Here is a 144,179-nt window from a genome sequence, read left to right on the forward strand (position 1 = left end):
TTGATTTGGTTTTTCTGAGACAGGGTTTCTCTGTGTACCCCTGGCTGTCCTGGAACTCACTCTGCAGACCAGGCTGGCCTCGAACTCAGAAATCTGTCTGCCTCTGCCTCCCAGAGTGCTGGGATCACAGACGTGCGCCACCACCGCCCGGCTTATTCTTTCTTTTTTAAAAATTATTTATTATTTATTTAATAAAGTATGTGAGTACACTGTAGCTGTCTTCACACACATCAGAAAAGGGCACCAGGCCTCATTACATTGTTGTGAGCCACCACATGGTTGCTGGGAATTGAACTCAGGACCTCTGGAAGAACAGTCAGTGCTTTTACCCACTGAGCCATCTCTCCAGCCCCCTGAGCAGTATTCTTAATACCCAGCAGTAAATGAGTCTGTTGTCCCCATCTTGCGGATCTCTCTCACCTTCATAGCTTCTCCATGGCCAGCTTTCCATGTGACTGTGCTTCACACAAATCTGTCTTTATCTGTCTGCTCTCATACCATTCTCTTTCAAAATAAAAACCATGTCCACGGCTTAAATATTACCTGCATGCAAGTAAGAGGGCTCGTCTGGACTCCATTCTGCTATATTCAAGTACTATACACAGTGCACACTCAACATGTAGAACTGGAGTTTGTTGTCCCAAATTGGCCCACTCCATTGTCCTTATTTCAATTAACAATTCCTGTGTCCAGATAACACAATACTATCACTTCTCGGCCTTTTGGCCGTGATCAAGTGTCGTAAGCACAATACTAAGAGTTGGAAACCATTTTGTCTTCATCTGACCCTTAATCTCACCCTCTTCACACCTTTCCACAATTCTCAGCAAAACACTGCTACCCCAGCATGGCATCTTTTGCTTGAGTTGTTGGTGAAGTCTCTAACCAGTGCTCACTGCCTATCTCTAGTCTCCTTGGGAATGATAACTCACGTAATGGTCCAGATCTGAAAACTTGCACAGGTCTCTATTATTTAAACTGCAGCACAGTTCCTTGGGCATGGTGTGCAATACAAGACCTCACGCTGGAGCATTTGGCTGTCTCTCACCAGGTGGAATCTACAGATGGACTCTACCCACAGTGCTCTTTCTCTGTCAGGCTAGGCTGAGCCCTGGCAGTTGCCATCCCTTGTGGTTTTAGGTTTCCTGGGTTCCTCACCCTTCTCCTGATCCCACAGTGGCTTCCAACTTCCTTCCTTCCTTCCTTCCTTCCTTCCTTCCTTCCTTCCTTCCTTCCTTCCTTCCTTCCTTCCTTCCTTCCTTCCTTCCTTTCCAGACAGTGTTTCTCTACATAGCCCTCCCTGGTTATCCTGGAACTCACTCTGTAGACCAGGCTGGCCTCAAACTCAGAAATCTGCCTGTCTCTGCCTCCCAAGTGCTGGGATTACAGGTGTGCGCCACCACCGCCTGGCCCAACTTTCTATTTAAAGAGAGTCATTTGTATGAATTCACCCAAGATGATCTCCTTTCTAAAGCATTCCCTGCCACCCCACCCTTAAAAACACCTGTGTATATTCACCATAGCATCAATAGCATTTTGAGTACACTTAACAGCTTTCATGTCTTATAATCTCTTGAGCTCAACCACGTACCCCAGTGGGTCTTTTGAATGCAAAAGTCTAGCGCTTGGTATATGCTTGGTATATGGCTTGGTCTGTGCAGGTCGACTGGTTTAATGATTAACAACAGTCTCTTTGACTCTTCAGTGTTTGGTTTGGCAAACTGCACATTCATCTACCGCACTGCAAATGCTTGGCAAACGTCTGATTGAACGAATTAATGAGCCCAAGTTGTCCTTAATTACTGGAATAATTACTTTCCTTAATTACTGGAATCTGCACAGTGCAACTAACTACATAATACCTACAGAAAGTTAACTGTACGCAATAATAGTCCTTTTTTTAAAACTTCATTGTTGTCAGGATTCAAACTACCTTGGGTAACCCAGCTGTCCATTCGTTGCCCTTGGACTCACTAACCGCTTTCCCAGTTTGTCGTGGTTTTTATTTCGTAATTATCAGGAAAACATCAGAAGAGCTAAATTTTGAAAGTTCAAGCAATTAGTAAAAACACAAGGTGCTCCACCATGGAGGTTGCAATTCAACGTGACCAACTGTCAGAAGTGACCCTCAATTAATATCTTCTCCTTTAGGTCTAGAATAATTTCTGGACCAGCTGATTTTAGCTAGAGCAAATCAGTGTTTTTTTTTTTTTTTCCCAAAAGAAAAATGGTCTTCGCGGCGTCAGCTCCCTTTTCTATGTGGCCCAATCAAAATCTAGGATTCCGGGCGTCAGTGTCGTCACTTCCGCCCGACCTTCCTGGACTCCTAAGTTCTCTCTGTGAGCCGCAGCGGTGCACTTCTACCTCGAGACTGTTTCGGCTCCCGGGCGGAGAGGCCGAGTGGCGGCGGGCGGGCGGGATGAGCGCGGCGCGGATGCTGCGGGTGCCGGGCCGCCACGGCTATGCCGTCGAGTTCTCTCCGTACCTGCCGGGCCGCCTGGCCTGTGCCGCGGCGCAGCACTACGGCATCGCGGGTGAGCGCGGGCCGCGCCTCCGGGGCGGGCGTAGGACGCGCTGCTGAGCGCGCGGTGCCGCCCGCCACCGCCAGGGGGAGACAGAGCTCCGCCCTCCCTCCTGTGTCCCCCTTTCTGTAGTTGGCATTGGAGAGCAGGGCATGTCTGCAGCTTGTCCTTTCCCTTCTGTAAGAAGGATGCCCTTCTCAGCATTTGCAAAGTGGAGTCAACAGAGTCACGAGTTCAAAACCACCCTCAACCGAAACGTAGGGAGACCGCTGGCTCTTTCTCGAAAAAGAAAAAAAAATACTAGAAAATTCTGTGCTCGCTTTTTGTTGTCTTACGGAAAATGGAGAAATGTGCAGAGATGTCTAGGTGCTCAAGCCATTTATTTTAACTTATGCCCCATCTGCTGTTGACGCACAGGAGCAATGTGTGGCAAACCGTTGCATTATGTCAGCGAGCTGTAGTAGTTGTTTTGTTTACTGCAGAAAAAAAACTATGATTTCTGAAAAATAGTGGTAAATAACTGATTTCCTTATAGCTTTGTCCATTAGTGCTTAGTGCTTGCACAGATGGGTTTACAGTTCTTGGCCATCAGCTAGGTGGAACACTTTAGTCTTTTATAAAGGTTTCTTATAAGAAATTGGTATATTTAGGAATTTTTTTCCCCAGAGATTTTGTGTGTGTGTGTGTGTGTGTGTGTCTGAGTTTTTTACTTGTACGTATGTCTGTGAACCATGATATGCCTGGTGCCTACTAAGGTCAGAAGAGGCGGTTCAGAGAGGGTATTGGATCCAGTACTGATGGTTGTCAGGTGCCAAGTGGGTACTGGGATTAGAAGCTGGGTCTTCTGTACTCTCAGCCATCTCTCTGGCCTCAGAGTTGGGTTTTTTTTTTCATCAGTTATGTTTAAGGGGAAGTTCTTTAACACTTTACCCACCACCTCACTGACCACAAAAACTCAAAGTGTAATTCTGTTAAGACTCTAGTAACAGTTGAGTGTGCGTGTGAGCTTAGCAATTAGTCATCTTACCTTGTAATGTTCAAGTGCAGATCCACTTCGTCAGATGTTAATAGAGTGTGGGGCAGGGGAGAGAAAGAGACATTAGTCTTTCAGCAAAAATAATTGATTGCTGGCAGATAACAGAAATTAATATTGTCTTCAACACCTGACCAGAGAGTATATGGTATTTCCACACATACTTTGTCTTAAAAATGCTGTGATCCATGTGTTTTACATGCACCAGCAAGGGAGGATCCCAGTCTTGGGAGTCTGTAAGCATGAGCCTTCCTTATTTTCTGTTATTAGAGATGTTAGCTCCAACTTGAAAGGTTTGTGTGCCTCGCACCCGGCCTGGTTTGAGTTGGTACTCTGATGTGTTTCCCCAGACTGGTGTTCGGATTCCAGCCTGGCTACATGGTAAGTTGGGTATTTAATGACTGAAGCACACTTTATAACTTTTAATTGTTTTGTATGTACGGTTACAGTTATTTTTGGGGAAATTTGTGGTAGTTAAAGCAGTTCACAATGCTTAAGGCTTTATCCTAGCTGTCTTCCAGAAGGTTCAACAACATGACTTAGGGTTTTTGTTTTGTTTTGTATTTCTTCTAGGCTGTGGAACTCTATTAGTATTGGATCAAAATGAATCTGGACTTCAGATTTTTAGAAGGTAAAGTGACTGACATTTCTGTTGTTGTGATAAGATATCATAATTAAGACAACTTTTTTTAAAAATTTATTTATTTTTGGTTTTTTGGATTTTTTTTTTTTTTCCGAGACAGGGTTTCTCTGTGTAGCCCTGGCTGTCCTGGAATTCACTCGGTAGACCAGGCTAGCCCCGAACTCAGAAATCCGTCTGCCTCTGCTCCTAGAGTGCTGGGATTACAGGTGTGCCCCACCACTGCCCTGCAAGACAACTTGTGAAAGAAAGAATTTAGGCTTGTAGAGGGTCAGAGTCTATAATGGCGGAGCAAAGTCGTGAAACAGCTGAGAGCTCACGTCTTGAGCCACAAAGGGGAGGCAGAGAGATGCACCCTGGGAATGGGGCGGGGCTTTTGACGTCCCAGAGCCTGTCCCCAGTGGCACACTTCTTCCAGTCATACTGTGTCCTCATCCTTCCCAAATACTGGTCGCACCCGAGGACCGAGTATTCAAACCTAAGAGCCTGTGGTGCCCACTCTCCTCAAGCCATTTTAATGGCCCTAATTATTATATCCTCAGCCTCTGTCAAAGCCTTAATGCAGTTACATTTTGAATATTTGGAACTAATAGGTTTTTAATTTATGATATGAAGTAAACTTCTATATCGGCATCATATAGAAGTTATTTTTGCTAACTAATGATGCCATGTTCTCAAGATCATTAGTGTCTACTTACAGATTATGTATTTTAAACTTAAGGCAGTGAGCTAATTGGTGTACTTGGTGACATTGCCCCTCTTTTGCATCTTTTTTTTTTTTTTTAAGATTTATTTATTTATATTATGTAAGTACACTGTAGCTGTCTTCACACACTCCAGAAGAGGGCACCAGATCTCATTACGGATGGTTGTGAGCCACCATGTGGTTGCTGGGATTTGAACTCAGGACCTTTGGAAGAGCAGTCAGTACTCTTAACCACTGAGCCATCTTTCCAGCCCTTCCTTTGTGTCTTAATAATTTAGTTTTCAACTTTAGAGCTAACGCTCACCTTGTGGCTTTTCCGGTGTTTCTTTGTGCACCTGTCTTCCAGGTTGATTGATGGACACGTGCTACTTCTGTCAGGATTAGTCAAAGGCAGAGGAAAGAGATCCTGTTAAAAAGCCACTACCTGCACATAGCTCAGATGAAAGATTTATGCGATGAGTACCATACAGCTCAGATGAGAGATTTATGGGAATATTTGAAATTATTGGTCTCCATTGTTTGATAGGCTCACTCGTCCATGCTGTGAGTCACAGGCACACAACCGTAAGATCAGGTGACTGTCAGCACGTCTTCGGTGGATGCTGTCATATTAGTGGTTGGACACCTCCTTTTAGTTTAACTTTCGAGCTATCTACCTGCCCTTCATGGGTTGTGCCCCACGGCTGCTGTGAAGTATCCGCTCTATTTATCTGTTTTAGTTTTGAAGATCATCCGAGGTAATGCGTGTTACAAGATGTGAAAAAAAAAAAAGGAAAAAAAAAACCCAATCACTATAAAATGAAGATGTCATCATTTTCTGATGTGTGGTGCATGTATTTTCTTTTCTGGTGTAGCTTTGACTGGAATGATGGCTTGTTTGATGTGACCTGGAGTGAGAACAATGAACACGTCCTTGTCACTGGTAGTGGTGACGGCTCCCTGCAGCTCTGGGACACTGCCAAAGCCACAGGGCCTCTCCAGGTCTATAAAGAACACACTCAGGAGGTATGCTGGGAATCTCCCTGAGATGATTGCTTTCCTTTCTTATTTTTTTTTTTGTTTGAAATCTCTTCGGGATAGACACAGGGAAATGCTTTCAGGGGACAAGGTTAAGCTTTAATGTTTCTGGTTCATAGTAGATGTCACTTACTATTCTGTTCTCCACACATAAAGTACTTCTTAGTCTAAGACAAGGAAAGGTCAGGCTTCTCATTAGGCGACAGCAGTGCCTCTAGCAGGCACTGTGGCATCGTTTCCTCCAGCGGGCCACAGCCTTCATCATGCCCCATGAACACGGCTACATGTAGTGCCCTGAGGGTGGGCAGTTGTTTGCAGGCTGTCGCACGATTGTCCTCAGGCTTCAGGAAGGCTCAGTGTACTCTGGCAACAGCATCAACTAGGAGGCTGAGTCCACTAGAGGAAAAGAAAGATTTATTGTTTTGAAATGTATGTGTGTGACTGTGTGTGTGTGTGTGTGTGTGTGAGTGTGTGTTGTGTGTGTGAGAGAGAGAGAGAGAGTGTGTGTGTGTGTGAGAGAGAGCGAGAGAGAGTGTGTGTGTGTGTGAGAGAGAGAGAGAGAGAGAGTGTGTGTGTGTGTGTGTGTAACTTTGCATGCACACAGGATTCAGCGCAGACATCCATGCAAGCAGAAGGTCCTGGTTTCCCCAGAGAACCGGAGTTTCAGGCATTTGCAAGGTGCCTGGTGTGGTAGCTGGGAACTGAGCTTGGGCGTTCTGTAAGAGCAGTATGTACGTTTGACTGCTGAGCCATCTGGACTGTGTGTGTGTCTGTGTGTGTGTGTCTGTGTGTGTCTCTGTGTGTGTGTGCGCGTGTAATATGAGGCACAGGAACTAGTTTACACTTTGGAAGTACCAAAACGCATGCATACGTTTTAAGAAATGTGCTGAAGACGTTCTTTCTTGGTCTTCTACCTCGGCAACAGAGCCTTCAAATGAAGACTTGCAGATGTGCGCCCAAGCCTTTGCCTGCCTTGTCTTAGGCTTTGAACCAGTGTTTATCACACGGAAGATCACTACTGTTTTGTGAAAAACAAACAAACAAACAAACAAACAAACTGAGTTATGTGAGCATCCTAGATAACATTGTATAATTAGAACTATTTTAAAAAACTCAATAGTACTATAATTAGTCCGTAAAATAAAATTACTTTATTGTGTTGGGATGGCTCCTTGAAGAATATGGTTGTAAATTACAATGGTTTTGGAAAAAAAAAAAATCACTGGGCACTGGCAGCTGTGGTGAAAAGGAACTTGGGAAGTCAGATAGAGGAATCCCTTCAGAGCAGCGAGTGAGATTCAGACGCTGTGGCATCCTGCTGGTCTTGCTGACTGCTGTGGGACTCTTGTAGCCCAGGCTAGCCCGGGGATCACTGTACAATTGAACGTGACCTGGAGCTGCTGGCCCTCCTGCCTCAGTGTCCCACGTGCCAGGGTTACAGATGTGATCCACCGTGCCTTATTTACATTCCGTTATACCAAAGCTTATTTTTGCTCTTTCTTACCCAATTTGTGTTACAAATAACTTGTTTTTTTTTGTTTTTTTTTTTTTTTACTTTCTTTCTTTCAAACTATCCTTTCCTCCCAATTTTTCCCCCCAAATTGTGTTGCCTTTTATTGGTTATTGTGTAAATGATAGGATGATGCTGAACGGATCTTGAGGTAAGATCCAGTGACAGGAACTGGGGTGCCGCTTTACCTTTACTTGCTACATCACTTCTAAAAGTCACACTTATGAGCCATTGGCTTCACGGCTATATACATTTATTTGTCTGTGAGAGTCAAGGACCATAGGATTTGTTTTTTAACATGTGTTAAGGTGGATATGTAATTAATGTATAGATCATTTTTATATACTCAGCGGTCTCTTTATATTCTCTAGGAAATTCTGGTTGGAATGTCCCTGATGGCCGATCCTTATGAATTTTTCCATTTCTGGAATTAGTTTATTTGACTTTTAGATTGTTCTAATCAATGGTCAGAAAAATGGCTTCTCTTGTGCTTGAGTCTGCTTTTTTTTTTTTTTTTTTTGGTTTTTTTGGAGACAGGGATTCTCTGTCCTGTCCTGGAACTCACTCTGTAGACCAGGCTGGCCTCGAACTCAGAAATCCGCCTGCCTCTGCCTCCCAGAGCGCTGGGATTACAGGCGTGTGCCACCACCGCCGGCTGGAGTTTGCTTTCTTTAGCAACAAATTCTTGTTTCACATATCATTCTCTGAAGCTCTGAAGATGTGCTGTGTTGAAGACAAACTTTGTCATGTGTGTACATTTCAAGATTGTTTTCTTCTCAAACATAATTTTTTAATATTGGTTTATTTGGATTGTATTTGTGGAGGGCATGTGTGTGTTATACATGTGTACCTATGTTTTCTCGCATGTATGGGCAGCGTGAACACTGTGTGCTTGAGTGTGTGTTCAGAGGCGAAAGGGGACACAGGTTGTCCTTTTCTGTGAGGCTCCTCCTCATTTCTTTGAGACGAATTGTCTCACTGAACTCAGACCTAGCCTAGCAGCCAGGAAGCTCCTGTGATCCTCCTGTCTCTGTCCTGGACAGTGCCAGGGCTATAGATGCACGGTGACACCTGGCCTTTTCATGAGGACACTGTGGATTAGAACTCATCTTTTCATCCTTGTGCAGAAAGCAGTCTTACTCACTGAGATCTCTCTCTAGTCCTCAAAGGTAACTTTTGATAACATTTGTATCAGGATGTTTGGCTCTTAGCTAAAAGTAGTTTTAACAGTTTCATGGTTTGATTGCTGTTGTTGTTGCTATTTTACTGATAGCTTGTTTATGTGAACTAACCATGCACCCTCATGTGTTGATCCTGACTTCTGTCTTAGTGCGGGCTGCTATTCAGAAGCAGGGTTTCTGTGATTAGTCCTAGAACGTGGTAATCCGAGAAAGCTCATTGGCTGCCTACAAAACATTGGAGGCGGAGTAGCTCGTAGATAACAGAAATCTGTCCCAGTTCTAGAAGCCGAAGTCCTAGGTCGGAGTGCCGCAGGGTCAGGGTCAGCTGATCCTGTGGTCTCATCACAGGATGGAAAAGGATGCAGAGTCCCTAGTGCTGTTTGTCTGATTGTCTTGTTCTGTAGCCCTGTAGACCAGGCTAGCCTGAAACTCGTTATGAAGCACAGGCTAGCAATCTTCCTGGCTCTGTTTCCCAAGTGTTAGGATTATAGTCATGAGACGCCATGCCTGAAGGGATTCCTTTTACGAGGACACCAACCCCATTCGTGAGACCTCTACCTCTCTTAGCTAGTTGTCTTCTCAAGGACCCACTCCATCACATCAGGTTGGTGGCTGTGACTTCAGCTCTGGAGTTTGGAGTAGTGAGGGACAGGGAGATGTGAATCCATTGCACATTCCGAGTACTAAGGAAACAATAATTTCAGGTCAGGAACTATGGCGTTTGTTGAATATATTTGTAACTGAGTGAGCAGTTCTGGTTTTTGTTTTGTCACCAGTGTGTTCAGGAAAGCTACATCACAAAGTAAAAGGACACGCAGTGTGTCATCGCCTGTGCAGCATGGCTTTAGGCAGCCTTAGGCTTGAGGTCACAACTCGTATGCAAAGGAACTCTGGATAACTTCCTTAGTTTTTCCTCAGCCCAGTCTCTTCCTTTCTAAGTTGAGTGTACTTGTGTAGTTTAGGTCAGGATCCATACGGGTGCTTCAGCTCCAGCTAGCGTTGAATAAATACAGGCTAGTAGTATAGACTTTCGGAGAGAGATTAGGAAAATAAACCACTGAATTGTTCCAGGTACTTGATTTCTTATGTTTAATATGAACTTTAAAAGTTAGCGTCCAGGGCAGTGGGTCCGTGTGGGTTTTCATACACACTTGAGTGCACCCCTGCCCGTTTCCCCACTCTCCCCTTTGGCATCCATTATTCTTCCCTTGTTTTACTCTCTTTTCTGCTACTGTTTCTTTAGTGATAGGTAATTGATCATGGCGTACAGCCTGAGAGTACAGATGAAACCATTTTACTCCCCAGCCCTTGTTTCTGGTAGCAAAGCCCTGAATCTTGTCCCCAGAAGCGTGTTCTAATTCATCTTCTAAATGAACCCAACCTGCTTGGTTTGTCCTGGGCCTCAGGTGGCCGGCCCCACAATGGCTCCCTGTGCTTGCTCTTCTCAGGGACTTCCCTGACACGGGGAATGTTGGCCTGCCGGAATCTACCCAGCTGTCCCTGTCGGGGACCTGCAGCCCCATGTCATTTCAGACCCACTCTCAACTCTGAGCTTGTTGGGAATGTCACTCCAGTGGATTTCCTCTCTGCCTCTTACAGACCACACAAGTCAGAGCTGAAGGCAGAGTGCATGTGAAGAGCCGGCAGAGGCTCTCTCTTCTCCAGTTTTCTCTCAGAGCAACCACTTCTGGAGAAGTCCAGCCCCATAAAGTCAGAGCCTGCTGCTTCTGGCTGCTCAGGGCAGGTCACACTGTGGCTCTCAGACACGTTTGTCCTGAGGCTCTTGACAGACTAAATTCCAGGAGTGCACAGCTATCTCTCAAGATTGGAAAATAGGAATTGTCACTCTGTTCATTTCAGAGAAAGTGTTGTCGTTGAGATGGTGTCTGACAAGTGTGGGCTCCTGGGTTCCCCCTGTTGTAACTGCTGAGGGTTGCTTTGGGTTCATATGCGATGGGGAGACATATAGACTTCTGTCTCTGACATACTCAATTGAGCCCTAAATACCAAAAAACTCTGAGCTCTGCATCCACCTGAAGGCAACGTGTCCTTCATCAGCATCCTCAACTCGAGCTGGAAGGGACTGAGCTCCTGCTCCCACCAGACAAGGGAGTTACTAAACAACCTGCTCAGCGCCCAGGCCGACCTAGCACAGGAGTCTCAGCCTCAGCACCCGTTTCCCTTCAGAGCAAGAATTTGGTCCAGGCCCTGAAGCAGTGTCCCACGGTGAACAAGGCATGCTTCGGATACAGCACCCACGATTATGGCTTTCTGTTCACTCCTTGTCAGGTTCTTTGTTGTAACTGCAAACTGCATTGCAGTTCACAGTTATAAGGGAAAATGTGTTCTTAGACGCGTTTCTCAGTCTTAAAATAAATCATTTAAAATACTACTTTAATATAAAATGTTTGGTTCCCTTAAAGGAACTGGGAAGACATTGAAAAAAAATCACATTTAATTTAATTTTATTTATTTTTTTAATTTTATTTTTTCGGTTTGCAAGAATTTTATTGAGTATTTTTGCATTGATATTCAAAAGGGAAAATGGGTCTGAAGTTCTCTTTCTTTGTTGGGTCTTTGTGTGGTTTTGGTATCAGCATAACTGTGGCTTCATAGAATGAATTGGGTGGTTGGTTTCTTTCAGTTTCTATTTTGTGGAATAGTTTGAAGAGTATTGGTATTAGGTCTTCTTTGAAGGTCTGATAGAATTCTGCACTAAACCCATCTGGTCCTGGGCATTTATTTGGTTGGGAGACTATTAATTTCTTTAGGGGTTATGGGACTGTTTAGATGGTTTATCTGATCCTGATTTAACTTTGGTATTGGATATCTGTCTAGAAAATTATCCACTCCATTCATATTTTCCAGTTTTGCTCAATATAGACTTTTGTGTAGATCTGATGATTTTTTGAATTTCCTTAGTTTCTGTGGTTTTTTTTTTTTTTTTTTTTTTTTTTTTTTTTTTTTTTTTTTTTTGAGACAGGGTTTTTCTGTATAGCTCTGGCTGTCCTGGAACTCACTCTGTAGACCAGGCTGGCCTCGAACTCAGAAATCCACCTGCCTCTGCTTCCCAAGTGCTGGGATTAAAGGCGTGTGCCACCACTGTCCGGCTTAGTTTCTGTTGTTATGTCTCCCTTTTCATTTCTGATTTTGTTAATTTGGATTCTGTTTCTGTCCTCTGGTTAGTCTGGCTATAAGGGTTTATCTATCTTGTTGATTTTCTTAAAAAACTAGCTCCTGGTTTTGTTGATTCTTTGAATAGTTTCTTTTTGTTTGTACTTGGTTGATTTCAGCCCTGAGTTTGATGATTTCCTGCCTTCTACTCCTCTGGGGTGTATTTACTTCTTTTTGATCCAGGACTTTCAGGTGTGCCATTAAGCTGCTAGTGTATGTTCTCTCCAGTTTCTTTTTGGAGGCACTCAGGGCTATGAGTTTTCCTCTTACCACTGCTTTCATTGTGTCCCATAAGTCTGGGTATGTTGTGCATTCATTTTCATTAAATTCTAAAAAGTCTTTACTTTCTTTATTTCTTCCTTGACCAAGGTGTCATTGAGTAGGGCGTTGTTCAGCTTCCATGTGTATGTGGGTTTTCTGTTTTTGTTGTTATTGAAGACCAGCCTTAGTCCGTGGTGATCTGATAGGATGCATGGGATTATTTCAGTCTTCTTGTATCAGTTGAGGCCTGTTTTGTGGTCAATTATATGTTCAATTTTAGAGAAAATACCATGAGGTGCTGAGAAGAAGGTGTATTCTTTTGTTTTAGGATGAAATGTTCTATAGATATCTGTTAAATCCATTTGATCCATAACTTCTGTTAGTTTCACTGTGTCTCTGTTTAGTTTGTGTTTCCAGGATCTGTCCATAGATGAGAGTGGGGTGTTGAAGTCTCCCACTATTATTGTGTGAGGTCCAATGTATGCTTTGAGATTTAGTAAAGTTTCTTATATGAATGAGGGTGCCCTTGCATTTGTAGCATAGATGTCCATAGTTGAGAGTTCTTCTGGTAGATTTTTCCTTTGATGAGTATGAAGTGTCCTTCCTTATCCTTTTTGATAACTTTTGGTTGCAAGTTGATTTTATTTGATATTAGAATGGCTTCTCTAGCTTGATTCTTGGGAGCATTTGCTTGGAAAATTGTTTTCCAGCCCTTTACTCTGAGGTAGTGTTTATCTTTGACACTGAGGTGTGTTTCCTGTGTGCAGGAAAATGCTGGGCCCTGTTTACGTATCCAGTCTGTTAGTCTATTTTTATTGGGGGAATTGAGTCCATTGATGTTAAGCGATATTAAGGAATAGTGATTATTGCTTTCTGTTATTTTTGAGGTTATTTTTATGTTTGTGTGGTTATCTTCTTTGGGGTTTGTTGAAAAAAGATTACTTTCTTGCTTTATCTAGGGTGTAATTTCCCTCTTTGTGTTGGTGTCTTCCATCTATTATCCTTTGAAGGCTGGATTTGTGGAAAGATAGTGTGTAAATTTGGTTTTGTCATGCAATATCTTAGTTTCTCCATTTATGGTAATTGAGAGTTTTGCTGGGTATTGTAGCTTGGGCTGGTATTTGTGTTCTCTTAGGGTCTGTATGACATTTGCCCAGGGTCTTCTAGCTTTCATAGTCTCTGTTGAGAAGTCTGGTGTAATTCTGATAGGTCACCCTTTATATGTTACTTGACCTTTTCCCCTTAGTGCTTTTAATATTCTTTGTTTTGTGCATTTGGTGGTTTGACCATTATGTGACAGGAGGAATTTCTTTTCTGGTCCAGTCTATTTGGAGTTCTGTAGGCTTCTTGTATGTTCATGGACATCTCTTTCTTTAGGTTAGGAAATTTTTCTTCTGTAATTTTGTTGAAGATATTTACTGGCCCTTTAAGTTGGGAATTTTCACTTTCTTCAATACCTTTTATCTTTAGGTTTGGTCTTCTTATTGTGTCCTGGATTTCCTGGATGTTTTGGTTTAGGAACTTTTTGCATTTTGCATTTTCGTTGACTGTTCTGTCAATGCTTTCTATGGTATCTTCTGCACCTGAGAGTCTTTCTTCTATCTCCTGTAGTCTGTTGCTGATGCTTGCATCTATGACTCCTGATCTCTTTCCTAGGTTTTCTATCTCCAGGGTTGTCTCTCTTCGTGATTTCTTTATTGTTTTTATTTCCATTTTTTAGATCGTGGGTGGTTTTGTTCAATTCCTTCACCTGTTTTCTTGTGTTTTCCTGTAATTCTTTAAGGGATTTTTGTGTTTCCTCTTTAAGGGCTCCTACCTGTTTATCTTTGTTCTCCTGTACTTCTTTAAGGGAGTTATTTATGTCCTTCTTAAAGTCCTCTATCATCATCATGAGATGTGATTTTAAATCAGGGTCTTGCTTTTCTGGTGTGTTGAGCTATCCAGAGCTTGCTGTGGTAGGAGAACTGGGTTCTGATGATGCCAAGTAGCCTTGGTTTCTGTTGTTTCTGTTCTTGTCCTTGCCTCTTGCCATCTAGTTATCTCTGGTGTTAGCTGGTCTTGCTGTCTCTGCAAGCCTGTGTCAGTACTCCTGGGAGACCAGTTCTCAGATGGAGGAATTTGGGTATGGAGAGGTGTGGCATAGGGTGAGCTCCTGGGTGCAGATGGAAACTGGAAGGATCCTGTCCCCAGCTGTTCCTTGGTTCCTGTGTCCTGCTGGCTCTGGACTGGTCCCTCTTGGGCCAGGAATTTGAGCTGAAGTGGTGGTCTTACCTGTGCTCATAGGTGTGTCCACATTCCTGGGAGACCAGCTGTCTCCCGGAGGTATTTGTGTATGGAGCATTGTGGCACAGGATCAGTTCTGGGCGCTGACAGAAACCGGAAGCCCTAGCATTTTATTCTAGTGTGTTCCTTCTGGGGGAAGTATATCCAACAGTCAACTTTCAGTTGGAACAGAAACGACAAATCCAAGATTTAGATCAGTTTTAGGCTCTGGGAGTGAAGGTCTTGTTGGAATCAAAGAAAAAAGAAACCGACTTAACATCAAGGGGTGGTGGGTGAGGTGACTTGGTGGATACAGGTGCCCGGCGGCCAACTTAACATCAAAGCATGAGTCAGATTCTTCTCTGTGTTGTCTAATTCAGACAGACACCATTGCATCTTTTAAGCCCCAGTCCTTAGTCAGGAAGAATAGGACAGACTGCAAAGTTCAGCAAGGACAACAATGACAAAGACAACAACAACAACAGCAGCAGCAGCAGCAGCAGCACAGAAAACAAGCAGCAAGGCAGGGAGGGGTGGACTGCACTCCATGTCGGCTTCAGACCTTGGAGCAGCGCTGTGTGATTGAGGGCACAGCAGAGGAGTCCAGAGTCAGCCCTGTGTGTACGTGCCTGTCTCATTCTCAGTTAGCAGGATACTCGTAAACACTACACATTTGTTCTTGCTGAGCAACCACGTTTCTCGATTTACAGAATCTCTCCCCCACTTCTTTGCCCCACTCTCCTTTCTTTCTGACACTTTGGTCCTGGCCAACTTCCAAATGTAGCCCAGGAAGGTCGTGAACTTCTCATCCTCATGCCTGTAACCCCTGGATGCTAGGAATGCGTCTGTCTGTGCATGCCCGGCTAGGATTGCATTTGTCTGCGCATGCCCAGTGTATGTGGTGCTGGAAAGGGCTCTCCTGACCTCGGGTGCACTAGGCAGGGACACTCCCCACCGAGCTATCACCAGCTTGGGATTATTTTTTCTTTTTGCAGACATGTAGTTTCCAAGTGCTTATAAAAACTAATCATTGAGCAGAGGATGCCATTGTTCATATTCTGTCCCAGGGAAATTGTATTTATTTATTCATTTTATAGTAATAATATACTGAATGATTTATGTCTCTAAAGTGTGAATTAATAATGTACCCTTTGATAAGGACAGCTGACACATCTGATGAATACCAATAAAATATTAATATAGAATGATTATCATATATTTGACATCAGTATGGGCCATTTTGAGATACATTTACACTTAAAATACCATGAAAGATTTCTCTACCAAAGGGATTTTTTTCTGTTTTTCTTTTTTTCCATTTTTGGTGATGCAGTTGACAGACTGAGCGCTTGCTCTGTGCACGTTAGGCAAACACTCTACTGCTGAGCCACACTCCAGCCTCTCTTATTTTCTTTTAAAGGGTTGTAATAATTATAGGAAGAAAATCAGCACTGTGTATTAACTTTTGCATATTTAGCCACAGTCAGCCATTTATTTTGTTTTAGAGTAGATTGCTACAGGTATATTTTAGAATATTTTAAAATGGCCGTTTAAAACTCTGTGACAGCGTAGAAAACTATGTCCTAGTTAGAGATGAGCTAACTAATTTTCTTTCTTTGAATTTTATGGCCAGTAGGCTGAATTATCTGCCGCCATTGTTAAAGGAGCACCGTGTGGTATTTTAAGATCTGTCCTTGAATTAAGAGCTAGACATGCCTTTGCTATGCACATGCTATGATATGCACATGCTATGTTCCAGGCACGTATGAGGCTTGTCTGCTAATCTCCAGTAGTTTTGGGGTCATGCGAACAAAGAGAATCAGTTGGTATGACTGGAGCATATGGTATGTGTGGAGGGAGAGTCGGGGAGCAGTATGGGTCATTTCCCAGTGGAACCCTGTGAGGTATGCTCCTGTCTACCAGCTACCAGCTGCAGAAGCGGATTAAATTCCCAGTAAACCTGCTTCAGGCGGCAGCCTTAGGGCTATACTACAATGCGGAAGTTGAAATCTCCACATTTAAAATGAGAAAAGTATGTATAATATTTGTTTTATCGCAATGCTCTCAAACTTTCTGAGCATTAAGCATTTCCTAGGATGCATTGGATGTGTATAACATTGTTTGGAAAACCACTGCCTTAACTTCAGAAGCAAACAGTGTGACACACCGGAGTCGTCTAGGACTCTAAATAACCTTGACAACTTGCCCCAGACCCCAGACATTGTAACCTAAGAACTTTTGGTATAAGCTCATATAAAATCTATCTCATGGGAGAATTAGTTTACAATACACTTAACCTTTATATAAGAGGCCTGTAGTACAATATATACAACCATATAATTAAAGTTATTTATATTTGTCATAAATATATGCTATTAATATATATAAATTTATATAATTAATTTCAAAAACAAACAGTAGGGATGCAGTTCAAGACTAACAATATTAGTTGCATGTAAAGCAAGTGGGAGAGAAAGAGCACTGACCCAAAAATGGAAGTAAGATTTCTTTAGATATAAGTCATATTATATTTTGACCTTGGACCAGTGAAACATTTTACAGAATTAGAAATCACAGTTTAAAACAGGATAAAAAAGGACAAACTAAAGAAATGATCTAGGACCTAGCAGATGACTCCATTAGCAGGTGTTGGAAATCATTTATTTCAAGTGACTTTAAAAATATTGTATTGTGACTACCATCTCTGACATGGTCTGATCATGAATGGAAAGATAATAGAGATTTTACTGCATTCAGAAAAATCAGTGTTGCTATTCTGAAAGTCTCATCTATGTATAGAAAGATGATGCTTAACAGCAGTCATGAAACCAAATGTTTTATTCTAAGAGAAAAGAGTTTTGGAATAAAGAAGATATATAGAACATTTATCTTAAAATTAGGTGTGAACTATTCATATAACCTTAAGGTTTATTTTTCCTCTGTTAAAAATGCATATTTCCCAGATCTTTGCTCTGTAAAGAGAAGCATTCACTCTCTCCTACAATGGCATCCTCAGTGCCGATAGTATAGCTTCTAAATAGTCTTATAACACATTCAGTGGGCTCTGGAGGAGTCATTGGCTCTAGGACCACAGAGGACATAGACAAGATGAAACTTGTGTTTGAAAGCAAGATGATTTTGGAGGCATGTCCAAAGCTGAGAAGAGACAACATGAAGGGACTCTCAGTGGCCAAAGATAGCACAGTCTGAACACTGGAAAGAGCAAATGAGAGCACTGAGTACGTGCACACACATACCCACACAGTCAGCTGCTTATATACTTTTTGTACATGGAATTGTGATAATCAGAATAAAATCTCCATTGTGGAAGATTAGTAGTATTGCCAGCTCCTTTTTTTTTCTTCAGACAATGAGGAATCGTGGCACACATTGCCTTCTCTGTGTGAATTTTTGGTGGAACAAACAAAACAGTTGATTAGAAAATTCCTTAGAGTAGAATCCTGTGAAACATACACAAAAGGAGTAACAGCACATTGGCATTTTGTGGCCTGTGATGACATACTGACTCTGGGAGAGGGTCATCTGCAGACGCTAGCACTGTTAATCCACGATTGAAACATTCTCTGAACAATCTAGGATCAGGAAAAAGTGGGCCAATCTGAAGTTATACACCTCCTGATTGGATAGGAAGCCAAACCGATCTAGCTGAGTCTGCTTAAGTCTCCAGATCTAACTTCCGATCTCAAGGACACGGGATGGGCGAAGGACCATCCTGAGGTCACATCCAGCATGCTGGGCCATGTGCAGAGTGACCTACGTCATCCCTTCATCAGACAGACGTCATTGGAAGGCGGGGAGAAGAAACAGTGGGGAGGGGCATGTCAGCCTAGAAGGGAATCAACAGACGTTACTCTAGCTGTAAATGATATTGTGGCAATCAGACAAATATATATTACTAGATGACTTTAGGGAAGCCACTCTGAATATTCAAGGGATGAATATGATCTGTGCCAGTGATAAAAGAAAGCCCTGTCTGCTAGTGCTTAGGAGTGCAGTGGTCTGATAGTAAGGGAATCAACCTGATAGGAACCATTCTAGTCAACAGCTAGTGACGGGGGACAGGAAACCAGGGGAACGACGTGATAGACAAAATGGCAGCCACGTGGGATACTCTGTATCTTCCTGGACACTTCCAAATCTCCATGGTGAGAAAGACTTACAAGTTTTCTACAGTAAAGAAAATAGCCCCTTTCAATCACTGAGATTTAGGATCACTGTCCCTTTCCTTTGCACTCATGACGGTTAAGTGAACATTCTGAGCAAGTTTCTGTTTGTTTTTAATTAAGTAGATCACCTTACGAAAGGGCATTCCTTTAGGGCAGAGCGACACAAGCTCTTTGGGAGTTGGTTTCTGTTGTAAAACATCCGCTCAAACTGATGTTGATGAAGTACAGCTTTGCTAAAGTGTACAAGATACTGCCAGTGGTTTTTTTGTTTGTTTGTTTGTTTTTCTCTCTCCTATATTTCCAATTAATTTTATTCAGTGCCAAGAGTCATTTCATCTCTAGGACCCTGCTTTTGAAACTAGCCAGGTATTGCATATTATTTCTCTGTATTTAATTTGACAGTTCTCAGTGTTCATCCTTCCAGTGGTTGTGGAGGGGGAAACTGGAAACACACACACACACACACACACACACACACACACACACAGAGCTTGCTCTGCATCCCAAAAGCCCCCCTTAGCCCTGCTGAGAGTGGGATGCTGTGCTCGGCCCAGCTGGGAAACTGAGCAGCCCTGCAGTGTGTCCTGGGTTCAGGCTGGTCTGTGGAGAGAGGCCGTGGCAAGGGCTGAGAGGACACAGTACTGCATGCGAGGGACACTTGACTGGGACGGGGCAGGAGGAGCGTCCTCGATTCTGAGGGAGAGTATGAATACAGAAGTAGGCACAACAGTCAGCCACACTGTGAGAGGTGAAGCAAAGTACCCGGAAGGCAGGAAGGCCAGGGCAGAGGACGCACGGGCACAAACAGTGGGCATTTGGCCCTGAGCGGAGATCTGTGGGAAGACATCGCTGACTTGAATTGTTGGAAATATTTTATACTTATATATGTAAGATGTAAAAATGGCACATTGGGCACTCAATATTTACCCTGTAGCTTAAGAAATAGGGCATTCCGTATGCTCTGGAGTCCCCAGTTCCCTCCTTATAATCCTTCCATCTCCCCTCCGTCTCTCCTTCTTGCTAGAAGAAACCACCTTCTTCAGCTATCTGTTTACACTTTCTTTGCTTACATATGTCTGTGCTCCGAAGGCATGCATAGTTTTGCATGATTTTGACCTTTGGGCAATACAGATCATCATGGATGAAACTCACACGATGCCGAGTGGAGCTGAAAAGCGGCGGCAGCCACAGTGTCGAAAGGCTTTGAGCAGGGCTTGAATCTGTTCTTACAGATGTGCTTTCATGCAAGCTGGATAGAGGCCATAGTGCATGAAAACAAGCAGGGGCAGATGGGGACGGTGGTCAGGGGTTGCTGGACTCTTGAGTCGTAGCTGATGGTGGATGGCAGTAGTCTGAGAGGAATCCCAGCAAACTTAGGCATGGCCTGTTAAGTTGTTCTCTTAATTCTTTGCCCTCAGTGTCCTGGGCGGAGGGCAAGCTTGTCCCTTGCTTCAAGTCTTTCCTTGCTCTCTCCCCAGAGACTGCTGCTTTCTAACGCTCAGGTCTCCTGTACAGTGCATGCTTTCCCCGGGATTGTATTGAGAAGGAACTGGCTGCCCTTGTTAAGCCTTGTTATGCCGCCTTACTTTTCGTCAGTGTCTTTATGTTTATGTTTTTATAGGTACCTTCTCCCACTAAAGCGCAAGGTCCACGAGGGCCGGCCTTGTCTCCCATCACAGGCATCTCGCCTCATGTCCTGGCTACTGATACTTAGTATTCAGTTAGTGCCTGTTGACAGTGGGATGAATTGACTTGCGCTGGGTCCATGGAGCCAGGGTTCCCTTTTCATCTGTGTCACAAGCATCTCTCAGGCCGTGAACTGTTCTTAGAGCGTGAGGTAATTGACCATTTGTCCTTAGACACTCAGAATGTATAATGCGTCATATCATCTTCCTGCTTCCAGTCTTCTGCATGCTAGACACCGCCCTCACTCTCAGTTGGCCGCAGTCCTCCAGGGTTCCCCAGCCCTACTCCCTGGGGACTGACTCTTCTTTTATATCTTTTTTCTCCCTTTGAGAGTCTTACTATGTGCCCAAGGCTGATACATCTGCCTCTAACTCTAGAGTACTGGGTTCACGGGCATGTGCTACCACATCCAGCCTTGTTTGGGTTTCTGGTGCTGTCTCTGATCACTGATTTACCTCTGCTTCTTAAGCCCACTAACATTTTGTCCAGCCTCAAGTCCTGCAGGAATGTGATCTTCCATCATAACAGTCCTTCCGTACGCATGTCTGTTTTAAACTGCAGCTTAGTTAATTGTTGGCATACGTGGGTGTGCATGTGCGTGTGAGCTCATGTCAGGCCGAGTGTATGTGCACTCGGAACCAGAGGACAGTCTCTGGTGTCCCCAAGGGCTGGATGCCTCTTTTCTTGTTTGTTTTCTTCTCTTCTTGCTTGGACGTGGGCAGTGGGAGGGCAGGGCTGGGGCAGAGTGTGAATCCCGGGGGATATTCTTTTAATCCAGTCTGTTTGTTGGGCATCTGAGATGTACTCTCATATGGAGCCCGGGCTGACCTTGAAATCACTCTATTCACCGAGTTGGTTTTCTGCCTCTGCCTCCCCAGTGCTGGGTATAGATGTGTGACATTGCCCTGAGCATAATCAACATTTTAAGAAATAAAAATGTAAAAATATCCTTGATGTACAAAACATCAAATATTTAACTTATTTACTTGGTTCTGGAACTTTAATAATTTACACCCACCAATTTCATAATAGTATAGGTAACAATTGAACAGTTATATTTAACACGTTAATAGTGTTTGTAGGTTTACCATAGTCCACTGAGAACACATTTAGTTATGATCCTACAATAAAGTTTAACTCTGTCATCGCTTAATATAGGTACCATCTTATGTGTGTCGAGAGCACATCTAAGATCAACATCCTCAGCATCTTTCAGGCATATGTGATTATTAACCTCTTATCTCTAGGATGTGTTGATTTTATAACTAAAAATGTGTACGGTTTGGCCGAAGTCCCTTCCGCCTTCACCCTCCCAGCCTGTGGTGACCACTGTTCTAGGTTTGACTTTTTTGGATTTCATGTCTGTCTTGGTCACTGTTCTTCTACTGTGAAAAGACACCATGACCTAGGCAACTCTTATAAAGGAAGCTTTTAATTGGGGCTGGTTTACAGTGTCAGAGGTTCAGTCCATCACCGTCATGGTGGGAAGCATGGCGGCGTGCAGGCAGACACTGGATTAATAGCTAAGAGCTACATCTAGAGTTTGTGGCCAAGTTCTGGGCCTAGCCCAGCCTCAGGGCCATACTTCTTCCAGCAAGGCCACAGTTCCTAATCCTTCAAATCAAGCAGTTCCATCCCTGGTCAATAAGCATTCAGATATACGAGCCTGTGGAGGCCACTCTTATCTAAACTACCACAATGTCTTACGTGAAAAAACATCCAAAATTTAGATAAAGCACAGATCAGAATGAATGATGCTTCTTCACGACAAACCCAAACACTCAGATCTCCTACACATATGAAGGAGCTAAAGGTTTAAGTAGTCGCTGGCTAATCATGCTCAATGATAAGCCCAGGTGTGTGTCTGGCCTGCTCTCCTAAGGGATAATTAGGCACAAATGTCTCTGGACATGTGGTAGGGGCGTGTACATAGCTTATTGTATAAGGTGGTAGGATAGCGATGTCAGACGGCCTCTTTGAACTGGTGTTCTGAGATAGAGGAGTGTGTATCGGATAGCACTGCTGTGTAGCCCAAGCTGCCTGCAAAGAGGTCGGACAGAGTAGCAATGCCTCCTATAAACGTTTCTTCTAAGGAAGGCCAGGCAGGGACATTAATTGAATGTTAATGCTTTCTGATGAACTCCAAGGAAGCAAGCTCTTAAAGATGACTGTCCTGTCTGCTTTGACATTTCTCTGTGGTGCTATAAGTAATGAGCAGTGGTAGTTTTAAAAGTATGTGTAATTTGGCTTGGTGAAGGAGATTTGGAAACTGCAGCCTTGTGTTAAGGCAGAGTGGAGTCAGTCTCCGTAGTTAGTGAGCATGGAGAGTGGGTAGGGCCACCTCTCTGCTTCTTAGACATCATGTGGAGATGGACAGTGCTTCATGCTTTCATAGCGAGCTAGTTACTGCCCCTGTTGACACTGTCATAAAGAACTAAAGTGCAATATTTAACTTGATGCTGTTTGCTTCCTAAACACTAGGAATTTACTTTTTTAGGTGTATAGTGTTGATTGGAGCCAAACCAGAGGGGAACAGCTTGTAGTGTCTGGCTCATGGGATCAAACTGTCAAAGTGGTATGTAGTATTACTGCATTTAAAAACAGTTTCCTTATAAGCTTCCTTATATATAAGTTTCCTTATAAGAAAAAATTTAGGAAATTTTTTCTAAAATATTCTATAGCTTTACATGTGATTAATTAATTTTCTTTCCAAAAGTATATATAAAATGTTTATCAGAATTAAAAAAGTTAGTCTTGGCTACAACCTAATAATTATTTTGTTCCTTTAAGACTACCTTATTTTATGTAAAAATAAACCTGAAAAATCTTTACATATATATATAAATATATAAATATACATACATCTTTATATATATATATAAAGATGTATGTATATATGTAAAATGTATGTATGTGTGTATATATATATACACACACATGTATATGTATTCTATATGTATATATAAATGTCTGTGGTATTCATGAGGTATTTATGTTATATACATAGTGCTACATAGTATATATATAAATGTGTACATTTCTGTTTACCTTTGTTGACTAATTGATCTCCTTTGTTTTCAGTGGGATCCAACTGTTGGAAATTCCCTGTGTACCTTTAGGGGCCATGAGGGCGTCATTTACAGCACAATCTGGTCTCCCCACATCCCTGGTTGTCTTGCTTCAGCTTCAGGTAAATCATTTTCCAGTTCAAAGAAGCCTTTCTTGTAGTACCATTAGGTGGCGCCGTGTACCCTAGATTCGGAGAAAATGGGAGTGCAAACCCATTTTGTGCTCTTAGGATATTTAATTTTTCCCCTTCCCGTCCCCCCCGCCCCCCCCCCCCCCCCCCAGCGCTGGAGGTGGAACCCAGAGTCTGTGCTCTGCCACAGAACTAAAGTCACAGCCCTTAGGACCTTTCTTTTTTTTTTCTCTCTCTCTGTCAGCCTGCGGCAGAAAATTTTCAGAGGACTAAGTCCCAGGTTGTATTTCAGTAAATATAATCCTTTTCACAATAAAGGTTAGGTTTTTATTTGTATTTTTTGGGTATGGACAGATTTTTGATTTATCATCTCATAACATAATTAAAAATACATTTTAAAGAGGAGGTTTGTTTTATATTTGTTCTGTTCCATAACACTGTGGAACCTCTGAGGCACAAGTGGGCTTTTCAATGGGTAGGTGGAGTTTGGAGCTGAGACCCCTGACTTGGCTCAAGGTCGGCTAACTAAGGCCGTTTCCGCTCACCAGAGCCCGGGGAATCAAGTCACTCACTCACCGTCAGTGGCTGCTTTTGTACTGTCCTAACAGAATCTAGTAGTTGTCATAAGAACCTGATAGCCCTCCAGGCCAAAACAGCTACTTCCAGCCTTTTACGGAAATGTTTGTTGATCCTGAGAACTTTGGGGGAGCTGTTTTCACCGTGAGGTATTCAGAGGAGGAGGCAGCAGCTAGAGAAGAGGCAGGAGTGTCCAGCATCTTCCCCTAATTTAATGACCCAGGCAGCGATTAGGCGGGGCCAGCGTCACTTTCTCAGCACATTGTATCAGTGTCCTGAGCTGCTGATCATATGAGTGGGCCACAGGAGGAAAGTTCAGAGATCCCTTGCTACTTTCTTATATTTTAACTCTAAAAATTAAGAACTATCTATTCATTTCCCCTAAATGCGTGAATTGTTTGAAGGCAACTCAAAACCTTTAGGTAATTGTACACAAAGTCCATTTAGATTATGTAATTTTTGAGATTCTAATAGTTATGGTAATGTCTATGTGTGAGTGTCATGAATGCAAGAAATGCTTTTTTTCCTTGATAAAAATTACCAGTATTTTTTTTGAAATGAAGACCACTACACTTTGTCAGCTTATCGAAATATCTCTAAAATTTCTGAGCTTTAATTCTAGCTTTCTTGGATGTCTGTGACTGGAATTAAGTCTTTTCCAAACCATTCTTTATTCTGTAATGAGTTAGTAATACACTTTTTTCTAGCCCTGTTTTCTTCTCCTTTCTTAGTTCTAGGGTTGATCAGGGCAGCACACCTGCCAGGCAAGTCACTGCCGTTACGCCAGACTCCCAGATACCTTCTCTCTCCTTTAAAAGGCAGGGTCTCATGTAACCCCTCTGGACCCTGAGCTCCTTGTCCCCCTCCTTGAAATGCCAGGTCTTACCCAGCGTTCCCTGCATGCTGGACAAGCGCTGGTCTCTGGAACTACACACTCAGAGCTTCAGTTTTCTCCTGTGAACCTGAGTGTGGGTTTCATCTTTCCGTGGCACAGCTGCTCAGAAGACTTAGTGTATGTACTAAGTAAATGGTAGTAGTAATAATAATGCACTTAGTGGAGTTAAAATGTAAGGCCTTGCATATAGCTTGATTTCATCCTCTTTAATATTTTTAACGTAATGTAAATGTTATAGGTTTCATGCTTTCTCTGAAACAGTCTGTAAGCTGACCACAGTTCATTACCATTGTTGAGATGTCCTAACAGAGGGAGTTTCTTCTCCGGATGGAAGTTGGCTGAATTGGCATAGCTTCCCTCTGCTGAAGGTTGTCCCTTGGCCTTATAGTCTGTGGTTTCAAACCCTGAATGAATTAGTGACACAGACTACGCCTTCCTCACAATGAGCTGAAACATGCCTCCCTTCCACTGAAGCTGGGAATTCAATTTGTAACATTTAAGATATGAATTACATTTAACAATCATAGTTTTTAACATGAAAAATGTCAAGAAGTAGAACTTCTAAGTTTTTAAAAATTCCTTTTACCTTACCATTATATGTTAATTGGTTTATTGTTATTACCTGAAATTCTCATTGTGTGTGTATATGTGTGTGTTTGTGTGTATGAGTGTGTATGTGAGTGTGTGTGTGTGTATGTGTGTGTGTGTGTGTATGTGAGAGAGAGAGAGAGAGAGAGAGAGAGAGAGAGAGAGAGAGAGAGAGAGTGAGAGTTAGTTTTGAGTGAACAGAGTCTTACTCTGTAGGTCAAACTGGCCTTGAGTTTGCAGTCTGTCTCTTAGCCTCCTTACCATGGGGACTGTGTGATATGACTGCTTGTCCTTATATATTTCCTAAGCCATCCGTGCGTTCTGTTGCAGCCAAATGCCTTTCATGCTGAACACTCAACTTTTTATTATTATTACATAAGATATGGAATCTCATTTATTAGAATTTAAAAAATGTTTTTCGGATTCATTTTGATTTTGGAGACATTGTCAGCTAATCTATACGACTGCAATTGAATGTCCACTGCTGCTGGGTACCGGGGACTCAGGGATGACGAGTGGTACTCTCTTGCCCTCCTTGAGCCCCTCTTAGTAAGAAAATGGCTAAGAAAAAAGGGGGAAGTGGGGTGGAGAAGGAAGAGGAAGAGATGGAGGAGAAGGAGGAGGGGGATGAGAAGGAAGAGGAGGGGGAGGAGAGAAGGAGGAGAAGGGGGAGGAGGAGGACAGACGGGGAGGAGCAGGAGGATAACTGGTGTGACAGTCCTTTGGGTAGTCAGGCACAGCAGTTAGGCACATGGCTCCGGAGCTCGGCTGCTTGGCACCCAGTTCTGCTGCCGCTTCGCTCTTCCGTGGCTGTCTCTGGCCACGCTGTTTATCCTGTGTCTCGCCATTACTTCTGAAACAGTGGTGATGATAGTAAACATATCATGAGGTTCCTATGATGCTAAAGTTAATGTGCATCAGACAGAGACACTGCCCGTCTGGATGCAGGGGAGCACCCTGGGAGTGCGAGCTCACTGGACGATGTGAGTGCATACTCAGACTCTGGAAACACCATGACTCCTGCGGTTGGGGATCTGGTGAGGGTGCTTCCCTGAGGAAGTGGTGTCTGAGCCGCCGTGGCCTTACAGCAAGTGAGAGTGAGGTGACAGACATGCAGGGCCTGAAGAGCATCACAGCAGCTCCTCTGAGAACAGTGTTTAAAGCAGCTGACTTTTGAGTATACTGCTGGGTGACGATTCATTAGCCTAGTGGTTCTAAACCTGCTGTCATCAGAATCACTGGGGAAGCTGGAACAACAGCAGAGTTCTGAGCCATCACAGTCCTGCCGAATCGAAATGTCCTCAGGGAGGAGTGAGTTTGGGACATTTTCGTAGCTGACTCAGGTGATCAGCCTGATTTGAGAACTGCTGTGTTGGAACTGCTGAGCTAATGGTCTGTTTCTGATGATGTAATAGGAGCGGCCATGCTGCTGTTCGTAGACACGCATCCGTCTGCATGGCGCATGCCCACAGAGCAGCTTCAGTGCAGAGTCCAGAGAGGGCGGCTGTGGTCTGAGAGTCCTTAACTTATCTCTCTCTTGGTCTGTGAGTCATATTACGGTGTTTGACAGGTTGCCTTGTCATCTGGCTCACAGATAAACCTTGCTAAAACAAAGTGAAATCTCTCATAAAAGTCATCTCAATCACAGAGCCTAGTCAATGAAACCCTAAGTGGTAAGAGATTATCTTTTAGTCAGAAGGTGAATGCTTACATGATAAGCAATCATGATTATTTTTATATTTAATTCTATGGCACACAGATAGATCGTTCAAGTGTCCAAAATAACATAAAAACACAGTGTTTAGGGTATTGTAAGAATTAAGTCACCTTGTAGCTTGGGAGAAGGCTTGTGTTTAAGAACACTTGTTATTGCAAGCATACGAAACTGAGTTCAAGTTCCCAGAACTCATGTAAAGAACAGGATTGGCCGAGCATGGCTGAGCATGGCCATAATCCCAGCACTGGGGGAGGGGAGACAGGAGGCTCCTGAGAACTCCTGTCCAGCCAACCCAGCAGAAGTCACACGCATCTGGTTCAGTGAAAGACGCTGTCTTAAGTCAGTGAACCACAGAGGGATGGAAGGAGACACCTGATGTCCTGCCCTGGCCTCCACGTGGGCAGACACTGGTGTGTGCACCTGCACACTAATGTGCATGCACTACACACACACACACACACACACACACACACACACACACGGTGTGTTGGGAGCCTAGACACCTTCAAAGTTGTTGAATATTAGTAAATATAGAAATGTTTTGCCATTAGCTAAGTCAGTACCAAGAGGGAAGAATTATGAGAACGCTTTCGTCCCACAGCAAACTTCTCTAAGGATATTATTTTTTGTGTGGCCTGTGATAGTTATTTTAGCACAGAATTCATGTTTATAAACTATTTGGCACAGAGAAGAAGAATATTTGCACTATTTATATAAAAGGGAGGGTTCAGATAAAGTAAACTTTCTTTAGAACCATGAAAACTAAATTATTGTTATTACAGACTCCTTATAATTGCATAAGTCATGGCCAGGCCTGAACGTGTGGGTTCCAGCTGGTTGATAGATAAGCCTCATTCTACTTTAAGGAAAAGTCATATTACATCTGACAGGCATCTGGTGTCTCAATAAATTAATTTATTTGGGGTCCAAAGTACTCTTGTTGCTCAGCTCATCTCACACCACACTTTGAGACTGTTTACAGCCTCTCCCAATGTCCCCATGCTTCCTGCTATGTTACAGCACTGTCCCTTCTGCTGGGCCACTGTCAGTGCTGCCTGTAGCTTGGGGGATGCTGGGAATTCAGGTTGCCTGTGGCACTTAGCATCCTCTTAAATGCCTGGATGACACTGAAGCACCAGCTGTATGGAAATACCATTTTTGAAACTCAACCAAACAAAAACCCAGTGTCTGTTCCAGTGTCTGGAAGAGTTGGGCATGTCATTGCACCATTTGGCTGGAAGGCTCCTTTCTTATCTAGAAGAACAGTGACACAACAACAAAGTACCAACTCTATACAACAGTGGTGTCAGTCAAGGAAATAGGACCTTCCATACAGGGAAGCCTTTTAACTGCAGAGGTTACCTAACAATCATGGCTTTGAAAAGGAAGTGCACCTACAGCACCAGATACTGTGATGGAGAAATGTATGCAGAAGAGCCACTTTTACAGCCTGTGTTGTTTTCCATCTTCTATATCTTCAGAAATTGTGTGACCTTCCACTGCAACTTGATACTTTTCATAACTTAACCTTTGTAAGCAGTGCTGGTATCAAGAAATAAAATTGCACAAGGGGACCCTTGCTTTTTGTAAGGCGCTGCTCCTCTCTCTCCTCCTGCCCCCAGGGTAGCCATATTTGCCTTCTAATGACAGATACTGCTTACTGTTCACTCTAATGCCTCCTTTCCCCGTGTGTAAGACACTTCATCTACTCTGCACTCATTCTAGTGTGCTGGTGCTTGAAATCCATTTACACGTGCAGATGAGGTAAGTATCCAGGGAATACAAGCCCAGATGGCTTCAGACTGTCTTATTCATGAGATAGCGACTGTGTGGTTCCCAACTTAAGTATTAGAAAGTTTGGAGAAGCTAGTGAGCCTGTGTTGTTTTTAACCTGCTTGAGCCTGCTTGGCATTTCGTATGACTCAGTAAATGCCCTGTGCTGAGTCAAGTGCTTTCCTCTGGGACTTGACTTTTTTTAGAGGCAGAAATTTAGGGAGAATACCATTTATTCTCTCTCTCTCTCTCTGATTCTTTTCCTGCAAGTGATAGAACTATAGCTATCATAGGTCTTTGTGAAAGTTGCAGAGAGCATATCTTAGAATGGGGAGTGACACTCAGATGGAGTTTTGTGGTGATCTTATTCATTTCACTCTATAGCCCAACTTTCTGTTTGTGGTGAGATGCTTGGTTACCAGGAGCTCCCAGATGTTCTGCTTGGTAAACCCTGTTTTAAGAGAGTATCTTGAATAACTTGTAAAATAATATTGCATGTTTGTGATCAAAATAAAGAGAGGGCAGTGGGACTGGCTGCTTTTTCTTTACCCTATAGGGTTTTTGTCTGGGTTAGTTTTGTTTGTTTTGTTTTAAGCAAAACAACTAAGCATTCACCTTTGGCTGACAGCTAAGGTCAGGGTGTTTCTAGAGTGTTGTAAGTCAGATCAGAGTTGTTTGTATGGAGGGGAGTGCTGTTCTTGGAAGAAGGGTGTGGCTATAGGCCAGATACTAGACTACCCGTAGGCAGGGAATGCTAAGAGGCCACAGAGATTATTTCATCCTGGCCGTTCAAGATTCGGAAACAAATTCTACTGGCTGGTGATTATTTTTAGGGCCATTGAAGATAGTTCTCTCATGTACCAGAACTATTCCCATTTGGTACACTTAAATTCATTCTTTTATCCCTACCATTCTTAGATCTCAAAATATTACTCTTTTATCTACCAACGTGACTGTTCATTTAAACAACGTCAATCTTATTTTAATAATGTAAAATATAATTTTTATACTTTTTTCTTTATTGTGAGACATGGTTTCTTTGTGTAGCCCTGACTGTCCTAGAACTCACTGTGTAGACCAGGCTGGCCTCAAACTCAGAGGTCTACCTGCTTCTGCCTCCTAAGTGCTGGGATTAAAGGCGTGCGCCACTACCATCCAGCTATTCTCTAAGATTTTGAGCTTGTTTTTCAAAGGAGAAAAGTTTGCTCCAACTGTCAATAAAATGTAGTCAGTATAAAACTTCCAGAAGGAAGAGCTGGAGCATGGCTCGGTGGTACAGTGTGTGCTTGTCACGTGCGAGTCCCCGAGCTGTCTCCTCAGATCGGATGTCGCCTATCACTGTGGTAGTTCTTGGGATTGTGATGGTTTGAAAATCTGTCAAGGTGGGTGTCCTGACAGAGACATACTTTGACTTGGCTTGCCGTGAGCCTGCTCTTCACTGAGCACAGGTAGGATGTGGGGTTGACCAAGTCTCTCTTCTCTATCAGGTGATCAGACGCTGAGGATTTGGGACGTGAAGACCACAGGAGTTCGAATTGTGATTCCAGCGCATCAGACAGAAATCCTGAGCTGTGACTGGTGTAAATACAATGAGGTACAGCTCGTAGCTCCATGTAGTTAGCTCTCTTCTCTCTGGGTGTTAACCCCCCTTTGGTGGGGTTCCTGCACCATTAGGTTAAACTCGTCCCTGTCACTTGTAGTGAATAAGGGACTGACCTGCATTAGCAGTAATTGGACCTAAGTGCTCCTAAAACAGACCAAGTGAGGAACGGATATTCTTAAAAGTTCAACAGTGCAGCCTTTCTTGTTTGTTTTGGGAAACTGCTTTACAATTTTTGTAATGTGTACGTGTGTGATTGCTCTTAACCCCACTAGTCCGTGTCACCGTTTGCTTTGATTTCTTCTTCCCGTGGCTGGTCAGGCTGTTGAACTATTTATAACTCAGTTTTCAATTTGACCATCCATCTGCTTTAAGAATTTTGTTTTATCTTCCTTTGTAAGCTGAGCTAATTTTCATGCTTGTATAGTAAGATGGTAGTGCCCATGTGAAACTTTCTGTAATGTGTCAGTTAAAACATCTGAGTGTAAGAATTAAAAGCAGGAATCCAGGAATAGATTAAATGGAGTAATATATGATCTGTATGCCTCAGCAGGCCTTTTTCCTGAAAACTAAAAGGACTTACCTTGTTTTTGCTTTCCCAGCTTTAAACTAACTTGTGACAGTTAAAAGAATACCACATTGGCAGAACTCTTTAAAGAAAAAGAAAGAAAATATGTATATTCAATAGATATATTTAGGCTTAGAAAAACTAGCAAAATTAACACTCTGCCTTTTCAAATAGCTGAGTCTTCTTGTGAGGGGTTCCCACACCCATATACATATGTGTGAGTACACACGTGTGTGTGTGTATGTGTGTGTGTGTCCTGGACTTAGATGCATTCATATTTGCTAGGCAAGCACTGAGCTGCATTCTCAGCCCAGCAGCCGCAGTCTGCCTTTTGAAGACCTCAGCAGGTTTTAAACCCTTTAAAAAGAAAGGTCAGCTGATTTGCCCAGTATCTTTTAACCTCTTATGTGTGTGTTAATATTGAAAAGGTAAGTTGGAAAATCCACAATGTTGTTTGAGACTTTGCTTTGTCCCTTGTGTGTAGTGTTTTGTCATACACATTAAACATACTTAGTTTCTTTCCTTTGTAATTATATATTTTTGATTTTGCTATGAAATGACTATTTTGGTTCCTTTCTATGCTGATTATGCAATTTAAAAAATAGATCCTGGGTATATATTTAATTACAAAATGTGTTATTGTTTCTAGTGAGCAATTGCAAACATATCATAGTTTTGGTTTTTTTGACTTGTTTTCAGAACTTGGTAGTGACAGGCGCGGTTGACTGTAGCTTGAGAGGCTGGGACCTGAGGAATGTGCGGCACCCTGTCTTTGAACTCCTCGGTCACACATATGCTATCAGGAGGGTGAAGGTAAGTCTCTTAGCGTGTATACCCGGGGTGAAAACATAAAGCACAGTCGGTGAGGTTTTACAAAGATGTAGGGATTGCAGCTTTACAGGGGGCGGAGCCAGGCACTGCTGGTCCTAGGCAGACGCCCACCACGGAGCTATGCCCTCTGCTCTTGGCTTTCGCCCTCTGCTCTTGGCTTTCTGAGACAAGGTCTCATCCTGTAGGCCAGGTGACTTTAAAGTTATATTCCTCCTGCCTCAGCTCCCAAGTGCTGGCATAATTGATTCTTATGTGTGTTTTTGTTACCCAATTAAGGGTCATGTTGGAAGCTAAAGCTATAACCTATTATAACCTCAAGTCGATAACCTATTATAGATTTGAGTCAGCTGGGATGATAAAAAAATTCACTACTTGATGTTAACTAAAAACAACCTTCTCCTCTTATTATTCCAGTTGACTATTTCCTTTAACGTTATTTTTAGGTGTGTCAGTTTATATTTAGGGTTTATATGTTTCATAATTGTCCATTTGCTGAGAGTGTGTGAATGGAGAGATAGTAATGTTTTCTCTCACATGACAGTGTATATAAAAGCTAAAAATGTGTAGGATTTAGAAATGTTTTAGTCTGTGAACAGAGGTGGGCTAACTTTTTAACAGTGTGCCCTGTAGGTTTGCCCCCCTTGTAAGGGAACTTAGTTATTTCCTCAGCTTCTGTCAGGAGATTCTGCTGTGTTACTGTGAAAACCTCCCTACTCAGTGGCATCTCCTGATTAGCAGGGTTTTTTTTAACATCGAAGTACTTTACCTGGTTCCAATATGATAGTTGTGTGCTATCCCTATTTTACATATTTCAAATAGCATTAAATTAATATTTCAAATATTCTTACTCAATATACTTTTAAATATGTAGTACATAGTAGATTTAACTTTTACTTCTTTGGGAATTTCATACATGCATACAGAGTATTTGCTCATACCTGCTCTTCCCCCAACCTCACCAGAACCTGGCACATCCCTCCCTCCCAGCCATGTCGTGTCAGCCCAGTCCTGTCCTCCCTCCCTCCCTCCCTCCCTCCCTCCCTCCCTCCCTCCTTCCTCCCTCCCTCCTTCCCTTCCTCCCTCCCTCCCTCCCTCCCTCCCTCCCTCCCTCCCTCCCTCCCTCCCTCTCTCCCTCCCTCCCTCCCTCCCTCCCTCCCTTCTTCCTTCCTTCCTTCCTTCCTTCCTTCCTTCCTTCCTTCCTTCCTTCCCTCCCTCCCTCCTTCCCTCCCTCCCTCCCTCCCTCCTTCCTTCCTTCCTTTCCTTCTTTCTAATCCACTGAGCCCGGTTGGAGGAACCTCATGCACGTGGGTGTAGGACCCACGGGAGCTGGACATTTCATTAGGGGAAACTCTCTCCCACTCCCTGTAGCCATTAACTGCCAGTAGCTTTCAGTTATAGGCGGGCCTTAGGAGCCCTCCTCCCTTTGTGTTGCTGAGTGCTCTGTCCTGACCTGGGGCAGAGCCACAGCTGTGAGAGTTCATGAGGACAGCAGCTGCCTTGTGCAGAGGACAGTGTCTCACAGCAGTCCTCCCACCTCCAGCTCCACAGTCCTCCATCCTCCTCCTGTGTTCTGACCTGAGCTTTGTAGAGGGCCTGAGCCACCCTTAGTCTCGGACTCTCCTCCCTCCAGTTGTCGGTTTCTGGGATAACCACCATCTACTACAAACATGAAAATAAGTGTTCCTGTGTTTTTAATATGGTCTTATATGGACAGCTTTCAGTAGTAGACAGATTTTTTTCTGTATTTCAGATTTTTTTGTGGGAACAGATTAAGGTAATATGGTAAAAACTGCTTTGCAAACTGTGTGAAGTGCTATTCAGATGTAGTTACAGGGGTGGGAATGTGACTCAGCCGTAGATTACTTGCTTAGCATAGAGGCCTGGGTGTGATCCCCATTAGCACATAAAACTGGCTGGTCCATGTCTGTAATCCCAGCATTTGGGATGTAGAAGCAGGTGGATGGGAGTCAAGATGATCCTCAGCAGGGCTGAGGCTGGCCGAGGCTGCATCTTAGTGATCATCTCTATGAAGCTTGACGCATTTTCTTTGGAGAATGTAAAAATCAAAGATTTTTCTATCAATGTCTACTTGAAAGGTCCACTTAAGTATGTAAGGCCCAGGAAGGTGCAGTTGTAAGTGATAACCAGTTGTGTTTCTGGAGTGACGTGGAGTGGCAGCCCGTGACTACCCTGACTTTTCTCTTCTGCAGTTTTCACCGTTCCATGCCTCCGTGCTGGCCTCTTGTTCCTATGATTTCACTGTAAGGTACAGAGATTCCTTTTTAATATCCTTTGTGTGCAGAACCTAGTAGCATTTGTATGTGTGACCTTCGCCGAGACCTGAAGGGTTGTTTACTAACAGCACCGACTCTGCCTGCCTTTTACTCTTTTCTCTTTCTAACTAGCAAGGCTGGAAGCCACACCCTCTTGTCCTTCCTGCTTGACAGGCTGTCCTTGTTTGTGTAGGACAGCAAGGGTCGGGCTTACCTTGCCTTATTGCGCTGACTACCCAGAGCCCCTCTCCTTTCTCCTCAGTCAGTGTGGTCTGGCAGACTGACTTTTTTCGTGTAGTGCTGTCTTCTGACAGGAGGGATCTGAAGTGCTGTCTTAGGGGGAGGTACGCGTCTCTAACTTGCTTCTCTGGAGTGAGCCTGTGTAAGGGTGCAGACATATTGGGGAATAAACTCACAACAGTCGATTGCGGCCATGGTGTGGTGTGGGGGCGTTCTGTTCCCTTTGTTGGTCCTGCCTTGTGCACTGTACCTGTGAACACCACATGCAGTTGAGGATGACCTTGGACATCTGATGCTGTTACTTCACCTCCTGAGGCTGGGATTGAAGGCATGCACCACCACATGCAGCCACATTTGTTTTTAAAATAATGCATATACAGTAAGGAATGATCGCGTTTTCAGTGTGCAGTGATACTGGAGGCTTTAGAGGACAGCGCTCAGGGACAAGAGGGAACTCGTTCCTTGCCCTCCCCCACCCCCCAGCCATTCCCAGGCTGGGACTGTGGGGCTGTAGGTTATCTGCTGGCTGTTAGAGTTCTGTGTGTAGATCTTCAAGTCCATTAATTTACTGGTGATCAAGCGTGCAAGAGTGAATACACTAAGTGGAGATGAGCGTGAAGAGAGCTGAGCAGGGCACTGTTTTCATAGCTGATGTTGGCGGGAAGATGGTGCCCTCTAGCTAAAGCAGGAGAAAGACCTCAGCTCAGCATGGCCTGGAAGCTGCTAGGAAAGGCTGGCCTAGGTCTGCTCCTCAGCTCGCTCAGCAGGCTCAGCAGGGCGCCGCAGACACTGAGAACCTTGTCACTGTGTGGCCCAGGAGAGGTCCAGATGAAGACCTAGCTGTGGCTTTCCAAAGTCTTCTGTGTTTGAGACTCATCGGTCGCCTTTACCAGCGGAGGCTGCGTGCTGACCTTCTGCTGACCCTGCTTCTGTCCTTACATTGGAACTGATGATGTGTGATATTTTAGTAGTAAAATGCTGTATTTACGTATGTGTGCCTCATATCCAACAGGAGCTGTACGTCATAAAAATTCTAATCCTAGTACATAATCTCATATTGTAGACTATCTGTTGTTTGTTTTGGTGCCTTAAAATTTGTTATTACATTTATTCATTTATACGTGTGTTTGTGTGTGTGTGTGTGTGTGTGTGTGTGTGTGTGATATGTGTGTGGAGGTTAGAAGCCACTTGGAGTTCCTAGGAAGACCAAGAGGTCAGACTCAGGTCAGGTCATCAGCAAGAGCCTTTACTTGTGGGACATCTCAGCAGCCCCGCCTTGTTGTTAATTAGTTAATAAAGCTTAAGTTGAGTAAAAACTTCAGGTTTTATTAGAAAAGCGGCTGAATCCCCTTTAGCAACTAAGCAGTATGTTTCATAAAGATTTGCCTTGACTTTCACTGGTTCTGCCTAAGGCTTTTCTTTTATTATTGTATGAAAGCAGTGTGTCTTCAGCAGAAACTGTAATTTGCATTTTCATCCTTTCCTGGGCTAGCAGTATGATCTAATATACTCTCTTTAAAAACTTAATTAAAAAATTTAATTTTAGTAGCAGTTATTTTTTGTTTTAATTAAAAATTTCTTAAATTAAAATATAATTACATTATTTTCTCCTTTCCTTTTCCCTTTTCTTCCCTCAAACTTTTCCTATGTCACCTTCTCACTCCCTCAAACTGTTGCCTCTTTTTCTTTATTATTGTTTTATATGTGTATATGTGTATTATATATATACACACATATACATACATACACACATGTGTGCATATAACAATACACATATATGCATATATACATATATAACAATACACATATATGTAACAATACAAGATATATATATATATATATATATATATATATATATATATATATATATATACTGCCTACTGAATCCATTTAGTATGGCTTGTGAATACATCAGTTTAGGTTGACCGTTTTGCCAATCTTCTCTTTCAGTGTTGGTCAGCAGGAGAAAGTCAGAGCCCCTGTGGCCATGTGATGTCCAGGAGAAGTATAGATTCAATAGGGTGTTGTACAGCTGTGATGTTAGGTGGACTGAGAGTGATAAGAACATTTTGGGGGCTGGTTGAGACAGGGTTTCCTGGTATAGCCCTGGCTGTCCTGGAACTTGCTCTGTAGACCAGGATGGCTTCAAACTCATAGAGCTCTCTGCCTACCCCTGCCTTCCAAGTGCTGGGATTAAAGACATGTGCCACCACCTCCTGGTGATAAATACATTTTTAACTTACAATATTTTCAACTTGTGATGGGTTTACCAGGATATTATCCCATTGTGATTCCAACTCTTTACATTGATTCCCCAAGATAATACTAAGTCTAAGTGTTTGATAATAGGGCAGTTGAGATGGCTCAGCAGGTAAAGCCCCCACCAGGCCTGATGGAGTTTTGTCTCTAGTCCCTAATGGTAGAATGAGAGAGCTGACTCCCTCTTCATACAAGCCGTGCCCAACAAGTGAATGAATGTAATACAGAATGAAAAATGTTTCATAGTGCGGTCTTGTGTTCTGTGAATGTTGTCATCATAGATTTCGGCATATTTTCCTTTTCTGCTTTCTGCTAGGCTGCTGGTTCTTTAGCCATGGTCTGCTTAGCCATGTTTGCTGTGCTAACAATGTATGAGCGTGATTTGCGTTTTAAGTGCTTGTTTTTTGTTTCATACCAAGAATATCAGACATTTCATTAATAAAATGAGCAAATTAAGTATGTGGTAGGTAACAACCTAAAAAAGGACATCCAATCATGATTTTACTGGAAAGATCAATATGCTGTCTTTTATGTTGTAGTAAATATGTTTCAGGTAGTACAGATAGAATTTTCATAGTTGATAAAGCTAAGGTATCACATTAGCCTCAGTTCACACTATTTTCATAGATACTCTAACCTTTATAATATTTTTATGCATGGCCTTTGGTAGTAACAAATCAACCCAAAACTTAATTTTTTAAGATACATATTTTGGCAAGAAGAATATGGTAAGAATTTAATACTATTGATATCAAACTGTGTGCATTCATGTTCTACCTGGAGTTGTAGACTGTATCAATGTTTTAAGTCTATTCGGTTACAAAATTATATAGATGTTGTGAATGATTCACATTGTGTCTGCCTACAGTCAGGAAGCTGAGACAAGACTGGGGCTAAGGAACCTTAAGGCTGGTCTTGCTCCAGTGAGGTCCTCCTTCAAGGGCCACCCCGTGCTGTGGTCCAACAGAGGACAGTTTACATTCAGACCATGTCAGGAAATGATAACAAGGAAGGCTGGAGAACAGAAACACCTTTCAGCTGTGTTGATTTTGCAAGAGGTATGTAGTCGTAAATGCAGGTAGGGAATAATTGGAGGCATGCTCATAGAATCATTAGGGCCAGCATTACTTGGATGCCCTAGAACGGAGGCGGGGTGTATACTACTGCCAGGCACATGAACTTGAGCAAGCCGCCTGAAGACTGTGAGGCTCGCACTCTACATTTGTATTGTGGAGGCCGTGGAGCAACAGCATGACATTGTTGTGATGACCCAGGGAGCTGACACACTAAGTGCTGAGTGTCCTGTCATTGTCAGCCTTAGAGGCAGAAAGGGCGGTCCCCGAAGACCATCTGTCTGTCTTTGGACATAAGGGCCATTTCAGCTCTCATGTTCTAGGATGAAGAAGTCACTTCTATTTTAGAGCAAGAACAGTCAGTCTACACTTGGCCTTCTGTTGCTCTCTTCCCCTTGGAGTTGGAAGAGAAGGAAAACCAGGGGTGGGATGTCACAGGGACTCGTCCTGTTCCTCCACATCCCCTACTCTTTAGAGAAACTTGAGACCATTCTCTGGGCTGGACATCTCTGAGTGCGATGGATGTGGACCTTTTAGTCAGCTGACTAGGACTGGAAGCTGCCCTTCCATTTCCCAGCCATAGAGAAATGGAATGGCGCCACCTTTGAAGAATGTTAGGGGTTTCAATGAGGTGCCCCAAGTGTCTAAAAAATAGCAGATGTTCTAAAATAGATGCTAATACTAAGTTTCCTATTTTAAAATGTACGTACCTCAGGGAGACTTGAGGTATTAATCATTCATGCTTTATCTATCATTACATTAATAAGATAATTATATTGTTCAAAGCCACTGAGGAGCCGTGTGAGTAGGAATTTTTATTGTCTCATGAAGGTGAGGTAGAAGCAGACCTGGCAACGTATGTATATAGTGCAGCAGGAACCAGAACAGGGTCAGGTGTGGCAAGGGATAGGTGCAGGGTGTTGTAAGATCTATAGCTAAGTGGCCATGTCTGTGTTTCACAGTTTATACTTAGTAATGCTTATTGCAAAGTTAATATTTATTTGGCATATTTAAACTATATACTCAGTTATTTAATCGAGTTATATTTAGTCTCTTATGCCATCCATCTCTTTCAGCCTTCATTTCCTCTGTAATTTTTATGACATTTAAATGTAATTAAATAGAGGCTGTTCATATCATGTCTGGTACATATAAAGTATTCAATAAATTTTAGTTTTCTTTTTAAGATTTTGTACTTCTGTTGTACTATTTCACAATAAATTATGTGCAATATTTATGACTAAGATTTATAAAACCTAGTAAAACCACAGACAATGCAAAATGCCTAAAATTTACTTTTAAATGATTTAGCAAAAGTATACACATACATGTATATATAAAGAGAGGAAGCTAAGAAAATATTGTAAATTTTTAATAATTGTGAACTAGAAGAAGGCTATATGGCATTTAAATTATTTTGCATGGATTAGATGCATGGATTGATAATTTCAAAATAAATTTCATGAAATAATAAAATATTTACTCATGCTAAATATGATACTAACATGTTTCTTACGAATGCCTTTTAATAGTGTGATTTGATATTTAATTTGGAGTAGGATAAGGATCAGTTATTTTATTGCAAAGTAGGAGGATGACTTTTAATTGGATTTTGCTAACTTAGAATCTGTACAAAATGTATTACCAATAAAATACCTTTATCACTGTCACATTCCCCCCTGGGACCTGCCTGTCTGGTGTCCTAGCTCTCCTGTGGTTGACGAGCTTTTGATCCTTGTGCTTATTAGCAGAGATTTCCACAGGCAGATGCTTCTTCTCTCCCTTCCCCTAAAAAAAGGTCAACCAAAGCAAACAGATCTTATAGCTGGCTGCAGGCTTGTCTCAGCACCGCTCACTTCTGCTGCTCCTAGCCCCTCCCACAGAAAGGTCGGGGGCGTGGCGGGGGGCGGGGAGGATAGACAGACAGCAAGCATGGCTGAGCGGTGGCCCTGCGGCCTCTCATCACTGCCTTTAAGACAGCGTCCAGGCTTTCTTCCTGTGCCTGACAGTATGATGGTAACCTTCTCTAGGCCTGCGGCTGAATTAACACAATGATCAAAGATGCATCGACACGCCACACCTTTGAATTAAACCTTTCTGTCAGCCAAGCATAGTTTTGTATGTTGCTTCACAGTTTGATAATATTTCTGATATTAGGAGAGTATCTCAATGTAGTTGTCTGGCTTTTTTGAAAGAAGGATATTTGTTCCCCTGTTTGTTTACTTCTTTCAAGGACACTTAGTTTAAATGTATTTTGTGTTAACAGAGCACATTGTTTGATTCCAGGATGAGCCTTGCATATTTTATTGTTTATCTCCAGCCACTGGGATCTGCTAAATAAATGTTTACAAATGTAAGTGAACTTAGATGAAAAATTATGACAACTGTGGTTATCCTAATGCTGAAAGCTCAAAAACATGATTTCACTTTAGTTATGTTTGAAGTAGGCCTCAACAAAACTGAATTTAACACATCCTGTTTGAAGGAAAAACTGCTTTTAAGGAGAATTGCTCTGTTTTGATGGGAAGTGCAATGGCCTGAAACCCTTGGGGAAGTTGTACTTGGGGCCTCATCAACACGTGGGTCACGCGTAGGTGTTTTCAGTTTGTCCTAGAGTTACAAAATAACATGTAAATGCCATAAATTGTTGATTATTTCCCAGATGATGTGTGTAAATCCTGTATCAGTTATTGCTGTATTGGAGAGATCTTATCATGAAGTGAATTATAGCTTTGTAAGTTAAATGTCCCATTAAAAAAAAATCAAAGTAATTTCCTACAAGATGGGAAAACATTCATTAGTTAAAGAAGAACTTGTGAGACCTTTTGATTTTACATACCCTGATGTTTGAGTACAGAACATTTTCAGAATTCTTTAGTCAAACAGTTTTCTTTAAGAGTCAACCCGCGTGCACGTGTAGTCTGCAGCCTGACACAAGTGTGAGACTAGCTGGAAAGGGGGCCAGTGGCGAGCCCGGCTTAGTGCGGTGTGAAGTTGCTTTGGATTCTGAATTGTGCTGATTAGTTCCAGGGCAACAGTTATGGATTGTGACAGATAGTTTTCATGACAGTTTTAAGGGTTCTTCTCTGTAGTTTCCATAAGGCAATGAAGTAAGTTTTGTTATGTGTATCTCTCTTTTCTTAAGGCTTTGTTTTTTGTTTTTTGTTTTTTTGCCTTGGCTCTGTAGTAGAGAGTAAAAGGCGTATCTGAGAAGGAAGGCTGGTTCAGTCAAGTCTGCGTATAATACTTAGGAGGGTGGAGTGCAGGGAGAAGCGACAGTGAGATGACGTGAGGGTGACTGCCCGGAATGAGGCTTTGGAGAGCTGCACTGGGGACGGTGGTAGGGACTGATCTGTGCAGTGCACTTTGTAAGAGTATGGAGGGAGTTGGGCAGAAAACCTCGGTCTTTCCTCCTCTTCGCTATTTGCACAAGAGTGAGCCTGTTTACTCAGACCCACTGGGTTCTACGAGTCAGCTGGTCATAGTTTAATATGCTCCGAAAGCTCAGGGGTAAATAATTCACGCTTGAGCTCTGTCCTGAAACGCCAGTCCAGAGAATGGATTCAGTTCAACAGAACGGGCTGTACAGAGAGTAGAAACAATAGTGATCTATCTTACACTCAGCAGGTCCTGGCCTTTCTGTTATTTAGGCTTGTGTGCGCCTGCATGTGCATGTGTGTGTAAAACAGAAACCTTTGCAGTTAGTGGGAAAGGGAGATGTTTCTCGGGACGAGAATCCACTGGCTCTGAGGGAAGACCTGAGGTCCTTCACTCTGTACACCCTGCTGCTGCTGCTGCTGCTGCTGCTTTCAGCCCCTCTTGGGGGCTGGTCACACTTTCATGTCCTGTCACAAGAGAAGCAGCAGCATTGTTGGTCTGTGTTTTCTGTGTTTCTCTCTCCGTCTTTGTCTGCCTCCTCATGTCTCCTCCCTTATCCTCTGTCTGTCTCCTTCTGTCTCCTCTCTATCTTTATGCCCAGTGTCTGCTGAGTAGGGAGCTGAGGTAAGAAAAGAGACTGACTAGAAGACAGTCTACTGCCGTACAGCTCTGGTGCATGAACTCACAGCTGTTGAGCTTCAGAATGAGGACATTAACTATTTCATGCAGTGTAGCTAAGAAGCAGTCAGAGCAGCTGGGCTGTGGTTGTGAGTTTAATGACTTTTACTATTTGGAGGTGATGCTCTAAAGCACACTTGCTGGAGAGCATCATCTACCTGTTCTGCAAAATTCTCACTAGCTCTGAGTTCCACTTTCCTATGGTGGTTAACAGTCCAAATGTGCATAGGCTGCTCTTATAACATTATTGATCAAGATACTGATGTTGATACTATTTCATAAGTGGGCCCATGACTTCCTCATGAGTCAGTGTTGGATTTTTATGAGCCATTAATCAATCAACTTCTTTTGTTACCACAGGGATGTCTAGTTTCTTGAAGTTCACTTGAAAAATAAAACTTTTCCAATTTTATTTCTTTTTTACTAAAATAATTATTTAAAATTGGGTTGCAACAAAGGTTTCATGATCTTTGTGCTAATAAACAATGAGCTTTACAGAAGCGTTTCCTTTCCTCCTCTTGTTGAGATGTGGCGTTCTGTATCCATCATCCTGCAATGCCTGTGGACCGTAGCCATGAGCACTCTCAGAGCCAGCCTTCCATCAACCTAATGGTTTTCTTTAATTCATCATGTACTCTGGACTTGATGCTTGCTCTGATGAATGGGAGCTTGCCTCTTGAAAATATTGATCTGATTAAGATTTTAATTGAAATATTATAATTAATTCATTTTGACAGAGGAGCTAAGTCCAGAATTTTTACTATGTTTCACCTTGAACATTTGTAAACATGGTATTACTTCTGGATATTTGTGGCTGTTGAAAAGTCATCTTTGAAAACCGTTGAGTAGTTTTCCAAAATTAACCATCAATTTGTTTTATATTACCAGACAATTAGAGCTTTTCAGTTTGAAACTTAATTTTTGTTACAGTTATTAGCTCCAGAATCAAAACAAAACAAAAAAACAAAATAGCTTTCCATTGGTGCAAATCAGCAGTCATTAGATACTGATAAATATGGATGAATTTTACCTCTTTGTAAAATTGTTTTGCTAGGCTATGATTTTTATTTTTAAACTCCCCTAAAAGCGGTAAGAATTAAACAGTGGGCCCATGCCATCATGAGTCTTAGTGTTGGATTTCATGTGCCATTAAACATTCGACTTCTTTTGTAACCACAGGCATGTCTAGTTTCTTGAAATTCACTGCAAAAGATGAGTGTGTTTGGGAACAGAGGAGCTGAGCAGTTGAGCTCATGCCAGTTAGGAAGAGAGTGCATGGGCTGAGTGCATACACAGATAGCAGGAGAAGGAGGAGCTTACACAGATAGCAGGAGAAGGAGGAGCTTACACAGATACCAGGAGAAGGAGGAGCTTACACAGATAGCAGGAGAAGGAGGAGCTTACACAGATAGCAGGAGAAGGAGGAGCTTACACAGATAGCAGGAGAAGGAGGAGCTTACACAGATGGCAGGAGAAGGAGGAGCTTACACAGATAGCAGGAGAAGGAGGAGCTTACACAGATACCAGGAGAAGGAGGAGCTTACACAGATAGCAGGAGAAGGAGGAGCTTACACAGATAGCAGGAGAAGGAGGAGCTTACACAGATAGCAGGAGAAGGAGGAGCTTACACAGATGGCAGGAGAAGGAGGAGCTTACACAGATAGCAGGAGGAGGAGGAGCTTACACAGATAGCAGGAGAAGGAGGAGCTTACACAGATACCAGGAGAAGGAGGAGCTTACACAGATGGCAGGAGAAGGAGGAGCTTACACAGATAGCAGGAGAAGGAGGAGCTTACACAGATAGCAGGAGAAGGAGGAGCTTACACAGATACCAGGAGAAGGAGGGGCTTACACAGATAGCAGGAGAAAGAGGAGCTTACACAGATAGCAGGAGAAGGAGGAGCTTACACAGATAGCAGGAGAAGGAGGAGCTTACACAGATGGCAGGAGAAGGAGGAGCTTACACAGATAGCAGGAGAAGGAGGAGCTAACACAGATAGCAGGAGAAGGAGGAGCTTACACAGATGGCAGGAGAAGGAGGAGCTTACACAGATAGCAGGAGAAGGAGGAGCTTACACAGATAGTAGGAGAAGGAGGAGCTTACAGAGATAGCAGGAGAAGGAGGAGCTTACACAGATAGCAGGAGAAGGAGGAGCTTACACAGATAGCAGGAGAAGGAGGAGCTTACACAGATAGCAGGAGAAGGAGGAGCTTACACAGATAGCAGGAGGAGGAGGAGCTTACACAGATAGCAGGAGAAGGAGGAGCTTATACAGATAGCAGGAGAAGGAGGAGCTTACACAGAAAGCAGGAGAAGGAGGGAGCTTACACAGATGGCAGGAGAAGGAGGAGCTTACACAGATAGCAGGAGAAGGAGGAGCTTACAGAGATAGCAGGAGAAGGAGGAGCTTACACAGATAGCAGGAGAAGGAGGAGCTTATGCAGATGGCAGGAGAAGGAGGAGCTTACACAGATAGCAGGAGAAGGAGGAGCTTACACAGATAGCAGGAGAAGGAGGAGCTTACACAGATAGCAGGAGAAGGAGGAGCTTACAGAGATAGCATGAGAAGGAGGAGCTTACACAGATAGCAGGAGAAGGAGGAGCTTACACAGATAGCAGGAGAAGGAGGAGCTTACAGAGATAGCATGAGAAGGAGGAGCTTACACAGATAGCAGGAGAAGAAGGAGGTTACAGAGATAGCATGAGAAGGAGGAGCTTACACAGATAGCAGGAGAAGGAGGAGCTTACACAGATAGCAGGAGAAGGAGGAGCTTACACAGATAGCAGGAGAAGGAGGAGCTTACACAGATAGCAGGAGAAGGAGGAGCTTACACAGATAGCAGGAGAAGGGGGAACTTACACAGATAGCAGGAGAAGGAGGAGCTTACAGAGATAGCAGGAGAAGGAGGAGCTTACACAGATAGCAGGAGAAGGAGGAGCTTACACAGATGGCAGGAGAAGAAGGAGGTTACAGAGATAGCATGAGAAGGAGGAGCTTTACACAGATAGCAGGAGAAGGAGGAGCTTACAGAGATAGCAGGAGAAGGAGGAGCTTACACAGATAGCAGGAGAAGGAGGAGCTTACACAGATAGCAGGAGAAGGAGGAGCTTACACAGATAGCAGGAGAAAGGGGAACTTACACAGATAGCAGGAGAAGGAGGAGCTTACAGAGATAGCAGGAGAAGGAGGAGCTTACACAGATAGCAGGAGAAGGAGGAGCTTATACAGATAGCAGGAGAAGGAGGAGCTTACACAGATAGCAGGAGGAGGAGGAGCTTACACAGATAGCAGGAGAAGGAGGAGCTTACACAGATAGCAGGAGGAGGAGGAGCTTACACAGATGGCAGGAGAAGGAGGAGCTTACACAGATGGCAGGAGAAGGAGGAGCTTACAGAGATAGCAGGAGAAGGAGGAGCTTACACAGATAGCAGGAGGAGGAGGAGCTTACACAGTTGGCAGGAGAAGGAGGAGCTTACACAGATAGCAGGAGAAGGAGGAGCTTACACAGATGGCAGGAGAAGGAGGAGCTTACACAGATAGCAGGAGAAGGAGGAGCTAACACAGATAGCAGGAGAAGGAGGAGCTTACACAGATGGCAGGAGAAGGAGGAGCTTACACAGATAGCAGGAGAAGGAGGAGCTTACAGAGATAGCAGGAGAAGGAGGAGCTTACACAGATGGCAGGAGAAGGAGGAGCTTACACAGATAGCAGGAGAAGGAGGAGCTTATACAGATACCAGGAGAAGGAGGAGCTTACACAGATAGCAGGAGAAGGAGGAGCTTATACAGATACCAGGAGAAGGAGGAGCTTACAGAGATAGCAGGAGAAGGAGGAGCTTACACAGATAGCAGGAGAAGGAGGAGCTTACACAGATAGCAGGAGAAGGAGGGTGCTTAAAGAGCTACCAGAAGGAGAGAGCTTACAGAGATAGCAGAGGAGAAGGAGGGAGTTTCTGAGCTCTGTTGTGCAAGTTCACATTATGCCGGTTCATCATTTCCTTAGGGTGCTGGTTTTAAATGGAAGGTGTTTGACTAATGGGGTTTTGGCATGGGCTTTAGTGTATAGGATTTTCTGTGTTCGAGAAGGTAGGGGGTAACTGAATTGATGCAGGCCTGTTTGAACCTTCTGAGTATTCATCAGAACTACACAGAGAATCATAGATGGTGTCTGCACATGATCTCTTGAGCTCCCTTGATTGAGTAAAGAGGTAGTGGGCATGGTGTTAGTAGACCGTGTACCCTTGGAACTGCTGCTCATTAGGTATGGTGTTGAGGATTGCAAGATTTTCCCTAGTCTACTCCCTAGGCTGAGAAATGAACTTACAGGACTGCACGTACCTTGAAATTTGGGTGATGATCAAAAGCATATTTGCATGAGCTTGTGTGTGTGTGTGTGTGTGTGTGTGTGTGTGAGAGAGAGAGAGAGAGAGAGAGAGAGAGAGAGAGAGAGAGAGAGAGGAAAGAGAGAGAGAGAGAGAGAGAGAGAGAGAGAGAGAATGAGAATACAGGGTGTCTCAGTGGAACTTGGTTCTCTGGATTAGGTTAGACTGGCTGCCTTTGAGTCCCCTGTCTTTGTCCTCTGGGGGATGGGCTGCAAGCACACACCACCATGCCATGCCTAGCTGTTTACATGGTCCTGGGAATGGAACTCAGGTGTTCATGCTTGTATGGCAAACACATTACTGATTGAACTATCTCCCCATACCCTCAAAGGCAAGTTTATAAAATAACATGAAAGCAGCGTCCACTGTGCTACACATGTAATCTTGCTGAAGATAAAGTGGAGACTCAGTCTTGGATCATCTTTATTTTTTTATTACTGAGAAGAAGGAGCTAACATTATATTTCATTGTTTTCTATTAATAATGTAGAAGAAAGCAGTCTTGTAGGCGAAGATAATTTTCATGAAATAACAGTGTTACTTTACCTTTGGGACTTTGTCTCTAACATATTTGTCCCTCCCCAGAGTTTTGCTGGGGTCAAAAGAGTGTGAATAAATCCTCATTTGTAGCAATCTTGGGGCAGTGATTCCCACAGTACCATCCTACGACAGCCGCCTGACCAGCACTTAGGACATGTTTCTTCCATCTTGGTCGATTCCAGAGCTTTTGAATGTGTAAGTCCCCCAGGTGATTCTGATGTGAGTTTACGTTTGAAAGCTGCTGGTCTGATAATCAGTGCCGCAGTTGTGGGGTAATGCCTCCCTCTACAGCGGGGACTCAGCCATGGTTGGTTTTTGTTGTTGTTGTTGTTGTTGTTGTTTGGTTTTTTTTTTTGTTTTTGTTTTTTTTTTTGTTTTTTGTTTTTTTTTACATTTCTTCTCAGTTGATTTCAGTGTAGCCAGAATCACTGCACTATTGATGGTGTTGGCTTTTTCTTTGTGCTTGAAAGTGCTTGTTGGTCTAAGGGGAGATTTTTCAGTTCCACGTCTGTTGAATACTTAAGAAGCACTGCGTTTAGATGGTGGCGCCTCCACTTAGTTCACTTAGTTCACTTAGTTCATCTCCTAGGAGGAGCTTTTCCAGGAGTGCCACTCAGTTGGAGTTTTCAGGCACAGATCTGAGGGATGAGCCCGCGGTCCGTTCTTTGGGAATCTGTGTGAGGCTGGCTTTTGTCATCTGTCACGTGCTCGGTGTAGTCCTTTATTTCTCCTTCACTCCTGGGCGTTCTTTGGCGAACTGTGGGTGGAGCAGACACCTTGTCCTCTCAGGGCTGGGATTGAACCCAGGGCCTTTCACATGCTAGCTTAGTGCGCTCACTTTATACATGCAAAAAGTGCAAAGAATAAGACTCTGTCCCTCAACTCAAGGAGCTTAGAGGTTACCAGAGGATGATAGAACTGTAAGTTAATCCACAGAGCCGGAAACGTGGGCTCATTCTGAATTTCTTTATTCCATTAATCATCCCATCTATCCTACTTAAATATATCTCCAGTCCATCGCTTCTTTGATCACCGTTCTCTCCAAATGAGCACTGCACAGTGAGTGCAGCGCCAGCTTAGGCTACACGAGGCAGGCTTCTCTGTCAGCACCTTCCTCGTCCTGAATCCGAAAGACGTGACATTTTCTGCTCTTCGATCTAGAGACTTGACCATTAGCAACACAAGTGGAGGAGATTATGGTGGTGCCATGTATGTAAAACTGTGAAACACAACTAAACCTAACACGTGTGCAACACCCTGAAAGTAGCCAAGGCAGGCCCTTGTGCCTCCCTGTCGCAGTAGCATCAGAGTTGATGGCTAGCTCATAGGCTGCAGTTAGTCCAGGGAAAGGATGACGTTTGAAGAGTGCTTTAAAGTTTTTGCTGAATTCACCTGTTGTCTAAACTTCAGAAGTGTTACTATAGATATTTCAGATCACATCTCAGTGAAGCAAAGTAGCTTCTGCTTAATTCTTAAAATAATTTTGATATTCTATTTAATAATGCTTTATACTTGCTTTGTTAAAGACCAGTGGAGTCAGAAAGCAAAAAGTAACTTGTAATATGATCTCCAATTCAAATGAAAAATGCTCTACAGTTCTGCCCTATTTTAATCATTGGAGTCTTGTCCAGTATTTACTTCCCAGCAGAGAGCTTAAATAGTCAGTGATTCTATCAGCCTAGAGACACAAAGGCACCAAGTACTATACATGCTGCACCAAAACAAACATTTCACTGGAAAACAATGTGCCTTATCTGCCCAGCTAATGGTGTCTCTGGGCGACTTCTACCAGAAAAGAGCAGCCCCTGTCCTGCTGTGGCGAGTCCAGAAGAAGGTTGCAAGGAAACACCAGGCTGCTCGCTGCAATACGGAAACCTAGAGAGACACACTTTGCCACTCCTAACTCTTGCTGGTGGGGCTTGAATGGAGTTTGTCACCATTCTGGAAGTGTACACACTGGAATATCCACCAGGGCCACTAATACAAGTATTTCTTCTGCTAAATCAGAGGCATTGAGGGAAGAAGTATTTCTTCTGTTATTAAAAACTGTTCACAATTTGGAGAAAAATTATAGTCTGCTGGCACACTGCCTAGTTTGTTTTTTCAGATTTACCACATTTAGTGATATTTTAAAAATATGTTTTAGTATACCAAAAATAAATTTAAATTGCAATATTAGTATGTGTGTATATGTATATGTGTGTATGTGTGCATATGTGTGTATATGTGTGTGTATGTGTGTGCATATGTGTGGGTATGTGCATATATGCATATGTGTGTGTGCACACATGCCCATGCACATTTTTTAACTTTCCTGGCTCTTGTTTCCCTTGCGAAACCGGAAGCTCCAGAGGTGGAGTAGAGCATAGCACCGTGGGGTGTCAGCCCAGCACCGTGGGGTGTCAGCCCAGCACCTAGGAGGCTAAGGCAGGAAATCAGGAGTTTAAGGCCAGCCTTGGGCTGGAGAGATGGCTCAGTGGTTAAGAGCACTGACTGCTCTTTCAGGGGTCCTGAGTTCAAATCCCAGCAACCACATGGTGGCTCACAACCACCTGCAATGGGATCAGATGCCCTCTTCTGGTGTGTCTGAAGACAGCTACAGTGTACTCATATACATTAAATAAATAAATAAATAAATCTTAAAACAAACAAGCAAACCAGCCTTAGATGCATATTCAGCTCAAGGCTACCCTGGGCTACACAAGACTTTGTCTCAAAAAGCTGAAGGAAAACAAAAAAGTGGCAGAGAAAAGAAAGAGAGGCCGCAGTTCCCCCTCCCCGCTGGCCCCTGTCCTGTCCGCTGTTCTGAATTACAGCCGCTCCTTCATTTTCACCTCAGGGCTTCTCCTGTGCCCTTCTGGGATGCGTTGGTAATAGCGGCTTGTTTTGGTGTTTTGCTTTGAGGCTTTTGGTTGTTTTTAAAATTGTAGGAACTTTTAACATGAATTTCATTTGAGGTCTCGATCTTTTTTTTTTATACAAACACTTGATGGATGTCCCTGAAGTTTTGGTGGCCGTGAGCCATGACTAGGCTTGGCGCTCCGAGGCCTGTAGGGTCCATTTAGTTGCATACTGAGCACATCCAACCGCCTCTCTCAGCCTCCGCCTGCTGGCAGCCGTTTGGATGGCTGCACACGTGTCCCTGTCCCAGGCCTTTGCAGCCCGTGACGCCCACGCTCTTGTTCTCATGCAGCACTGCCTTAAGTGGCTCGCAGCAGCAGTAATAGAAATTGTGTCCCTGGGTCCTGTCGCTCATTATTCTCTCTGACAACTTGTAAGAAGTTTACACTTCAGATAAAGATGACTTAGCTTACCCACTCTATGGAAATCAAAGAGTACCTGGGTTATCCCAGCTGACCACTAAAGGTCCGTTAGGTGACGCCAGTGACTGACGAGTGGCAGCTGGTGACACATCTCTGCGTGCTGAAGAGGTCTCAATACCATTTTTCATTATATAAACATAACCTCGTGTATAGTTTCTCAAAACGAGAGCCCTGTCCCGAGTGAGCAGTGTGCAGTATCCTTACAGACGCGCGTCAGGGCCTGCTGATGTGCTTCTTCCTGAGTGAGCAGTGAGCAGTGTGCTTACAGATGTGCGTCGGGGCCTGCTGATGTGCTTCTTCCTGAGTGAGCAGTGAGCAGTGTGTTTACAGATGTGCGTCAGGGCCTGCTGATGTGCTTCTGTCCTGAGTGAACAGTGAGCAGTGTGTTTACAGATGTGCGTCAGGGCCTGCTGATGTGCTTCTTCCTGAGTGAGCAGTGAGCAGTGTGTTTACAGATGTGTGTCAGGGCCTGCTGATGTGCTTCTTCCTGAGTGAGCAGTGTGCAGTGTGTTTACAGATGTGCGTCAGGGCCTGCTGATGTGCTTCTTCCTGAGTGAGCAGTGTGCAGTGTGCTTACAGATGTGCGTCAGGGCCTGCTGATGTGCTTCTGTCCTGAGTGAGCAGTGAGCAGGTGTTTACAGATGTGTGTCAGGGCCTGCTGATGTGCTTCTTCCTGAGTGAGCAGTGAGCGGTGTGTTTACAGATGTGCAGCAGGGCCTGCTGATGTGCTTCTTCCTGAGTGAGCAGTGAGCAATGTGTTTACAGATGTGCGTCAGGGCCTGCTGATGTGCTTCTGTCCTGAGTGAACAGTGAGCAGTGTGTTTACAGATGTGCGTCAGGGCCTGCTGATATGCTTCTTCCTGAGTGAGCAGTGTGTAGTGTGCTTACAGATGTGCATCAGGGCCTGCTGATGTGCTTTTTCCTGAGTGAGCAGTGTGCAGTGTGTTTACAGATGTGCATCAGGGCCTGCTGATGTGCTTCTTCCTGAGTGAGCAGTGAGCAGTGTGCTTACAGATGTGCGTCAGGGCCTGCTGATGTGCTTCTTCCTGAGTGAGCAGAGTGCAGTGTGCTTACAGACGTGCGTCAGGGCCTGCTGATGTGCTTCTTTCTGAGCAGTGAGCAGTGTGCTTATAGACGCGCGTCAGGGCCTGCTGATGTGCTTCTTCCTGAGTGAGCAGTGTGCTTACAAATGTGCGTCAGGGCCTGCTGATGTGCTTCTGTCCTGAGTGAGCAGTGTGCAGTGTGTTTACAGATGTTCGTCAGGGCCTGCTGATGTGCTTCTTCCTGAGCAGTGTGCAGTGTGCTTACAGATGTGCGTCAGGGCCTGCTGATGTGCTTCTGTCCCAAGTGAGCAGTGAGCAGTGTGTTTACAGATGTGCGTCAGGGCCTGCTGATGTGCTTCTTCCTGAGTGAGCAGTGAGCAATGTGTTTACAGATGTGCGTCAGGGCCTGCTGATGTGCTTCTTCCTGAGTGAGCAGTGAGCAGTGTGTTTACAGATGTGCGTCAGGGCCTGCTGATGTGCTTCTGTCCTGAGTGAACAGTGAGCAGTGTGCTTACAGATGTGTGTCAGGGCCTGCTGATGTGCTTCTGTCCTGAGTGAGCAGTGAGCAGTGTGTTTACAGATGTGCGTCAGGGCCTGCTGATGTGCTTCTTCCTGAGTGAGCAGTGAGCAGTGTGTTTACAGATGTGCGTCAGGGCCTGCTGATGTGCTTCTGTCCTGAGTGAGCAGTGAGCAGTGTGCTTACAGATGTGCATCAGGGCCTGCTGATGTGCTTCTGTCCTGAGTGAGCAGTGAGCAGGTGTTTACAGATGTGCGTCAGGGCCTGCTGATGTGCTTCTGTCCTGAGTGAACAGTGAGCAGTGTGCTTACAGATGTGCGTCAGGGCCTGCTGATGTGCTTCTGTCCTGAGTGAGCAGTGAGCAGTGTGCTTACAGATGTGCGTCAGGGCCTGCTGATGTGCTTCTGTCCTGAGTGAACAGTGAGCAGTGTGCTTACAGATGTGCGTCAGGGCCTGCTGATGTGCTTCTGTCCTGAGTGAGCAGTGAGCAGGTGTTTACAGATGTGTGTCAGGGCCTGTTGATGTGCTTCTGTCCTGAGTAAGCAGTGAGCAGTGTGCTTACAGATGTGCATCAGGGCCTGCTGATGTGCTTCTGTCCTGAGTGAGCAGTGAGCAGGTGTTTACAGATGTGCGTCAGGGCCTGCTGATGTGCTTCTGTCCTGAGTGAACAGTGAGCAGTGTGCTTACAGATGTGCGTCAGGGCCTGCTGATGTGCTTCTGTCCTGAGTGAGCAGTGAGCAGGTGTTTACAGATGTGTGTCAGGGCCTGCTGATGTGCTTCTGTCCTGAGTGAGCAGTGAGCAGTGTGCTTACAGATGTGCATCAGGGCCTGCTGATGTGCTTCTGTACTGAGTGAGCAGTGAGCAGGTGTTTACAGATGTGCGTCAGGGCCTGCTGATGTGCTTCTTCCTGAGTGAGCAGTGTGCAGTGTGCTTACAGATGTGCGTCAGGGCCTGCTGATATGCTTCTGTCCTGAGTGAGCAGTGAGCAGGTGTTTACAGATGTGCGTCAGGGCCTGCTGATGTGCTTCTTCCTGAGTGAGCAGTGTGCAGTGTGTTTATAGATGTGCGTCAGGGCCTGCTGATGTGCTTCTTCCTGAGTGAGCAGTGTGCAGTGTGCTTACAGATGTGCGTCAGGGCCTGCTGATGTGCTTCTTCCTGAGTGAGCAGTGTGCAGTGTGTTTACAGATGTGCATCAGGGCCTGCTGATGTGCTTCTTCCTGAGTGAGCAGTGTGCAGTGTGCTTACAGATGTGCGTCAGGGCCTGCTGATGTGCTTCTTCCTGAGTGAGCAGTGTGCAGTGTGTTTACAGATGTGCGTCAGGGCCTGCTGATGTGCTTCTTCCTGAGTGAGCAGTGTGCAGTGTGCTTACAGATGTGCGTCAGGGCCTGCTGATGTGCTTCTTCCTGAGTGAGCAGTGTGCAGTTTGCTTACAGATGTGCGTCAGGGCCTGCTGATGTGCTTCTTCCTGAGTGAGCAGTGTGCAGTGTGCTTACAGATGTGCGTCAGGGCCTGCTGATGTGCTTCGGTCCTGAGCAGTGAGCAGTGTGCTTACAGATGTGCATCAGGGCCTGCTGATGTGCTTCTTCCTGAGTGAGCAGTGTGCTTACAGACGTGCGTCAGGGCCTGCTGATGTGCTTCTGTCCTGAGTGAGCAGTGAGCAGTGTGCTTACAGATGTGCATCAGGGCCTGCTGATGTGCTTCTGTCTTGGTGGCCGCTGGAAAGCTTAGCACCTTCAAGCCTCTTCCTGCCAAGCACTTTGGCTTCATGGGATGTATTGTTATTTATTAATCTCATTGAAGGGTCCAGCTCACTTTCCTACCTTTAACTTTTCCTTAATTCATTTTTGTTGTACTAAATGCATATTTTAAAAACCATTATGAATGAATGGTTGGGACATTTTGGATACATATGCAAAATCATCTGATTATTGTCTCAAGTAATGCAAATTAGTGTCTAACTAGTTTTTAGAAACAAAACCGTACAGTTACAAGTTTACTTTTGCTTCTGTAAACATCATTAAGATTCAGAAAATTTGGTCTTGGTACAATTCACTGTCTAGGAACAAGTATGCAAAACCAAGAAAACTACCATTAGCATTTCTGAGGTCTGTGGCTTGTACCCTCAATTTATTTTGAAAAGAAACATTTTCAAAAGCAAAATTTTCTCCCTAAATATTCTGTAGTTCTCCATAATCAGATAAATGAGCTATTTGTTTAGTATCTCTCTGCTACCCACACAGGAGATTATCCATGGCAACAGTCCTTTTCAAAACTTAATAAGGCCAGCACCGTGTTTATTAGGGAAATAATACCACCAGGTTAAACAAACCGTGACTGTTGGTTTTGTCTGTTTGCTCTCTCTCAGAGAGGCCAGCCCAGCCTCCAGCACGGGCCACATTGTACATCATTAGAAAAGCTGAATTACGAGATGATTCCTAGGGCTCTGAATGTGCTGTTCTATAGTGTATTTAGAATAAATAAAACGATGTTAAGCAGACAACGCTTTAGAAAGCTCAAGTACTAATTTATGTTTTGAAAATAGAGAAAACATTTCTGAACAACAGAAATCAGAGCTGTATTATGGTAAATATTGTCATTCTCAGTTTGTAAAAGAGAAGTAGAATATAAAATACTGGCTTGACTCTGGAAATGACATTGATTGGGAATCCCTGAGAAAGGCTGTGCCTGAAAAGGGAGTTTCAGAATTTACAGAAATAATTCACAAGAGAGCAGATTCATTTTAAAGAATTTGAATTGCTGTTGAAATGTAAATTAAACCTAAGTGTTTTTCATGTTACTTGCTAAGAAATGAAATAGAATTTAAGAATCACAAAGTGTTAAGAGTTCATCTAATCCAGTGTCCTTGTTTCCCAGGCACGATTGCTCTGAAAAACACCTAGGAAAGAAAGCACTGTTTCTATCCTAAATGACCTTCAGAATTTAGCAATTTTTTTTCTAAACAAAAATGTTCTGAACTTCCATTTTCTAAGCTATCAAAATGAGAACACAGTAGTTTTTTTTTAAGGTTTGACAGATTAGTAATTCTATTTTGTTCTTTGATCTTTTAGAATGGGGTACATACTTTTTCCTTATTAGATGTTTTATTTAAATCAATGGTGGGTTGGGCATTGGTGTATTAGTTGAGCCTGTTGTGATAAAATCTTTTCTATGCCATATATCTACTTGTTAATAGAAATGTTTTAGCACTTGTATTTTCTTTTTAGCTGTATCTTCTTTTTTTACACTTTGTATTAGATATTTTATTCATTTACATTTTTTTTGTTGTTTTTGTTTTTTGGATTTGGTTTTTTTGAGACAGGGTTTTTTGGTATAGCCCTGGCTGTCCTGGAACTCACTCTGTAGACCAGGCTGGCCTTGAACTCAGAAATCCGCCTGCCTCTGCCTCCCAGAGTACTGGGATTACAGGTGTGCGCCACCACAGTCCAGCTTTATTTACATTTCAAATGCTATTACCTTTCCTCATTTCCCTTCCAAAAATCCCCTATCGCATCCCCCCCTCCCTGCTCACTAACCCACCCACTCCCACTTCCCAGACCTAGCATGCCCCTACCCTGGGGCAATGAGCCTTCACTGGTCCAAGGGCTGCTTCTCTCATTGTTGTCCAACTGGGCCATCCTCTGCTACCCCTGTGGCTGGAGCCATGGGTCCCTCCATGTGTACTCTTTGGTTGGTGGTTAAGTTCCTGGGAGCTCTGGGGGTACTGGCTGGTTCATATTGTTGTTCCTCCTATGGGCCTGCAAACCCCTTCAGCTCCTTGGGTCTTTTCTCTAGCTCTTCCTTTGGGGACCCTGTGCTCAGTTCAATGTTTAGCTGACAGCATCCGCCTCTGTATTTGTCAGGCACTGGCAGGACCTCTCTGGAAACAGCTATATCAGACTCCTTTCAGCAAGCACTTGTTGGCATCCACAATAGTGTCTGGGTTTGGTAACTGTATATGGGAAGGATCCCCAGGTGGGGAAGTTTCTGGATGGTCTTTCCTTCAGTCTGTGCTCCACACTTTGCTTCTGTATCTCCTCCTGTGGGTATTTTGATCCCCCTTCTAAGAAGCACTGAAGCATCCACACTTTGGTCTTCCTTCTTAAGCTTCATGTGGTCTGTGAATTATACCTTGTGTATTCCAAGCTTCTGGGCAAATATCCACTTATCAGTGAGTGCACACCATGTGTGTTCTTTTGTGATTGATACTCCATCCATTTGCCTAAGAATTTCATGAAGTCATTGTTTTTGATAGCCAAGTTGTATAAATGTATCCATTTCTATATCCATTCCTCTGTTGAGCTCTTGTATTTTCTTTTTCTCTTCTCTCTCTTTTTATTGTTACAGATTCTGGAATTTTTCGAAGCCTGATCCGCTTCTGGAAACAGTGGAGCATCACACAGAGTTTACTTGTGGCCTAGACCTCAGTCTCCAGAGCCCCACTGAGGTAATGGGCACAGTTTCATGGTTTTTCTACGTGCACAGTTGATAACCAGCTCTGACCTGGAAGCCGCGGCCCTTAGGCCGTGTACTCAGCTAACCTGAGTGTCTCTGCACGGGAGTGAACGTGGGAGGGCAGGGAACAGAGGAGGCAGGAGAGTGCCTCAGAGTTTTCCTCAGGTCTATCTTTTGTATCATTTGGGGAAAGAGGGAAGGTTTGAGTTCTCTAACAGGAAACAGAACCTTTCTTCAAAATGTCCTGTCTGAAATGCTGAAGACATTGGCATCTCCCCGAAGCAGGAGGAAAGGGAAGAGGAAAGGGGCATGTTCTGTCCCCAGAGCTTGGCAGCAGTCGGGAGCCCGCTGTCCTCCTCTCAGCACAAGGCAGGGATAGCTGACAGACTCTCTCTGGACTGTCTCCTCATCCCCACACCTCAGGCCCAATGGGAGACCTCAGACAGAACAAAGCAGGAGAAAATTTCTCTTTTAGTCAATAAACTAGTATTTCCTCTTCTGTCCTCTTGAGAACTTGAGATATTTTTTCAGAGTTCATTAAAAGGCTGTTTTAGTGTTACAAATGGTTAAGATCAGTGGGCAGTAACCTCCTATGTTGAGTGGTAAAGTGCTTGACCCCACAGACTGACAGTATCAACAGGACATGCTAATGCTTGGGGATTCTAGGCTGACTAAACTTTTGCTTCTGTGCTGAATTTTAGAGGTTAAAAAGAAAAATCCCATTCTTCACTATTCTATCCACAACTACACAGCATTATTATTTTACTTCAGGAACTTAACAACACAATTCTTTTTAAAATAGTTCCAATAAGCTTTTGAATATCCACATTATCAGTAAAATAATTGTTTTAAACTGGCTTAATAACCTATCAAAAAAGAATGAAGGAGAATTGTCTTTAGTCTAAATATAATGTGCCTTAAATGATCTAGCTCCTTTTCTGAAAAACATTGGTTATTGGTAGTTGAAAAGAAGGTATTTGTATTTACTTGCTAACCTAATTTTGAAAAGGCTATAATATACCATTGAGACATGGCAGTACTAAAGGATCAGACACAAATGTACATTGAGAATCCCCTGATACGTAGTTTTATTACCTGTTCTCTGTAGATGCCTCCCAGATCTGGGGTTGTACCTGTAGCTCCTCTGTGCTTGCTTGTGGTGGTTCTTTATGCCAGCCTGAAAAATATCTACTGTTTCCTAGATCTCCTATAGACTGGGGTTATTAAAACTGGCCAATCAGAGGTTTGTCAATCAACTAGAACATGCATCCTTAAACAATAAGAGATTTTATTGCAAGGCATCTATTTGTCTGTAGCTTGGCAATTGATGAGTATCAATAACGTTTGGTTAACAAAATTTCATTTGTACTAAGGCAGTGTAGTTGTTGTTGAGAGCATCTAGGAGTGGAGAAGCAGGGTCTTTACCTTGTAGTTCATAATTCAGATGTGCCGGACAGGAGACCATGGAGATAGGATTATTCCTCTCAGATGTTCCTTCAACATACATTTTCATGTGTAGGACCTCGTGGAGGTACTGATTGGAGACATTAGAGGAGGAATAAAAAATAAACATGTCTCCTGCCATTATAAAGAAGTTAGACTAGTAAATCGGACCATTGGGTGGCTGTGATAATCTGAGAAGGGTATGTAATTAGAATAGATATTTGACTTAAGAGATCTAGAGGAACTGAGGATTCTCTCAGATCTGGTTGAGTGAGCAGATATTGAGGGTATGAAAAGGAAATAAGTCAACGGGCAATGATGATAGCTTGCCACAGCCCCTGCGATAAGGGAGGAGCTAGCACAAGGGAATGAAAAGGCGTGTATCTTCCTGCCTTACAATAATAGCTTTTAAATGCTAGAATTTAAAAATTTGGATGGGCTTACTTACCATATTTTTAAAATGCTGAATGTGAGATAACTAACAGAATTTTGTATTTTCCCCATATCAATATGTGTTCAGACTGTTAAAACAAAATACCACAGGCTAGGTAGCTTTATTTTGGTTAGACCAGAAGTCCTAGCTAAAGGAACAAGGTCAGTTTCTGGCAAGGGCTCACTTCCTGACTTGGTGGCCACCTTGTAAAGAACAGCAAGAAAGTCATTGTGACTGGACCCTAGAGAACAAGGTGAAAAATGAGGGGACACGTGAAGAGATGGGGATTGTCTGTGTAGGGTGTACAGACCACACTGGATTTGATATAATGAAAGAAATGGGTAAAATTTGATTTGTCTTTGAAAGACAGTTCTGGTAGCTGTGGGTTAATAGACTAAAGTGAACCAGAAAGCCAGCTTGGAATCTCTGGGGATTACCTGGAGAGAAAGGATATTGGTGAGTTAGAATCCTTGAGATGGAAAGATTGATAATGTACTAGACTGAAGTGTGTTCTGCATGCTAGGACTTTCCTATGGTTCTACCTAAAACTTTGAAGATAGAACAGTGGCACTCACTAATGAAGTTGGCAGAGGTGCCCCTTGGAGGCCAGGAGGGCAGTGTTCTGATCCTGGAGCTAGGGCACAAGCAGGCAGGGTGAAATAGGAACAGTTACGAGGTGTGCCTGAGTGGCTGAGGGATGTATCAAGCATTCCCATCTAAGAATAAGGGCCTGAGTCAGATTCCCACACCCCAAGGGCACCCACAAATAGTAGTGTGTGTCTGTAATCCCAGCACTGACAGCAAGGTGGGAGGCAGAGACAGTAGAGTCTACAGAAGTGCTTGGGTCAGCTGGCCTGGCCTGTGCAACAAACAGTGAGTAGGAGACTCTGTCTCAGTCACACAGTAGAAGGTGAGGACTAACCCCTGAAATTGCCCTTTGACCTCCATGTGTACCTACAATTATACATCCACACATAAGCCGTGCGCATGTGCACACATGTACACAGTTTTTTAAAAAGACTAAAGTTTGAGACATCTCATTTTAGATATTTAAATGGGATATCTGGTAGACAGAATCAGCCTTGTTCATGGGGGATAGCTTATAAGCAAAAGTATAAATGGAGTGATAGACCTTGGGCATGAGGAATTAGAAAGACACCATTGTAAAAGACATCATTCTTCTGACTATATTTAAAGTTATATTATCTGAGGGTAATTGTAACAGTCTCAGTATAAATGTATAAAACCTTTAAGAAGTTTAGAAAAATGGATGGTTGACCAAAACTTTTAAGGGAAGATGAAATAAATAGGTATCTCTCCATAATAGCCAACACAAGACTGAAAGCACCTCGTCCACAGTTAGGACATGACAGGACACCCTTACACTTGTTGTTTAGAATATCTGTAGAAGTCGTAGCAAGAGGAATTGAACAAGAAAAAGAAATGAAAGGCACTGGGGAAGGACAGACAGTGCTGCAGTTACGAGCACGTGGTGCTTTTGCAGAGGATCTGGAGTGGGTCTCTCCCACGCGATGGCACAGAACCACCCAGCTCCAGTTCCAGGGACCCCGATCCTCCTCTAACCTTCAAAGCACCCAGTCTACACGTGACATACACACGTACACTCAGACACATAAAATAAATACAACATCTACATTGAAAAAGAAAAGTAAAATTAATCTCTTCCCTGATCATTTGCTCTTGTATGTAAAAACCTTTAAGCCCAACATATCAACAATTGTTCTTGTAAATGGTCTAAGCCTCCAGTTAAAGGCACATTAAAAGCAAGAGAATGCTGGAGAGTAGGTTTTGGTTAAGACTTTTGAACTATTAGACTATTATTGAAGAAAAGACGTTCCAACACTGAGTCCTAAGACCCACTTACATTCTGTCTTTTCTTTCATGTTCATACCATACTCTTGACTGTAAATTTATGCTTTTTCGTTTCCATTTTATTTATATTTTTTTTTAGACACTAACCTTTCTTTCCTTTCAAGCTAGGATGATGATCTCAACCAGTATTTCTCCTTTTGTCACGTATGTAACTTTAGCAGAGTTAGAACACATTTGGTTTTCTTCCTCCAAGTTCTACTGTGGTTCAAACCTAGGGCCTAACAAATGCTGAACTGTGGGTCTCCCTGCTCTGGGTTCTGGAGTCCTCTGAGTGCATTCTGTGAAAAACTCCCAGGAGGCAGATCAAGTTTACTTAGGGTTGATTCAAGGGGGACGAGGGTAGGAACACCCAGGATGGGCAAAGCATATTGGCTGGGGGCTTAGGGTACCTGGAAAGCCTCATTAGCATGGGGAAGCAGTTCAGGAACCTCAGATACTGGATGAACAGGTTTTTTCAGGAGAAAGGAGATTGATCCTATAATCTAATTGAGGCTGGGTGGCATTCCTCAGGTAGGAGGGTGTATGGGTGGGCTTGGAATTCTCCAGACAAAGTCAGAAGGAAAGGAGTCTCCCTTATTGCTCTGAGCACAGAGGTGATCCAGTCAGTTTTCCCACACTGAACAAGCACTCCCTCCCACTCTCCCTCCCCCTCCTCCTCCCTTGCACTCTCCCTCCCCTTCCTCCTTCCTCTGTCCCCCTCCTCTTTCTCTCTTTTACTACTTAAAACTACTCCACAGTTTAGTGGTTTCAACCACTTCGCTACTTGCTCACAGGTTTGAGTCAGCAATTGGAGCCTATCATTTCTTTGTGTTGGTCTCACCTGGGCCCTCACGTGGCTCCTGACAGTTGGCAGCTTAAATGGAGCGTGGTGACTTGTCGTGATCTTATCACATTTGTCTGGTTGGCATCCAGGCTGTGAGTCTTTTGGAGAATCGTGGCTTCATCCAGCCATTGTGTGCTTCTCAGACAGCAAGTGCAGAAGAGGCGAGGCACCTTGGGACTGACCTCGAAGTCACAGGCCACTGTTTGGGACTTGAGCTTTAAGGATCGGGAAAGAGTTTGTAGTTAAGTTTGCCATGTTCTCCATTGCTGATGGCTTTGATGGCTGAGGTTAGTTTCCATGTCTCTTAATTACCCTTCTTACAGTGTGTGACCACTGATTTCAAGCCATTGCAGTTTTATCCTTTGTTCGTCTTCTCTTAGAAAGTAGCTCTCCCCTCTCAGGATCTCTCTCACTCAAACACGTCTCTGCCTTGTGATCTTAACAGACCTTGCTGATGTTATCTGTGAATTGAGTAGTATTTATAATCCTCATTCTTAATGTCTCTATTCTTAAAGATCTGAGAACACAGGTCCAAAGGCGGTCTTTTACCACCTTTCTTCTTGACAGTGTTAAGATCTTCTATTTAAAGGTTTAAAACCTGACAAATAAGATGTCTGCGGCACTCTTTAAGGATAATTGCTGAGAAAAACTCTTCGTCTTTCCTCGTTAACTAGCTTAGCGACCTGCACTTAAGACATTTTTCCTTTGATATTTTTCTCTGTGATCATGATTCATATAGTCCTTGCATTCTCTTTCTTCCTTTATCCTCGCTATGTCTAAATGGGAGAGCCCGTTTCTGTTGTGAGGTCTGTGATACTTGGCCTGTAATATGCCCACTTATATAACTGAAATTCCTTTTATATATTAATTTATTTTTAGAACTCCTGACTTTGTGCTGTAGCATAAGTTCTGATCTTTTGAATGCTCACTGATTCTTAGTTCACAGAGTGTACCAAGTGCAGATTTATGTATGTTTCTTTACACATTCTTCCACAGTTCTTTCTTTGGGAACATGGATATTATTACTTTATTTCAATTTATCATCTCTATGTATTTAATAAAAATTAACTATTTTTCTCATGAAATTCCAGCAGTTACATTTGAAAGATTTATATGGTTTCTCTAGAAAACATCATAAATACTGGGTTTTTAGTAAACTCAGTTAAAAAAAGATTTAAACTTTGAATTTGAGTATAAGTTTTCTAATTTAAAAAATGCACATTTACCTCACAAGCATAAGATCTAGAATTCAGCCCTCCAAACCAACAAGCATCTGAGTTAAAAACATGATCTAGTTGTTTGTGACACACACCTGTAGCATCAGCACTCCAGAGCAGAGAAGCAGGAGACTTGCTACCCAGGTGAGTCCAGTCAAGATTACATCCTGCGACCTTGTCTCAGAGTCAAAGAACTACTAAAATGGAAAACATACCTCACCCCAAGAAAAAGATGGAGTCATCCTTTACCAAAGGGTTGCTCATTGAACTTGGAGATCCATGTCTTTCAGATGAAGGAACTAGATAAGGATTAGATCTCGATGGTAAACTGTCCTGGATAGGTGGCTCCAGAATTTGATGAAATATCCTGCTTAGGATTTTTTTGTTTTTATTTTTTTCAACTTGACACAAGATAGTGTCACCTCAGAGAAACCTCTGTTAAGAAGATGTCTCAGTCAGATTGCCCGTATGCAAGTCTGTAGGACATGATTAATGGGACAGGGTAGCGCACTGTGGGTAGTGCTAACCCTACTCAGGCGGGCCTGGGTGGCATGAGAAAGCTAAGCCACAGGGAGTGAGCCAGTCGGCAGCCCTTCTCCATGTCTCTGCTTCAGTTCCTGCCCTGACTTCCCCTCATGCTGGACCACAAACTGCATGCTCACAGGAGCCCTCTGCCCCTGAGGTTGCTGCTCAGTGTTTGATCACAGTAGTAGAACAGGACAGTGCGCCGGCTAATCTTACTCCCCACTCCCAGCCAGGGAGCTGGCCCAAGTCCTGCCCAGCTTCTTGTCCCTTCAGCAGTTCTGCTGCGTGTGTTGTGCTGTCGGCAGTTCTGTTGCGTGTGTTGTGCTGTCAGCAGTTCTGCTGCGTGTGTTGTGCTGTCGGGTGCTCCTGCTCTTTTGAGCATCGTCCTGCTGCTTCTCGTTCACGGTCTTGTGGAGGCAGCATCTCGTGCACAACCTTACCCACAAGTCTCTGCCTTTCACTGGTTGCAGATACCCTTCCCTGTCTTTCCATCTGTTAATTAAAGGCCACCATGCTAATCTTTCTTTTGTTATTAAATGATTTTCCAATTTCTTTCTTCTCCAGAAACAGCTATTCACAGTTTTCCTCTTAAGTTGTAACTTCTAACTTATGATTTCCTCTTAAGGAATAACTTCACCTTGGGGCTATCATTTAATCCCTTGCTAGTGACTATTGACCCAGTTCCCCAGTTACCTTTCCCATGTAGGCTGTGTGTGTGTCTTGCTTTTGCTCCAGCATTCCTAAGCTGGTTTAGAAACCTGACTGTACAGTGACGTCATCTAGAAACCTCTGATCTCATCTACATTTCCTTCTTTCTTTACATCCTCTAACTTCAGCTTGGCGTCATGTCTAGGCAGGCAGGATCTTCAGACATGGAATTCACTCACCTCACTCAGAAGGACTAACTGGGTGGGTGCTGGTGCTTGCCTAGCATTGTTGGGGGAGGGGGTGTCAGCACTGTGTTACTGTGCTACTGGCCTGTAGCAGAGCAGTCTTAATTTGCAGATCCGCACAGTTAAAGTTGTCACTATGTCATCTTTGCCTAGAAACCTTCATAGGGAATCTTCAGAATCTGAACTTTTAATTTTTGCTTCCAAGATACGTTATAAATTGTGTTCCTTTCTAGCTCGGCTCTTACTTCCTTTGCAGCCGTTGCAGACCAGTTACATTTTATTTGCTCTGCTCTCACCTCTCCCGGTAACAAAGTCTGTCCGTCTTTCACCTTCAGGAAGATACAGTTCTCCCCTCCCTTTCTGCCCTTCTCTACTTTTTAACTTAGGAATAACTGCTTTAAATTTTAAAAAAAAGTTCTTTTGATGTTAGAAGCTACAATATAGAATAGTGTAAAGTACTAGATATTTATGTGTGGTATGTATTATATAAGTGAATGAGTGAGTGAGTGAATGAATGAATGAGTCTAGAGGATTCTTCAAGTGTACTGGTCAGCTGTTTACTTTTGCACTGATTACTGTGAGGCAGGCCCCTGAGGCTGGATGTCGGCCTGCCCAGTCTTGTGCAGAAAGCCTGGAGGAGGCTGGGAGCTCTGCCCTGCTGTCCAGGCTGGAAGCCCTACGAAGGAGGGAGGGAGCTGCACCAGTGAGCCTGTGCAGAGTGCAAGGAGCAGGCGGAGGCAGAGGCAGCTTCTCCCCTCCCTCACCTGGGCTGGACCGCACAGACCCCTGCAGGTGACAGCCAAGGCCGGCATGTGCTGACCAGGAAGAACCTGCCCTCTCAAAGTGTAAAGTTGACCACTGGTGATTTCCCTCCAAGCCCCCTTCTCTACATCTTTCTGTTCTCTTCCTCCTAGCTAAGGAGGACATATGTCATGCAGATAATTACAGTAGATTAAGCAAGTTTCCCAAGGGCAAAAGCAATTGCCCGCACAATTGAGAGAAAATAGTCTAGTGATAAATAGAAAATGGAAGACTTGTCAGTAAAGTAAATCTCTTCATGGATCCCTGGTAATTCTTTGTTACAGGAGCGACCACATTAGCATATCTGAGATGAATTGCTGTATCAGTAGCAGCATGTACAAACATTTTTAGTAATTAATAAAATCTAAGATGTAAACACACCCCCTAATGTACCTGTTTTCAGTCTGCCATTTCCAGTATAGTCTTCAAGCAGAGTCCATAACACCGTTAGTACTGAATCTGTCCTCTGGCTTTAGTATTCATTTACTCATGGATTTAATGTACATAGGGGGTTTGCCTGCATGTGTGTCAGTGTGCCACGTGTAAGCTTAGGGCCCGCAGAGGTCAGCAGAGGCTCTGGTCCCTTGGGTTTCAGGTGGTAGTGGCCTACCGCATGGTGCTGGGGACTGAACCTGGATCCACCAGAGGAGCAGCCAGCGTGGTTAGCAGCTGAGCTGGCGCTCCAGCCTCTGCTCTCTGACGGCGTATTTGATCCACCAAAGATGAGTTTTGAACTCCGTTGGACACATTGCTTTCATTCATATCTTTGGATCTGAGTAGCATGTTGCCTAGTAGTTGGCACACAGAAATATTCACCAATGTCAATGATCTCAAGCATTCTATCTGTGGTGATATTATGATTATATGCCATAGCTATATTTACTTAGTTTTGATAAATAATTTAGTTCTATCCTGTTTTCCGATAATGTTTCATTGTATGTTCTAAGGAAATTGACCATTTAGTACAAGAATGGGTATTTCTTACTTTTATAGTGTACAGATTTTTAAAAATTAGAAATACCCATTTTAATGTAAAGAAGATAACTTTAAAAATTTATTTATTATTATGTACACATTGTTCTGCCTGATATATGCCTACATACCAGAAGAGAGTATCGGATTCCATCACAGATGGTTGTCAGCCACCATGTGTTGCTGGGAATTGAACTCAGGACCTCTGGAGAACAGTTGGTGCTCTCAACCTCTGGGCCGTGTCTCCAGCCCCAAGAAAAACTATTAAAGTAGAACTTGCACGACATAGACATAAGCACTTCAAATTATTTTTATAACCTTGGAAGGTTGTAGGTTTTACAAATAGTGAAAATGGCTTCTCTCCAAATTTTATATTTAATACAAAAATGGACCATTTTGACAAATCACCATTTTACCTATAAGTTGATATCAATATATCAATTCTGAGTTCTTATGAAGTGATTGTATTTGGGATTAAGTTAGAAGAAATTCACAAGCTCTGAGGGATGGCCATGCCTCAGTGGCTGTCAGGTTAAGGAATACATTTCCCCTGGAAACCCTTGAAACAGGGTCTTCATGTAGCCCAAGAGTTGAGCTTGAGTTCAGGATGAAGATAAACATGTCCTTGAACTCCTGATCCTGTCCATACCTCCTTAGTGCTGAGAGATGTCACTGTAGACATGAGTTACCATACAAAGCTCCCAAAGTTAAGTTTCTTTTAGTTAACGCAAAAAGCCTTTACAAATAATGTTCTCTTGAAATACTATGTCTTATTTAAAGATGCCAATGCTCCAGTTAAGAAAATGGTTATACATTGTGCTCTGTATCTGAGGTTTTCTATTCTAACTGCACATGACAGTTCCGGAGACTGTTTTTCATTTCCACTGTGAGGTCAGTTGTTGATCATTGGTCCCTGCCTCCCGTATACACACACACCATGTTTCACCCACTGATGCTTGAAACGCGCTGAGGACTTTGGTTTGGAGACTATGCTGTATGTCAACTTAAGTGATGCTGATGCTGGGACCCTGAGTGCAAGGCTAAGTTACAGGACCAGCTCGAGGGCCCTATCTGGGGACCCATGCAGACCCTGCGCGTGCTGCCGCGGTCTGTGAGAGCTCATGTGTGCACCAGCCCTGTGTGCCTAGAAGGCCTGGATTCCTTGGTGTTCGCCATACCCTTGAGATCTTACCCTCTCTTCTCCTCCTCTTTTGCAGAGTTCTCTGAGCCATGAGGGGAGGGATTTGATCCTTTAGACTGAGTGCTCTGAGGTCTCTCACTGTCTGCACAGTGCCTGGCTCTGGGTCTCTGCATTTGTTCCGTCTGTTGCAGGAAGAAGCTTGTCTGCTGGTGGATGAGCGCGGCACAGATCTGTGCATCCAGCAGAGCACCAGTAGGAGTCATCTCAGCGCCATGTTCCTTTAGGAGAACAGTAGTATTTGGTTCCCCCTAGGTCCCTGCCTGTCTGTCTCAGGCTCTCGGCCACCCAAGAAGAGTAGGTAAGGGATGCATCTCATGGAGAGGCTGTAAGACAGACACTGGTTTTTCCTCCACATAGTGCTCTGTGCTCCTGTTGCACCAGCCTATCTTGCAGGCTTGTAGGCTGAAAGGTTTGTAGTTTAGTTGGTGTTTGTGTTTATCTTGGTATCATGCAAAGTAACTTCCTGTACTAAAGATGCTAGAACATAGGAGTGGAGGCTCTGTGGAGGCTCCAGCTTGACTTGTCGGTGTTCAGTGAGCTGTGTGGATGTTGTCTTCAGCAGTAAGACCCCGCTGTGAGTCTGTGGACAGCTGCCAATAACCTTGGCAATACGCTAGGTTGTTTGGGGGTCCCCACGGGACCCCTTTGGCTAAGAACTCAACTAGACATTACCCATTCCCAGTACTGGACGCTTCATTTGATCATAAGAGGTGTCCCATTGGGGCTCTGGCTTCCCATTATTGGGCATTTCATGTAGACTGCCGTCATGTGTGTGTGTTATGGGAAGCTTGCCCTGTATTAGCTCCCTCATACCACCCTGGATGGGTTGAGCTTTCTCTTCCTTCGACAGTGCTATTTATTTTAGGAGTCTAGTTTTTCAAATTAATAATTTTTAAAATTCACATCCTGATTGTCTCTTTCCCTCCCTTCTGTCCTCCCAATGTCTCCCTCTCATCCCCCATTCCAGTCCTCCAGTCCTTATCAACCAACCTTGGTATAGTAGCTGCAGTAGGACTAGGCACATCTTCACTTGAAGGCTTTTTAAAAAAAGTGTTTGACTTTTTGTCAGCTTTTATGAGCAGTTGTAGAAATATTCTTTAGGTTAGCTACAGAGAGGTGCTATGAGATAATCGGATAACCCTGTAATGACTGCAGTCTTGGGGTTAAGGAAAGCCAGGCTTCCTGCAGCCGTCTAGGTACCGATGGGAACTCTCGAGGGGCTGTCTCCACAAGGACCCCGGGCACAGTGCCTTCCCCTCACCGGAGGCCACTGTGTACCATCCATGAAGGCTCGGGCCACTTTGTTTTTGTTTTGTTTTAGTAAAATCCTGGATTTTAAAACTTTATTTTTATTATAAGCATGTTTTAATTTATAGAACTTAATAAATGGTTTAATTGATAGAGGAATACCATAATTATTTACATTAATTTGGATGAATAATATCCCTTATCATTGAAGTTTTGGTCTTTTCGTGTATTACTATTCAAGTATAGTTTTAAGAACATTTATTCATTCAGTGGCCTTGATATTTGTAAGGAATTGAAGAAGAATGGATTGGTATTCAGAAACATGATTTATAGATACTATGTATTAAAAACCTAAGTTTCAGTTCTTTGAATATTTTCTCTGTGATATTTAGTGTTCGCCTGAAAGTCCCAACATTTGAAAACACATACTCAGGAGTAAATTAATATTTGTGCCCTAAAGTGTAAACGTTTTACTTCCAAGTTAGGCAAGTAATAATTGACAGTTCATCTTTTTTGATGTGCTGTTTTAGTGGAGTGCAGTCTCAGCTCTGGGTCTTTAGCTGGAACTGTAGCTCTGTGAAATCTTGATGCTAGCCTGTGGGAATGCTTAGGGTCTCTAGAGTGTTCCAGCCTAACCTCAGGTGAGCCATTTGTGGTTTGAAGAGCTCTCCCTGTGCATGCACTGACACCAGCTTAGACCTTCTGCCTGTTCCAAAGCACACCAAGTATCATGCCCGTCTGCTCCCCATTGCTTTCCTACGTCTTTACTGTCAGGAAATGTTAAACTGTCTGCTGAGCAAATAGTCTCATTCCTCAGGCTAGCACAGCTTTTCAGCACTGTCTCAGGAGGCAAGGGATTCCGTACCTCTCCAGTGAGGGGGATGTGCAGGCAGTCTCAGTCAGTTGGAAACAGTTCCCGAAATCTTTAAACGAGAAAATGGCTTTCAATCAGAAACATATCCCTGTGTGTTGTATTTAAAACTGGGCTTACTTGTAGGTGACTTACATGCCAGGTGATCAGAGCTTCCATCTGCTGCTAGCTTTGAATGTGGTGTTCTGCATGTTTTTCCGACTTTGATTGTATTTTGTAGGTAGCTGACTGTTCCTGGGATGAAACCATCAAGATCTATGACCCCGTTTGTCTCACGGTTCCTGGTTAAGAAGTGCTGCTCTAGTCAGAAACAGACTGACAGACTCCGTACAGAGCATCAGAGCACTAACTACTGAAAGGATAGAATTAGGCCTATGTATGCACCGAGATTTCAGAATTCTCAAACTTACATTTTGAGGCATCTGATAAAGACAGTGTGTCATATTGTAATCCTGGTGCATAAGCCATGTTTTCTGGAATCCTAAAGAATAATTATTGTTATAATATATCTTGTAATGTCTAGTAAAATGTTATTTCTGTATTGTAAAATGACATAAAATATGGGAGGTGAGTAGATTACATGGACAGTAATATATTTTATTACTAATTTGTCATTTTGGATGTACAATATAACCACTCTGTTGATAAAAATCAAAATAAACTGCAATTCTTAATCATATATTACTTATGACATGCCCATGAGGTTGCCTTTTTAAAATGTACTATGTGTATAGATAGATATAATTTTATATTTACTGTAGATGCAGCTGATGCTCATAAGTGAATGCTAACATAGATTTGAGTTACTCGGAAGTTACCTATTGAGTGTCACATGTACCTGCCATATACACTCAGTGGCATTCTCTCAGGATTGCTGAGCTGTTAGCCATACAGTGCTGTGAGCTGACTTTGTTTTGAGTGCCTTGTAGCCACATCCTCTTAGGTACTAGACCCAGGACTGCTCTCTCTAAGCTAGGCATGGTTTCACACATCTCGGAAGCAGAGGCAGGAGGATTGCAAGTCTTGGGCTAGTCTGGGCTACCAAATGAAACCTAGTCCAGCTCCTAGCCAAAATGAATAAGTAAATTAATTAATTAAAAAAATGCCTATTGAGCCAAAGCTTTTGATCTTACAAAGGCTTCTAGTTATAGCCCTTTAAAGTGGCTTTAAATTCTACTTTTTAAACATTAAAGAAACATTATAAATATTGACTGAGAAAGGTTAAAGTAGAAAAATTAGTAAAACAAAACATTTTGTATAGTACTTGTTTGTATGTAAAATATGCTTTATGTAAATGGCAGAAGTTATAATTCTTATTCTTTTGGGAATGTTAATTTTGTTAATATTTATGGTTAGTGTGAATGTATGTAAGTGTGTGGGCGCCGCATGAGTGTGGTCAACAGAGGACTGCTTTCAGGAGTCGGTTCCTATCCTTTCCCCTTTCACTGATGGACGCCGGAGTTCCAGCTGGGTGGCAGGTACCTTTCCTCTCTGAGGCAGCTCATAAGCCCTTAAGTTAGAAGATGGAAAGACCTCCCACGTTCCTGGATTGGTGAAATTAATGTTGTCAAGATGACCATCCTACCAAAAGCAGTTTACAGATTGAATGCCGTCCTACTCAAAATCCCATGACATTCTTCACAGAAATAGAAACAAATCCTAAAGTTCACAGGGGAGCACAGAAGACCCTGACTATGCAAGGCAGTCCGAGCAGAAAGAGATTACCATACCAGGCTCTAAGCCATATCCCAGAGCCGTAGCAGGAAACACAGCCAGCTGGTGCAAAAACACATGTAGATCCAGAGACCCAAACATGGACGCCCATTACTACAGCCGTCTGTATGTAACAAATACTCCAAAAACACACACTGGAGAAAGACAGCATCTTTAACAAATGGCGCTAGCAAGACTGGATATCCAAACTTTTGAGAATTTTTGAAAAAAAATATTTAGAACAAAAATGAATTCAAGTACATATGTCCTACATGTTTGTCTAATTCAAGAAGACATAAGATGAAGACAGCAAAAGACACAAAACACCTACGTTCAGAAGCAGGGTTTGAGACCAAGAGGAGCCGGAAGGCATCTCAGAGTTCTGTAACTTGCCGCTGACTGGACGGAAGGTCTGCTGCTAAGCTTTCCAGATTCACAAGTGGAATAAAGCAGGGTCAGTTACGCGGCTCAGTGTCCATGGTCTGAGGACCCAGACTGTCTGTCCCCAGGCCACGTAGGACCCTCGGAGCATGCTCGTTAGCTGAGTGGTTCAGAGAGGGCCACGTGTTTTCTTGGATCCTGGCTCAGCAATGCTCATTCCTTTTGGAATGGACATGGCTTCACAAGCGGGAGTAGTGAACAGGGAAGCTCAGCTCTCCCTTCCGGCTGTGCCTGGAGTGGCACACAGCTTTTCTGTGTCCCTTCCCTCCGCATGAACCAATAGCATCTCAACAAGGTGTGTCAATCAGAATGGTCCATGGTGAACGCTCTATATCAGCAGCGCTGGTAAAAGACTAATATTCACAATGAATGCAATTATTTTCCTCTTTGAATATGAGAAGTTATTGTAACAAAGTAATAGACCTCAGGATTGAAAGGCCACCATTTCCCCCTCTTGGTTGAACTACTGATTCCTGATACATTCTGGAAGAGGAACAGTCATTGTCTTTAGTTGTGTATTCATTGAAGACCCTAACAGGCTACAGCAGATGGTTCCAGATTCATGGTAATACTGGTTAAAGTCCGTGGATCTCAAGAACGAGGTGAGAATGTAGGAAGGGGTGTATTAGGAAGGAAGGGTGGCAGATGGGAGGGAAATTGGAGGAGTGTGTGATAATCAGAATGTACAGTATATGAAGTTACCATATAACAAAATCAAAAGCTTTTTAATGACTTTGCCAAGTGTGGCGGTGCGTGCCTATAATGCTAGCACTCGAGCCTGCAGCAGGAGGACCGCAGCCTGGGCTGCAGTGAAGTTTGAGGCACACTGGACTACAAAGTGACAGCCTGTTTCAAAAAAACAAAACCCAAGAACTACAAAATGTCCCTAGCATCTCCTTTAGCCCATTTATCCTGTATTCAGGGGTGTGAGAGCCGTTTACACTCTGACTTCCTGATACCCTGATATATTGCCAAGTTGGCTTTGGGGCCATCTTGGAAGATGAAAAGGGGTGGAGCAAGAGTCTTCTCGGAGAGCAAAGGGGCACTTATTTTGAACTCTTGGTAGCTTCTAGATGAGAAGTCCTTCGGGGGTGGGGGGGGGGGTGGGGGGGCAGGGAACATCAGCACAAATCTGACCACCTGTTAGCATCCAACCTATCCACCTTCCAGGCCTGTCAACCTGCTGTGACAGGACAGTGTGACTGAGTCCATGACCCTACCTGCCTTCAGGGTACTGTGTAGCATGTCCACATATGCAGAGTTTTGTGTTGTTATTTTTTTTATTTTTTTTTGTTGTTTGTACATTTCTTTGTTTGTTTGTTTGTTTGTTTTTTGAGCTCTGGCTGTCCTGGAACTATATAGACCAGGCTGGCCTCCAACTCAGAGAGGTGCACCTGACTCTGCCTTCCCCGTGCCAGGATAAAGGCCTGCATTATCACATCCAGCTAGCACGCAGTCCTGTTTCATCTGTATCACTTACGTCCTCAGTTCAATCTTTATTACTTACTCTGCTTTCTAAACAAGGAAGCCAGGGTGACAGGAGTCACAATGCACAGCTGAATAAACTGAATTGAAATCTGGCATCGCTAACTCAGAACCGTTGCCCCTGCCACGTTGTGGGTCTCCCTTTTTTGGCCATCAGACCCATGAGGGCAGAGAGAACAGGGTTCGGACAGCTGGGAATATGACACTAGGACTTCCAGCGAGACAGCTTCAGTAAGAGGGCTCTGCTTTATTATTTAAGGGTTACGGTATATGAAGGTTTTCAGGGTATGGCAGAAGGCATTGATTGGTCATAACACAGTACCTAATTATCATACATAATATCATATGGGAGGGGCTGAGCGGGATGCAGGAAGCTCTGTGCAGCGCCGTCCTCCAGATGCAGTCAGACACTATCCCGACAGATGAGGTCAGCAGAGGAGAATCCCTGCTGAGAAAGGGGACCCTCCATCTTGGGCTGAGCTCAGAGAGCTACCCGGACATGTGGACTGCTACCTTAATAGCAGGGTCTTCCAATGCCACATGACAATTGTACTAGGCTTGCTAAGAAAAGAATCGATGTGTGAGCTCTGGTGAGTAGATCCTGATAATTTTGAGAGAACTGACAAAATTGCACTTTTCAGCCCCAAAAGGGAAGAAGCTGCATCTGAGCCTACAAAGCCCATTTTCTCTCTTGATGGGCAGAGCCAACATTACCTGTGTCTTTCACACGTCTCCAAACGTCTTAGCAGTGTTCTGGCTCTTCCTCCGATGAATCCTTAGTAATTTCTCACTTAACATATCTCTTCTCAGATATGTTATGTGCCAATCTACTTATGTTGTTACTTTGTTTCCAACCCAATTATCCGGTAAAAGAAGTCTCAACTCAATCAGTAAACAAACTAGAAGCCTAGATGGGGCAGATCTCCCACTACACTATTCCCATCTATATTATCCCATGTAACTTGCGGTTTCTCCAGGCCACGAGCTTCTCTCTCTGCAGCCTCTCTGTCCTCATAGCTCCTCCCTTCCTGTTGATTCCCCGTGGCTCCTCCCCTAAACTCTCAGCTCCTCCCCCTTCCTCCTGCCCAATCATTGGCTCAAGCCTTTATTTGAAAAGTTAAGGTAGGGAGAAGGTTCCCAAGGCAACTCCTCATCAAAATGCAAACCCAGGGCTATCCACAACAACATATGTAAGTATTTTTTTTCTTCAATTTCTCTGCTTATGAACTGTGGCTGCCTCCTGCTTTCATGCACTGGATCTCCCTTCCATAATCCTGTGAACCCGGTTTCTTTCCGCCGAAATCATCTTGCTTACTAAACCAGCAGCTTCCTCCAGCATGTGCAAGGAAGAGTCAGTTAAAGACCAGTGTAGGTCAGCTAAAGACCTACATGCCAGTTCATAGCCCCTCTCCACGCGTACACTGCACAGGCCACTCAGTGTCCTGTCCCTTTACCCCTCAACCCAAGCGCCACTGTCCTAGCTTCTCTGAACACTTGCCACCAGTCTCTGAGTAGCTGCTTTATTTCTAGTTCTGAACCTTCAGAGCCACCGTCCTATGTGCTGCTGCCAAAGACTGAGCCAAAATGTATCCGGCATTTGCTGATTTTGCTGTAAAAACCTTTCTCTGCTTGTAGGATTGCAGAGAGGAAACAGTTCCATTTCCTAACCTGACAGCCCAGTCCTGGTCCCTGCCTGTTGCAAGGTTTCTCCATCAACACCAGAATGTTCACAAACGCCTGAATCGTGCAGGTTTTCGGGTCTGTCTTTGCTCAGGCTAGTTTGTGTTCCTTAGGCGTTCTGCCTTTGGCTTGGCAAGTTCTTACTCATCATTTGAAGTTACGTGAAATGACTAAAGAAAAAGATTGACAGCGAACTCTAAAATAGCAATCACACGGCAGAGCTAATGGAGAGAGGACATAAAGAAAGGATAGACGTTCAAGGATGCATTAACCCCTGTTGGCTAACAGCCAGAATTTATTATTCTATATGTGTGTGAATGCATGTTCATGTGTATGCTGGTGCACGTGTGTGTGCAATGGATGTGCAGGCCAGAGGATGACCTCCGCCATGGTATTTTACTGAGTCTGTCAGTGGTCTGGAACTCAATGACAAGGCTAGGTTAGTTGGCTGGTAAGGCCTGGAGCTCATCTACCTGGTGAGTGTCCCCCTCCCCAGTACTGTGATGACAAGTGTGTACCACCACATCTAACTATATTTACCTGGGTTCTGGGGACTAAACTTAGGTCTACATAATTGCAAGGCAAGCGTTTCACTGACGGAGCTATCGCCCCAGCTCGGGTGTTCAGAATGTATAAAGAACTCTTAGACATCAATAGACAGGCTGGGGTAGTAGTCCTCCTCTAGACAACATGGTTGGCTCCTAGCACCACTTTGAGCCTGTAATTCTAGTCCCATGGGATCTAGCACCTTTTCAGACTTCTTCAAGCAACCAGATAACATGGACACACATGGCAACAACACACACAATTACACAAAAATGAAAATAATAAATCTTAAAAAAAAAAAAAAACTGAGAGAAACCCTGTCTTGTTTGATATGTTTCAAAACGTTCTTCCTCGCTGATGGCGAGGAAATCCTAATTAAAGTGAGGTTGCTTGCCCCATTTTCTGCACATTGCTTCGGCAAGCATTTACAATGTTGACAAAATCCAGTGCTGGTTAATTTGTCTTGGTTAAGTGTGACCTGGCAGCAAGCAAGTCCACATGGTCAGTTCCTCCACAGCACAGCAGTTTTGCTCCCAGGATTCCCCTACCCCCCAGCTCAGCGGTAAAACACTTGCCTGGCACGTGTGAGACCCTGAGTTCAGTTCCCAGTACAGGAAAGAAGAGGAGGAAATTTCTCCAGTCATTTAAGAGAAGAGTGACAGCCGGCTGCAGCTACAGCTCAGGTGTGAAGTGCTTACTAACTACCACGAGGATATGGACCCCTGGTAGAAAGTGGCATATGGTGGGCCATGATTGTCATCCGACCCCTGGACGGGCAGAGCAAGGGGGCCCAATTGGCCTGTCTTCCTAGCCTAATTCATCTTCAAGCTCCAGGTGCCAGAGAGCTCCTATATCAGAAACCGCAATAGGGCCTGAGGTTAAGAGCATCAGTTCTCAGACCTACGTCAGGAGCTCACGACTTGCTAAAATTCCATCTTCAACAGATCCCACACCCTCTTTTGGACTCCATGGACTGGTATGCTCACATATACTGACACATGTGTACACAAGTTAAAATTATTAAAGATTAGCCGCCAGTGTGCCTGCTGACAGCATAAGCTCTCTCATATTCTGACATGGGAAAAGATGTTTCTCTTAGAGTAGGTAGTTAGGAGCCACAGGCATTGTCTTGCTGTCTTGTGATTCTGGTAGTCAGGAATCAGAAATGACTTGGCTGATTTGTTAATATCAGCCTCAGGTTTTCGCTTGGCATCTGGATACACTGTCACGTGGTTGTTATTACGTCTCTATGACCATGCAGACCACCACCCCCCCAGACCATGTGAGGTGTCCATAGGAGAGAGCAGTGGACCTCCCCAGAAGTGGTACAGAGAAAACCGAAACTTCCAGGGTGACAGACTTGTGTTTGCTACATTGTGTTGGTCACCAAGACTAGCATCAGTGCAGTGAAGAAGTCAGTAAGGATGCAGGGAAGGAAACAGAACCCCACTGGGAACAGGGCTACCTCGAAAGGTGATTACCAAAAAGTGCTTGAAAAAGAACAAGCTTCCGATTCACCCAAATGATCAACCTTACTCCAACTTGACTCCTTAAGAAGGGTTTGTAGATGAGTACACACGTAAAAGAGGGAAGGGCAGCGAGCTTTGAGCAGTATGTGATGCAGAAGCTGATGAACACCGAGGACAGCCTTTGCTTGTTATTTACAGTTTGTTTTCCCTATATGTTCCACAACAAATGAGCGTGTGCCACATTTACAATTAAAAACAATAAAGTTCATTTAGGTAGGACCATACTTCTTTCTCCAGAGAGCCGTTCCTGCTCCCTGGCAAGCTGATGTAATTGCTTTCCTGGGTGTTCTGTCTCTTTGCTGCAAGACTTCCTGGTGCTCCCTCACCTCCATGTGTGCTCCCCAAGGGCCAGCTGAGTGCTCATCCTTGAATCCTCCCCCTAACTGACTACCTAGCATAAAATATTTGCTCAATACATTTGTTGAATGAATGAACTAACCGATTGATTTTATGCCACTAATATTTATTGAGCAGCTCTAAAGATAAAGTGCGTGTCTAGACCTTTGGTAACTTGATTCCAATTGGTCAGATGGCTTTGTGACCTTACATCTAAGTTCTGGTTCAAGTGATCTTACTAAATACACTATATTTATCTTTTACTTGATTTTCCTTAGGAATGTACCTAGTAACAACTTTTGTTAGAGATGGGTTAATTTGTTAGGTCCTACTAGAGAACTGTATATAACACAGCAGAGAAAAACTGCCGCTTCATACCTCGTAGATCAGAAATACTAAGCTAAGTATTCTTGCCTAAGTGAGGAGGGTAAGGTGGCTGAGTCAGCCCAATCTTCCCCCTAATGTTAGTATCAAAAATGGAAGTAATTATAATTGCTGGCAGAAATGAATCATTCCAAAACTAGGGCTGGAGAGGCTCTTCTTTATAATATTCGGTTATAATAGGATGGCTGACAGCAGAGGTCCAGTAATTGGAGTGGTCAGGAGAAACAGGAATCTCCTATCAGAAACCTTAATTACAAAAGAAAAAAAGTTCACGTTCAGTCTTGATCTCTGTGTATTTTGAGGATATCTTTAAACCATACACATAATTTGTATGACTGCTTCATCCTTTCCTAAACCCTTGTAAACCACAGTCTCTTAAATAGCTAATAGTGTGTAACCACAGCTTACAGTAATAAAACTGAAGCGTTCCCTGAGGAACCAAAGCCCAAGAGCTGCTAGGGGAACCGGAAACTGTAAGCACAATGCCGCTAGGGGGTTATTCCTGCAAAGTCAGCTTTGTGGGATGCATATTTACCTAAGTGCACACCTGTCAGGGACACAGCAGGTGGCTGTACTGGGAGCTGACACTGGCTAGCCTACCCCGAGGACTGGCAGAGATGGTGGCGGGGCTCTCTCACTACAGCACCCACAAGACAAAAAGCTAGCCCACACGAGAAACTGCAGTGAACCTGGGATTCCTGTTTTAATTTTTTCCTCCCGCTGAGCCAATAATCCGTACTCATCTACATCTGCACTCTACGATTGCGTTCATCACAGAAGTGCAAAACCATGAAGATAAAAGATTTTGAGGAAATGTACCCCTGTGTCCAGGCAAGGAGATGTGGTATTTAAAGGTTTGAAATTCCTGGCTTTAAGAGATGAAACCCCAGTGGCTGAAAGGAACAAGACACAGAGACCTCAAACCCTCAGCTTCTCAGCGGAAGCCTGGCCATCGCTATAAATTTCAAATAGCATGAAAACCGACTGTAGCTGGCGATTACAGAAGCCAAGCTAGTGACTCTGCTCTGCTGAGTTTTCTGAGGGTCAGAACATAACTTCCTGGCAAGTGAATTCAGATCGAAGCCTCACTGAGTTGGGGGTGGGGGAGCAGTCACAAATGGAAAAGTAGATTTCCCTTTCTTTTAGTCAAAGGGAGGAACACGCGCACACATTTTACAATGCTGCGGGGCAGAGGAGTGCTCTCCGGCGAGGGAAAGTGCTACCCACACAATCCTACTCCCCAAAGCTGCCCGTGACTGACTAGCAGGCTGAAACCCGTTCTCTGGGATTCAAAAACCGTTCTGCAGAACATGTGGACAGGGTGGAGTGTCTGTGGTCCATCCTTGCTGCGGGCACCTTCTCCCTTTCACCTTTTCAGCAATCCAGCTATCTCCACCTGACCTCTGGGCTCCTTCCCCTCCACGCAACTTCACCACTAGTACTCTCAGTTTGCCCCTCCACCCCCGCCTAGTGTCTGCTTTTGCCTATTTTATCTCTTTGCCTAAATTAAGTGCGCCCCTCCATTCCCAGGACCCGCTGCCCAGACGCCATCCTCCATGGGGAGGGGAAGCTCCTGCAGTGCCACGCAGCATCCCAGGACCTTTTCTGGGAGTGGCGCAGAACCCAAATTCACTGTCCCAGCACCAGAAAAGGCCAACTTCGGGGACTCCAAAGCACGCCTCAGTAGCTGGTTCTTTTAAGGCGCTGGGATCTAACGTCAGGGGGACCCGCCGCCCTCCAGCACCGACGTGTCTCGTTTCCCCGTGCAGCGCCGGGAGAGACCGTGGGTGGAAAATCCGCTGCAACTCGCGGGCCATCGGGCTGGGGGCGCCGTCACTTGTTGCGACCAATGAACGGTGCTCAATGCAGGAGCGTTTCTAATACCGTTGTTAGCTGTGCTGGGGATCCCCCCCAGCACGCACCCCACTGCTCTGCCACTGTGGGAGAGGAGGAGGCACCGCGCCCCGAGAGCCGACCCGGGTGGGCGCTGTATGCCCCAGGGGCGCAGGCTCCTCCCGCCCCGCGGCAGCCGCCTCTGCAGGTCCAGCCGCCAGCCCGCCGCAGAGCATCCTCCTGACCCGGGAACCTCACGGGACACAGCTCAGCAGGGATCCTCACCTACCTCCAAGTCGCCGTCGCTAGGATTCCCGCCACTCCTCTCAGACCCGTACCCCCACCCTTGCCACTTTTCGGAGTCTCCCCCGCCCCCGCCTCCCGGCAGCTGCGGGGCAGTCGCACGCCGAGCCGCCGAGCCGGGAAGACGCCCGGACTGGAGCTGCTCTCTGCCGCCGAGCCCGCACTCGCTGCCCTGCGCCCCCGCCGCCCTCGCTCGCTCCGCGCTTCCCCGCCGCCCTCCCGCGGGTCCCGAGCTCCGCCACGGCGGGGTACGGCGGGGCCGGCGCGATGCGGCAGCTGTGCCGGGGCCGCGTGCTGGGCATCTCGGTGGCGATCGCGCACGGGGTCTTCTCCGGCTCGCTCAACATCCTGCTCAAGTTCCTCATCAGCCGCTACCAGTTCTCCTTCCTGACCCTGGTGCAGTGCCTGACCAGCTCCACCGCGGCGCTGAGCCTGGAGCTGCTGCGCCGCCTGGGGCTCATCGCCGTGCCCCCCTTCGGCCTGAGCCTGGCTCGCTCCTTCGCGGGGGTCGCCGTGCTCTCCACGCTGCAGTCCAGCCTCACTCTCTGGTCCCTGCGCGGCCTCAGCCTGCCCATGTACGTCGTCTTCAAGCGCTGCCTGCCCCTAGTCACCATGCTCATCGGCGTGCTGGTGCTCAAGAACGGCGCGCCCTCGCCGGGGGTGCTGGCGGCCGTGCTCATCACCACCTGCGGCGCCGCCCTGGCAGGTGAGCGGGACCCGCGCCAATCCCCGGGTCCATCCACCCCACCCAGTAGAGACCTCGGGGACCACTCGGTGCAACGCCCTCGCTGCCAGATGGGGATACTGAGGCAGTGAGGCGGAGAGCTTTGAGTGGTCCTTGGGATCACAAAAGGGACTTTTCTTCTGAGACCCGGCGCAGCCTTCCTCAGCCCTCCAGCCTCCTCCATCAGCCCTGCCCTCCCCACCCCACCCCCAGGTATCCCGGCTTCCGCCCCCCCCCGCCCCTCTTCTCCCCACCACTCGGGTCTTTCTTGTTCATCAGGAGGGATGGAGAGTCTCCAGCGCAGAGAACTGGAGTCCAACCCCCCCTCCCCCCGCACTGAGCCGGAAGGAAGGAAGGGGGCCCCCGGGAACTTCCTCGGATCACACGGGGTTGGAGAGCTGGAGAGATGGGAGTGAAGCCTGGGCAACCTGGGCTCCGTCCCCGGGGCTCAGGGGCGGGAGGGGCAGGTGGGACCCCGCGGAATCCAGCTGTGGGCAGAGGTGGAAACACTCTTTCCGGGGCTGTGCCGGTGCCCGCGCTCGGTTGAGGCCACTAGGTGGGGTTCCCTGTCCCTTCCGGTGCCCACGGGGCGGCCAAGAAGCCTACTCCGAGAGCGTCTAATCTCTCCCTGGCCTTCGTCCTGGCTAGAGGAAGACCCGGGTGCATTAGCTCGGCCTGACGGACGCATTTTGGCACAGTGATGGTAGCAAGGAGGGTTTCTGTTGGGCACTCGGAAAATTCGTGGGCAGAAGTGGGATGCTAAGGGATTCCCCTCCCTCCCCCAAGGCGACTTGCTTCCAGGAGTGGATACCCAACCCTGAGTCTTCTCTTTTTCTTTCCCGCGCTGGCTCTGCCGTCTCAGGAGCTGGCGACCTGACAGGCGACCCCATTGGGTACGTAACGGGTGTGCTGGCGGTGTTGGTGCACGCAGCTTACCTGGTGCTGATCCAGAAGGCGAGCGCAGACACAGAGCACGGGCCTCTCACCGCACAGTATGTCATCGCCGTCTCCGCCACTCCTCTGCTGGTCATCTGCTCGTTCGCCAGCACCGACTCCATCCACGCCTGGACCTTTCCAGGCTGGAAGGACCCGGCCATGGTTTCCATCTTCGTGGCCTGTATCCTGATCGGCTGCGCCATGAACTTCACCACACTACATTGTACCTACATCAACTCTGCTGTGACCACTAGCTTCGTGGGCGTGGTGAAGAGCATCGCCACTATCACGGTGGGCATGGTGGCATTCAGCGACGTGGAGCCCACCTCTCTGTTCATTGCCGGCGTTGTGGTCAACACTCTGGGCTCCATCATTTACTGTGTGGCCAAATTCCTGGAGACCAGAAAACAAAGCAACTACGAAGATCTGGAATCTCAGGTAGAGGGAGAGGAGCAGCAGCCAAGTGGGGACCAGTTGCCTTTCGTCATGGAGGAGCTGCCCGCCGCCGCCGCCGAGGGCGAGGGCGGAAATAGCGAGCCACAGAGTGCGGAGGGGGCAGGTGGCTCGGTACAGCAAGGTGGGCAAGAGTCAAGGGGCAGCGCCGGAGGGGCTTCACTGGCGGCTAGGAGTTCAAGAGCGGAAGGGCATTCTGATGAGGTGGGAAGGAGGTCCTTAAAGGACACTTACTTAGAAGTGTGGAGGCTAGTTAGGGGAACTACATACATGAAGAAGGATTATTTGTTAGAAAACGAGGCATTGCCCAGTCCTTGAAAAAGACATGCATGTATATACATATGCACATACGGTTGTTTTATACGACAGAGATAACGTTTAAGGAAGGACCTCCAGTTTTATTCGGAGGAGTGGGCAGGGAAGAGACAAATTAGCACCTATTTATTTATTATTTATTTAGTGGGACTTTGCCTGAGGTGCCACAGAAGGAAGAGACCTGTGCAGGTGCTTAACAAAATCAAAAGCGATTTCAGCTTCAGACTCTTGGACATTCATTTTCTTTTTTGTCTTTATAATCATAACCAAATATCTGCATGTATCAAGAGTCCCTCAGCCACCCCTTCCAAAGATGGCTTGTAGCAATGATGCTATCTATCACTTAGTAAGTTCAAAGGTCACATTCAGGGGCACATTTCTGAAGACAGAACTAGTTTTTATTGCCTGTTAGGCAAAGAGTATATTGTTGAAATGACGTTTATAAATACACTGAATTGTTTACTCTTCGAGTCATCTGCAATATTGTGTCTACTCGTATTTTTCTTCCTTCTTTTTTTTAAAAAATGGGTATTCTATTATATATTGATAGGAAATGTTGATGCTATTTTGAAGACATGTGTTCTTAGCTTTGATTATGAAGTCTAAAGTTTGTTCTTTGTAATTATATATCTTAAAGGCTGTTTGGGTTCCTTGCTTTATAATATTTATTATTGAATGCTATAACCTTTTAAAAACCTATTTTCCCATATAATACTCTTTCAAGCAAATGCAGTGACTGGAATATATTCGGTGTTGTTGACTGTAGAACAGCCAGAGAGAGATGGACCACCTTGGTCTGCACTGCACACCCCGAACTCTGTTACAAAAAGAGCCACTGCTATATTCGCATTACGATATTTTTCTATCTTATATTTGTCAAAAATAAAGTGTGAGTCTATCTGTAAAGAGATGAAGTGTTAAAGTTTGTTTCAGTCACATTTATCTTCTGCCGGGCAGTTGGAAGCTAGCTGCCTTCTGTGTATGGAGTATAGTGGTTTTGTGCATGCACCAACACATTGGGAACTTTTTCTTTTTCTTTTTCTTTTTCTTTGCCCCAGTGATGACCTCTGACCCTCCTGCTTTTCCCTTCCTAGTGCTGAGATTACCAGCGTGTAATGCCCAGTTTAATGTGACGCTGTGGACTGAACCCAGGGCTTCCAGCATGCTAGGGAAACACTCTACCAACTGATCCCCACTCCCAGCTGCCACTGAGACCTTTCTAAACTACTGATGGCAGTTGGCTTTAAAATAACAAAACAAACAACCAAACAACAAAGAATTTCCAGAGAAGAAAACTATGAAGAGGTAAAATATCATCTCATATTGAAGAAGGAAAGCCTCCCACACTAGATGTCAATACGAATAGAAATTGAGAGAAAATAAAGGGCTACAGAAGGGTATAAAGAGAGGTCCCCTGGCGTAGAGGCTGCTCCTGTTAGCCAGCCGTTTCCTGAGCGGCTCAGGTTGGGGCATCTTACTTTTTTCTGTCATTTACAAACATCAGAACAACCTAAAAAGTGGGAGCAGAGGTTGACTTTGGCTCCTGAGAGGTCTCCACAATCTGGAAAGCAACTGGGATTGTAGTTACCATTAGCCCTGTTCCACTGCTTTTCCCAGGCAATCAGTTGTTTCCAGGAGTGCCACCAAAATTCCAGGGCCGTATACAACAGAAGTTAGAAGCGGATGGCCAGGTAGTACAATGGTTTTTTTTTTTTTTTTGAAAAATAAAATACAAAGTGCTAATTTTGATATTAGCAGGACAGAGTGCGATACTCTGTTACACCAATATCAATCTGAGAATTAGTGACGTGCAGCAAGGTTGAAGGGACCCTGGGATTTCTTTTTATCCCGCCATTAAGGAATAATTGATTTTCTTTTTTTTTACTGAACGAAATTCCCTTTTAGTCACAAATGTGGGTTTGAGCATATTGCAAAACGATGAACCCTTTCTTGCCAACAAACTTGATGAATCATTCTTTTAGACTTTACTAGGAAAATAGACATGGTTTATCAAGGATTCATGACTGTGGGGCTAGTCTGAAATCTGTGGTAAAGTCAGGCAAGGCCCCTTTGAAGTCTTAGGCAGAATTCCTTCCAGAATTCTTTTTTTAGTCTTTTAAAGTCTTTTATTTTATGTATTTGAGTACCCTGTCGCTGTCTTCAGACACACCAGAAGAGGGCATCGGATCACATTATGGATGGTTGTGAGCCACCATGTGGTTACTGGGAATTGAACTCAGGACCTCTGGAAAAGCAGTCAGTGCTCTTAACCGCTGCGCCTCCTCTTCAGCCCCCTTCCAGAATTCTTAATGTCCCTATGGCTCAAAACTAACTGGAAGAGGCCTATCCATGCCAGATTGACTCAACATTTACTTTAGTGGTTTTAAATGTTAATTGTATATTTAAAATGACCTCATATCAACACTTAGACTGCTAGTTAATCGGGTGGTTTGACCCTATAGTCTGATCAGGTTAGAGATTATGCTGGTAGGGTAAGAAAACCTCCAAAAGATCAATAACAAAAGTTCTGTCACCATCTAGACAAACCCTGGGAGTCTCTACTTAAGTCTCTTACACAAAGAGCAGCCAGTACACAAGAGAAGACAGGTAACATCAGAAGCAGAGGGGTGGAAACTAAGGGAGGATAACATCTGAAAGCAAAAATACCTAGTGTGATAGAAATGAAGAATTCTGGGGAGGAAGTACATCACGGGACCACAAGTCAGTGCTGGCGGCTGGCAGGCCAGGCCTGACTCCCCAGATCCCGCCACTGTCTTCAGATCCCAGGGCCCCAGAGGGATCCTGCTTCTCTTCCTCCTTCCTTCAAACCTTCAAACGTCTGTCTGTGCAGCAGCACATCAAGGTGTCAGGATGAGTTTCCTGCTGCTGGGTTCCCCCACTCTGGATGCTGTCAAACCAGCTTGTGGCATAGGTCAGTCCAATCCCTGGGGAAAGGATTGCCAGAGATGCACACACGAGGTGGGTGTATGTGTGTGTGCTGAGCACAGCTGGGCAGTGACCTAGACTCCCATAAACGAGCAGTCTCTCCTGTGTCACAGGGCTGTGTTCTCCAGGTCATTCATAGCAAAGCTCAGGAAAAAAAAAAAGAGAGAGAGAGAAATTCACAAACGCTCATCTAACTGACAGAAGGAGCTTTTGTTTGATTGGCTTTTGTTTTTGTTTGTTTGTTTCATTTTTAAAAATACTTTTGGGACTGTTTACTTATTTGGAGGAAGATAATTAATTCTTTTTCATGAGATGCTTTTACATAGCCAGGCTGGCATTGAGTTCTTAGGAGGCTGAGTCTGGCCTTCAATGCCTTAACCATCACTCCCGGTCTCAGCTTAGATTTGTTTGCTGTCTTGTTTGTTTGTTTGTTTGTTTTTACGGAGCCATCTGTAATGTCACTGACCCTCCTTACCTGAGTTTAGTCCTGCGGATGAGCCGGTCAGTGAAATTCTTCATTTATTTATTTTATGCTCAGTGTTTTTGTTAACAATGTTTAGCATTTCCTTCCTTCCTTCCTTCCTTCCTTCCTTCCTTCCTTCCTTCCTTCCTTCCTTCCTTTCTTTCCTTCTTTCTTTCACCTTTCCTTAGATTCCAGCCCTCTGCTCCCTATATCTGTCCGTTCTAGCATAGTATCTGCCTTTTGCACAAGGGCTCTTTTTGTTTTGGGTTTTTTTTTTTTTTTTTTTTTTTTTTTTTTTTTTTTTTGGTTTCTTTTTGAGACAGGGTTTCTCTGTAGAGCCCTGGCTGTCCTGGAACTCACTCTGTAGACCAGGCTGGCCTCAAACCCAGAAATCTGCCAGCCTCTGCCTCCCAAGTGCTGGGATTACAGGCATGCGCCACCACCGCCCGGCTTGCACAAGGGCTCTTAACATAGTTATTTATAATTCCCTCTCAGATAGTCCTAGAGTCCTCAGATCTCCAAATCCAATTCAGACCTTTGCTTTGTCTCTTTAGACTTGATCTCTTGTCTCTTGCAAGTCTGTTGCTTGACTTTCCCCGAGGAGAAGTGAGGAGATTCATCATCTCAGATAGGGTGCCAACCATCTAGCTACCCAAGAAATGACTCCAGCCAAGCTGTGGTGGATAGAATTTTCTTGGCTCAGAGAGTGGTGCTATTAGGAGGTGTGAGCTTGTTGGAGTAGGTGTGGCCTTGTTGGAGTCAGAAGTGTGTCACGTCATCGTGGGCTTTAAGACCCTTCTCCTAGTTGTCTAGAAGCCAGTCTTTTCCTAGCAGCCTTCAGATGAAGAGGCTGAACTTTCAGCTCCTCCTGGGCACTGCCATGCTCCCGCCTTGATGATAATGGACAGAACCTGTAAGGCAGCTCCAATGAAATGTTGTCCTTATAAGAGTTGCTTTGCTCCTGGTGTCTGTTCACAACAGTAAAACCCTAAGGAAGACACGAGTGTAGCTTACTGAACTAATGAGGTTTGGGGGCTTCTCATAGGGAGCAGGAGTGAGGGGTTACAGGAGCACGACTGACTCAAAGTTGCGCGGCCAAAGGCCCACCCAGGATGGCTGATGACTCGGAAAGTCCCATCCCTCAAGGGCTCTGCTCAGCTCACATTTGAGCCTCTCAAGAGTCCCTTCTCCTCATGACTTATAACTTCCTTGTGAATTTCTTTTGTTGTTGTTGTTTGTTTTTGTTTTTGTTTTTGTTTTTTTTTTTTTTTGAGACAGGGTTTCTCTGTAGAGCCCTGGGTGTCCTGGAACTCACTCTGTAGACCATGCTGGCCTCGAACTCAGAAATCCACCTGTCTCTGCCTCCCAAGTGCTGGGATTAATGGCGTGCGCCACCACCGCCCACCTTGTGAATTTCAGTTCAGGAGGCTTCTCACTATCCTTCTAGGAACAGCCTAGCAATACCTGATGCTTTTCTTATTGTGAAAAACCATTTGATGGATACCCTAAGGGATAGGAACTGAGTCAGATAGGCTTTTAAATGAGAGGCATCGCCTTCACAGGGCTAGCTAGACATTGAACTGTTTGCGGCAACTCTAGTGCTAGACTCCAAACTTCTCTGCTGTGCTTGTTTTTCTCTCTATTGTCTCCAGCTCTTTCTATTTCAGTCCAGCCATTACAGTGGATCCCCGTTGGAGTGACTCTAACGTGTGACTATATTGGTGTGACTGGGAGAGAAATGTTCTACAATAGTGCATAGGGGCCGCATTATGGTAAGTGACATTCCCTCCTTGTTCTAGATAGCTTTGACAACTTGACCTAGCCCAGAGTCATCTGAGAGAAGCCTCGCCTAAGGAATTACCTAGATCATATCTGTCTGTGAGTATAGCTGTGAGGGACTGTCTTGACTATTAACTGTAGGAGGGACCAGCCCACTGTGGGCGGCACCATTCCTTAAGCAGGTGGCCTCAGGATTTATAACGAAACTATCAAAACGAGCCAGTGAGTGAACCAGGAAGACACATTCCTCTACGGTTCCTGCCTTACAGTTCCTGCATTTAATTCCTTCAATGATGGACTATGACCTGGAAGTATAAAACAAAACAAACCCTTTCCTCTCCACAGTAGCTTTTGGCGAGAGAGTATCATCACAACAGCAGAAGAGAATACACAACATTTTTTTTCCGATTTATCATTTCTTTGTGTTGAGAAATTTCAAATTCCCCTCTAGCTAGTTATACAGTGTTTAAGTTGTTGTAAATGATGGTCACCTTGAACTGGAGACCCTTAGGATTCTCCATTCTGCATTCTGGTATGTAATAAGCAACCCCCCTCCCCTGGCTCTAAGTTTGCACAGTTCGACCCTTTAGTTCTATGAATCTCACAGTTTTAGCTTGCACATCTGAGTGAGAACATGTGCTAATTGTCTTTCTATGCCTGACTTATTTAACTCAGTATTCTCTAGTTCTACCCACGGTGCTACAAGCAACATCATTTTCTTAAATTTTGAATAGTATTATATAAACGTGTCGGTTTTATCTGTTGTTCATCCATCCTCCAAGGATGCATGCGTCTCTCCATCCGCCCATCATCCCTCCACCCATCGTCAGCCCATCTTCCTTCTCCATCCATCCAAACCTTATAGAAGTCCCTGTCGTGTTAAGTCCTAGTAGACCTGTGTCCCTTTACAAATGTCTCTTCTCACACAAGAGAAAGGAAACCTAGAGAGACTTAGTGTAGGAGGGGGATAAAGGCCCACACCTCAGGTAAGAGAGACTCCGATACAGTTTTGTATCTGGAGAGGAGATTCATCATTATGGAAAATGCTCTGGGTTTGTCTCACAAAGATTCCTCTTTACCTTTTTCCGTCTGAAGGCTAGGGGATCTGTTTGAGTCCATTTCCAATTGTAGAACTCCTGTATGTCAAACCTATACATGTATGAGTTTGCCCAAGACTGTGGTTCCCAGTTAATTATTCATTGTAGTCACAGACAGCCAAATTCACCTATAAATTATGAAAATAGTCAGATGTTTCTACCAATGATAGCTCCAGGGGCTTCTGATTCAGGTGGGACCTTGGCTGTACTTTTCCAGATTAATTTAGCTCTCCAGAGTTTGGGGTGGCGATTTGATCCCTGTCTTTAGTTCTCAAACAGGACCAAAAGCAGTCACTGATTTTTATTTATTATCTGTTTTTTCCTGTGAAGATGGAAATGAATGACAATTTCTTTTTTTTAAGAAAAATTGTGTACATGTGTGTTTGTGGTCGTGTGTATGTGTGTGTGTGTGTGTGTGTGTGTGTAGAATTCTGTTTCTAAGTGGCCAGAAGAGAGTTGAGGCGCTCTGATAAAGCCAAGTAGAGGAAAGAGCTCAGTTATCTTATAACCAAGCACTTGGATCAATGGCTCCTTTAATACTTAAGTTAAAATATCTCTTTCGCCTTTTCACTTTCTAAGACTTTGAGAAGTCCAGGCCTTCACTGGCTTTCTCCGGGTTCCTGGTGCATCCTTTCTCTCTCACTTCCATTATTCAATGCTGTGGATGGCTTCTTATGTTTATCATTTAAAAAAAAATCTTTAGAATACAATGAAAATATGTTAGGCACCATAAAATTGCTTGTTTTAAGTGCTTAACCATTCAGCGTTAGTACATTTACACCACAGCGCTGGCTAGTTTTTGTCAATTTGACACAAGCTAGAGTCATCTGCAAAGCGGGATCCTTAACCGAGAACCTGTCTCCATCAGACTGACTTGCAGACAAGTCTCTGGGAACATTCTGTGGATTAATGACTATGTGGGAAGGCCCAGTCCACAGCAAGTGGTTCGGTCCCACTCTAGGGCAGGAGAACCTGGGCTAGACAAGAAAGCAGGCTGTGGCTGAGGGGGCCATGGAGATCAAGCCAGTGTTCCCCGGAGTCTCTCCTTCAGTTCCTGCCTTTAGTCCCAACTCCCCTCAGCAACTGACTACGAGCTGTAAGATGAGTTGGACTGTTTCTTCCCAAGTGGCTTTTGCTCTGTGGTGTTTTCTCACAGCGACTGAGAAACCTACCTAGGGCAATTATTATCTGACTTTAGAACATTTTTAATCAGACTAGGAAGTCATGCATCCATTGCAAGTAACTCTTTTCCACCCAATCCTCCCCAACCCCCGGGGCAGTTCTCACCTTGCCTCTTGGGAATGATGCATGTTTATCCTTCAGGAATTACTTGTCAGATAGTTCTCTTACCTCCTCCTGCTAACTTTGTTTTACTGAAAATGCTGCTAAGACAAAGCTGGCTTTGGGATATGGTTTACAATGTACCATATACTCAAAGCCTCCTACGGCAAGGGCATGTCAGTGAGAAGGGAAGGAAAAGTCGACATCTAGACTCATCAGCCCCTGCTCCGTGAGTTTCCTTCTTCTCCTTGGGCCCTCCTTGCTGCTACGTGGTGGCTATTTCTTCTGCTTCAGAAGGATCTTTTTTCGTGGTCATCTCCACGGTGGACTCAAGCTCCTATTTTCTCAATATTTTTTTTCTGAAGAAGTGACCAGAAGAGCTGGAACATGTTCTCCAAAGTGAAAGAGAAGACTTCATATAATTCGCCAACCACTTTTTGGGATGTTGAAGGCAGTTGCTATGGATTATATAGGAAATTTTGCCCATGGGCAGGTGATTTGAACCTCTCTGTCCACCAGGATTCTGTCTGGAGGTCTAATTTAGAGACAGTGGAAACTGGAAGATGAGTGCAGATGGGAGGAAGCAGGTGGTTGAGGCCAGGCTCCTGGAGGTATTATCTGTGGACCTTTTCTGTGGTGCTCTCTGACTCCTGCTGTGACCTATGTGTGGACCGCCTTCCCCTGGCACAGACTTCGGCAGCCATGATAGTCTACCCAACACAAGGGCCCAAGCAATCCTGGACGGAATAATGTGAAAACAGGAACCGACATAGAAGACGTTTCCTCTCTTTAAGTAGGTTCTGCAAGTATTTGGTCACAGCCACAGCAAAGCTAACTAACACTACATCTTAGGAAACATCACCCTCCATCCTTCTTACCCCACCGCACCAAACTCATGTAGAAAATTATTGTGGTCAATTTTACAACATGCAGAGTTGCTGGTCTGTCCATTCATCTTTTCCCCTCCTCCAGTTTTCTCTACACAGGAAACGCTAAAGTTGTTTAGGTACCAGGCACGCTGTGCTTAAGGAAGTCTGTCAGGCTGTATCACCTTCTTGTTCATCAGTCATGACAAACTGGAATCTCTTAGCCAGTGACTGGATTAGGGAAAATACCTGTGACCAACTTCTAGCAAATGAGAGGTAAGACAAGTGTGTGTGAGGGGAGAGGCTTTGGAGTGGTCTTCTTTGTTATGCTAGGAAGAGACTACCTTGATTTTGATGTGAGGTCTGAGAGTTCACACCCTGAGAGACAGTCACAGGATGAGCACTATGCTGAAGGCAGCTTCCAGGAATGTTGGGAAAAGCCTGTCTTCCTGATGCCTTCACTGACATGCTAAGTAACAGGATAGGACCTATGTTTGGTACCTCTCCCTGCTAGGATGACAAATACGATGCATCTCTTTCTCTGTGTCAACTCTGCTTGGTATATAGAAAAGAGAAAATTGGATTCAAACTATCTTATGCCATTTGTCTGGGTAAAAATCTATTCCTTTTCTTGTTTGGGTACTTAACATGGAAATTTTAATATCTAGATCCAATGACAAAATTTGTTGACTTTTATTTCACTACCAGGCTTCATATAGACTGTACGTGTGTGTTTCCTGTTATTTAAGGAAGTGCTGTTGATCTTGGGGCTGGCTTTCCATGCAGTTACGGCTAGAGGGCTATTGTGTGATTGAGTATAACACCACCAGCCATAAATCTCTGCTCTGTAGCACCCCATCTTGAATTCACAGCAGTGAAGACAGGTCATGTCTGGAATCCAATAGCCCAGCTATATGCAGAGTGCTTTTCCGCTGATTGCTGGGCTCTCCAGAGGACTCCCATTCTTCCTCATCAATAATTGCTTTGCCCAGGTACCTTTATAGTAGTCTATAATAAGCAACTCAATTTAAACTACTAGTTCATGTTCTTCCTTAAGGAATAATGATCAATTTTCTGATGAATTGTATAAGCCAAAAGGAAAAAAAAAGTTACATTTTGCATTGCTCCTAGTGGCCATCTTCCAAACTCTGCAATATACTCCACAGAACTTATTACCGAATTGGTAAGCAGCCATTTCTGTAGGCACTTACTGTCACTGCAGTGTACAAAGAGAAATCCACTTTGCTTAATGTTACCGAGGCCTTCCAGAGCCCTGCAGCAATCACAGGACAGCACTGCCTTTCTCAGTCCACGAATGGCTTTGTAAGTAAAGACTTTCCTCTTTAATTTCATAACCATAAGAAGAGATGACTGTAGAAAGAGAGACAGCGGCCAGACAGAACTGCTCAGAAAGGCAGCATTCCATCTTCTTGTTGGCACTCACACTGAGGATGCCTACCGCTCTTGGACCACGGTCTAACCATCAATGAATATATTACTTGGCTGACTGACAAAAGAGAATTCCAAGTTAGGAAATGAAAGCTCAACCTGAGTTTTCTCGTTCAGTTGGAAACCATTGTCAGTTGTGAAACCCTTTTGAAATGGTCTGATAGGTAAGTCTGGCTTGCCTATAGTTCTCTTCTTGGAAGAGCAAATGCTATCATTGAATCTGGTGTAGGAACCTGGCTGCATCAAAGGCAGCCAAACAGGATGGCTCAGTGTAGGCTGGACTTGCACTCAGCCTAGCCAGAGCTCCTGCCCAGCCAGCATCCTGGAGCCCTGGGGGCTCACTACAGTTAGATCTTAGAGCTTCCTTGATTCAATTTAATAAAAATGTTCATAAAGAAACTTTTTTTTTGAAGGCCTAGGATACACAGTGTTAGAAAAACAATACAGAACACTATTAACAATTCAGACAAGGAAGGTAGAAATAGGTCAGACAAAAAACAAAGGGCGAAGTTGTCCTGGCCTTTCTTTTAATCTTTGAGCAATATTTGAAGTGGCTCTTGGCAGCTGATTTTTTTTTTTCTGTAAAATATCTGTGCCAGTGTTTCTGTTATTCCTCTGGGAAGGCGATCGATATAAGTAATAAAAAGGAAATGACTAGACTGGATGTCTCAGAAGCCTCCCTAATGTGGCCCCACTTGAAGCTCTCCTGGAATGCCTGCCTCGCTTGCCCGAAATGGAGAAAGGTGGGTCTTAATTAGGCAGTTAGCAGCTACTGAGTTAGCGAGGAGGAGTTATGTTAATTAGCGAGGAGGGGTTATGTTAATTAGCGAGGAGGAGTTATGTTAATGAAGGCAGGCCGTATCTAAGGACATGAGGGCAATAAAATGAATGAATGAATGAATGAACGAATGAATGAACAAATGAGCTAGCAAGAAAGTGAACTGCAGGAAGAAAAGGCCAGAGAAGAGGAGGGAAGGCTACAAGGCAAGAGAATCTGTCTTCCTCCCCTTCTGCAATCACTGCCTTAGGGTTCCTATTGCTGTGGTGAAACACCATGACCAAAGCAACTTGGGTAACAGTGTTTATTTGGCTAACTACACAAAAGGAAGTCAAGACCGGACTGGAATTGGACGGAAACTGGGAGGCAGGAGCTGATACAAAGGTCATGCGGGAGCGATGCTTACTAGCTTGCTCTTCATGGCATGCTCTGCGTGCTTTTTTAACACCCCAGTACCACCTGTCCAGGCATGGCACTACTCACAGTGGCCTGCCCCCCCCCCCACCCCATCAATCACTAAGTAAGAAAATGCCCTACAGGTTTGTCTGTAGCCATAGCTTATGAGTTCCCCTGGATGATTATAGCTTGTGTGAACTAGCCAGCATGTTCTCTCCCTCTCTCCCTCCCTCCCTCCCTCCCTCCCTCCTTCCCTCCCTCCCTCCCTCCCTCCCTCCCACCTTCTCTTCCTCCCTCTCTCCCTCCCTCCCTCCCATCTTTCCTCCCTGCCTCTCTTCCTCCCTCCCTCTCTCTCTCCTTCCCTGCTTCTCTTCCTCTCTTCCTCTCTCCCCCTCTCCTTCTCTCTCTCCATCTCCCTCTCCCTCTCCCTCCCTTTCTCTCCTTTTCTTTCTCTCTCCTTTCCTTTCTTTCTCTCTTCCCCCTTCTCCCTCTTTTTTTGGTACTGGGGATTGGACCTAGGGCCTCACATATGCTAGACTAACACTCTACTACTGAGCTATATCTCAGTTATTTCCCTGTTTTTAAATATTGAGACCATCTCAGTAAATTGACCAGGCTGTGCTTACATATAATGCATAGCCCAAGCAGGACTTGAACTTAACTTCAGTATCTTGGTTGCTGAGGTTTGTGCTACCTGGCTTGTCTAGGGGAACCTTTCTTTAAGAATATCCAGAGGATGTGCCAGATGAGCTTAGTGGTATCTAAGAGCAAATTAGGAGTGCCAGTGTCATGGGGCATCATCCTAGTACCAACACCATTTAAGTCAGACCCAGGAGACCCTGTGACTAGAAAATTCACGAAAATGTAGAAGAAAATGTGGCCACTCCCTCAACCGCAACAGCACAAAGGTTGTGTGTGTATGGTTAGATGTGTTATTTGAGAGTCCAATAGAAGTTGTTGGTCAGGGAAAATTTGAAGTTAAGTAGTCCCATAAGAAAAGTTGGAGAAGTGGCTCCCTTGGGAAGACAGCCAACCAGCTGCTGACAAAGGTATTAAACCTAATGACCAAATCTGCAGTTGATACTAATAGGAAGTAGAGAGTTGGGCAGAGACCCTGAATCCAGGAGCGTGTGCCTTGGGGAATCTCATTTACCCCTTTGAAAATGAAGATGCTCAAAGAGGCCCAGGAATAAATCCTTCAAAATAAAACAAAATACTCAGTATACCCCAACTGCTTTCTAATTTTATATTCTTTTCTATTTTACTGGGAAGTTAACCCAGAGCCTCACGTACCTGAGTGGTCTACCTCTGAGCCCCATTCCCCACACTCAGGTCCTCATTTGAAGTTGAAGAGTAATAACTCTGGGCAGTCATGGCTCATACCTTTAATCTCACTACGCAGGAGGTAGGCAGATCTCTGAGTCTGAGGCCAGCCTGGTTTAGAAAGTGAGTTCCAGGTCATCCAGGACTACACAGAAAAACCCTGTCTCCAACTCCCCACCCCCCACCCCCCTTTCCCCAAATTGATAACCGATTTGCTTTGTAGAACTAGTCTAAACGTAGTTTCTTTAAGTAGTTACTTCTAGAGTCTAAATAGCCTTGCCAACCTCCTCTGGCCTTTCTAGAAGAGTTTATTAAACACCCGACACTGGACTGTGGTATATATTTCTTTGTGTCCCCATTAGAATGAGTGGGCTGGGGACAGTTTGTATTAGTTTTCCTGTGATTTTGGTTTTTTTTAATCTGGTTGGCATTAAGAATGTGCATACAGAATGCATAAATATTATCTGGTGCTTCCAACATGTTTTTAGACTTATTATAATTGTTTTCTAAACTAACTTAAATTCCCCAGACACATTTATTATGAAAAGTTGAAAATTAGCAATTTGCTGAAATCCAACACTGAATTTTGTGTTTGGGGATTGTTGGAAAAAAATTCGAACACCAAATTACAGCATAGACAATGTCTAATTTCCTCTTCTCATTTCATTAAAGTGGGTTATTATTCTCTTGATGAAAAATGAGGTTATCCTTAAACCTGGGCGAGAAATGTCTTATGTAAGCCAGAGAGTTAGAGACTCATGAGTTTTGTTGTTTGGCTTTGTTTTTGGATTCAGTAATGGAAAAGGTCCTCAGGGATATTTGTGAGGCTAGACAAACAGGAAGAGCCCTGCTGTGGAAGACTTGCGGGGTGGCTCTCTAAAAGTGGCCTCTTTAGTACAGCTACCCCCGTGTAGCTGAGGGCTTGTGTGAAGGTCGGATAGACCATAGCACTGGAGGTTCATCAGAAATAGTGGCGGCAATCATCTTTACTGGCCTGACTTTGAGGATTCTCTCAAAGCTGGACATACTCCAGTTCAGTTTCCAGATCTTTTAATTAACAAACATCCCTAAGCAAGCTAGAGATTCTCCTGATTGAATACCCTTAAGACACAGCACAGAAGCTCCATGTACTCCATTAGATAATTATTTAAATGAGGTGCTGCACACTTGGTTGAACAGACATCTTAATGAGCAAAACAGATACGTGCATATTTTGCATTTGAAATGCTCAGTAATACCAGTATTCAAGATTTATAAAGATCGCTTTGTCTGAGAAGGTCAATGAAGTTCCTACCTCGCATGTCTAATGCATCCTCAAGTAGCTTCCTCATTTCCCTCTATTCACAGACTCACAGGAGTTGCTCAAACAGAGTGTTGTACTCCGCTAAGGGAGTTAGCCCTTAATAATTGCCACTGTAAGATATGTAAAGTGATATTTTCTTGAGAGGCTACAAAGTGGTTGACGCTGAGTACAAGGATATAATCCAAGATGTTTTGTAGGGAACCACTTGTTCAGGATGTGTTAGCTATCCTGGGGCAAAGGTCTTTGGAAAAGAGATAGAGCCTGGGTCTCCGCTGAAGAAGCTGGGATTAGGGTCCTGAGAGGACATGTCCTGAGAGGACATATGAAAGGTCTGACTTTCATAACACTACTATAACTGATTGCCTAAACAACACATTGATTAGCACTATACTGTGGATGGAACTTGGGCACCCAAGGAAGTGTAAAACTGTGTTTTCACAGACAGAACATTAATAATTTGCTAAGAGTCAGATAGTTTTTTGAGATGGAGCGATTTTCTAAGCAAGTTTATCTGTGCCTTGTGAAAATTAGCCAACCCTAAGACAAAAATAGATAGTTGGTAATTGACATAGATTAAGTAGCTAAAGAGTTCCATTAGAAGGAGTCTGCTTACTGGATGTCAGCTTATTGGACTCTCCTCACCAAGAGTCAGGTGAGTGGCTGGCCTATTTGTTATACAGAGCAGTCTTCTTTTGGATTTTGAGACCAATCGCCAAAACAGATTTCATAGGACAGAGAAACAGAGAGGGATAGAGACAAACTTAAAGGTATTAATAACCTTTATAAGGTAAGCTGGTGGATGGCACTGACGTAGATAGCACAAACCCTTAGCCAGAGGCTTTGGCGGAACATGGGAGTGACTCTAACTACATTGCCTGCACCCTTACACGTGATGATTACTTCCAGTTATTAGAGTAAAACTGCCTCTGATTTATCGACTGATGTTCCAAACCATCGTACTATTTTTCAAGTGCTTTTAACTAACAAATTTTTTTGGGGGGGGAATTTGTTTTTTTTTTTTTTTTGGAGACAGGGTTTCTCTGTGTTGCCCTGGCTGTCCTGGAACTCACTCTGTAGACCAGGCTGGCCTCAAACTCAGAAATCCACCTGCCTCTACTTCCCAGAGTGCTGGGAGTACAGGCGTGCGCCACCACCACCACCCCCCCCCCCCCCCGGCTTTATTTTTTTAAAAAAAGATTTTGTTTTTGCTTTCAAAAGAGTTCACATTCTTAGAAAGCCAGGAAGCGTGTCCACAGTAGGTGACTTACGAATCTCAGATTGGTGAATAAGACAGAATCGAAAGCAATGAATCGGGATCTTTTCAGAGGGGAAGCCAAAGAAAAATGAATCCCCTGAGATTATGTAAATGACTAGACTGATCAAAATAACTATTGAAAAGTGTGTTAGCGCCTGAGCTACACAAGCAGTCCTTGTTTAAGAAACAAAGCGTGTTCATGCTGAGCATGGTGGCACACATCTTTAATCGCAGCACTCAAGAGACAGAGGCAGATTTCTTTGAGTTCAAGGCCAGCCTGGTTTAGAGTGTCTTAAGAAAAATGAGGGTCAGAATATCCAACAAAAGCAAGCTAAAGGGGTGGGGGTGGGGAGCAGGGATTTATTTTGGCTCATGGTTTGAGACAGTGCAATCCACATAGCAAGGAAGGCTTGGGTGGTGATTGCAGGATTGGGTAGCTGGGACTCTTTACATGTTCAGGAATAGGAAACAGGACTTGGGTAAGAAGCAAGCTAGCCTACAAGCCTCAAACCTCTCCTTTATGGCCTGGTGTCTGCCAGCCAGGCTCCACATCCAACAGTCTCCACGATCTCCTGCAAACAGTGATCTATGTTGACTTTTGTTCTAAACCACATAACTTTTTGGAGAGATTTTTTTTTTAACTTCTCTCCAAACAGTGCCACCAACTGGTGACCAGGTGTTTAAACACATGAGCCTATGGGGGACAAATCACATCCAAACCATAACAAAAAGGGAAAAAGTCCTTCATACAGCCTCAGTCAGGCTGTGGATGCAAACAACAAAATTTATATTGGTAAAGCTAAGGAGACCTTCATGTGCTTCAAGGAGTATCCCTATTCTTTGGTTTATATCTTCATCCTATGATACCTCATGTACCATTGACATCAGTGTGTGGGGTGGCATACACATGCATATGTGGGCACACGTGAGTGTAGAGGCAAAAAGACAACCCAATGTCATTCCTCAGGTACTGTCTATGATTAGTTGTTTTCTTAAGCTTCCCATGTAGCCTTGGCTATCTGGCCAGCAAGCCCCTAGATCCTGCCTGTCCCTCCCTGTCCAGGGCTGGAAATGCAAACATGCACCATCTCTCCTGGCTTTTTCCATGTGGGTTCTGGGGAATAAATTTAGGTTCTCATCACCCCAGCCTACCATTGTGTTTGGGCGTGGGAATCCTGTGCCCATTCTTGTAGCTTATGTAGGGACTCTGTTCTACCATTGGTCTCACGTCTTTATCCCACCCCTACCCACGGAGGTAGGAGAATCACCAGCTGCTAAATGCATCACTCTGGTGCTGAGCGTACCTGAGCTGTTTCAAGCCTTGACAATCCTGGCTACAAAGAGCAGTCTCGGGTAGCTCGCAGATGGATGGAGTTTGAACCTGAATGTGACTCTCTACATGGCAGTGTTAAATGTGTGCAAACCAGGGATTGACGCTGGAGACCTGTGGCAGCTGAGGACCGCACCAACCCACCCTTCATGGCGTTTATGGTGAGACAACCATTGTTTCCAACCCAGAGCTTTGCACTGCTGGAGGAAAGGGAAGGGGTTGACTCAGAGAATCTAAACAGTAATATTTCAGGTAACAAGGCACCCATAGTTTAAAAATTCACAAGTCTCTGTGAAGTCGAATCTCAAACACATTTCTTCTGTGATTTGCTAATGAGGACAGTCTGACATTCTCCCAGGTGAAATAATTTCAGTTAGAAACCATGTGACATTATAATCAATTTAAGAAGCTCTCTACCTACTTCAAGTTTGTCAAAGTGTTTTACATTTAAAGCTATAATTAGCTAGCCCTTCTAAATTCACTCTGAGGTAGAGAGCTGAATTACCAAGTAAGCCTTATAACTATGAGAACAAAGAACAAATAATCTTCCAAAGGATTCAGTCACCTGGCTGCTCTTTCCTTGGTGTGTTCGTCTTGTGAAAATTTACCAGCGAAATACTCAGATGTGTTCACTGTTGCATACTGCCGAGCAAAAGAAAGTTAAGATGTGAATTATTCATTTATTTATTTTTTGATATAGAATGTTACATTGTCCAGTCTGGTCTCAAACTCACTGCGGAACCAAGATTTCTGATACTACGCTTGTTTTATTGTGCTGTGAATTAAACCCAGAGGGCTTTTTCTTCCTTAAATGTCTTTTTACTCTGTAGCCCAGACCTGTTCTAAATCTATGAAGCCCAAGGAGGTCTTAAACTTCTCTTCTCATCCCAAGCTCTAAATTTACAAGATACTTGGTATGCATGCCATGCCCAGAAAGATTTAAATTTAAATATTCTAAGAAACCCGCTATAAATAAAAAAAAAAACAAACCTCAAATCTTTTATTGGATGAGTTCTTTTGAAACTGCTAAGGAAAGGTATTGTACTTAAGCTCAAAGACTCCAAGGTGCTGAGCCAGCCACTTATGGTGCTAAAACCAATCTATTTCTTCCTAGATTTAAATAGAGTTTGGAAAGAATAGGATTGTGTGCTCATGTGTATAGATGGGAATTAGAAAGGAAAGAATTCAAATAGATGGATTTTTGCATAGCCTGATTATCAGTGCTTGGCTTCCACAGTTGGCTACTTAGTGCTTAACTGCAAATTGTACCAACTGCATCTGAGATGGGAGGCCTCCCAGTCTTTCTTTGACAGTTCACTAATGGAAAACAGATCTTGATGGAGAAGTCACTACACAGCCTCCTCCTCATCCCAGGATATCGGTGTCTGAGCTTAGAAGGTATGGGGTGGTGTGGCTCAGTGGTAGAACACATATGTATCATGTGCAAGGCCCTGGTCTGGCCCCAGCACCTGCCATCACTTTCTAGAACCACATCTAGATGTGTAGCTATCAGCAGGCAGCTCTGGACAAATGAGAGAGCATTTCTGACTTGGTTTCCCTGAAGCTTGAATAGAGGCAGAACAAAAGTGTTCATGTGGCAGGATTTGTAGAGTACAAGGGGGAAAAATTCCAGTAATGCTTCTGATGTGTTGCAGTGCAACTGGGCGTATTCCTGGACCACACACACCAAGGCTATCTACTGTTAGACCACATACACACCAGGGCTATGCATTCCTGCACCACATACACACCAGGACTATCTATTCCTGGACCACATACACCAGGGCTATCTATTCTTAGACCACATAAGCCAGGAGTATGAATTCCCGGACCACATACAGCAAGAATATCAATTCCCATACCACATACACCAGAAATATTGATTCCTGGACTTCCTACATTAGTATTTGCTATTTTATCTGCGATTAGATTAGAGACAGAGATGAGAAGTAGAAGAACATTTTAAAAAGTGTGTATATACGCACATTAATATGTATCTGTATAGTAATTTTCTTTTTCAGTATTGGGATGGAACCCAGGGCCTCCTGAACGCTAGGTAACACATTTCTGTAGGGCAGCAGTTCTCAACCTGTGGGTCTCAACTCCTTTGGCAAACTTCTGCCTCTAAAAATATTTACATGATGATTCATAACGGTGACAAAGTTACAGTTATGAGGTAGCAACAAAAATAATTTATGGTTGGGAGCTACCGCAACATGAGCGACTGTATTAAAAGGTCACAGAATTAGGAAGGTTGAGAGCCACTCTGTGCTCTAGGCAAGAAATGGCCTGGCCCCATTCCTAAAATCCACCTCTCTTACTTTCTTTCTTTCTTTCTTTCTTTCTTTCTTTCTTTCTTTCTTTCTTTCTTTCTTTCTTTCTTTCTTTCTTTCTTTCTTTCTTTCTTTCTTTCTTTCTTTCTTTCTTTCTTTCTTTCTTTCTTTCCTTTCTGTCTTTCTTTCTTTCTGTCTTTCTGTCTTCCTTCATTTCTTCCTCCTTCCTTCCTCCCTCCCTCTTTCTTTCTTTCATTCATTTATTCTTTCTTTTTTGTTCTTTCTTTCTGTCTGTCTGTCTTCCTTCCTCCCTCCTTTCTTCCTTCCTCCTTCCATCTTTCTTACTTTTGTTCTTTCTTTCTCTTTATCTCTCTTCTTTCTTTCTGTCTCCCTTTCTTTTTCTTTCTGTATCTCTGTCTCTCTGTCTGTCTGTCTGTCTGTCTCTCTCTCTCTCTCTCTCTCTCTCACACACACACACAGGCACACCACACTTTGCCTCTGGCACTGGGCCTTTTAAAACCGGAGTCTATGTCCTTGTTCCTTTTTGATTTCCCAGCTTCACTTGGTCTGAACTCTGGCTTCTACCTGGGCCTCTTCACTAAGGCTGGGATCTCCAGGACTCTCACAGTTTTCATTTGACTCATCTACCTAACTTTTTTTTTTTTCTGTTTTCCAGAGTCCCTTAGATACCGAGGAGCCTCCATGTCTCCTCCTAACCTGTGACTAATGTACTCTCGTAGCACCCAAGTATATCTTTCTACCCTGCTTTCTAGCAGAATTCTATTTTTCTCTATTGGTTGTCCAAGGGATATTTCCATCCATGAAATGCATCCCACTCAAGCTATGCCCACTCGTGTGCCTCTTGCCACCCTTTCCCTTCTCTATGACTCCGTTCTTTGGAGCCCCAAGTTGTACGATGTCTGCCACGCCTCTGCCTTCACTCACTGCCTCCACCCAGCTCCCTAGCTCTCTGGTCTGCCCCTTTCATATGAGTCTTAGGTGTGCTTTGGTCCCCACACGTAGGGGTTCCTCTGACTTTTTATCCCTGATGCATAGCCCTGACTGGAGTCACTTGGAGAGAGGAAGTGGCAAACTAGGCTCAGTGATGCTTCTGTTAATACAAACCCAGAATGAGTTCACCCTATTATGCTAACAGTGGGGTCCCACCCATCCCAGAATGAAACCTCACAGCCTCCCCTTGGTCTTTCTTTTCCAAACCTCATTGTTCTGTAGCATAAGCTTACATCTAGGAAAATGCAGCCAAGACTTTCAGAGATGTCTTTCCTTTCCCTGAACAACTTCTGTCCACTGTTCAATGCAATGTGAGCTGTCACCTCCTCTGGGAAGACTTCTGTCACCCGCTTATGCTGTCCCAGCTGGGTTAGGGGCCTGGCGTAGTCAGCTGACTCCCTGCAGTATCTCTTCTGTGTTTACTAGTCTGACTTTCTCACTAGAGGCAGACTGTCTTCTTTTACCTGTTTTCTTGGACCATGAACACTGTGACCACACACACACACACACACACACACACACACACACACACACCACCTGAGCAAGCTGAGCTGTGATTGGGGTAAAACAAGTCCTTGGGAAACGTTGGCTGAGCTGTGGAGGAGTTGGGAGGGTTGAGTATATGAACTGGGTGGTTTATCATCAACTCTGCTGCAGTCTAGAAGTAGCTCAAAAGTAATTTAAATAAAAAAAAATGAGAAACTCATTCCCCCTCCCCCTAATCCTCCCACAGTATCGTTTCCCTGCTACCTGGGAGACTAAAAACCATATAAGTTTCTGTTGCTTGCATGACCGTGTCAAAAGATCTGAAACATGTCAGGTTGTGAGCAGCCTCTTGAGGCTGCCACCCACAGCCTCAGACTCCGCCCAACCTGCTTTTTCTTAATTTGTCTCAAACTTAAGACATATGCCTGGGAGGGAGCTTTTTCATCTCTGGAACAATTTATTTCCTTCATCTCCTTCCAGCCTTGCGCTCCTCCATTAAACCTTTGTGGCTAGAACACAGTTATTGATTTGAAAGATTCTTTCTGAAGTGCCTAGAAGAAAGGCACAGAATGAGATTTTAATATCACACTTAAAGGAAACAACAGATAATGTGAATCTCCCTTTGTAAGTGCATCAAAGCGAAACGTGGAATTCGAATCCCAACTGCAAAATAGAAAGATACAGTGTCCATTAGCATGAAATGGCAGTCAAACAGGGGTCCGACAACTGCACAGCAACAAAGAGGTTTCTTCCTTTGAAGCAGCATCAGCAAAGGCCAATCGTGACGCGTGTGAGCTCGTCTGTTTCCCTTTAGAAGGACTAACATAGACCAGAAGACAAAAACTCAAAGCTGAATGATTAAGCTTAATCTTATCTTTAGTAATAACCTTTTTCATTGCTATTCTACGTGAAACTCGGATCCACTTAATTTGTAAGTAAAAGAGTATCTATTCCATGAATTATGTGAAGGCTGGAGAATCATTGAGTTAAAAATGGTACAGGGTGGGGCATCGTGCAATGGGGAGGGATTTTGTGCCTTTTGTGGCAGTCAGTTTTTGAAGCAGCTACAAAGAAAGACTTTGCCTAGGTGAGAGAAACGTCTCTTGCGGGTGCTATCTAATCCATCTCTTCCCATTCTCAACGTTTTACTAATAAAACGGGAATTAAGGATAATTATTTGAGCGGCTTCCCTTTCATAGCTAATAACTAAGGTCTATTTTTTTCCCTACAAATCTTTTAAACCAGTAAACACAGGCATTAATTCCCCAGCTGTGACCAAACTCTTAGCTAATGCTGCTGTTGCTACTGAGACCACTGAAGAAAGAATAAGACGGGAATAGCCAAGTCATAGGCGAATCCCTCAGGGATCCAGGTCTCCCTGTCAGTTTCAGTCCACCTCTAATCTCCTTCCTCTCCCTCTGAAACCCTCTCACCCTACAGCCCTTGGCACTGATGTCTGAACTGCACCCATTTATGGGGTCTTTGCATGTTGGGTTCACCAGTGAGTTTGATTTCCAGGGAATGAAAATAATTCTCTAGGAGACTAGGTTTCTGAGATTAGGTGGTGATGGAGCTGACTCGCTGTTATACTCAGCTGACTGAAGAGGAACTTTTCTTTGGAATATTCTATTTATCAGGAGTTTTAGCCTTATAATCCTGCACTGTGTTGATCTGTAAATTGTCTTTTTCTGAAAGGGAGCTCAATTGAATCATTTATTGGGGGGAAAACTACAGCAGTACGTATTAATGGGAAACATGGAGAAACCATTTCCAGGAAGTCTAGTGAGGGATTTATTTTATGGGCATTAAACATTCAGAATCCATGAGAGTCAACATATTACTGAAGGGAAAGAATGAAGTTGGAAGATTGTCATTACTTTAAAACTTACTGTAGGGCAAAACTATGGAGACATGCACCACAAAAAGTGATTATTAGTGGCTAAAGAGTGGATAGTAAGTAGGTGACAAATTAGGATTTTTAGGGAGGTGAAATTGCTGTTTATGATACTGTGTGTGATGGTCAGGGCTGATTGTCTACTTGATGGGATCCAGTATCATCTAGGAGACAAGCCTCTGGGCACATCTGTGAGGGGCTGTTTATGTTTTGTGGAGATTATCAAGAATTAGCTTATGAGATAGACTCACCTTAATTGTAGAGGCCACCATTCTACCAGCTTGGGGGGGGGGCAGTCTGAATGAAAGCAAGACTGTGCTAAGTTTGAACATGCCATTCTCCGCCCCCTGGCCATGCTGGGTGAGGAACAGACAAAAGGGACAAGGACCTCAAGTTTGTCTTTAGGGTCCTGGTGTGAGGTTTTGGTTTAAATGGAGGCCAAGGAAGTCCTGGTCAAGGTCTCATTCATCATTGACAATCTAGCTACAGACTCTCTTCCACAGTCTGACACGTTAGAACTGTGGGAAACCTCTTCTTGGGAGACAAGCTCCTCTTCTGACTGGCACCAGGCTTTAGTCAAAGCCCCTTTCTTTCTTTCAGCATAAGATTCCCTAGGCTATTCTAATCCTTGAAGATCACTGTGTCAATAATCTGGTGGTGGATATGAGGGATGAAGTGGAGATTTCTGGTTTTGTTGGAGACTCAATTGTGTCTGTAATTTTTTTTCCCTCTGGAAACTGTCTTATGAGAGGATTCTTTGCTGAGAACAGACACGTGTGTTTTTCTGGAAGAAGCCCATGCTATGTTTTGCTAGAGCAGACACTTGGGAGAACGTGCTGTTTGGAAAGGGTCTAAGTATAAGCCAACAGGCATGGATGCCATTCTGGCATTGGTTCACCTTGCTGGTATTTATTGGGCTTTGCCTTGCTGGTCTTCGCTGATGATGCTCTGGCATTGGTTCACCTTGTTTTCATCTCTGATCTTTGCTTGTGTCTTTGTAGAGAAAAATGCACCAAAAAACTTCTGGTGGTGTTCCAGCTGTTTCTTGCTGCTTTAGCAGACTTGTGCTGATTGGCAGAGCCTTGTGGTTTCTTCTGGATCGAGGCACTGCTGCTGATTCAAGAGGAGTGGACTGATGGCAATGAAGATGGGAATCTCCCCAAAGAACTGCTTCTAAACAGGCGAATGGCCCCCTTTTCCTATTATCTGTGTTCCTCCCCTACCTTCAATCATGAGCTATAAGGGAGGTTGACGTGCATATTAAAGCCTAGCAAGGGACACAAGTGTCTGTCTTGAGAAGTCTTCCTTCCTTTCAGGACAGTTATAGGTTGAGCAAACAGTTAGTACCCGTGTAACTCTGTAAAGCCAAGCACCAGTGGCAACTATATTTGGTATTGTTAAGCTAGGAAGAGAACAAGCACACAGGGATGGGGTTGAGGACCAAATATGTCCTCCAGATGTTAATGCTAGGGCAGGAGAGGCATGGCCTAGTGTTTCCTCTCCTGGCATATTCTTCTTCCTGGAGTGTTGTCCCGAGCCTTCGTCACTCAGTGCTTGGTGATTGGAAGTTTGTGGGTGGACTCAGATCTTCCAGTCAGTCAGAGCCTGAACAAGGTCATTAAATCTTCCCTAGACACGACACACATTTATGCACTGCATTCATGTCGGATTCAAGCTTCCTGAGACATTATTTTGAATTTCCATTCATAACACTGCTCAGGGAAGCATGCTGTTAGGTTATATTGCACCCTCTTCAAGTGGTAGTATATTTTCAAATGAAGATATGCAAATGTCCATACCAACACATGAAAAATTATTCAACATTTTTAGCCTTCAGGAAAATGCAAATTAAAAATGCAAAATGACATTGTGATTCCAACTCACCCCAGTTAGAATGTTTATTATCAAGAAAACAACAAATGCTGATGAAGATGATGTAGGGAAAGGAGGGGGAGAGAAAGGGGGAAGGGAAGGGGGAGGGGAGATTTATACACTGCTGGTGCGAATGTAAATTAGTGTGGCCATCTTGGCACTGTGTGGTCATTCCCCACAAAGGTAAAGATAGAACTGCCGTACATTTCTGAGATTTGTCTCAGAGAGAGAGAGGAAGAAATCAACGTCAGCCCAGCATGGTTGCACACCAGTGTTTATTGCCACTCTAGTACAGACACACACAATAGCCAAGTTGTGGAATCACCCCAGAGTCCATCAATGGATAAAGAAAACCATGAATGGCAAGTCTAAGGCTCAGAGAAAATAAATAATTGACCAGGAGTTTTATGTAAATGGAGTTTTATGTAGCCATAAAGAATGGGAGTATGCCACTTGAGAAAGGCCGGTAGATCTAGAGACAATCCATCACATTAAGTCATCTTACTGTATCTAAGCCAGACTGAGAAGGATGGTCATCTCACATTTCTACCATGGATGCAATCTGGCGGTGGGGACAGGATATGGAAAAAAATGGGGCCTAGCAAAAATGTGGCGGGAAAAGGAGAGGATAAGAGGGGTGAAGCTGATCAGAACATACTTTATGGATGGTGGAAATGTCATAAAACTCCCTATTTCGCACGACTAATAAAAATCATTAATACAAAACAATTAAAATCTATTTGGTTTTTTAGTACAGTACATTAATTTTTATATTAATTTATATTATATAAGCAAATTTATTATTTTATAATATCTACTATATGCTATAATATATATTCATATATATAATATATATATATTATATATTCATATATATATGTGTGTGTGTGGTGTGTGTGTGTGTGTGTGTGTAGCAGAAGGAAAGAGCTGCTTGCCCTTTAGCATTTGTTTTGAGAGGAAGGAACAGACTTGATCAGAAAGGGCAGGAGTCAGTGGAGGTGGAGGAGAGAGGCCAGCAAGAAACATCGGGAAGGTGGAGCCTTCAGAGCATGACAGCCCCAAATATGACACCTTGCGACTGAGAAAGCTGTGTTAGCAAGGTAACGTCCCCTCCCCCACCTTCTCCTGCCTTTCTTTAAACATGGCCATAAGGGAATTCTCTCATCCTCTTTACCTGAAATAGACCACCGGACCCTCAGCCCAGAGGAGCCCTGTCTACACACAGAAGCCGCTAAGAAGTTGAGCAAACTGGTCCGCTAAGATCCCCAGCTTATCACCACTAGGCTATCTTCCCTTTCTAGCCAGTCACACCCCTGTGACTGTCACTCATTAAACCCAAGCAGAGCAATTCACAGCTTCCCTCGTGGTTGGCAGGCTTCATTTCTGAGGGCCTTGGTGCCATGGGAAGCATCACTTAGACGTGCCTGTTCATCTCTTGTCAACCTGTCTTGTGTTGGGGATATCAGCTGTGAGCCTTGTCATGAGTGAGAGAAGATGCTGCTCTTTCTTCCCTGCAGGCAGTATTCATAGTCAGTCAGGAGAGAGAGAGAGAGAGAGAGAGAGAGAGAGAGAGAGAGAGAGAGAGAGAAGAGGGAGGAGAGAGGGAAAGGGAGGAGAAAAAGGGAAAGAAGGAGAAAGGGAGGGAGGGAAGGAGGGAGGGGGAGAGGGAAAGGAAGATGGGGAGAGGGAGGGGGAGGGAGGGGAAGAGGGAAACAGAGAAGGAGAGAGGGAGGGGGAAGGGGAGGAGAGAGGGAGGGGAGGGGAGAGGGGGAGGGAAGAGAAGGAGAGAGAGGAGAAAAAGGGAAAGAGGGAGGGAGGGGAGAGGGAGAGAGGGGGAAAAGAGAGGAGAAAAAGGGAAAGAGGGAGGGAAGGGAAGAGAGAGAGAGAGAGAGAGAGAGAGAGAGAGAGAGAGAGAGAATTGGGAGTTGGTCTATAGATATCTGTTTGGGTCAGTGTACCAGCAATCTGTACTGAATGTAAGGCACAAGCAAACACTCTGGCAAATGCTCTGCCTTTGAACCTCCTCTTGAGATGCTGTAAAGTATTATTTTCCCCGTTTTATGAATAGGATCCCAAGTGTTGGGGTTCTTGTGAGAGCAGCACCCACAAACACATAGGATCTAATCTTTGAGGGTATCTTTGCATTTCCATTCAAAATGCTCTTTGGGAGAACACTCCTTTAGATAATATTGCACTATGCTTAAGTTACTGTGTGTTTTCAAATGAAGAAATTCACAGGGCCATACAAATACAAGCGCTTGCCGGATCCTTGGTTCAGGAAAGTGTGCTTGGGACTTCCTGGCACCAATATCTGTGCTCTCAGCCACTCTGCCATGGATGTGGAGAGGGGACTGGAGAGATGCAGAGTTGGGGCTGTCAGCATTTCTGCTTGTGAATTTCCAGAGGACAAAACTTAGAACTGTGTGCTTCTTGAACATTTTAAAATTGATTATCTAAAACTTTCAACTTAAATGTTGCTAAGGATTCAGTCTATACTTTTGCTTTACTAAAATTGTTATATAGTTTTAATGTATTCATTAGAGTCTTGTTTAAACACAATAAGGAAATTTTATTCATTTCCTTGTCCCTTAAACTCTTTGAAATCATATTTCAATTCTATTTACCAGTACAATTTTTATCATATATTTTCCATGCTGGAAAGCTTGAATATATTTCTAGAACAAAAAAAATACATAGTTAAAAATGAAAAATTGGCTTTTAATTTCCTTTGATTATAGGACCCTCAGTGTTTATGAATCTTCTGGGTTGACATTTCGTCATAATTCTTTTCAGTTGGGCCTTGGTGTCTTTATATTGTTAATGTTAGTTTCTAAATATCAACCAAACTTCTATTATAAGTGCAGCTATGGTGGTTTAGATGCACTATTAAAAAGTTACTTTAAGTGTTCATGGCAAAATACTGTTAGTAAGAGGAGAGAGAGTTTGGCTCCCATTCGTATCATCTATTACTTTTATAGATGTGAGTGTTGAGGAACTTTATCCACTAAGGTGAGCTGATATGAAAGGGAAGAGCTCAGCTACAGGAAAGGTATGCATTCCTCAGGACACAGACAGACCCATGGCGGTCGTCCCACAAGACTATGTTGCCTAGTAACAGTGGCTGCGTGGTAGGAGAGGAGCATGAGGAAAGGCCAACATCCAATGTCAGAGGAAGACTGGAAACCCTTTCTAACTGAACTGCTTGCAAACAGCATAGCATGCTAGGACCTGGAGAGATGGCTCAGTGGTTAAGAGCCCTTATTGTTCTTGCAGAGGACCCAGGTTCAGTTCCCAGCACTCACATGGTAGCTTGCAACTATTTGTAATTCAGTTCCAGGGGATCTGATATCCTCTTCTGAGCTCTGCGGGTACCACACACACATGTGGTTCACATACATAGCTGCAGACAAAGCACTTATATTCATAAATAAGATAAGGAAATAAATCGACAAACAAACAAAAACAGAGCACACACAAGGAAAACCCAGTGATCAAGACCAAGGGAGAATGTGAGTACCGTTTAAACGGCCTGCGAAGAGCCAGGCGTCATGGGAGTCATGGCTCTGAGCCCTTGCCCAGCTCTGTGGTCCACGTCCCTCTCTGGACTGCCTTTATCTTCGTTAACTTCTACCTTCCTCCATTTCTCACCATCTATTTGTCCCTGGTCCAATTCTTTGTTCTAGGACAAGAACCTGGGGATAAGAATAGGTCCCTATCACCAGTTCTGTGCCTATAGCATCTCTATGGCATTAACACAAGGACACATTCGTCAAATGTCGCATCTCTCAGAATGTATCTTCACTTTAAACCATCCAGGAGCACACATCCAAACAGAGTCACAGTGATCTACAAGAGGGATTGGATGTCATGTGAACTGAAAAGGATTTGTCACCCAGCAGTGACTCACTACAGGCTTAACGCCAACACTGAAGTCAGCTTAGACCTAGACACACATTTCTTTCTTTTTGGTTTTTTGTTTTGTTTTGTTTTGTTTTTGTTTTGTTTTTTGTTTTTGTTTTCTTCGAGACAGGGTTTCTCTGTGTAGCCCTGGCTGTCCTGGAACTCACTTTGTAGACCAGGCTGGCCTCCAACTCAGAAATCTGCCTGCCTCTGCCTCCCAAGTGCTGGGATTACAGGCGTGCGCCACCACCATTCTGCTCACACATTTCTTAAATAGCGAAGTTCTTAAAGGTTTGTTTGCTTGTTTGTTTGTTTGTTTTTTAATTTGGTAGGGGGCAAGGGGAAAGCTACCAGAATTCATTCACAGATGGTTTGGAATCTCGTTTTCAAGAACAGAATTAAATGCACAGAAACCATCTCAATGGCTAACGATGTTTTGGTCACAAGCTCAAAATACACCCAAAGAAACCTGTGACCTGTAAAGAGTTGTGACAGTTTACATGAGGGCAAAAAAAATCATAAATTATATTTTCTGAATATCTTATCAATAAGCAGCTTTCCCCCCTTTTCTTTCCAATAAAGTTTACTCTTGGCTGATATGGGAGGCAAATTTGAGTGCCCTGCTCTTGTGTGTGTGTGTGTGTGTGTGTCTGTCTGTCTGTCTGTCTGTGTGTCTGTCTGTCCCTCTTCCTCATCCTCTCTCCTGGCCTCTTTGCTTGATAACTGCACAAAAGACCTTTCCTTTTGAGAAATTCAGGCACTATTGCTTTATTAAGATTAAATACCATTTGATATCAAACACAAGATTTTAAATTGATTTCAACCCGGTTGGCTGTAAGGGTTTTAAGCTCTGAGGGAACACCAAGGCCTGGTGATGTAAAGTCAGAATTAGAAATTTTCAGCTTTGGAGGCCATCAAGGATGCAGTCTCCTTCACAGTTGGCTTTGGACCCCATCACTGTTTCTCCAGCCATGTCTGAAGTAACAACTTTACCACTGCCTCTCCCTAGGATTTACAATACAGAATGAAAGGGCGAAGTGCTAGGTTGAGGCCCATTAACTGTCAAAAGAACAGGATCTGGGGTCCACTTCTGGCCCTGGGTGGAGATATGGCAATCTGATAAACTACAGAGGCAAGGAAATTTCATACTGTCTTCCCTCTTAGCAGTAACCCATCTAGGCCTATCAATCAGTAGGCAGAAGACCACCCCGGAAATCCGACTCATTTGAAGTCAAGCTAGGGAGAAGAGAGGAATAATTACCCCCTTAGTGAGATAGGAGTTCCCTTGAGCAGCTGCTTACAGAGCTTCCCTGAAACTTTTCTGAGTTCTGACTGAAAAGTGTGACTTTATTATTGTTTTTTTTTTTTTTATTTCATTATCAGATACCAGTCAAAAGCCAAAACATGTTTCCCCGACACTCTGGGATTCCTCACTGTTTCTCTGAAGAGAACATTCTCAGGGCCTTCTACCTCCAGATCTAACTTCAAAGTCATGCCTCCCCTCCCACCCCCTCATCCCCCCACCCCCACCCCATTTTCTCCCCCCTCTGGCTACTTCTTCCGGGCAGCTTGGGGATTCAGAACTTGCCTGCCTTGTTGTTTTTCTTTCTAATAAAATGGTTCTTGAGCTCCCTTCTGAGTTAATTTTTAAATCCCTTTATTAGTGAGACGAAGAACCTGCAGAAAAGAGTCTGGAATTTCCAAGAAAGAATAGGCGAGATGAGTGATTCCTTTTTTTTTTCCTGGTGAGGATATTGGTACAGTGAGGGATGTGAACAGAGGACCTGTGTGTTCTCTGGAGAGTCTCCAGTACCTCAGGATCACAGCTTCTTCAGCTCCGATGATTTTACCAAAAACCTTACATCGGCTTTTAAGGATCTGCGAACAGCTTTCTGTACTGAGTCCTAAGGAGCACTGGAGTAGGGATGACGGACCTGGAATAGGGATGATGGACTTTAATGAGAAAAGGGGCAAGACTGTTCTCAAGGCTGGGAAGGAGGAGGATGGGAACAGGGTGTGCAGAGGTCAATCAAAAGGGAGGAAGGTCACCTAAGTCAAGTAGAAAAAAATAGTGAGCTGCAGGGCATAAAAGATTTCATTCTGTTTTGTGTGTAGTCTCTCCGTATTCTTCACCGGACATTGGTGCGTGCCACCAGAATTAGACTTAGAACCCAGTGTTATTGACTCCTACACAGACACCCAGACCAAAGAAACATACAAAATAAGGCACATTTGACTGACAGACACAACACTGGAGAGGTTGGTTTTTATTCTGGGATTTAATGAAAAAAGGAAGTAAGATGGAGAATAAAATGGGGGTCTGCCAAGGTCTGGATCAGAAGACAGAGAGGGGACTCACGGCCCAGGCCAAGCAGGTGGCTTCTGTGTCCCTGGTTTCTGTCATTTATTTACGTGCGAAGGGTTTATATGTGGAGGTTGCTTCCTCATCCCAAATTAAATTAAAAAGCCCTTTGAGCTGGAATAATCCAGCCCCGGTTCTCTCTCAACTGGAAATAGGATCTTCATTTCAGCTGATTTCTAGGGTGACATATGTGATCATTTCCGGTGTCATTCAAAAGCAGCCCGAGATTCTGGTCAGTCTACTCACTTGCTGATTGGCAGGTCTGTATTAATTCAGGGAAATGTTTGCTTTTGGATTTACATTGTTAAGAGATGTAATTCGAAATCAGCGTGGTTAGCGTTAGACTCCAGCTGGAAAATCAATTAAACTAATATTTAAAAACCATCTCTAAATGAGAATGGAAGTAAAACAAGATTAAAACTTAAAATCTTTGCTTGAACTCGAAGTTCACGAAACCCAATTGTTAACTAATTCTGAATACATGATGTCAAAGATGAAAAAAAAATGAAAATGAGTTTCTCAGTTTTTAGCATAACCTTTAACTGTGTTCCCTGAAATAAACCACTCAGTGGCTTTTTGCTGAAGTTCTGCTAACTGTGGCTTTTAAGCACACACACACACACACACACACACACACACACACACGAGCACGCACGCGCACATCGCCTAGATAATGTGTTGTGTGATATAACACAATGCTTGGATATTCCTGGGTAGACGATAGCTATTTAATTAGAGGCCTCTGAAATAACATTCTCTCATTCATCGAAGTCACCTGTTTCCATCCGGCTTCAACCAGCTCATATCCCAAAGTGATAATGGAGGGGATTCTTAATTCATAAAGTGGACAGGAGAAGCCTTTTCCATTATTCTAACAACTTATCCCTTTCTCCTCCCAAAGACAACTCATTAGCAAATGCCACCTAAGTGGTACTTCCTTTGTGGCTTCGCAGCTGTCATTGTTAGACATTCGTCAGCCCCAAAGTGCCCTTCTGTGTATTTCTGGAAAGCTATTTATCGGCTTTAGTTGAACAAACGGAGCTGTTTAAAACCGTTAAAATACAGCGCCATAGTCATTTGTTTGTGCATTTTCAAGTTGCATTTAAATGAAAGGTTCAGGCTAATTGGTTCTAGGAATAGTATCAAAAAGCAGTCCTAGAGGGCGGTAATTAAATGCCTGCATTCTGGGCCGTGGCCCGACCTCACTGGGAAGGGCATCTTGTCTCTGTCTATCTCCACCAACTCGGTGGCTACGGGTGGTGGGGTCGCGGGCAGTGGGTTGTGGGCAGCCCGCAGAGGCGATAAGGAGTTAATTATAGCAGAGTGGGTGCAGACTGAGTTCCGGGAGGATTCCTGGACGGTCTGGCCTGCCACCTGGTCATGAGATCAGGGCAGATCCTGGAGACCCGTGTCCAGCAAGAGGTCCCGTCCGAATGGGATAGCTGGGGGCTTGGAGCCTCCATCACCGCCCCATTCTTCTGACTTCCGGGATCCCACCCACCGTCCTAACCTGCTCCCCAGAGCAAGCGCCTTCTTCCTTCACCCTGCAAGTTATTCCTGTGCCCCAGCACTGCAACATGAACCAGTAAATGAGACAATACTAGCAAGGAGGAGAAGGGTAAGAAAAAAACCGTGGGAAAAGAAAAAGTCCTCTCCCCCATCCCCCAGCGGCCTGGCATTTTAATTTTGCGGGCCACATTAGCTCTCAAGAGCCAAAACAGCGAAATGCCACCATCGCGACAATGTCATCAAAATGCCCAAATTAAGGTTGTCACACAGAGGTGTTTGAAACGGCAGTGATATGCCTGGATGTGGGTTTGGAGATCTCATTTTCTTTTCTTGAGACAGTGTCTCATGTATCCCGCGCAAATCTGGAACTTGGTACTTAGGCAAGGATCACCTTGAATTTCTTTTTTACTATTATTAAATTCATTTATCCCCTTTACAACCCAATTATCAGGCCTTCCTCTCCTTCCAGTGCTCTCTCATGCAAATCTCCCCGCCCCTCCCCCCAGCCATTCCCCTTCCCCCTTCTCTCTTCTGAGAAGAGGCCCCTTCTGGGGGTCACCGCACACACTTCAGGTGGCTGCAGGACAATCGCATCCTCTTTCACTGAGGTCAGACAAGGCTGTCCATTAGGGGTGCAGGATCCACAGGCGGGCGGGCGGGGGCGGGCGGGGAACAAACCCTGGGACAGCCCCTGCTCCAGTTGTCTTGGGGACAACCGTATGTGCAGGGGCCTAGGTCTAGGCTCATGCTGGCTCTCTGGTTGGCGATTCAGTCTCTGGGGGCCTCCAAGGGTCCCTAAATCTTTCTCCCAACTCTTCTGTAAGACTCCCCGAGAGAGTCTCTGCATCTCTTTCCATTGGCCGCTGGGTGGCGCCTCTCAGAGGACGGCTCTGCCAGGTTTCTTTCTGTAAGCATAAGGGGACGTCAGTGATAGTGTCAGCGATTGGTTCTTGCCAATCGCTTTGGGGCGGTTTTTAGTTGGCCACTCCCTCAGTTTCTGCTCTATTTTTGTTCCCGCACATCTTGTAGCGGGGCAGACCCAGAGCTTCTTATCTTCTTATTTTTCCTTACTTCCAGAATGCTTGGATTAATGACGTGGACCACAATAGTCTGGTTAAGAGTCTTGGTTTTCAGAGAAATTGACGTCTGTAAGAGTTCATACTGAAGCCAGATGGTGTGCTTCAGTTCTGTTTGCTCAGTTGTAACGCTAGGCTCAGGGGTGTCTTTCAAGTGCTCCGTGGGTCCACACCACATTTGCCAATCGTTCCTCAGTTTGCTTTCCCCCTATCTTCAAACTTACTATAAAACTACGATTATAAAAGTTGAGGTCCTTCAACGGTAATGTTTTTATATCGTTTGCTTACGACATATTTCTTCCTTTATTCACAGCAGCTGTTTCTTACACATTGATGTTGATTCTGCGAATGCTTAGTTTTAAAAACGACTTTTTAGAAGGACTAGAAGCAAAGAAAGTGAATGAATTCATTCTCTGGGAGTTGATGGCTCGTCTGTTACGTAGACAGATCTGTGAGCTTTAAGGTGGCAAAACCCTTCACCATTAAAAGTTGAGGAAAACATTTCAATCTTCATCAGACAAAAGTTTAATGTTGATATATAGGAAAGACATTTTGGTCAACAAGGAAAATTCTAATATTCCATTAGACATCAGGGAAAATCCATTTAAAAAATCAAATTATAAATGGTAGTTAGTAGAGAAATGTTCATAGAATAATAAGTATGTACTTGAAAAGTTTTCATTTCTCAAAATGAGAAAACCATTTTGAGTGTTGGTAAAGGTCTGGGAGAATCGGAAGTTCATGCGGACTAGAAGTTCCTGGAGCACGTTAGGATCAGAGCACTGACTGAGATCACTGGTTCTCAATCTTCCTAATGCTGTGGCCCTTTAATACAGTGTCTCATGTAGTGACCCAACCTTAGAACTGTTTTTGTTGCTACTTCATAACTGTAATTTTGCTACTGTTATGAATTGTAATGTAAACATCTGACATGCAGAATCCGATATGTGACCCTTTTGACCTCCAAAGGCTTCGAGACCCACAGGTTGAGAAGTGCCTCATTAGTGTGTTATAAAAGGAAGAGGCTTTGATTTGGGGGTTTTGCCTTGAAAGGAGTGATTCCCCCAAAATTATGATCATAATATCCCTGTGTTTGTAAGGATGATGGTCACAGTTGTTTATAATAGTAAGAAACTGGAAAAAAATGAACCAGGAGGCTGGTTAAATCTATAAAGATAAATGTATTTATTTGTAAATAAATTTACATTTATGTGAATAGGTATTGATAGACTACTACTAGGGCTATTAAAAATAATTACATAGATGTATATTAAGTTCATGAAATTTTTACATGTTTATTTAACCTCATTCTTTTCCAGTGCTAGGGACTGAACTCAGGCATGCGAGTCATGTACTACATGAGTCGTGTACAACTACGACCCCCCTCTGTGTTATTTTCTTAAGTGAGGAAGGCTGGCACAGTTTGGGAAAGAAACATAGCATGGTGTCTTCGTGCATGAAGTCAGACTGATGGATGGAATCTACACCCGTGCTCATTGCAAGACATCTTAAAAGGTGTTGGGTTTTGAGTGGGTTGCTTGGCCTGTGAGAGAAGGCAAGAACTATAGCATGCAGAAGGTAAAGCTGGGGTCAAGTGTAGCTCATCCGTGGGCTCAGAGCCTAAAGCCTTAACCAGCAGCTTAAGCAAACTGAGGGGAAAGGACACAGAGAGGGGAAATGGATCGATGTGGAACAAAATATGGGATCATCTTGGCTGTAAGTACTTTACGAGAGGGGTTTCACTGTGTGCAGTCTTTGAATTCCCAGCATTTATTACATCTGGTACTTGATAGACACAAGCAGACAACGACGGAACTGTTGCAAAGGTCTGACAGAGGAGGAGAAATTCTTAGTAACGGAGCAGCGGGCTCAATACTCAGATTTAAAATGAAATAAAACGAAGAAGAAAGGAAAGGCAGACAAGGATAGGCCAGAACAGAGATGATGGGCAGATGTGGAAAATGGTAGGTGAGGAGCTCTGGTCCTCAGAGTCTTGGCTTCTTCTCTTGAAGGCTGCTCCAACTATTTATTAGTGGCCCCCAGGTCTCTAATTAGAGTCCTGCGTTTCCTTCTGTTTCCTAAAGGGTTGAAGACATGCTTTCAGGGCTTGTCACCAGAGGCCTTTTGCCCTTCTAATCAGCCAGATGGCAGCTGCAGGAAGTGGCGGCAAAGTGACAGTCACTAGGTAGTGTTGACAGCCGAGGCCTGGGTTGAGCCGAGGGCCGGTGAGGAAGCTTCTGTCTGAGCTTCTTATCCTGAAGTGAGCTTTGCTTGATGGGGTTTCCTGTATGATCTGGGAATATCCAGACAAGGCAACTATTTCATGGAATTAACAGAAAGCTGCCTTGAAATGGGGCCTGGGTGAAAATGTCCCCGTGGGAACGCTGATAATTCATCGTTGCTCTTAAAAATCTCAAAATCCACCTGCTTTGACAGTGGCCTGGAGTATGCATGGCAGCCGGGCCCACATATTTATTTACAGGAAATATTTTATAAGAAGAAGATAGATTCCGAGTTCTTTGGAACTCTCTGTAAATTCCTAGATCTTTTGGGGGCCGGGGAAAGGGACCAGGGAAATATATCCATCACCAGGGATTAGTCTTGTTATTCTAGTCCTAAACATCGTCGCTCCCTTAGCAAGGGCAGTATACTGCTGCTGACGCGTCGGTGGGAAGGGAGCAGAGTTCAATAAAAATACCACCGAGCCCTTTGGAAACATGACACACAGAGAGCCCTGCCCACGTGGACTCAGGCTACAGCCCTCACCAGGCACCTGCTCTTAGAACTGGGACAGCGTCCAATCCTATAATTGCCGAAAGACATACACCTGCCACTTAATTTCCTTGGCGCCCGCAGTGAATTATACCTCAAGCCAGACAGCAAAGATGCTCGTTCACTCCGCTTTCTCTCTGTTTTCCCACCCACCCACTTATCTATCTCAGAGACGGTGTGGTTATTTGAGGCTGAATTTAACAGCCTACTGCTGCGGTACGAATTCTCTCTCGTGGGAAACTGAGATGGGGCGAAATAGACGGCAGCTTCCTACCAAATCACATTGTAATTGGCGGTTCAGATCAGTTCAACTTGCAGGAAATTCACAAAGAGGACAGAAAATATTTGCCGGACAAATTCAAGTACCCACCCCCACCCCAACCCATGTGCCACCCCCAAACTGTGAGGATGTTCCAAGACATGGGATCTGGAGGATGGAAGAGACTTCAGTAAACTCTTTATTTCATATGTGAGGACATAAAGATTTTTAAGAGATGAAGGTAGTTATTGTCACCCATGTAACTCAGAAAAGTTAAGGTGGTCGTCTCTTCTGGTCTCTTGCTCTCCTCACATCCACGCTTCCTTCCTGATGGGGGGGGGGGAGACTGTAACTCTCTCTCCCTTAATTCTCTCCTTCACTCTCTCTCTCTTCCTTCCCCCTTGTCTATCTGTCTGTCTGTCTACTAGCACATTCCAAATAGGGGTAAAGGAAACTAATTATCCACCCCTCTCCCACTAAGGTTTGGAAACTGAGCCTCCTGAAACGAGCAGGCAGTATACCGATTCGCAGAAGAGGTATGTAAGCTCATTACAAACATGGCGGCCTCACAGGAAACGTCCAATAGCTTAGTGATGCTTGGCAGATTAAATGTCCTCTGACTAGAGAGGGGACGTGGAGGATATAAGCGGTTGGATGAGGCATTTAGGGCCCTTGAGTGACTCTTGGCAGATCCCAGTCTGTGATGAAGTCTCCAGTGCTCTGGTGTGCTGTCCTCCTCCAGCCTGTCTTATTATCCCTTAATCCCCTGGAGGGCCTGCCCAGAGGGGATCATTAGAGAAAGATACGTAGGTCCCTATGTTTAGGGGGAGAAGAGTGCATGTAATGGAACTGCTGGGTGTGACAGAACATCAGAAAGGCCTTAATTATGAGGCTGTTATTTTATTTCATTCTTTAAAGATTTATTTTATTTACATGAGTACACTGTAGCTGTCACCAGACACCCCAGAAGAGGGCCTCAGATCCCATTACAGATGGTTGTGAGCCACCCTGTGGTTGCTGGGAATTGAACTCAGGACCTTTGGAAGAACAGCCAGGGCTCTTCCAAACCGCTGAGCCATCTCTCCAGCCCCAAGGCTGTTATTTTAATTCAAAGTTCTCTGCATGTTGGTGTGTCAAACTTTGAAGAACTAGTTCCCGAGCCTCAATGTTACATATCTGACTTTCACGTCGTTTAGGTGTGGGACCAGAGCATACCTGAACATAGGGCATGTAGAAACACAGCCATAGTTATTGTGTTTGAATTAATGCCCAGTAAAAGTAAATGTGATAAAAAATAATAAATTTTTAAAAGTGGTATGCTTTATCAAGACATGGGGGAATATGGCGGGAGCCGTGAAGAAGCTTGTCTGATGACATGACTCCCTGAGCTGGTAATTACACAGGCCTGATCTATGCCTCAGGGGACATCCTATCTTCCTGCTTTAGAGCTAGCTGAACAGGGGTCGGGTACATTCACCCTTGGAAGGTGCATACTCGGGCCAGACACGTAGAAGAGTCAGTGGTAGGTGAGCGGAATTCCAACAAGGGGCCTTCTATCTTGGGGTAACTTTCTGGGGGAGGAGTTCAGGCCAGAACTTCATTCTCCCAGGCACCCCAACAAAGCGGATCCGTGTTGTGCCTTGTTCAAGCTCTTTCCCCCTCCCCTTTTCTGTCCCTCAAGGATACTGTTATTAATCTGCACTACACACAGCCTTTCTGCTTGGCATGCGGGGATAGTGAGGAAGTTTGTTCAGAAACTCTGACTCTAAGGTGCCCGTTATATCTGGTAGAACTTCCCAACTTTGGTGCCCATAACCCTATCATCATCATGCGTGAAGAACGTGTTTGGATGCCCTCTGAAAATGTAACAATATGGATATCTGCGTGCGCACTGCACGTCCACTGAATGCAAGAGCCGTGCTTCGTGCAGTAAAACAAGTAAGATGTTCTTGAAGAATGAGTGGCGTAAAGGCAGTGACAGAAACAGGCTGCCTAAGAGGAGGCGAGTTATTATAAGGACCAGGGGGCAACTACTCAGAGAACAGGGGCGTGGCCGCTTCGTCCATGTGATGCGGCTGCGTGCGCACATATCTAAAAAGTACCTCTGTAGACGATTTTGCCTCGAGGCCATTCTGTTTCTTTCTTTTCTCTCTTCACACGTCAGACTCTCGTGGAGCAACAACATCCTGGAGACAGAAAGGCGAAAAGAAAAGAAGCAGGCAGGGCAGCGTGGGGTTTACGGGGGTGGGGGGGTGGGGGGAGGGGGTAAGGAGGTGGGGGTGGGGGAGTGCTGTGTTATAGTCTCGATTTTCCCTCTCAGTCCCTTATTTTTCCGTCTCGGCTCAGAAGTGTCTTTCCGATCTTTTCGTTTTCATCGTTACCACCATCTCAGTAATGACTGGGTCATCTCTGGTCTGAATAATAATCACTCTTAAAGATTTATTTTGTCTTTCAGGTAGGGGCAAAGGAATGAGAAAGTTTAACACACGGTCTGTCCTAGCCAGACACTTAGATTGGTCGAAGGGAAGGGGAAGGGATGTCTAGACGGAAGGATGGAGGGAGGTTCTGAAACTGTCCCACACTCAGGTGTGACTGAACACCGGTTTGCTACCATGTGGCTGGATAGCCTGTGTCACGGGTTCCTTCAAAAAATGTGTCCTTCGGATACTACAGAGGCCGAGAAGAGAACCAGAGATGTGAGCAGAGATAAGGAATCTGGGTGAGTTTGTTTGTTTTTGTTTTTGTTTTGCCAGGTGTGCAGGCTCCCTTGATGTTCTCAGTTTTTCAGGACTCCTAAGATGAAAATCTTTTTCTCAGTCATTGGACGGTAGTTCTTCTGTCCATGCATAGACAGACTGTAGCAACTGCCACGCGGTGGCAGCAACATCTCTGGCTGTTTAGCCTGATGGGTGATGACTTTTTCTGTCTCTTTTTTTTTTCAGCCCATCTCTTCAGAACAAGCCTTTCTTTGGGAACTGGAGCAGATACTTCAGTGAACTTTCTTAGTGTGCCTCTTCACTTAAGCCGTGGGCCGGTCCCTCTGTCATCTTTTCTTAATAGCCAGGATTTTAAATCGAACTCATTAGATAGCGAGGCTGGTGGTTGTGTCACAGGGTTATGGGGACCGGGAAGGTGACCAGATGTTCTAATTGAGCCTGCCAGTCTTGGTTCTGGCAGTGACCAGATTCCCTGGGAGAAGTCCCAGGCAGGCTCCACTGTGCCCGTTATCTGAACCGAGTTTATGAACTGGCCCACTTCCAGAGGACACTGGCCAGAGCAGAGAGGGATCTGGAAAGCAGGCCTGACAGGGGCACTCAGAAGGGAAGGGGATGTGTGCTGAGGGGAGGGGATGTGAGAGACTCATTTGAATATTGGACGGGCTGTCGCAGAGAGGAGTTTAGAATCTGTGCACTTGGATGCTCACTTTGGAAATCCCGCTAAAACCTCTTCCCTTTATAAAAGAGAGAGAAAAGGGCTGAGGAGGTGACATGTTCATTGTCACAGGAAGAGCTGCTGACTGACAGAGCTTAGACCACCACGCAGGCTGCTTGGCTAAACCTAAATATATTCACCATTCATGTTGTGAGCCGTCAGGAGGAGCAGAGAGAGGCATGATGGGAGCAGCCTCTGTTGAGGGCTGGGGCAGCAGCTGTATGTCCAGAGAAATTCTGAAGTGTGCCTTGCACGATTGCTAGCCACAGCCTAGTCACCGGAAAACCTGTTCACTATAGACGGCAGGGTGATTGGTGTTTGACCCTGAATGGTAGGCCGTGGCTCACAGTGATGAAAGTTGTGTGCGCATGTGTCCGCATGTGATCTTATAGGGTTACAGTCAAAACATGGATGCACTGAAAACATAATATTCTTCAGGCTATGAGAACAAAGGCACATGAAGCACAAATGAATTCATGTCTAGACTTGGGCTCCACCCTTGTCTAGACTTGGGTTCTGTCCTCAAGGCATTTCATCATGCCTATGGAAATACCCCGCCTCCACCCTAACAGTTGAAACGCTGTCAAATGTCCTGGAGAGGGAATAAGAAACTGTCACATGATTAAATGTGTTGTCACCTGTCTACACTGGTGAACTGCTACTATTGATGTTCCAGATGGGATAAATGTGGTCTGACACATCGTGTGTAGCTTTGATCTGGATAGTAAGAAACGGCTACAAGCTGTTTCCTAGGTACCAAACATGGCAGTCGTTAAGCTGTGATGGGTAGGAGAGATAGCATGCAAACTTCATTCTACTGGAGCACAGTCTGCTAGTACTGGAAGAATGGTGGATTTGGATCGTACATGCCAAACTGACTTTAGGCTGGACATTTTCAAGTGAAACTACGATGCTTGTGTCTTCAAAGTGTATTAGGCACATTGCAACGAGCATGTTATATTTCTTTGCTGAGGATGAGCTAAAGAAATTACTTTGTTAAAATGTAGATCAGAGATAACGGCTCTTACTCAGCGCTTTGTACATAGCTCCTCATTTAATATCTAATTCATTAAACTCTGTGTTTAAGAAAACATAAACTGAAACAGAGGAAAGTTGCATAATTCTTATATAGAGAGAAGAATCTGCTCAAATTCAGACAGTTTTGGATGAATTGAATTGGGTCTTCAGATTTCCAACCATCAGAGGAAACCATCTTGGGGACAGGATCATTCCTTAGATAAGGAGCTTTGGGTTCTTTGGGTCCTAGAACACAGCAAGTCTTTGTTGAATAGATGACTGAATAAAAATAAGATTCTGACTGTGGCGGAAGTGTTGAAGTATGTGGCTGTGGGGTGCTTAGGTCACCCTGACCTAGTTCACCTAGTCCAGGATGTGTTCTCAGTCTTTGGCGTCAAGACTCCAGGGCGACTCTGGGAGTGGGAAGGAAGGTCAGGAGGCACTTCCCACCCCACTCTTCAGCTTCCATTAGAGCAGCTTTCTCCTCACTAGTGCCTCTTTTCCCACTTGAATCTTCTCACAGGGCTTTCCTGTGGCGGTGGATGAAGCAAAATCAAAATGGAGCCTGTGGTGGTTTGAATTCACTGACCCAGGAAGTCGCGCTATTAAGGGATATGACCTTGTTAGAGGAAGTGTGTCGTTGTGAGGCTGGGCTTGGGAGATCTTCCTTTTTAACCACATGAGAGGCAGCCTGCTCCTGGCTTCCTTTGAATGAAGATGTAGAACTCTCAATTCCTCCAGCCCCATGACTGCCTGGATGCTACCATGCTTCCCGCCTTGATGATAATGGACTGACCTCTGAACCTGTTGGCAAGCTCTAATTAAATGCATGTCCTTTACAAGAGTTGTCCTGGTCATGGTGTCTGTTTACAGCAGTAAAAGCCTAAGACAAAGCCCAAAGCCCCGAAGGTCCCTGTGATGTCTGGTATAACATCACTGATGGATGAAGCAATAAGGATACAGAGGATGAAGAGCAAAGCAAAACCAGAACTTGCTTGTCATCTTTTGGATTTTGCCACACTGAAGCACATTGGAAAACATGACAGGAGTACTGATGTCTGTGTCTGGTAAGAGGAGGGACAGTTACAGGGACTAACAAAGACCTAAGTAGGGTTGCATTTAAATGCCACAAGATTCCTGTTTTCATCACTTATAACCCCTCCCCCCAAAAAACTGGTGATTTGGAAGAACAAATTTAGGAGAAGTAGGTGAAATTAGCCAATCTAATTTTTAATTGGCTAATGGTTATTCTGGCACAAAGTAGCAAAAATCAATGTTGTTCAAGCTAATAGAAGTTAATAAATGATAGATAAAAGATATTTTTGTTAGGTAATACATAAATACAAGATGAACTCTGGGCAGAAAGTGGCCACTTTAGCAAGGGAAAGAAATACTTGTAACAAGGGTAGCTTGGTGCATAGTTTAGGTAGTTCCTGAGGGGACGTGAACACAGGGAAGTGGAAGATGTAGGAAAAGAGGCTGGGGGTTGGGCTAGACTTCCCTGATTGGGCTGGATGTAGAGGAGTGCACGGTGTGGTGACTATGGGAACTTTTATCACATGCAGTCCTGTTTTACTGCTTACTTGAAACAAAAGATGGTAAAGCATTTAAAATCATGTAGAAATCAAAGAGATATATGTAACAATCAAAAATAATCGCTTAGACAATGACATCATGAAATTTGCAGGCAAACAGATGGAACTAGGAAAAAAAAATCATCCCTAGTGACGTGACCCAGACCCAGAAAGACAAATGTAGTATGCGTTCACTTATTAGTGGGCATTAGCTGCTAAGTAAAGTATAACCATGTGACAATCCATTCCCAGAGGGAAAAAGGAGGGATAAAGGGTGGACGTATGGATCTCCCTAAGAAGGGGAAATAGAACACATTTTGTGGTGAACTGTCAGCAAGTGGAGATGGGAATGGGTGGGGGATCGGATGCGGGTTATAGGGAGAGAGTATGGGAGAGATGACTGGAATTGTGGGGTGATGTGGAAACCTAGTGCAATGGACTCTCTGGAATCTACCAGAGTGACCCTAGTGAAGACTCCTAGTAATGGGGAACACGTAGCCTAAACTGGCCATCTCCTATAACCACACAAGGCTCCCAGCCTCGGTACTGGAACACCAAACCAGCCACAAAACCTTCCACCTACAATTTGTCCTACCTTAAAGATGTGCTGAAGTAATGTAATGGTGGCATAGAACTTGTGGAAATGGCCAACTAATGACTGGTTCAACTTGAGGTCCATGCTATAAGAGGCTCACACCTGATACCAGGAACCAGAGGCTGGACAGAACGAAACACAACTGGCCAAAACCAAAACAAAATAAACAAACAACAAGCAAACAAGAAAATCCAGTGATTTCTAAAGACACTGTGCTGTACTCATAGATCAATGCCTAGTCCAGTTGTCACCAGAGAGGCTTCATCCAGCAACTGATGGGAGCAGATGCAGAGACCCACAGCCAAACATGAGGTGGAGCCAGGGAAGCCCTGAAGAAGAGGAGGAAGGATTGTAGAAGCCAGAAGGGTTAAGGACACCACAAGAACACAACCCACAGAATCAACTAAGCAAGCCTCATGGGGACTCCAGAGTCTGAACTGACAATCAGGGAGCCTGTGTGGATCTGACCTAAGTCCTCTGCATAAACGCTATGATATGTAGCTTGGCATTTTTATGGACTCCTCTAATACAGGAGATATATCTATTCTAGTAATACTGCAATTGTAAAGATCAACTTTGGGGTGATTTGAATGAGAATGGCCCCAAGGTCCCAATAGTCTCCTATATTTGAATGTCTGTGTCTTAGAGTTTTAGTGCTGTGAACAGACACCATGACCGAGGCGACTCTTATAAGAACAGCATTTATTTGGGGCTGGCTTACAGGTTCAGAGGTTCAGTCCATTATCATCAATGTGGCAGCATCCATGCAGGAACTACATTTCATCTGAAGGCTGCTAGCAGGATACGGACTTCTAGCCAGCTAGGATGAGGTCTCAAACCCACATCCACAATGATACACCTACTCCAACAAATCCACACCTCCTAATAATGCCACTCCCTGGGCCAAACATATACAAACCATCACAGTCTGGTCCCCAGTTGGTGGACTGTTTAGGAAGAATTGGGAGATGTGGCCTTGTTGGAGGAGCTGTCTCACTGGTGGTAGACGTTGGGATTTCCCATGTCCTGAGTGGAGGCTGTCTCTGACTTTTTTGCCTGTTCTTGGGACTTGTGTCCTCCTACTGGGTCACCTTGCCCAGCCTAGTCTTATTGTAACTTGTTATGTCATGTTCAGTTTATATCCCTGGGAGACCTGGTCTTTTTCAAAAACAAATTCAGGAGGAGTGGGTCCAGAGAGAGGGGAGGTGGGGTTGGGGTTGGGGTTGGAAGGAGTGGAGGGAGGGAAAACTATGGTCAGAAAGTAATACATGAGAGAAGAATAAAATAATTTTTAAAAGTTTTCTTTCACTATAAATATACACTTTTTTGCTCTGCTTTATGATCTAGAAATTTTACAAAAACATTTGGTTAAATTTGTGGAAAAGAAATAAATGGCCTAAATACATTTAGGCCGACTTTAAAAGTTGCAAGCATACTTTTGTGAAAGAACTGCAGATTTTGTTGTTTTGTACTAGACTTTGGGGTTTCAAAAGCCCATGCCAGGCTCTGTCTCTCTCTCTCTCTCTCTCTCTCTCTCTCTCTCTCTCTCTGTCTGTCTCTCTGTGTCTCTGTCTCTGTCTCTGTCTCTCTCTCTCTCTCTCTCTCTCTCTCTCTGTCTGTCTCTCTGTGTCTCTGTCTCTGTCTCTCTCTCTCTCTCTCTCTCTCTCTCTCTCATCATAAATGAGCTCTCAGTTACTGCTCCAGCACTATACCTCTCACTATGCTTCCCAACAAGATGGCCGTAGAAGTTTCACCTTCTGAAACTGTATCCAAGTCCTCAATTAAATTCTTTCCTTTATAAACTGCCTTGATCACAGTGTCTCTTCACAGCAATAGAACAGTAATTAAGAGAAACTTCCAAGATTACTTACAAAAATTCAGAAAAGACAACCAATAGGAAAATGCAGTTAAAATAAACTGCAAAGCTGTTAATAAAAGTGCCGGTATAATAATAGGTATAAATCACTGAGGTCACTAGAAAGACCCCGGTTTATAAGGAAATGCCCTGAAGGATATAGATGATGTATTAGTTTCCTATGGATGCTGTAAGGAAACATCACAGCAGCTACAATGTAACCTTGTCCTCTATTTTTCTAGGGGTCAAAAGTCTGAAATCAAGAAGCTGCAGAGAATGAACTCTGTGAAGTTTGTAGGGAACCAATCTCTTTCCATTTCTATGGCTCCATCACCGTAGTTTGTGGTAACTCAGTTTCTGCCTGTGTCTTCATATGGCTGTCTGTCTTTGTCCCGTGTGCGTCTGTACTCACTGTATCTGTAATATCAAGGCAGTTATCTGGATTTTGGGCACACCCACCTCTTTATGGCCTTATTGTCAGCAATTGCATCTGTTGTGACCCTATTTCCAAATGAGAAAAAGGGCGACGTGTCTCTCCAGAGGACTCATTTTAAAAGGGTCAGCTCAGGAACTTTGGAAAGGTCATGGAACCCTTGCCCGCCCCCAAAAGGGTGAGGCTGAATTACATTCCTCAGACCACAGGGAGGTCCCTGTGGCTAGGGGAGACCTTTGACCACCTACCTCATTCCCTAACCACCGATTAGTTTAAAGGTAACACTGTTCTGCCAATCACATTGTGCCTAATGGTGGCTGCCCTGAGGACTGTTCTCTCCCCGTGTGCAGGGCGACTTCAGCTGAATCAAATAAAAAATCCTCTTGCGTTTTGCACCAATTCCCATCTCCACATTGTTCACTCAAGGGGTCTCCGATAAGTTAAGGCTCCCTGAGTCTTACAACTTTAACCCACGATAGATGCTATCATAAAATAGAAGGAAAGAAATGATTGCTTAACAAATGATACTTTTTAATTATTAGAGTTCAGTGAGAGAATTAGGTGGATCCTTGGTGTAAAATAGGTTTCCAATGGATACCGCTGAATGTAAAATACGAACTGGTAAAAATGAAGAGGAGGGGTGTACAGTACAGGTGGCCACTTACCGTTTCTTAGGAAGTCGGTGATTCTAACTGTAAAATTGATAGACGTTTGCAAACGCCTACATCAATAAAGCCCCGAGGCAGGAAAGCTGAGCCGACAAAGCCGGGGACAGCCACATCCAACTCGTATAACAAGCACATGCAGGGTTCTTTATATTCTATATGAGAAAGCCTAAAATATCAGTGGAAGATGAAAGGGTTAGAAATTAAGAAGAGATAAGCAGTAATCACATGCCAGTCATTATGAATTAGTAGTTACTAATTACTAACTACACGCACTAACCATTAGTAACCCACCACTGTATCAACACCACTCTTACCAAGGCCATTGGTGACCTTCATGTTCCTAAATCAGCTCCCCACTTTCACATCATGCTCCTTGTCAGCAACCTCTGGGCTCACCTGTGAGAGCCTGCGTCTAAGAAATGAGAAGAAAGTTTAAAAGTTCCTAATCTATGTGTCCTTTCCTTATGAACCTCTGAGCCTGTAAGTCGGGAACATTTTCCAGGGAAGCATTTTTGAGTAGCTCAGACACCAAAGTTGTACCTGGGAACCATGTGATGGTTTGTATATGATTGGCCCAGGAAGTGACCCTATTAGAAGGTGTGGCCTTGTTGGAGTAGGTGTGTCACTGTGGGTGTGGGCTTAAGACCCTCATCCTAGTTGCCTGGAAGTCAGTCTTCTAGCAGCCTTCAGATGAAGATGTAGAACTCTCAGCTCCTCCTGCACCATATCTGTCTGAATGCTGCCATGTTTCTGCATTGATGACAATGGACTGAACCTCTGAGCCTGTAAGCCACGCCAATTAAATGTTGTCTTTTAGAAAACTTGCATTGGTCACGGTGTCTGTTCACAGCAGTGAAACCCTAACTAAGACAAACCGTCATCGCCTGGCATGACTAGTTAAATAAATTATCTCAGATACTATTATAAAATCATTAAATTATAGTGACATAGGAAAATGAAATGCTATGTTAGGCAAAAAGGAGATAGAAAAAGACACTGAAATAAATATTGGGCACATTTTTCCCCAACTGGTTCTGCTGACAAAAGCTAAGGTTTTGCCAGAAGAAGGCTTTGCTGAAGTCAAGTGAATATTCTGGCGATGAGAAGCTGAAATCTTAGAATAAATCTTAGAATTTGATGAGTAGCTAGAAACACAACAGATTTTTCTGAAATGATAGGTCTGGGAGATTGTAAACAGAGCAAAAGCAAACAAAGGAAAATGTTGAGATCCAGCGTGGAAGCAGCGTCTCAAGCCAGGGCTTGCCCATTCCCAGTGCTAGCGCCTGATGCTTAGCTGCAGTTCTAGAACTGTATGGTCAGGGTCTGGTCTAGCCAGAATTGACTGTCCAGCCCAGGAGTTTGCTACCCTGGAAGAGGAGAAGACATGACTGTATGTATCTAAGATCTTCAAATATGGATGTACAAACTGTCAGTCAGAATGTATAAATTGTTTTGGCAAGATTGTTAGATACATACATGTTTATGATTTCTTAGCATTCTACCATTAAGCTGTATACCCAAATCTCCTTTAGTTTTCTAAGAGTGTCTCACTAAGTTCAGGCTACCTTGGAAATTATTGTGCAACCTAGACTAGCCTTGGATATACTTGGTAGCCCAGGATAACCTTTAACTTTCAGTCCTGCCACAGCCTCCCTAGTAATTTTATGTTTTGGCAATAATGAGTTGTAAATCGATTTAAAAGCCCTCTCTGTATGGTGTTAGAAAAGGAGATCAAATAAACTAGAGACTTTCCAGTGCCTGGAAAGGAGAACTTGTAACCCCACCTCTCTCTCCTCCTGTTTCTTCCTCCTCATGCAGCCCAGGAAGGTAAGAGTAGAGCGCATTTGTTGTCTCTCAGGAATACAAACAAACAAACAAAAAACCAAAAATACCCATAAGATTCTATCTAGTAAGAAAGAATAGTGACTGTTGCTTGCAAAAGATTATATAGTTTTATAACTTTTTAATTTAAAACAACACATCCATCTAATTATTACTGCCATCATTATGCCACTATTTTTGAAAATATGAAAGGACTTTTAAGTTTATTATGGTCTTTAATCTTCAGAACCTGAGAGTAGTCCATCGAGCATGACTGTCTCTCGTGAAGCATTTATGTGTTTTTCTTGTAGCCATTGTACTTCTCCTGGTCTACAATTGCTGCCTTACTGCATCTGAATATTTCCTATGGATTAAGGTCTGTCCTGTTGCCTTTGATTTCTCAGACTGGCAAAATATGAAGCTACTGAGTGCTTGTAGTATCTTCTCTGCTGCTTATGTCCAGGAGAAATCAATCTAATATCTTTACTCTTTTCCTCTTCTGTGGGGAATTTTATTTGGGGGACTGAGGGAAGCACAAAGAAATAAAATGAAAGCCACAGATAACATAAAAATAATCTACTTGAAACTAAGACTGTAAACTATTTTGTGAGAATTCTTTCTTAGATTCTGATGAGAGGTCCAGAGAGAGACCTTGGGAATAAAAACTTTCAATCTTCTGGGAAGCATTCTGAGTTCCTCAGAAGAAGTCATGGCAATGGGTCTTTAGCCAATGATAGCCCTGACTTAGGGAGGGTAAGTCTGGAGCTGAGTCAGCTCCTGGGACACCTGGGTGGAGGACATGACAAGGTCAGAACTGAGCTGTTTTAAAAAGTTCTCTAAGGTCTCACCAAATATAATGAAACTAACATAGCAACCAATCAAAATTGTACTAATGTCACTGCTTTGCCCCTACCAATCATATTAGAGGCTACCTAACCTTTCTGGTAAATTCCCCTAGACCTGCATAACAGGGGTCCACGAGTGCCCCAAGTCGCCACTATTTTAATGAATGGTGGACCCCTCCAGGCTGGTAATTTGTACAGAACAAAGTGCTTTTTGCCTTTGCATATGATTTGAGTCTGGGGTCTTCCTTCAGCATTTCTCGGACCCACACAGTTACCTCTGTCGTACAACGTCATACATCATGATCTTTTCATACTTGCTATATAATTGCATTGTTTATAGTTTTCTGTGTCATAAGGGAATGTAGGATAATACTCTGTTTACGTAAATATTGGAACACGTATGATAAATTCCCAGTAATGGTGCATGATACACCCAGTGTGGTGGCTTGAATGAAAATATCCATGACCCATATATTTAAAGACTTGGTCCCCAGGTGGTGGCACTGTTTGGGGAGGCTTAGGAGGTAAGGCTTTGATGGAGGAGGTGTGCCACTGGAGATAGGCTTTGGAATGTAAAGACTCAAGCCATTTCTAGTATGACTGTCTCTGCTTTGGGCTTGGCATTCACAATGTCAACACTGGGCCCCTGTTCCAGCTGCCATGCTGCCTCCTGCTCACCGCTTCCTCACCTTGATGGACTCCTACCATTCTGGAGACTCAAGCCCTAATCATCTTTCTCTTCCACAGATCACTTCCATCATGGTGCTTTCTCACAGAATTAGAAAAGTAACCAATACAACATTTTAAGGCTTTGGTAAATAATATAAAAGTGGACCTAAAAGTTTTACCAAGCTGTGCTCCTGATATCATTGCAGGGTCTATGTTCATACTACACTGAACACATCTGATCTCATGTAACATCATTGCAGGAGACTGTGTGTCTAATCTATACAACCCACACTTTGAAGTTCACATGCTTTAATCATCCATTAATACCCAACTACTTGGGTATTAATCTCTCGTGAGACTGTGTGTGTGTGTGTGTGTGTGTGTGTGTGTGTATGAATAATGCTTTCATAATCTCCACCCATTTTTTCCACTGAAAGCTAATAAAAGAAACTTACAATCCTGTAAGAATTCTTTCTATACTAAAGCGTCTAACATCTTGCCTATCACAAATTTCAATAGACTTACAATTTGCCTTTTTTAACGGCGCTTTTAGACTGATATGAATTACTATTGAATTTCATCAAATATTTCATTGGTATCTGTTGATAATCTTTCTTGTTTTAAAACCCGTAGCTGTGTTACACTGTTGCAACAAAGATAAATGATATGTTGAACTGCTCTTTTATTAACAAACTCTAGTGTACTCCACACGATATAATTTTGTTTGACAGTATTTTCAGGAAAACAAACCATCTAAGCCTGTCAGGTTGTCCATTGCTTTCTGTCACAGAGATTTTGGGATGTTAAGTGGCTCTCTCTCTCTCTCTTTTTCCCCCAGCAGCAGGCATCAGGTGGCTGATAGGACTGAGCTCCTGACCCGAGGGTAGGGAGCCAGTGCCCAGGTTGGCGCAACATGAGTGAGACCAATTAGGCCTCTCTCTTGAGGGTTTAACTTCTCCAGTCAGTACGTGATGAGCTCTGGAGCTGAGAGCTCCTGCCAGAAAGACCAGATGGCAATCGTGTTGGGCCATGTGCAAGATGAACGTGCAGATTTGCAGGAAGCCCTGATGTTCTTGAGTGATACAGGGTGCTCATAACTTCCTGAGGGCTTTTAAGTCTCTCACATTTCCAGTGAGTTCACGAGTACTCTGTGTCCCCAGATTCTCTGGAAAACAAAAACAAAAACAAAACAAAACTGCAGGGTCATTTCATTGCACTTTCCTTCCCTTTATTTAGGGTGCCTGAAGTAAGTTTCTGATAATGCAATAGAAAAGCCTTCACGGGGAACACAGCCACCTTTGTATTCACTGTTGATCAGGGCAAAGCGTGTGGCTCTCTGGTCTCAGAACAGCAATGCGGGGAGGGCGTCACTTGCCTCTTTTAAAAATCAAAAGCATTGAGCACAACATTAAATGAACCCGAGGTGGAAGCTCCCTCCCAGCTATGTGGTTCAGTGAATCTTTAAAATTAATGAAGCTTTTCTTAATACTGGGCTTTTTTCTAAATGTAGCTTGGAGGAACTCTAAATTAACAAAAGATTCAATAAAAAAGTATGAACCACAAGGCAGTGTATTATTGAGAAAGATATCTTCCGGCAGGAATAACTTTTCAATTTTAAGAAAATCATCTTTTCTTCAAACCAGGAGTATGTCACCCTTCCTGCACTGAATTCAGAGGGTCCCTTTGCTTCCTAAGAAGTGCCTGTGTGTCTTTTCTCTAACACACCAGGCCCCTGGCAGAGGGAGGTAAACAAGTCTCCTCAAGAGAGGATGAGCAAGCCATCAGTTCCCATCTCAGGCCTCAGCTGGGCATCACTAGCCCAACTCAGTTCTGAGTTTCCATGCCAGAACTGGGCAGTACTTTGGGTGGAAGTATTGATTTAGGTCTTTAGACACAGTTACCAACTTCGTCAACATCAAGATATCTAACAACATCAAGATATGACAGATTCACTTTGTGAATAAAACTCTTTTTTTCTTATATGCAAAAACATATAAGAACTCTGAAATGGATTTATCACCAGCAGAAAAGAACAGCATACCTGTTGGGACTTTAAGAGTAGGTGATCATATCTTTGGAGGTGACAGGAGACTGTGGGTGACAAGCTATGTGCCTGTAGGAGCTGGCACCATGCCAGTAACCTTCAGTGACCCTGCTCTCAGGTATGAAAAAAAGCCCCTCAATCAACAAATATGTATTTTGTGTTCCTTGTATTTCTTTCTCCCTGTTGGCATCAATCTGGGGTCAGTCTCTTGAAAGTAATACCAGTTGCAGTGTACTGAAACCAATGGAACATTTGAACTTTCTGAAGGTTCCTGGGATAGTTTCAGCTGGGCTGTGTGATGAGGGAGGAAGATGACTTCAGACATGGGACAATCATTTAAACTAACTGGCTTGCCTTCGGGGGGGGGGTGGGGTGGGGTGGGGTGGGGGATATGGTAGTGACATCTGTGATTCCGTCATTTGCAAGATGGAGGAAGGAAGATCACGAATCGAGGCCAGCCTTCGCTACAGAGAAAGACTCTGTCTCAAAAATGAAACGGAAAAGCAAGGAGACACAAATCTGATTCCTTTATAAATTATCTTTGGTCGAACCCTGGTAACTCCTGTTTTACACGGTATCTCAGATTGGGGCTTAGGTTGGGTTTCCAATAAGCGGTACAGAAAATGAGGACTCCCTCGAGAACAATCTACAGGGGATGCGCCCATAAGAACGGGGTAGGAGGCAGGGAATTAGGAAATCAAGCAACCGTGCGAGGTAGCACAAGATACGCGTAAGGCTCCTTCCTTAAGGGCTCCCCAAGTGAGGAAAAGAGTGACAGCTGCTGCCAGAGGACAGGCATCCTACCGGTCCACAGCCTGAGCCAGCCCTACCCTGGAGAAGGGGAGGGACTGCTGGGCAGGACTGGAAGCACAACAAGAGAAGGCACGGACGACAGAAGAGCCCTGTCAGAGATGAGGTAAATGGCGACAAGCCGTAAGCTATACAGGCATCTGAATTAACACTGCGTTTGGCTGCAAGGAACGGAAACCCGAGGTGGAGAGGAGCTAAGCTGTCTCCCCTGCAACACCAAATGCACAGACTGATTGGCAGTCTGCATAGCAGCTTCCTGATGCTCTCCATGGACTGTGCTCCAGCTCTGTCTTCTCACAGTGGCGAGACGACCCTTCGACGCCCAACCTTGCATCTTCGGAAGAGGAAGGGGAACAGGAAGAAGGCAAACATTTCCCAAAAGCCTCTAACAGACCTGTGGACTTCTGCTTGAACTCGCCATAACTGATAATCACATAGTTTCGAGGGAAGGCATTCGGGAAGGCGGCAATGCCCCTTGAGAAGACCATTTTTATGAGTTTATAACGGAGAAGACAGAAAGAGAGCTTGGGATGATAGGAGACCTGGCCAATCGGAAGTAGAGAAAGGACAGTCGTAAGAGCCCTGAATTCAGCAGGGACTCCTTGTTTGTCTGGGTATCTGACATCTTAAAATAAAGAATCACTTCATCTTCGAGTTTTTGTTCCATAAGTGAATCTGGTTGGACAATTGTGTAGGGGAGCCATGGGAAGTTGTGGCTTATGCCTGTGGCACTGTGTGGGCAAAGAGAAACTTAATTCATGTTTTGTTTGAGATGGGGTTTCATGTAGCCTGGGGCCAGGCTCAATGTGCAGCTAAGGAATGACAAGGTAATCTTGAATTCTTGAGCTTTCTGCCTTTGTCTTCTAAATGCTGGGACTTCAAGTATGTAATCCCAAGCCTGATTCAGTATACCGGCATTGAGTCTTACTGCTTTAGGTATAATCTGTTTCTCTCCTTCTAGAATGGCCTCTTCCCAGCAGTGGAATCCAGGGACTTCATTCATGAGGCAAGGGCTGTACAACTTTCTCTCTTCTCCTATTTTGAGACAGGGTCTCACTAAGTTGCCAAGGCTTGGACTTGAATTTACACTGAATTTCAGAGAAGTCTTGAATCTTTGATCTCTTGCCCCATCCTCTCAAACTGCTGGGATTACAGGCCTCTACAACCAGGTATAGCTTCAAATTTTATTTTCAAGCCAGGCGGTGGTGGCACATGCCTGTAATCCCAGCACTCTGGGAGGCAGAGGCAGGCAGATTTCTGAGTTTGAGGCCAGCCTGGTCTACAGAGTGAGTTCCAGGACAGCCAGGGCTATACAGAGAAACCCTGACTCGAAAAAAAAAAACCAAATCCAAAAAAACAAAACAAACAAACAAAAAAAACCAAAATTATTTTTGAGAGAAATAGTTTCATTTTGCATCTAAAAAAGAATAGTTGTCTATACAACTTAATGTATTTCAAAGCACCTTGTTGGTCATTTTCAGAGTGCAGAGAAAAAAAGAGGGTGGGTGGGGGAGAGAGAGAGAGAGAGAGAGAGAGAGAGAGAGAGAGAGAGAGAGAGAGAGAAAGAGAGAGGCAGAGACAGACAGAGACAGAGGGCGAACATGGTCCTGCAAGCCCTTGCCCGTCTCCCCCCCCCCCCCATTCCCTCTGCCTTGTTAAAAACCATTAGATTACATTCCTAAAGTTAGCCCGGAAGTCTGTTCCCTTTTTTGACCACTTCTTCATCCTGAGGCTGACTACCAAGGTCCAGCTATCAAAGTATTGAAGTCCAATAATCAAAAGCCACCTTTGGCTGCCCTAATTAACATGCCCAGTTAAATTAAACACCTCGTCCTAACACAAGGTTCCCCCTTTACCTTTATAAGCCACCATTTTCCTATGGGCCATGTTTGTCACCTCTGTATCCTTTGATCTCCCATCCCTTGTCCCCTTCCCCTTCTTCCTCTATCTCCATCTTTGTTCCTTATCTCTGCCCTTTGTTTCTCTGGGGCAAATAAATCTCTTCTAGGTGGAGAACTTGGTCTTAGGGTTCTTTGAGATAACTTTGAGGTCCTTCAAAGGAAATACAAGGAAATAATGGTCTAATGGAAAGATAATAATTCATTTGTAGAGACTGAATTACATCAGGTTTAAGATTTTTGTTGGGAACACACCAGAAATACTCTCTAATATAATAAAAAGGAATGTGAATCAAACAATGGTTAATCATTATGATGGCTAATTTTAATTGTCAGTGTGAAAAAAATCTAGATGGATCTGGGAGGACAGTTTGGGTGAAGGATTGTCTTTCTTATGTTAATTGGTTTGGGAAGACTCAGCCAGCTGTGGGTGGCTCCATTCCCTAGGCAGGGTATAATGACCATTTAAGTGTAGAGTGCAAGCTGAGCATGAATTCTTTCACTCTCACTGAGCTAGTGATCTAGCTGTTGTAGGTTCTGACCTTGACTTCTCCACAATGATGGACTTAACCTGGAATTGTGAGCTGAACAAACACTTTCTTCCTTAAAGCAGATTCTGTCAGTGTATTTCAGACAGCAAGAGAAATGAAATGAAAACAATCACCTTTGCAAATCTGTTAAGCTTAATATGTTAACATTTTTCAATCTTCGATGTACAAATATATTTTCTTTAGAGTCAAACAAAAAGCAAAAGTATTCAGTAATGAATGCATCTGGCCACAGAGCCAGGACTTTTGCCCATCATCGTCGTCATCCTCCTCCTCCTCCTCCCCTTCCTCCTCCTCCTCCTTCTCTTCCTCCTCCTCCTCATCAGCAGCAGCAAGGAGAAGCTTTCTATGCTTCTGCCAAGATGCTGCCCAGAGACCAGTATGTCCCTAAAACACATGCATACATTTTAACTTGTGGCAGCCAATAATTGGTTCTTCTTGGCAAGTAAAAATTTGCTAGTAAATTATTATAAAATAGAAATGTATACATAGATTCTGTGATGAAGTGTTTCAGGGAGTTATTAGGATTTCTTTTGAGTTTAAACTTCTCATGTGTGATAATTATCACAACCTTTTGAAAGACAAATACTTGAAAACTTGGAAATGGACATCTATTTTAATTAATATATTTATATATGAGTACTCTGTCTTCATGTACACTTGCAGGCCAGAAGAGGGCATTGGATCTCATTATAGATGGTTGTGAGCCATCATGTGGGTGCTAGGAATTGAACTTGGGACCTCTGGAAGAGCAGCCAGTGCTCTTAACCACTGAGCCATCTCTCCAACTCCTGAAATCAATTTTAGAGAGGCGCTCAACTGATGGAATAGAACACTGTTTACATATGAAGGCTCAAACAACTCAGTCACTAATAAAACAGGCTGTTTTCAATTCAATTTTCTCTTTCAGTTAATGACTTAGTGATAGCAGATAAACAGAAGTCTTGGCTATACACAAACTGTGGAGTGAGTTTTGTGAAGTCTCCCAAAGGCAGAGAAAATGTAAAAAAGGAAACATTAAAATACAATTGTATGAATTTGCATTTAAAATCAAATTCAAGCTGATGTGAAAATGGTTTGTTTATAAAAATCAAATCTTTGTAGGATATTCTCTTGTAATAATGATCAGTGCTGGATTTACTGATATTTATATTTCAAAATAATTCATCAGAAATTTACTCAGTATGATCCACAACTCATGAAATGCTCTTAATGGTTGAATCAGCAAAAATACCTTCCTCAAAATTAAAAATTACCAAAAAATGCTTGCAATCTTTATTTTCCAAGAGATACTCATATTACTTTTAATTTCAGTGATTGAAAGTGACAGTGCCAGATGAGTACATTTGATGACTTAGTGTATACCTATGCAGAAATTAGAGGAAAAATGTGACGACTAATCAAGATATCAAAGAAAGTATTATTTAGTGTACAAGAGTATGACACTGAATGCTTTCTTTCATTGATTAGCTATGGATTAGTAGCCCCTCTTGTTATGTGTTAACACAACCACTTTGAGTCCCAGTGGGATTGATCTGGAGAAAGGGTCTTCAATGAGGTAACCAGGGTTAAATGAAAATGGGTGTGGCACTCTGGTCCAGTAGAACCACTGTCCTTGTGCGGGGCAGAGGAAAACTGGAGATCTTTCAGTGACTCAGGACAGCTGTGCAGGCATTCTGTGCGATGGTGAATGCTGTCTACAAGCTGGGAAGAAGACCACACCATAGAGCCACCATCCCTGACACCATCTCGATGGTAATCGTCTGTTCTCCAGAATAGTGAGAAGACACAAGCCTGTTGTGTAAGATGTTCAGCATGTTTGTTGTGTTTCATTGTGGCAACCCAATCTAACCAACACATAGTCTGCTCTAGAAATAGATCAAACTATTAAGTGTAGGATCCCTTGGAGAGTTTTGACAAAATAATATAAATGTTTATTCATTTTTTAGTTAAGGGTGTCTAAATTCACTGTGTGTGTGTGTGTGTGTGTGTGTGTGTGTGTGTGTGAGAGAGAGAGAGAGAGAGAGAGAGAGAGAGAGAGAGAGAGGGCTGGGCACATGCTTGTCATAAAAATATAGTAAGACTAGTGACTGGTGTGATGGCTCTGCTGACACAAGCCGGGCAGTCTGAGTTTGTACCCTGTGACCTACATACAGATAGAAGGCTAGAACTGACTCCACAAGGTTGTTCTCTGACTTCCACCTGCACACCGTGGCACGCACAGGACAATAATAATGAGTAATAAACCCGTAGTAAGTCCAAGACTCTTGCTATATATTTTCTCAGGCAAAATCTTGAAGATTTCTGTTAAAACAAGAGGTAAAAATTGCAATCACTGATTACTAAAAATCCCACATGGAAACTTACTTTAATGACCTAGAAGTGAGTGCCAACTGCAGCCTGGACCAGAGTCGTAGAACAGAAACTTCCTGAGCCCCTAAAGCACTTTGTGTGAAATCAATGGCCTGGAACTCTTTGGCTTTGCTACATGTAGAAGACAGACTCACAGTACTCAGACTTGTGATTTAGCTGCTATCAAAATAAGTGTGCTGGTTTGGCTTGCTAGCTCATGGCAGATGAAACCAACAGTTTCTTAAGTAGCAGAGTGCTTCTAAAATACGGAGATTGATTATTGATAGCTTTCAAGCGAAAAAACTCAGTAGTTCGGAGTACAACGACCCATATATCCATTGATGACTCTTGAATGCTCGTATTAACTCTGAGTTAAGGATTCGTCCCTAGTCAGCCACAGAGCACACTTGGTGCCTACTGCAGAGAGTTATAATGTAGCCTCTAACAACACTGTAATAGTGTAAATGGGGGTTGACTGGGATTATGCCAGTCTCTGGACAGCATCAGGAAGCAGAGTGCTGAGCATCTCTGAGCGTGAATCTTGTCAAAGCTGTACATTCTGTGATATATGAATCTCACAACCAAAACTTTAATACCATTAAGATATTCATGTGGATTGTGCAAGGTGCACAGATCAGTAAAGGATGAATTTTGCTCCTAGTTCGAGCAGGTGGAAGCAACTGTCTTTTATATGATTTAATTTTATCAATAACCAATCGTAATAAATCTTCACTCGTGCCATATGAAGGAGGGCACACAGAATCTTAAGGATTCCACAACCAAAAAGATTTATTGTCTCATTTTAGCTGAAGTTTTAGCTAGAGACATTTTTATGTCTAAGCCAGTTATTGGGCTGTTCCCATGTTGAGGAATCGGCAGATCAAGTTACCTGCCTTATTTGATTTTCTCAATTTTTTCGATATCTTCAGGAGGTCTTCCCCTGTCGTATCTGATCCATATCACTTTGGAAGGGGTCCAAAGCCTCTTTTCCTTTCCTATCAACACAAATACAGAGCCTCTGTCCCGAAATGATTTGGGAAATATTATTATTTATAATATAAGAATATTATTACTTATAATATTATATTATTATTTATAATATAATTATTATATTATTATATTATAAATTATTATAAAATATAATAATTTTCAACTGAAAATTTCTGGTTACTGGTCCTTGGTCCAGTAACCAGAAATCATTAAAGCTATACCACTTGACCTTTCTCCCAGTGGAATTTCAATATAATCACCAAATTCATAACCACATGCATTTTGATAATTAAAGCAACCGAAAACAATTAAAGCAATCTAAACAATATTGACCACTGAGACAGTGCTTCTTCACCATCTCTTGCTTTTTGACTTATAATTTAAGATTAAAAGCCTCAATGTTTTATACATCTATGTATACTTAAATTGTCCATATTATGGAGACTAATATCTCTGTGGGTACATGTCGTAGTGTGCCCCTTTCTCTTTATGTAGTTCTCAAGGCCTAAGTTTCGACTGTCTGAGGTAGGCTAGGCTCTCTATCCCCCGATTTCAGCCAATTTTAGAAGATGGACTGCCTCAATGGTTATTATCTATGTGTACTTACTGTGTGAGCCTATTTCCAGGCTCTATTTATGTCGTAGCAGACAAAAGGAATCCCAGAAATCCCCATGTGGGCCATGTTCAAAGATCTTGAGAATTTGCCTGGGCAAGACTTTTAGGTTTCTTTAAAGCACTTTTTTTTTTTCAGTCAACGTTCCTAACTCCTCCCTTCTGTAGTGCTTAATATCTCTGTATACTTAAGATCATTTAAACAACTACACTGTACTCTCTTCTATTCTTAAAAGGAATTAAATAAAAATTTATAGATCTCTTTTTTTCTGTCTGGGGGCTGGAGGCAGGCGGCTTTTATTGACTGCTTCCCACTGCCTTCCTCCTAGCATCCGGTCAGGGCGCCAACCTGCTTCGCTGCAAAGCAGGGCCTCCCAGCACCTCTGAGCTGAGGCTCTCTCCGACAGCTGTGTTCCTTCGCTGTGTGAACCTCAGCTCAGCTGAGAAACCACTTCTCCCTCCTCCTAGACTTATATCAATCGTGTGTACGTGTGAGTGTGTGTGTGTGTGTGTTCCATCCAAGAATCTCTAAATTATTTTTACTAGTGAGTTCTTACTTACCACGCTGGGGCCATTTGTAGCAGTTAGTTGGCTACAGCGCTTTGGCTCCCAGAGGGTCACATGCACGTGCCCAGGAGCTATCTGGATTCCAGAATGAAAGAGGACACACACACACACACACACACACACACACACACACACACAGCAGTTAAGTTTAAAATGCCTTGGCTAGCTCGAAGGCTGGGTAGTTCTAATGCTCCCTGTGCACAAGTTTCCCTCCTGTAATCCTTCCTCTAATTCTACATTTTATCCATTTTATCTTTGTTGCTGTGGCTCCTTTAAGCCTTTGGTACCCAAGATGCTTCTGGGCAGCCCTTTGGGGGCCACATTCCTTCTCATGTGCATTTTGAATGATTTTTCATTTGCAGCTCTAAATCTGATCTGTCTCCCTCCAAATTATGACGATCCTCTGTCTCCTTGTTTTTTTGTTTTGTTTTTTGTTTTTTTCCCAGTTCCTTGCCTTCACATATCTAAAGGTCCTGCCGTGTCTCCCTCTGCCCGGTCATTGGCTGTATGACAATCCTTTATTACCAATCAGAGCCAGCAGAGGGCAGGCTTCCATTAGCCTACGTGTGGGACACTGCAAACAGGTTTTTGGGTAACATAATTAGCAAGGGAACACTAAGCCACTAAGCAAAGCAATGAGAAGGAGTCTTTAAACTCTCAAATCCTGCCTCAGTGACTTAGTCCCTCCAGCCAGGCTATTCCTAAACCTCTTCTAACACCATCCCCAACTGGAGAGCAAGTCTTCAAAGCAAGCCTTTGAGGGAATACTTCTACTCAAGGCCTCGAAGTGGGTAAGGCTTGAAAGATCAAAGAAGTGAACAGAATTTCTGTCGAGGTTGAGAGACTAGATGTGAGGAAGGAGAAAGCTGAGGGCATAGCTCAGGGTTTGGCTGGCGTGAAAGCGTTTGGGGCTACCGACTCTCTGGAGAGCATCATTTCCCATCCAGCTGACATTTGACATAGAGACTCGGAAATCGCCGAATAAAGGTCAGAGAAGCCCAAACTCACTGAGTAGTGACTTTCCTGCCGGGGAGAGAAACATCTCATTTTAAGTGGCCGGTGCACAGTGAGTTCCTTGAGGGCAGGACACACATCATTTATCCTATACCCTCAGTGCCCAAATGTGGTAGATACTTAATAATAATAATGCATTTATCTGATTCCTTAAAAAACCAATCGAAGTCAGCTTGAGCTTTTGTCATCTCCCAGTAGCAAGTAAAAAGAAAGAAATGTGCAGATGTTTTAGCCAATGGCAGCATCCTTGTACCACAGAGGTTCTCATGCGCTCATGGTTCCAAGTTGCTATGCAGCTGAGGCAGGTTTTGATCTCCTCTTTTTTCCATATTCCGAGGCAAGGTGTATACCACCACACCCGATCATATTTTATCTTTCAACTTTCTTCTCTTCAAAGAGTTGAAATAACCCGTCCTATCTCTTCAGGCTTGGCTGTTTTTGTTTTCTCCATCTGCCTAACTCAGCAGGAGCAAGGAGCCCTGAGGGAGATCTTTGATCTTAATCTCCAAGTGCTACTGGCACTGAATGCTTGCAGATCCAGGCAAGGGTTGTCACTTCCTCAAGAAAGGAAGTTTCCTTCTTGCAAATTGTGGAGCAAAATGTCTTCCCCTGAAACTTTCCCGATCCCTAGTAAGTTTCCAGGGAGCAGGGAGAGGTCATCTTTATCTGGAAAAGAATTAAGATGTACTCAAAGGAAAAGATCTGCATTAGGTCAGGTTTGGATATAAGAAAAGAATAGTCCAGATGGGATTACAGAGCTTCTTGTAAAAGAATGCTTTCATGTTTTTAATTACTGACCTTTATTGTGGTAATCATGCTAATTCCCCTGCCCCCAATTTTTTCAAGTGTGAGAAATGGAAACATTTTATCCTTTATCAAATAGTTCTGAGACATGAGTGATATGTCTGGCAAAAAAAAAAAAAAAAAAAAAGAAAGAAAGAAAGAAAGAAAAAGAAAAAAGAAAAAGAAAAAGAAAAAAAGAAAAGAAAAGAAAAGAAAAGAAAGAAAAGCTTTAAAATATCAGTTGGCTAGAGAACAAGACCACTCACAAAACAAGAATCTCACAAGAAAACAAGATCCAAAAGCACTCCCAAGCATGTTCATTCTTGCATGAGAAGTACACTGTCATATATCAGATCATCAAATCTGTGCGGTTAAATACCAGATTTTGTACTCCCCAATCTCTGATTGGTAGCATTGTATACAAGCTGTTAAATTACAACGAAAACACAGCAGTGGGCTTATGTCTGTTGGCCAGAGACTGTTCTTGCTTTATCTGTTCTCCTTTGAATCTTTCAGAAGTAGTAGAGATTTTTTTTTTTAAACCTGCGGTGAGCTATTTTCACCTTAGCTACATCTTGCAGGGAGCTCCTTCTGAAAGCCTTTAGCAGAGAGGAGGCTTCTAAGTCTGTGTGGGACAGACCGAAGGTGTTGCAGGATCTAGGACACTTGGGTAGCTCTGGGTCTTATCATACTATGGTCCCCTGTGAGGAACCGTGGTGGTGAGATAAGGATTTCCTTTAGACCAAAACCGACCGGGAGTCAGGAAGATAAGGCGAAACCACAGTGGGAGGGTGGGTAGCCGGTGGGGCAGTGACTAGACTCTACTCCATTTCTGAACCGGGGAGGGGGCGCGGCGCGGACAGTGCCATCTCCATATTAGGAAAGGCTCCAGGTGATCGGAGTTTTCTGAGAAGGCTGTGAGATCAGATGGAGTCATTTTTGGATTTAAGCGCCCGTGGCTTCCCCTGTGCACTTCAGGGAAGACTTAATTGCTGCGTTCTGTCTTCCTGCACTCCTCTCCCCGCATTTAACCACCCACCTTCCAGGAGCACATCTGCAGGCTCTGCAGAGACGGTGGCAGGCAGCCACGGTTGTTCTGTCCCACACTCAGCACGGCCTCAAATGCCAGGCTTGCTGGGATTCTGCAGGAGAGCAGAGGCTACCGAGCAGTTAGAGGAAAGTTCTGTCCATGACTGTGTGCAACAGCTTCCTAGGAATAAATAAAACTTGGGACCTTCTGTGCTAAAGAGAGAGGCTGAGTCTGTGCATTTTATAATAATTGAAAAGGTGGTGTGTGTGTGTGTGTTGTTGTTCTCAAAATTTATGTATTTTTGATGCTGAGGGTGAATCAGGGACACTGTATTTGCCTCTTCACGGGACTGCAAACAGCCCCCATCTGTTTCCAAAGTTTAATTCCAAAGCCCAGCCTTCCATACTCAATCTGGGAATGAAAATCCAAACCAGAAGTGGTCATATTTACTCTTTCACTGGGAATGTAAGTTCATTTTAAAATCTGTGCAAACTTTGAATCCTTAGTAACTTTGTTTTCTTTCATGTGTAAGGTGAAGCCTTGAACAATACTTAATTGGTTAAGACAGTTGCTTGTACAATTATACACTCGTGTATTGGGTTATATATAACTAAGCCCAGCACAGTTTTTCTAAGAGAACTTTTGTTCCATATTTAAATTTAAAATCGAAGGAAATTCACACTACTAGCCAGTTCACTTGGGTTTATCCACACAGTTATTTACAATGATGAAGATTCAGTGTGGCGGGCACGCTAGGCAAGTTCTCTCTCGCTGAACTACATGCCAGTCCTTCCAGGGCTCTTAGACCAGGGGTTCTCAAAAAGTGGGTCGCGACCCCCGGGCTCAACTGTCCCTTTCACAGGAGAGGTCTAAGACTATCAGAAAACAGAGATGTATATGCCAAGACTCAACATAGCAGCACAATTACAGTTATGGAGGAGCAATGAAAATGATTTTATGGTTGTGGAGGGGTCACCATAAATAACATGGAAAACTGTATTGAAGGGTCGCAGCATTAGGAAGGTTGAGGATTGTTTTAGACAATTACAGCTGAAGCATTCCTGCGTTGGTAACACTTTTTCTGAGACTGAGCTGAACGACTTCCATTGCTCTTATTGATGGTAGTAAACTGCTACTTATTTCAGGATAGTCCACGTCAGGCATTGTCTTATCCTAATGCGTTTTGAATGTTCCCATATGAGCCTCTCTGACGTGTCTTCTCTCATGTGGCTGGAAAGAGACACTCATTTCAACATCACTATTGTGTCTTCACAACTTTTGCTAGAGGCTTCGGTCCTTAAAGATGGCAGTAGCCCAAAAGCTTCTCTGTTTCTGAGGGTGGTACCGGCCCCAGATTAAATGTGTTGATAATAAAAGATCCACCATTTCCATCTCAAATAATTCCAAATTTCAGTGGGTGAGAATGCTTGCTTCACAGATAGTAAGACTTGAGTTCAAAATCGCCAGTGCACTCATGAAAATCTAGGTGTGATCTCTCATGTGTCTATAACATTGATCTTCGATACTCTTGAAAATCTAGATGTGATTTCTTGTGTGTCTATAACATCAATCTTTGGTACTCATGGAAATCTAGGTGTGATCTTGTGTGTCTATAACATCGATCTTTGGTACTCATGGAAATCTAGATGTGATCCTCGCATGTATCTGTAACACTGGCACTATGTGGGGGAGGAGAGAGGCAAGACGGTCGTTGGGTTTGTCTAAGTGAGAGCCTCTGACTCAAGAGAATAATGTCTAGTGAGAGAACTGTACGGCAGCATCCTCCTCTGACCTCCATGAATATGCCTGAATGCAACCACACGCATGCAAAATACACAAATGCGAAATAAAAATTTCCA

The 144,179-nt window shown here is 43.9% G+C and overlaps 2 protein-coding genes and 1 long non-coding RNA gene across 4 annotated transcripts in view; all 3 read left to right on the top strand.

Annotated features, from left to right (window-relative positions):
* Positions 1-2,308: 2,308 nt before the first annotated feature.
* On the top strand, positions 2,309-69,076 carry Pex7 (peroxisomal biogenesis factor 7). The gene is made up of 10 exons (XM_052169803.1): positions 2,309-2,534; positions 4,129-4,186; positions 5,756-5,906; positions 22,677-22,754; positions 23,261-23,369; positions 30,415-30,521; positions 31,795-31,908; positions 34,137-34,192; positions 55,978-56,077; positions 68,626-69,076. Exons 1-10 carry the CDS (start codon positions 2,420-2,422, stop codon positions 68,692-68,694), a joined length of 957 nt encoding a protein of 318 aa, XP_052025763.1. The 5' UTR covers positions 2,309-2,419; the 3' UTR covers positions 68,695-69,076.
* Positions 69,077-78,862: 9,786 nt separating this feature from the next.
* Slc35d3 (solute carrier family 35 member D3) lies at positions 78,863-82,005 on the top strand. 2 transcript variants are annotated; one of them, XM_052169828.1, is made up of 2 exons: positions 78,863-79,361; positions 80,242-82,005. In XM_052169828.1, the coding sequence occupies exons 1-2, from the start codon at positions 78,923-78,925 to the stop codon at positions 81,084-81,086; spliced, it is 1,284 nt and encodes a 427-aa protein (XP_052025788.1). In that variant the 5' UTR covers positions 78,863-78,922; the 3' UTR covers positions 81,087-82,005. The 2 variants fall into 2 exon arrangements, 1 of the variants encoding a protein (XP_052025788.1); XR_007975262.1 differs by lacking the exon at positions 78,863-79,361 and adding an exon at positions 79,706-80,082 and having other exon boundaries at positions 80,242-80,327.
* Positions 82,006-112,534: 30,529 nt separating this feature from the next.
* LOC127673825 (uncharacterized) overlaps positions 112,535-144,179 on the top strand; it is a 34,654-nt gene continuing 3,009 nt past the window's right edge. The window contains exon 1 of the long non-coding RNA XR_007975232.1: positions 112,535-112,765. This is a non-coding gene — a long non-coding RNA (uncharacterized LOC127673825). The remainder of the gene's footprint in view (positions 112,766-144,179) is intronic.

Source organism: Apodemus sylvaticus, chromosome 23 (assembly GCF_947179515.1).
Source record: "Apodemus sylvaticus chromosome 23, mApoSyl1.1, whole genome shotgun sequence".
NCBI lineage: Eukaryota > Metazoa > Chordata > Mammalia > Rodentia > Muridae > Apodemus > Apodemus sylvaticus.

Coding starts and splice junctions, on each gene's coding strand:
- Pex7 (XM_052169803.1), top strand. CDS start 2,420: ATGAGCGCGGCGCGGATGCTGCGGGTGCCGGGCCGCCACGGCTATGCC. Junction 22,755..23,260: donor GGGATCAAACTGTCAAAGTG/GTATGTAGTATT, acceptor CTTTGTTTTCAG/TGGGATCCAACTGTTGGAAA. Junction 34,193..55,977: donor TCCTATGATTTCACTGTAAG/GTACAGAGATTC, acceptor TTATTGTTACAG/ATTCTGGAATTTTTCGAAGC.
- Slc35d3 (XM_052169828.1), top strand. CDS start 78,923: ATGCGGCAGCTGTGCCGGGGCCGCGTGCTGGGCATCTCGGTGGCGATC. Junction 79,362..80,241: donor CTGCGGCGCCGCCCTGGCAG/GTGAGCGGGACC, acceptor CTGCCGTCTCAG/GAGCTGGCGACCTGACAGGC.